This window comes from Lepisosteus platostomus, chromosome 10 (genome assembly GCF_059453375.1).
Source record: "Lepisosteus platostomus isolate fLepPlt1 chromosome 10, fLepPlt1.hap1, whole genome shotgun sequence".
In the NCBI taxonomy this organism is placed as follows: domain Eukaryota; kingdom Metazoa; phylum Chordata; class Actinopteri; order Semionotiformes; family Lepisosteidae; genus Lepisosteus; species Lepisosteus platostomus.
The window spans coordinates 41,927,725-42,071,903 of record NC_142620.1 but is presented as its reverse complement, the minus strand read 5'-3'; the positions used below and the strand labels follow the sequence as shown (position 1 = coordinate 42,071,903).

The 144,179-nt window shown below is 36.9% G+C and overlaps 4 protein-coding genes across 8 annotated transcripts; 1 reads left to right on the top strand and 3 right to left on the bottom strand.

Moving 5' to 3' along the window:
• Positions 1-4,547: 4,547 nt before the first annotated feature.
• Positions 4,548-32,130, top strand: LOC148653739 (sodium- and chloride-dependent neutral and basic amino acid transporter B(0+)-like). Its single transcript, XM_088649041.1, has 14 exons — positions 4,548-4,721; positions 5,937-6,102; positions 7,118-7,249; positions 14,572-14,733; positions 15,848-15,983; positions 17,083-17,215; positions 18,447-18,587; positions 19,679-19,907; positions 23,025-23,150; positions 23,700-23,818; positions 24,651-24,750; positions 26,991-27,100; positions 27,879-28,046; positions 29,156-32,130. The coding sequence occupies exons 1-14, from the start codon at positions 4,650-4,652 to the stop codon at positions 29,315-29,317; spliced, it is 1,956 nt and encodes a 651-aa protein (XP_088505167.1). The 5' UTR covers positions 4,548-4,649; the 3' UTR covers positions 29,318-32,130.
• A 311-nt stretch (positions 32,131-32,441) lies between these two features.
• agtr2 (angiotensin II receptor, type 2) lies at positions 32,442-39,467 on the bottom strand. The gene is made up of 2 exons (XM_088649042.1): positions 39,268-39,467; positions 32,442-34,847 (listed from the first exon to the last, which is right to left on the bottom strand). Exon 2 carries the CDS (start codon positions 34,799-34,801, stop codon positions 33,656-33,658), a length of 1,146 nt encoding a protein of 381 aa, XP_088505168.1. The 5' UTR covers positions 34,802-34,847; positions 39,268-39,467; the 3' UTR covers positions 32,442-33,655.
• A 21,538-nt stretch (positions 39,468-61,005) lies between these two features.
• Positions 61,006-83,753, bottom strand: LOC148653737 (U2 snRNP-associated SURP motif-containing protein). 2 transcript variants are annotated; one of them, XM_088649040.1, is made up of 24 exons: positions 83,620-83,753; positions 82,229-82,313; positions 81,522-81,633; positions 80,928-81,040; positions 78,690-78,757; positions 77,907-78,004; positions 75,433-75,497; positions 74,496-74,661; positions 73,243-73,451; positions 72,757-72,800; positions 71,528-71,632; positions 71,376-71,442; positions 70,748-70,917; positions 70,187-70,349; positions 69,682-69,761; positions 68,251-68,338; positions 67,980-68,108; positions 67,060-67,237; positions 66,425-66,526; positions 65,932-65,995; positions 65,470-65,623; positions 63,934-64,044; positions 62,047-62,288; positions 61,006-61,489 (listed from the first exon to the last, which is right to left on the bottom strand). In XM_088649040.1, exons 2-24 carry the CDS (start codon positions 82,304-82,306, stop codon positions 61,363-61,365), a joined length of 2,733 nt encoding a protein of 910 aa, XP_088505166.1. In that variant the 5' UTR covers positions 82,307-82,313; positions 83,620-83,753; the 3' UTR covers positions 61,006-61,362. The 2 variants fall into 2 exon arrangements, 1 of the variants encoding a protein (XP_088505166.1); XR_015941743.1 differs by lacking the exon at positions 61,006-61,489 and having other exon boundaries at positions 62,159-62,288; positions 63,934-65,623; positions 77,949-78,004.
• A 3,549-nt stretch (positions 83,754-87,302) lies between these two features.
• Positions 87,303-143,342, bottom strand: LOC148653736 (plastin-3). 4 transcript variants are annotated; one of them, XM_088649038.1, is made up of 17 exons: positions 143,193-143,342; positions 117,007-117,113; positions 114,726-114,889; positions 111,174-111,303; positions 107,330-107,462; positions 106,109-106,190; positions 105,131-105,296; positions 102,950-103,092; positions 99,487-99,513; positions 99,094-99,189; positions 95,600-95,795; positions 93,740-93,818; positions 93,007-93,121; positions 91,099-91,232; positions 89,466-89,589; positions 88,786-88,910; positions 87,303-88,429 (listed from the first exon to the last, which is right to left on the bottom strand). In XM_088649038.1, exons 2-17 carry the CDS (start codon positions 117,065-117,067, stop codon positions 88,297-88,299), a joined length of 1,908 nt encoding a protein of 635 aa, XP_088505164.1. In that variant the 5' UTR covers positions 117,068-117,113; positions 143,193-143,342; the 3' UTR covers positions 87,303-88,296. The 4 variants fall into 4 exon arrangements, with proteins under 4 accessions (XP_088505164.1, XP_088505161.1, XP_088505165.1 ...); XM_088649035.1 differs by lacking the exon at positions 143,193-143,342 and adding an exon at positions 140,269-140,408; XM_088649039.1 differs by lacking the exon at positions 143,193-143,342 and adding an exon at positions 126,941-127,089.
• Positions 143,343-144,179: the final 837 nt, after the last annotated feature.

Genomic DNA, 144,179 nt, shown 5'->3' with positions numbered 1-144,179 from the left:
TCACAAATTTTTGGAAGTTGATCTTCTTTCATTATGATTTAAGTTACAATCTCCATATGTCAACCTTCAAATATTACAAGATTAAAGAGTATGATTATTATGAAAATATCAATATTAAAAACACAAACACAAGGGTGGGAATGTTTTATACCCTGAGAAACTGCTGGATGTGGATTCAATCTCAACTCTGCATACATACTGTATGATCCAACTATACTCCAGGTGGGCCACTGTGTTTTCATTCCTTCTCAGGTCTAAATGACTTTACTATTGGTTTAATGACACCAATTTACCATTTTTGCCTAGGAACCCTAATGTTTTTACTTCAAACCTGAAGAAACCTGCACATATGCTTGTTGAAATATGTTTGTAGAATGTAAGATATTGTGTCAAGTTGGCCCAAACCCGGTTCAGCAGAGAGGATGGCGACAGACGATAGGCAGGGGGCAGATTTGCAGCTTCACAAAGAGGGTTTATTGCCCTTTTAATCACAGTGGAAGGTGATTCACCAGGGAGCTATATGAAGACAAAAACTGCAGATGGAGAGAAAAGGAGGAGCACAGTTTCCCCTAGCCTGCCCAGTAGCTCCCTTATATAGTGTGCAGTGGAGGAGGGGGACGCTGCTGTTTAGGGTCATGGGGCAACAACACAGTCCATAATTCCAGTGGGCAGTGGAACACTACAATATAAAAGAACCCCCACATCCACAATCCAATCCATCCATCCATTTTCCAACCTTTTTATCCAGTACACTGTGGCCGGGGAGCCTGAGCCTATCCCGGCAAGTAACGAGCCCAAAGCAGAGCGCACCATGGATGGGACATAGTAGTTAAGTGAATAAGCTGAAAAAAAGAATTAAAGTCAGAAAAGCTCAAGAAAGAACTGCAGAAAACTACATTACATTTAATTTTATTATAAATTCCACTAGTTTTCTATTTAATTTAGAGTGGACTTAAAGTTTATCCTATTCATATACAGTGTAAGGTACTGAATGGTCTACTGTAGATCCAGATTATCCTTAGGTTTTATTCCAAGAGCATGCAAAACTACATTGAATTTACCATCATTACAATTCTAACACATTCACCATCATTATCATTAAGTCATTATCAGGAAAATAAAATATTTTTGCAAAATGTGAACTAACATTTTATTGCAAAGGCATGGCATAGGGCTGATTTACATTGCTGCCTACAAGTCTAAATAACAGGGGGGTTGATTGTGAAGGTCACAGGCTAGTAGCATGTGTGACTACTCCTATAATGAGAGTATCTTCATTATTCCTAAGGGTCAATATTCTTTACATATGCACAAGATAACTGTTTGATGAGCAAGATTATGATCACAGGTATAAATGAGAACTGAAACCTGTTTGTTTTTAAATTTGGAAATCTGTATCTGCATTCTGTGGGGAGTAATTGAAATTAATTAAACAAAAGCTGTCAAGAGTCTTCTAGGATGGAATATGCTTCAAGCAAGACTTGAAACTGATAGATGTAGGATAGGGTTGAAAGGTCAGCACCACTTAATTTCTGACATAGTTTGACAATACCCGCCAATTTGTTCATACAATACAAGCAGTGCATCTTTGATTCATTCTTTGCACCAGGTGGTAAATGTGATCAAATGGGATTTTCACCCCAATTTATATTGCACATGCTCAATGAGGCTCAAATCTGATTAGTCCGTCCACAGCATAATAGTCACATTCTAGGCTTACAAAAAGGCTGTTACTACATGAGTAGCATGAGGATGTGAGTTGTCCTGCTTGAATGTTGGAACATTAAGAAAAGCCCACAGGAAGAGAAGCAGGTGAGATCTTGATCAATGTACAGTAGCATCATGCAGTCAGATTGTCAACTGTAAGTGGAGTTCTGTAATCACTGAACTTACTCCTGGCCAGATCATCACACTTGGACCTCTCCATCAATCTTTGCAAAGTGTCTTAACTAATGATCTCCCAGTTTGTGGCCTAATATTGACAGACTACAGTATTTAGTTGTAAGATCTTGCAAGAGTAGAAAAGACAGGTTGTGTGAATACTCCAGAGAACACCCCAGACATCGATTTACAATAAGTTGATAAATTGATTTAGTCCAAATTCATTAGTAATATGCACACTGGCATTGTTTTTTTCAATATGCAGGGTATATTTATTATTTTCTGTGTTTTTCTTCACTACTTTTCACCAGTCTAGACATCTGACAGATTATTTAAATCACCACCTGTGCCCAATGACCTCTTTCACAAATTTTGAGATTGAGATTGTCTAAGTACTTTAGCAACAGTCAATGTGTGAAGAAAGCACCCAAAGAACAACAGCCAAAACATTATGCTTCTTCTACTTTTCAGTATCGAATTAATCTTGACTAGTTCCTTTGTATTCAACATATCTTAACACAGCTCTTCACTTTAACGTATAGAGCAATGATGTGTTTGATGCTCAGTATATTAAATTAACATGACTTAATGCTTCCCTTAGTTATGCCTGGTTTTCACAATAAAACCTATTTCAGTTAATCAGTCATATGTCTTTATAGAAACATCTAATTGTTAGAAACAGCTTGAGCCACCTGCATTATGAACTCACAATTTGTTTACTTCCAGGAATGAAGGGATGTGGGACGTTTATTTTATGTCTAATCTCACAGTTATTTGGTGAGAGTCTTAAGAGGGATGAGTTCATCATGTTCAGTCACCAAAGATAAGCACGGTGACCTAAGACAATGTGTTTTTGTGGTCAAGGCAGTGTAGGATCTGACAGCACTGACGTTGTAAAAAGTTGCATTACTAAGAACTGGTTACGGGTCAAGGGAGTTTTGCTCAAAAGAAAAAAAAAGAAAAGGCCTGATAATGTAGAACCAATCTGTAAATTGATCCAAAGATCCATCTCTTCCTTCAAAGAATCCAAGGTATCACCATTAACAATATGGATGGGTAACTTGATCCAGACCCCCACAAGGGATATGTTATTTCTAGGAACAGATACAGTATGTAAGATATCATTCTAGATCTCTTACATCCTGAGTGTGACTGTAAAGAGGATTATTATACTCAAAAAAAGGATTCAGTAAATTTTTAGCTTTCTTTAACTACTTTGTTTATATCAATCATATATTTTAACTGGCATAGGTTTTTTGTATCATAGTCTCAGTTTCATTTGGAATTGTCATGCTCAGAATGTTTCTGAATGAAAGAATGTGGTCAATGGAATGTTTTGACAGAGACATGACTAAGGATAGTCACCATGTATCTTGTAGTGACTAGCCACCTCACACTGAGCTACAATTGCCTGACATTATTTCTATCTGTGCTGTGAAATCCACATGTGAGTTATGTCACTGTTACCACAAAATTACCGAGACAAATGACTGGACAGATCATATGGTCATTTGATCATATGGTATCTACTTCATCATTTGAAATCCATGAGGTTGTAATAGGTGTAATCTAAAAAAGGAAATGTCTTTTATATTTATATCATTCTTGGGTAGTAAATCTATTTCTATGAATAACAATATTAGAAAAATAAGTGACTAGATAAGAGAGGAAGCAAGAGATTGTGACACATGTTGGAAAGGCGAGAAGTCCACATAGGCTGGACTAACAGTTAGAGGAAGCCTTCATACAACTGAAAAGGACTGATAATGATCATGTTTCTTTTAAAAAAAAAAAAACAGGCTTCAGTATCCCCAGATAGTTTCAATGTTAATAAACAAATTAATTTAAACACACATGCATCTATGTTGCTGTGCATTGAGTATTTTTCTTCTAATCCTATAGAAGTTCGTGCATTAAAGAATCATGCTAGGAACTAGAACCAAGAACAGTTTCCAGATAAACAAGCGTAAAGCATTTTAAGTCAAAGAATTAAAGGTTTAGATCTTGACTTGGTACATTTCTGGATTTAAAGAAATGTTCTACTCAGAGGAAATAAATATTTTTAGGCTTGTTAATGGGGACCTTGTATTCAAAATCCTCAAGGGCATTTACAATCCAACCAAAGAACTTCTTCTGAAACAACACTGAAACATGAACCAGAGGACTAGCTTGAAAACTATGGGGAAGTGCATAAAAAAGAAGAACAGGAGACATATTTTATGCAAAAAAAGTTATGCAATGTTGTCCAATCTCAAATTACAACCTTTTTCAAAAAACACCTTAATGAAATCCTTCTGTCATTTAGCTTTGACCATCCAAAATGGGGTAGGGTGGGCAAATGGCTGCCTCTTGTTGTTGCCTTACTTACAGTATGTTTTAATGGAAAGAAAATAGGGAATGAATTTTCCTCTCAAGTACAGAAAAATGGCAAGTAATTCTCTCAAAGTGTTTGCAGAGCATGAGTTAATGTAATTTTGTATCTGTGAGTGTGAAAGGTGTGTAACTACATCATCAGGGGTTGTAATGTAATGCCATATCTTAATGAAGAGGTTGGGTGTAACCAGATGCTCTGGACATTGTGTACACCTGAGAGATTTGACGCATTCAACAATAACTAGCTTATGATTTCATACTCCTTACTCTTATCCAATAACAAACAGCCTTTCATCAGGGAATTGCAGCAGAGTGGGTGGCTCTTTCCTGAAGATCACAAGCGGAAGAAGGCCTCTGAGAGCAGTTCACAGGTGCTTGAACACATTCAGAAAAGGATGGGGAAAAAAACACTGGCTGCGTTTAAAAAGTTTTCTTTTCAAAAACCGATCGCAAGGCGAGTTGAAAAGGTAAGAATGTCTAAGTTGTCAAATGTGAAATGTGTTTTATGAGAATATCATTTGTTTTTATCTTTTAAATGCAATGTCCGTAATCTTGATAAAAGTGTACCTCATTGATCTATGCTTTAGATTCTTAGCTTTTTTAATTTAAAGAAAACCAGTTGGAGGTCATTAGAACTCATTAAATACATCAGTAGTTAATACTGTGGGGCAGTTTGACTGGTGGATTGTGCCAAAATAGACACTCGATTCTTTGTGAGAATTTACATGCAGCTTTGAATCCTATAACAATCATCAATTAGAGAAGGATATTTGCTTTTCACAAATGTAATACCATAATTTTTATTTTGTTCAATGCTTAACTTGACAACGTAAGAAAATATTGATGAATGCAGAACATTCAATGCAGTGCTCACCATTTTCCCTGCTACAGGCCTAGTTTTGAAACAATGTATTGTCACTACATTTTATTTGGGAAACTATGGCACATGTTCATAATTCCATTATGTCACTGCAGTCTCCTAAGGCTAATCTTATATTTCCTCTGGACCACCATTTATTGAGTTCGAAAAGTTATGTCAGTCTGTCCTAATTTGTCAGATCTTGTAAACTAACAAGGTTGGGCTTAGTCAGTATTGGGATGGGAGACATCTAGAGCAAACCAGATTGCTGCTGAAAGTTGTGGACAACACTTTGCTACAGTAGGTGACACTTCCTTCTGGACCCCAATTTCCATTCCAATGCCACTGTATAGTGACTGGGGACACTTTACTATGGGACATGCCACCGAATGGATGAGGTGTTATTATTTGGTCATGAAAGAACCAGTGGCATTGTTGTTAAATGTAGAGATGTTATCATTGGGATATCACTCTGGTCTTGTACCATCTGGCTTATCTGAAGTTCTCTTAATCCTATTACATACCGATTACTGCATGTCACCCAGGTGGGGGCTGCACTTCAGTAGTGGATGACATGGATGTCTTACTACTTGTAAAATTCTTTGAGACGTATTACTAAGAAAAGTGTTATATAAGTCAAAGAATTAACGTATCCACCTAAGCTTTTCTCTGGACTTTGTTTTGCTTCTTTATATAACATGGAGCCCAAAACCTTGTACATCTCTCCTGCTGGTATTTCTCTATGTCATTGTACAGTTTTGGCCTCCTTCCTTTTACTCGGTGTACATTTAGTCTCCATTGTTTCCTTTTCATTCTCTTTTAGGAAAAGCCTAATCTTTTTCAAGATCATCATGTTGATAAAAATGATGAGAATGTGGAAAGAGGAAACTGGTCCAGTAAGACCGACTACCTGCTGTCAATGATTGGATATGCAGTCGGACTGGGAAATGTTTGGAGATTCCCATATCTGACTTACAAGAATGGAGGAGGTACCATAACTGATTTGCTCTATTTTTTTCTACTGTTCACTCACCAACATTTTAATGTGTGGTGATATTCAACAAGCCAGTGCTTATGCATTTTTCATCCCTGCACTTTTGTACTTTTTTGCTTTGCATTTGTAGCCTCTCATGCATAAAATAATGCAATATATTCTAAGATGTTAATACAGTACATTTCCAAAACAAAAGCATTTAAATTTCCAATCAATCTGTGTACAACAAACTTTTATAAAAGATTAATTTTTTTAATTAACATTAGGGTGGTGTATAGTGAAGAAGTGACAGTAGATTAGTAGATTAGGAAAGTTAGATCTCACATATCTCACAGGGGCAACACACAGGCGGTGGATAGATTGAAGGAAAATGGGGCTCCCATGACCCCTGTGACTGCTTATGTCTGTGAGTGTGTGATCATCAGAGAGATATTTCTGTGCCAATTCTTCATCAGCTCAGATGCACACATTTAATGAAAGATTAAAAGATTAAAACCAAAAAATTCTAATTTAGAAGACATTGGTTGTCATTTCATGTCAACATTGAGGTTTGTGGGTTTGGGACTTGCACTAGGATCCTTCAAGACTCCTCTCCTGAATCTTCTCTTAGAATTTAGTCTGCTAGTTGGATCATTAGGACTACACACCCTCAATACAACTGGACCTGTAGCTATCTTTTGACTCGGGTTCTTTGCATTCACTAAATAAGTAAATAATAGAGGCAAGCTGAGTTTATGTGCTTATTTGAAGGATTGGATTCACTAGAACCACTACAGTCATGTGAATGGAGTCATTGACAGACCCTGTGTTATGTTTTCTTTCTCAGCAGAGTATCAGAGATTTGGGGGGATGTTTTTTTTTTTTGGAGCAGAGTTTCAGAGAGAAACTATTTGAGTCTCAGAGAAAGAATTAGTTTTTGAGAAGAGTCTTGGAAAAACTTGAGTTTGGAAATCAGTAAGCAGCTTAGCTGTAGATACTGAACCTACTGCCTTTGTGCTTTCACTCCGCAGGTGCTTTTCTCATTCCATACTTCATCATGCTGGCTTTTGCTGGGATGCCTGTTTTCTTTCTGGAATGTTCCTTAGGGCAGTTTGCAAGTCAAGGTCCTGTGTCTGTGTGGAAAGCTGTGCCCATCCTACAGGGTAAGGACCTTTACTATGTTTATCATTTACAAATGTACTCCAGAAGATTGCAATCCCACATGGTATAGTGTCAATACCTGAACACGTTAGCTGATGTGTGGTGAGTGTTCTGGCGCACTATGGCTGCCGTCGCATCATTCAGGTGGATGCTGCACATTGGTGGTGGTGGAGGGGAGTCCCCATTACCTGTAAAGTGCTTTGAGTGGAGTATCCAGAAAAAGCGCTATATAAGTGTAAGCAATTATTATTATTATTATTATTATTATTATTAAGGGACTAATTTGCTACCTTACATATGCCCTTACATACCCTTTACTGCAGCATCGCTGTCATCTTCTGATGCTACATGTACTGTAACTCAAAATCTTGCCACAGTAGGGCTAGACATTCAGAGCTCAATTCATTGTGACCTACTGTACATTCAAGCAAAATGTACATGCATGTCTCTGCATTTTTAGCTTACACTCCTCCAATCACTTTCTTGAACTATTCTATCAATGCATCCCCTTTGCAGAATGCAGAATTCGTCCACTCCCTCCTGATGGTGGTCATTTCATTTATATACTGTAGCTCTCAATGTCCACACCTCTTTTTTTGCAACAAAATCATTGACAGCGGTTTCCAATATGGAATGCCTCTCACTCTGTGAACAAAACCTTATATTCCCAGCTTCCCTCACCTGATTTTTAACCTCTACCTTTTCTCAGTTTTTAGTAATGTAGTCCTGTCTGCAGTCCCTCTACAAGGTGCACTATGTGAACAGCATGCAGTAACCTTGAAGATCCCACACACCAAACATTCTAAGCTGCACAATCATGTAGGAAGCTCAAGCTTCACTCAAACCATGGATCATGCTCACAAATAGAGCTGAGTGGTTCAGTTGAATTGAGTGAATAATTTCTTTAAATCAAATTAATCGATTTACTGTCACGATCGACATCCCTCCTCTAGACTGCGCTCTGACCCTTTTGTATTTTAGTTTCATTATTACTTTCACCTGGCCCTCGTTCCTCGACTTTTATTTAAACCTCGTGCCTGCGAAGCTCAGGGCCCTGCATTGGAGGCCCGCCTAGCATCAATTCTCCCTACGTCCCCGGCTTGAAGGCATTGGCTTCCGAATGGCATCCTCACCAAGCTGAGTCTGGGGCTCGGAGCGCCTGGCCTTGTCACTCCATTTTTAATCTCCTTGCTCCATGTCCCTGTTTTTAATCGTCTTGTCTTGGATGGATTCCCTGGTTTTGGATTTTGGACTGCGCACCGGATTTCCTACATTGGACTGTTCCCTGGACTTGTTTGCCTGCACTCCCCCCTTGCACCTGATCACCGTCGGCACCATCCCCTTCCTTTCCTAACCGTGTTTTCGCCATAGCCATTTTTCCAGTCACTTCCGGATTATACCATTTACTACTCACCGATTTACACTCACTAAGTTATTTGGCTCAGTGAGATGAATGAAACATAGAGCTCATTTAGTCACCACAGGAAATTATTTATATCAAATCCCAGAGCTCAGAGAATGAAGGGAGGAACTTGGACAACTGAGAAAAATACCACAGAGTAAACATTAAGTGATCATATATTTCAAATTTCATAAAAACACACTAAGTCCACATCAGACATCAATAATAAAGTCAGGAATGCACACGTCTATGTTTGAAAATGTTGATAATGTATATATTCTTGCTTTCTCAACTGAAAATACAATTATGCCCTAGATCAGGTAATAATAAAATGTGATGTCATTGCAGTTTTATTAGTTTTCCATTATTCCATTGTTAATGATTTAGATCCCTCTAAAGGTGTCCTCTTTTTCAATCCTTTGTTTTACCTGTTGTGGTGTCTCCGGGGGATAGTTTATGTAAACAAAGGTAGTACTTACACCACACTTTACTGTCCTCAGATCCGTGGCGTTTCTTCCAACAACCGTCTTCCTAATACAGTCCGTAATCCATTCCCTTAGTCCTGATTCGTTCCGAGTTCCAAAAGTTCGTAATAAAGACAATCCGCGATGTATCCTTAACCAGTGTCCGTAATCCAAAATCATAAACCTTTCTCCTTGCAGTCGTTCGTTGTTCCTTAGCCCGATCCTTAACATCCACCCCTTTCCACTCTTTTCCTCCAAAACGCATTCACCTTACCGGCTTCCGCCCTGTTCACTGCCTCCGGGCCACTTATATTCCGGTTCCTGATGCGTCTCAGCTGTGTCTCGTTGTTTCTTAAGGTAGACCCTTTCCATCTACTGGTCAGCTGATTCTTTTTGTCCGCCATCTTGCTAAGGTCAATCTCTAGCATTTTCAGTGTTTCATTTCGGAAATACCTGTTAGAGATGACCCTTCCCCGGGTCCTCTTACATTCCCTCCCCCTGAGATCAGCCCCGACCTCGGGCGATCTAGAAAAAAACAAACAGTGCATTCGGGAGAGGGCGTCTACATTTCCTTGTTTCCTTCCGGGTCTATAGACCGTCTGAAATTGAAATCTTTGCAGACTAAGACCCCATCGCGTAATTCGATCGTTTTTATCCATATTTTGCAACATCCATGTTAACGGCGCGTGATCTGTGTAAAATATAATAAATAATATTTCAAATAGTCTAGGGCCCATTTGATTGCTAGACATTCTTTCTCTATCGTGGAATAGTGTTTTTCGGCCGGATTCAACTTACGGCTGATATAGAGAATAGGATGCTCCAGTCCTTCAATTTCTTGCGACAGTATGGCTCCAATCCCAGTGTCTGAAGCATCAGTTTGTACCATGAAAGGCTTATTGAAGTCTGGTACCTGTAAGACGGGTTGAGAAGCGAGAGTTGTTTTTAAGTCTCGGAAAGCCCTCTCTTCCAAGTCGGTCCATTTTATTTTCTCCGGACAGCTCATCTTCGTCAGATCGTGTAGAGGGGCGGCCATGGCTGCAAACCCTGGGATGAAACGTCGATAGTAACTTGCCAGTCCTAAAAACGTTCGAATTTGCTTCTTGGTAGCTGGTTTGGGCCAGTTCTTGATTAAGTATACCTTCTGATCTTGGGGCATGATCAATCCTCTCCCGATCGTATAACCCAGGTAATTGGCTTCCCTAGCCCCCAGACAACATTTACTTGGGTTGGCCGTTAATCCTGCTGATCGCAACGCTCCAGTTACTGCTTCCAGGTGTTGTAGATTTTGTTCCCAGGTCGTGCTGTGGATTACAACGTCATCCAAGTAGGCAGCCGCAAAATCCCGATACGGTCTCAGAATTCGGTCCATCAATCTTTGAAATGTTGCGGGAGCGCCATGCAAACCGAAGGGTAGGACCCTATACTGATATAGTCCCTCAGGTGTGGCAAACGCGGTTTTGGCTTTATCTTCTTTGGCCAGCGGCACTTGCCAATATCCCTTCGTAAGATCAAGGGTGCTGATGTATCGAGCGTTACCTAATCGCTCGATTAGATCATCTATACGGGGCATGGGGTATGCATCAAACCGCGAGATCTCATTTAACCTCTTGAAATTGTTGCAAAATCGAATAGTTCCATCCGGCTTGGGGATCAGAACTATCGGGCTAGCCCACTCACTATGGGATTCCTCGATTATTCCCATCTCCAGCATTTTTCCCACCTCTTCTTTAATCAATTTCCTTTTGGCTTCTGGTATTCTATACGGGGGTAGCCTTACCTTTCTCCCCGGTTCCGTGACAATCTTATGTTGTATAAGGTGGGTTGGACCAGGTGTCCGGGAAAAAACATCTTTGTTTTGGGATAGGAATTCTTGTATTTCCTGCTTCTGTGCCAGAGCCAGGTCTCCCACTGCTACTGCACCCGTTTCTTCTTCCAGAGGGTCTGGGGAAAAGTGGGTGAGCAGAACTTCGGAGCCATGCCATTTTTTCAGCAAATTGACGTGGTAGATTTGATGCTGCCGTCTTCTGTCATGTTGCTTGACCTTATAGTTGACTGGCCCCACCTTTTCCACTACTTCATAAGGTCCCTGCCAGGATGCCAAGAATTTACACTCTGGGGTTGGAACTAGAACCAGTACTCTGTCCCCAATCTGAAATTCCCTCGCAACTGCTCCCCTATTATAAATTTGTTGTTGTTGAGCCTGGGCTTTCTCCAGGTTTTCTTTCACTAAGGGAACAATAACATTTATTCTTTCTCTCATCTGTTCCACGTGCTCAATGATAGTTTGTAGAGGGGAAGGTTGATGTTCCCACGATTCTTTGACCACGTCCAATAGGCCCCGTGGTTTCCGAGAGTATAATAATTCAAAGGGGGAAAATCCAGTTGAAGCCTGCGGCACTTCCCGAACCGCAAACATGAGATACGGGAGCAGCTGATCCCAATTTTTCCCATCCTTTTGCATCGTCTTCCTTAGCATGCTTTTCAGGGTCTTATTAAAACGTTCTACTAGACCATCAGTTTGAGGGTGATAAACAGAGGTTCGGATCTGCTGTATACCCAGTAGCTTACATAAGTCTCGCGTGACTTTAGACATAAAAGGTGTTCCTTGATCAGTTAGGATCTCTTTAGGGATTCCGACTCGAGCGAACAGTTGTACTAGCTCCCTAGCTATGTTTTTGGCGGTGGCAGCTCTCAACGGAATGGCTTCGGGGTACCTGGTAGCATAGTCCACTATTACTAAAATATACTGGTGACCTTTGGTGGTTCTGATCAGGGGCCCTACCAAATCCATCCAAATCCGCTCGAAGGGGGTTTCAATAATTGGAAGGGGAATCAAAGGGTTTTTATAATACGGTTGTGGCGCACTTTTCTGACACTCGGGGCATTCCCGACAGTACTTCTCAATGGCCTTATAGATCCCTGGCCAAAAGAACCTAGAGAGGAGTCTCTCGGATGTCTTCTTTACCCCCAGGTGTCCGCCCAGGAGGTGGCTATGGGCCAAGTTGAGGAGCTTCATCTGGTAGGCCCGGGGAATAAGGAGTTGTTCCACTTCTTCCTGTCCCTTCTGCTGCACCTGATAGAGGAGGTTATTCTTAGTCATAAAATATGGGTAACTCACTGTATTAGGATCAGTACACCACTCCCCGTCAATTTTCTTGACATGCCCCCACGCATGTCTCAAGTTCCCATCTTCTAGTTGGGCCGTCCCAAACTTACCACGACGTTCAGGGGGTTCCCAGTTCGGTAGTTCCATATTTTCAAACTCAACTCCAAGTTCAGTTCCGCCTTCTTGGGGGTCCGTCTCATCCGGATCGTCGGTAGGGGCGTCACCACGGTCTTCCGGCCAGGGGATTGGTCTTAGCCTAGCTGATTGGACCGTGTTCCAAATCTGGAGGAAATGGGGACAGTCTCGTCCAAGTATGACAGGGTATGGCAACTGCTCAACTACTCCTACCTTTGAGCGGTAGGTCCCCTGTTCTGTAGAGATGCTCAATTCGACCGTCGGATAGTCCTTGGTGTCCCCGTGAATGCAAGTAATAGGTATTCCCTCTGTTCTCGGAATCTCTAGTTCTCCCGGAAGTATTGTAGGGGTCACTAGGGTCACAGCACTGCCAGAGTCCAATAAGGCCTCGATGGGTTCTCCCCATATCTCAATTTTCGTAAGATGGGGATCCTCGTGGGTCGGGACCCGTGCTGTAAGGTAGTTGCATTGGGTTTCACCTTTGGGGTCTACCTGCATGGGTTCGGACAGGCCGGGGCAATAGCTGGCCAAATGCCCTTCTTCCTGACAATTAAAACATCGCCAGGTTTCTTTCCATGGCCGGGGCCTCGAGTCAGACCTCCCCCGAAGGGGTTTTTTAAATTGTATAAGTTCCAGGTAATCACTATACTTCATTGGCCGATACTTCATTCCGGTTTCCAGACTCCTGGGGCTTCTTCTCTCCTCCTTCTGAAAATCCCCCTTTTCCTCCCTAATCAGGGCCTCTGTGGCATGGTGTCTGTCCACCAAGTCCACGGCCTGATCTAGTGTCTGGGGATCCCCTTCACTTACTTTCCTTTTCAGGTGTACAGGCAGACTCCTCACGAAATGATCCAACACCACCCGTTCTACCACCTGTCCTGGGTTTAATTCTTCTGGCTGGAGCCATTTCTTTGCCAGATGTACCAGGTCAAACATCTGAGACCTCGTAGGCTTGTTCATCTGGTAGCTCCAATTGTGGAACCGGACTGCTCGTATTGCCATGGTTACCCCTAGTCTTGCCAATATCTCCTTTTTCAGAGTCTCATAATTCTCTGCATCTTCCTCCTTTAAATCATAATATGCCTTTTGGGCTTCTCCAATTAAATAAGGGGCTACTCTCCCAGCCCATTGCTCTTTGGGCCATGGATTTCGAGCGGCCGTTCTTTCAAAGGTGGTTAAATAAGCTTCCACATCATCAAGCTCAGTCATCTTTTCTAGCGTAATTTGTTCCGCCTGGCCGGTGCCTCTCCCCGGGCCTGGCGGATTTCTTCCCCTAATCTGTGCAATTCGGCGCGTACTAATCTTTGCTCCTCTATAATTCGTTCGTTAGTTTCTTTTTGGATTTGGTTCGCCTCCAGTTGCGCTTCGATAGCTTCTCGTTGTCCTTTTAATGCCTGGAATTGGGCGAGGGTGGCCTGGGACAACTGCTGTATTAATTCTTCCATTGCGTTTCTTCACCCGCGCACACACAAAAAAAGAAAAAAAACTTGCTCTTTGATTCTCAAACCCGAGCGGGAGCTGCCCGCATCCTCCACCAATTGTGGTGTCTCCGGGGGATAGTTTATGTAAACGAAGGTAGTACTTACACCACACTTTACTGTCCTCAGATCCGTGGCGTTTCTTCCAACAACCGTCTTCCTAATACAGTCCGTAATCCGTTCCCTTAGTCCTGATTCGTTCCGAGTTCCAAAAGTTCGTAATAAAGACAATCCGCGATGTATCCTTAACCAGTGTCCGTAATCCAAAATCATAAACCTTTCTCCTTGCAGTCATTCGTTGTTCCTTAGCCCGATCCTTAACATCCACCTCTTTCCACTCTTTTCCTCCAAAACGCATTCACCTTACCGGCTTCCGCCCTGTTCACTGCCTCCGGGCCACTTATATTCCGGTTCCTGATGCGTCTCAGCTGTGTCTCGTTGTTTCTTAAGGTAGACCCTTTCCATCTACTGGTCAGCTGATTCTTTTTGTCCGCCATCTTGCTAAGGTCAATCTCTAGCATTTTCAGTGTTTCGTTTCGGAAATACCTGTTAGAGATGACCCCCTGAATTAATGATACAGAAATCCAAAAATAGTGCTACTGACTTACACGTTCTGATGTCTAACAGAAAACATGAGTTTTTCTGTTGCTGATAGAAAACAAGAATGTGAATAAAAATTGTTAAATACATACAGTACATATTTTGTCTCATTCACCTTAATTCATCTTTTTCACAGGTGTGGGAATAATGATGGTGATAGCATCCACACTAGGAACAATCTATTACAACTGCATTATTGCCTATAGCATCTACTACCTGTTTGCATCCTTCCAGTCTCCTTTGCCATGGAGTGACTGCTATGAGTGGTCTGATGAGAACTGCAGCAAGATTCCTAAAGGTATGGCGCTCTTAACTGAGAAGGTTCTTAGAGAAGTCAATTAAGTGAGAACCCCACCCTTGGTATACAATAACACAATCAATGCAAAATGCAATGAAACAAAACCAGAAAGGTCTGAATGGTATTAGCATGATAAATCCCTATTTTGTGGTTCAGAACAGGACAGATGTACCTCCAGCTCCTTGTAATTCAGGACACCAGTGTTTACACTAATAAAAACCTATTTCAAATCAGTTCTGCATCCCATACCTTATAGCAACTGGCCTTTTTCTAAAATTCCATTCCTCCATCTACACAAAAGTTCTGAATGTCGTAAAACCTTAATCTCATCTCCTTCCATCTAACCTATGTATAAAAGTCTTGCTTCTTGCTGATTCACTTAAATATTTCATTTTTACATCCCTACTACCACCCCATCTTATCCCTTGCTACAGCCCCTTTCCTCATTCATCCTGAGAAGTTTCTGATAGTTCTGTCATTATGGATGGGCTGTCATTCTTCTCAACCAGATAAATCACCCCCAACAAACCTCACTATTTGAATCATTCCCCACCTTAATTTTGGTTTGACAGAAATATTGAAAACTATATTTGTCAAATATTTCATTGTCATTGCATGCTGATCAGAAAAAGAAACGGAAGAAATGCCATGAAAATTAAATGGAAAACAATTCATTTGTGCATACAGTATACTACAGTATGTGACTGGTCCCTGTTTTCTTTTTTAAAGGGATTCTCCATCACCTGTTCAGTGCATGATTGGGATATGGTTAAACAACAGATTAAGTATTTTTTCCTTGATGTAATTCCGTGACAAATGAGACATGAGAGGTTGTCAAGAAGAAGAACATTCTTAACATTTTGAAAAATGTTTTAGCAACATCCAAAGATCAGTTCAGCAACTATATTTCTCTCTATAAATCCCCTTAACATTTATTTCATACTTTTATAAACTTCATGCTAACATGCATCAGTACATCTATCTTGTTTCCTGAAATAAGTCAAGATAAGTTACATATACAGTATCTCTATTCTTTCAATGGGAGGGAGCCAATAAATATTGTAAAACTCATCAAAATGTATCTCACAATAAGGAAAAATTTATTTTTCTGCAGATTTGTGTAACATAACATCAGAAGATGGAAAGTTTGTTACTGTTAACACAGCTTGGTTGAATGACAACAACAAAATCTGTCCCAAACCAAACATCATTCCTGTGCCTGTACAAAGCCCCAGCGAACAGTATTGGGAGTAAGTGGTATTGTGTGAACTGTGAAGATTCTATTTACTACACTATATGATAGAAGATTATTGTTCATCTTAATTTTCATAATACTAAAACATTTTTGTGATATAAGTATTCAGTACTGTTCTCAAAGAAACTCCTTGAATACAGTATGTAATTATTCTTGCTAGGCCTAACCTCTTGAAGAGTCTCTTTTATTAGACAACTGCCGCCTCAAAATGCTAATGCTTGATTGTAATTCTTCAACATTTTAAAGATAATATATAATAGTAGTGTACTTATGATATCAGTATTCCGTTTGTACAGCTACATGTTTTGATTATTTTCAGCATTATTTTCGTTAGGTGCCATTTTATCTTCCAAAGTTTTTGAGTGAGATGTGAATGGACAATGTTACTGTTCTTTAAATGTCATGCTGAGATTATATTTAGAAACTTTAAATATCATAGGAATGTATGTACATTTTCTACATTCAGAACAGTTAAGATGATTTATAAATATGTTTAATTCCCAACTGCACTGCAAAAGGCAGATTACTGTCCAAGATCTAAATTCAGGACATTTCCAGCTGATTGAAAGATGAACAAGCTTTGTGTCAGAAGTACCAACTGCTTTATACTGCAGCCTATACATTATCTGACCTATTTTTCTGAGCTTTTGCAGACAGCCCAAAAAGCCCCATGCATTTTTACATCCTATAAGAATAAAACTAGTTGATACTTAAATTAAAGCATCTGTATTACACATAAAGAGTACAAATTAGTAACAAATCAAGCTGAGTAAACAATTAATAACCCTATGAAATTGCAATGAGCCCCACTTATAGTAAGAAAAATATGAAAGCTGACACTTTGAAGCTAGGAAGCCTCTTTTCGTTCTTCTAATTCAATTGTTTCTGTGGAAACAGGTAAGTATTGCGAACAAAAGCATGGTTTAGTAATAAATCCTAAATGAATACTAAGAAGGACTGAGGTTTTATGAAAGCTGAATGATTAAGCATACTTTTCCTTTCATTAGTCTATCCATTCTTTTTGTTCTACAAGCACTGTATCTATAAAATTCCAAAAAAGATAAAAAAGAGACAGCTCTTTTTTATTTCTTTAGCAAAGTAGCTCTACGCCGGTCAAGTGGATTGGATGAAACAGGAGAAGTTGTCTGGCATTTGGCCCTCTGCCTCCTCCTGTCCTGGATATTGGTCGGAGCTGCCTTGTATAAAGGCATTAAGTCATCAGGGAAAGTAAGTACATTAACCTGATAATACAGCATATGAAATGTCTCTTGTTTCTTCAACATTTATTGTAAATAAGATTTTGGAAACAATTCTAAAACCTTTGCTTTGGAGTGAGATGACATTGTACAAGGCACACCTTCACAAACGGACGTGACTTTTTGACTACACATTGTGCCATATTCCAACTAAATGAATATTGAATTAAATGTAGCATATTAAAAACAGGTGTCTTGGAAGAGTCCATATGAATGTAATGCTTAACCAACTACAAAGTGCCCAATGTAAAGATTGCAAGAAGTGTTTGATTGCTGTTGTGCGTCATACAGGACCGGGTGCAGACTCAAATACAGAAAGTAAACAGGGTTTTTTCAAGGTTGTGGAATTGTACTGGGAAACCCATTTCAAAATTCTCATCAAATATTGGCACAAATAGTAAGTGTAGAATAATGTTCCCTTTCTATCGTTATTTGTTTTCCTGAAGGTGTTTATCCGTTTTATGAGGAAACAGGCTGATTAATCTAAATACACTTTTTCAGATCAGTGTTTCACAAAATGAATTAATGTGTCATAGTTTTGTATTATTATACTTTCATAGTAAAATTTCTCTTGATGTTTCCTGCTCTGGGGTTCTACAAATCTGGTTTTCCACATTTTTGCACAGAACCCTTCTATGTGTGTCTCCATCATCCTTTTAATAGTAAACCACTGTTGTAGGACACTTGATATTTATGACCTCACAGGAATGAGTTGAGATACAGTATGAGTTGAGTTGATTAAGATATGTCACAATTATTTTCTAAAAGCTGTTTTATAATATTTCATTTAAAATGCTGTTCTATTTTTGGACACTTGTGTACAGGAGTATTTTATAAACTTGGTATTTGTTAATGATTGAGAAGCTTAATCGTTTTATTAATTTAGAAAATTACAAAATGATAACCTAGTGTTTCTGCTTAATACAGTCTCAGTGCAAGGTTTTGAAACCGTAACATGAATAAATCATAGTAGGGCTTAGTGCAGTATTCGTCTTCTCTGTTTTGTTGTGAAAGAAAACAAATATTCATAATTGAATGCACATCTGTTCTGCTGCCACAACACTGGCGTTTTTCCAAATTGAGAATAATCCATTGCAAGGCTTGCCAAAGGGTTTGTGCAGCTGCTACACAATGAACCATTAGTTTGTTGATGCGGTTTTTCAGTGTGTGCTGCTACACTATACAGATACGTCTTTCCACAGGTGGTGTATTTCACTGCCACCTTCCCCTACGTGGTGCTCCTGATTCTTCTGGTGCGAGGGGCCACTCTGGAAGGAGCTCGAGAAGGGATTGAATATTACATCGGCACTCAGTCAAATTTTTCTAAATTGGCAGAAGCTGAGGTGAGCGTTTTTTTTTAAAGCAAAAACTCCTCAAGTGTCCCTTTCTCAAGTGATGGACACTATAGAGAGTAAACTTAAATGCTATTGTACTTTAAAGTGTAAAATACAGCTTGATCACAACCCTATTAGTGTTACTGCCTTACTGAGTTAATCAGAACTCATCTTAAAAAGGGTGGGCATGGACAATCCTGGATGGGAAACCAACCCAACCCTACTAAGTGGTGCTCCAGTAGATGGAACTCTTTGCTCTGGACAATAATTTACCAACAGATGCTTCAATGTGAACAGTGGACACTGTGTTATAAGAGGTACTGTCCTGTGACAGAGATATACAGAGATTCCAACTACATAGTCATTAGAGATCCCACAGTACTGCTTGGAAATGTAGTGTTAAACCTGGTGTCCTAAATGTATTTGTCTTGCTTGGGATTGTACAACTACAGAAGTCATTTCTAATTTCAAAACCTGATCTGCTGTGTAGTGGAGAAGCTAGTGCACAATACTGTACCTCTTGCCAATCACTCCAGTGGTGCTGCATTTCAGTGGTGGATGAAGTGAGCCTCCTACTATATGTAAAGTATTGCGGGATTATTTGGGATGAAAAGTGCTGTACAAAGCAAGCCATTAATAATTAGTATTAATTTTATCCGGGAGAGCAGTGACCATATTCTTTACCCCAAAGCCTCTTTTTTTCTGGCTTTCATTTCATATAATGAATTCCGACTGCTAAATTGACATAAGCAATTACTTGGGCAACTTCTCTACAAATGTCAAAATGTTGATGATGTTACTGTATGTCACATCTGCTTTTTTTCTTTTCATTCTTGACAACCTTTTTGTAGTGTGTTCCATTTCATTGTTAAGATGCCTTCCCTTCTGCATTGTGGATTTTTGTTCAGAGAGTATGACAGCAGTAGGATGACTTGATTAATTATTAAGCCAACATCACTGAACAAAAGAACACCCTATGTCATAGAACACGCAGCTTTCAAATCTCTTTTTTGCAGTCGTTTCCATGAAAAATGCTGTCTGTCATTTTTATGAAATTGAGTGCATTTGAAAGGTTGATTCTTTTTTTCTTTGTGTGCCAGGTCTGGAAGGATGCGGCAGCACAGATTTTCTTTTCTCTTTCAACCACTTCAGGAGGCCTGATCGCCTTGTCTTCATACAACAAGTTTCACAACAACTGTTATACAGATTCCATTATAGTTTGTCTAACCAACTGCGGAACCAGTGTGTTTGCTGGCTTTGCAATCTTCTCTATCCTCGGACATATTTCTCATGTGACTGGAAAACCTGTATCAGAGGTCGCCCAGTCTGGTAGGTCCAGTTTGTATTGTTGTCCAATTTACACTGAAAATTGATGGTCTAGGTACAATCCTGAATTTTAAGATGCTATGGTTTTCCATTTTAAGACAAATCTGACCTTCATCTATTCCTAACCACATCACAACAGCAGATAGATGTAACCTCATGTAACCAATAATACACAATTTTTTTTTTAATGTTTCTTTATTAGCCCTATACAATTTCTTGCATTAGGAATGCGTCTTTTCGCATACCCCAGCTTTTTTTCTCCAGGGAGACACAGACACAGACACAGAGACAGGGAGAGAAGCTTGGGGTCAGAGCGCAGGGTCTGCCATTGTACGGCGCCCCTGGAGCAGTTGGGGTTAAGGGCCTTGCTCAGGGGCCCAACGGAGTAGGATTCCTCTGCCGGCCGTGGGATTTGAACCGGCAACCTTCCGGTCACAGGCGCAGATCCTTAGCCACAGAGCCACCGCTCCGCCCACAATTTATACTTGTGTACACAGAAGTAAACACAAATTAAATGTAATAGCATAACACTATATTAATAAATGTCACCACTATTTCATTTTTACGTTTTTAAAATGTCCAAAAACTTCATGGGTACTGTGGACATTTTCCAAACAAAGTGAGGGATTAAGTATCAAAGAATAACAAATGTGTGATAATGAGCACACGTTCACAAAGTGAAAACAGAACCATGAATGAATTCAGAGGAAATAACAATCTGTAAGATTATTAGTGAGAACAGGAAACTGTGAGTGAGATTTACAAACATGCATTTTAAGGTGGAAAAACTAAATTAAACATTCACACGTATGGACTGTGCAGCATACACCTACAGCTGTGAATTATTAACTATACACAGATAACATCAGAAAGCCCTGTAGGGAGAACATCCACGACTGCATCACTTTTGGTAGGCTGGTAGTTAGCTGTCTAGTTTCCACAGTTTATGCATCTTAGTGTGAGAACACTAGATGTAGATTTAGGAAGTAGCCAGAGAACAGTCACCAAGAAGCTGGAAAACTCAGGAAAAGTCAGGCTCAGGAGGATCAGGGGTTCTTTTCCTACAGAGCTACAGATACAGGGTTAAAGGGACTACAGATCTCTGAAACAAGACATTCTAGTGCTGTCGGGTTAGGCACTGAGACAGCGGGAAGTAAAAGTAGTAGCAGGCTCAGTTGTTGCCATGTCAGACTGCCAGAAAGGTAAAGATGTGCTGACCACATGGAAACAACCTGGTTCTTTCTCAATATCACCAATAGGATTAAATCCCAGAAGGGTTTTATTCTCCCCAGAAGGGGAGATTAAAAACTACAGGGTTGCAGACTCTGGAGGGAGTCTGAGGGAGTCTGAGACAGGGTATTCTAGGTAGACTGTGGAAAGGTAAATGTTCACCTTAGTTGTAATTCTACTGTAAACCTGGAGCCAGCTGTTTGCAGTCTGACGCTTTGAGTCCATGAAGGAGAGGCTAGGAATGCGGCAGTGTGTAAGGGAACTAGCGAGTGGTGCCCTGATAGCACCATTAGCAGGTAGCCATACAGTGTATAACACGGATGATACAACACCTACTAACCCCAGAAGAGGTTACAGCAGCTTGGGTTGAGGAACTCTATAAATAAATAGGGAGATTAGCCTAGTGTGCTGAGGGGTGGCAACATTTTACGTTTGATACCTGGGAAAGCATGAGCAAAAGATCTCATATTGGATTTACGCTCTGGAGGAGTGGAATTGATACTATATAATCTTTCCTAACTTGCTATTTGGAGTCTAAGGTCCTAAATTCAACAGTCACCGAGAGTTTCCTTAAACAAGAGAACTACAACAACAACACTCTCAGGGGGGAGTTTAATAGTACAGTACATCAGGTCTAGAGGAAGCCAGGTATCTGATCCTGATGGGTGCAGTCCCTGGGAAAGGGTTCAAGACTTTAGGTAAAGTTTCCCCAGCACTGCATAGCTACAGTGCCATCTGTAAAGTTAAACCCATCCACAGACCACAGAAATGCCACTCAATTTCTTGAAACTTGGAAGGTCACACAGTCACTCACCACACAACACATGCACACAACCGCCCATGCTATCCATTGTTTCATATCTAACCCATTTAAAGACCTATCCCACGAAAACCTCTTTCAGAAAGGCGGTAGCATTCAGGTGTAGTATAAATATTGTGTCCATTGCGGAAAGATTTTCAATGTACAGCATCACATTTAGTCCAGTGCATATGAAAATTAACGGCTGCCTACCTGGCTTGAGGCTACTAGCTGCATTTTCAAAAACAGTACAAAATGCTGCAGCTAGATAAAAATTTTAAGGATTCCATTATCTAACACTGGATGGGTTACCATCAGGAAGAAAGCAGGGAATCCTTTCTTAAATCCACAGAAAACCTAGAGAAGCATTAATTATTTACTGGTATTCTGACAAAGTTGTTCTTCCTCCACATGCAACACTGCAGCTTTAGATAAGTAAACAGCTGCCAGATTATGTATCAGTCTTGAGAACCCATCTTTGGGCGCTTGATCCGAAAATGACCCAGATATTTAGTATTGTATCCCCGATCAAATGCTGATTAGTCAGCTTTTGGGAAGAAACATGGGTCTATAATTTACTACCTGGGTTCAGTTCTAGACCCGGCTGCTATCTGACTAATGAACGAATCCATCATATTTACGTTTTATGGTGTTATCTTAACTTTTTTGTAACCTAGTTAGAAAAATATTTAGCAAAAATACTTAACCAAGCAATGCACAAGAAATAACATCTTCCAATATGAACAGGCATTAAGGAATGTTTATTGAGGAGTTGGAGCGTATGACATTTTGGCATACCCCACTAGGAAGTGAGGCCATCCATCTTGCAGTGGTGTGAGGGAGGTGGGACCCCCATATATAGTGAAGGATTAACCAAAGGGCAACAGCTAAGGTGGAGATGAGGTGAAGGAGGGATGCAGAAAGGTGAAGAAAGAGAGAGACTCACTATGGTAATTTACTGTATAGTTTTTTAGGAAGAGACATCATGGATGCTTATAAGTCAGAGTAACAGAGGTGAAGGTTGCTGTCACTCCTGCCACATTTTCATTAAAAACTCCATTTATCTAATAACATTTTACATTTCCTTTCAGGTTTTGGCTTGGCCTTCATTGCCTACCCTGAAGCACTTTCAAATCTGCCAGTGTCACCTCTGTGGTCTGTGTTGTTTTTCTTTATGCTTTTGACGTTGGGCCTTGACTCTGTGTTTGCAACTGTAGGTAAGTTTCCTGGTAATGTGTATCGGTACATAACAAAATGGTTGAATGTTCGGTCAAAACGTCTGCAAAATGTTTTTGATAAATGTTTTTGATAAATGTATCATTGTTCCTTTATAAGTTTAACAAGAACCTGTAGCAGATTAGTGTTATTAAACATTTAGGTGAAAGGTGCTATCTGTTTGGGAATTGTATGATCTCCCCATATTTGTGTAGGGTTCCTCCCGGTGCTCTGGTTTCCTCCCACAGTCCAAAGACATAGTGGCAGATTAATTGGACTCTAGGAAAAACTGGCCCTGGTGTGAATGTGCACATGTCTGTATCTGTGTCTGTGTACCCTGCAATAGACGGGTGTCCAGTGCAGGGTGTACCCTGCCTTGTACCCATTGCTAGCTGAGATAGGCTTGGGTCCACCTTGACCCAAAATTGGATGAATTGGATACAAAAATTGGTGGATGTCATTATTGTTATAATATTTGTTCAAGAGCCTTTATCACCCTCAGAAACTGTAAAAGAATAACACCTCCATTCAAAGTTATTTTCTCTCCACAGAAACCATTACAACCACTCTTCAGGATGAACTTCCTAAGTACTTCAAGTCTAAAAGGATTCATATGACAGCTGCTGCCTGTATTTTATTTTTCTTGCTTGGTCTACCTTGTATTACAAGGGTAAGTGCCTCAATTAAAGCATGTACTCACAGTATTAGTATATACTCACAGTATTTTGTTAGAAAACATAATTCTGGTTTCTTAGGTGGTTTTATCTTACATTCCACTTTATGTGCACACAATAAATGCGGGCGGAGTGGTGGCTCTGTGGCTAAGGATCTGTGTCTGTGACTGGAAGATTGCTGGTTCAAATCCTGCAGCCGGCAGAGGAATTCTACTCTGTTGGGCCCCTGAGCAAGGCCCTTAACCCCAACTGCTCCAGGGGTGCCATACAATGGCAGACCCTGCACTCTGACCCCAAGCTTCTCTCCCTGTCTGTGTCTCCTTGCAGAAAAGCTAGGGTATGCAAAAAGACAAATTCCTAATGCAAGAAATTGTATAGGGCTAATAAAGAAACATTATTAATAACAAAATAATTACTTACATTCTTCCAAGGTATTCCAAATATGATTCATTTCAGAGTTTCAGAACTCTGTAAAATATGTATCTTTGTTTATTGTGTATGCAATCTCCTACATTTGGAATATATATGCTGGCTGGAATATTATTTTCATATGTTGGATCTGCTAGGTTTCAAAATAAACAAATTCATCTATGCAAGAATCTACCTTTGCTATAGTTTTGTTTTAGCATATCAATGATCATTTGATCTTCCTTGAAATACAAGGCTTCTTTGTTTTGGTTGTACTTTAAAGATACTGAAAGTATTTTTTCCAACACACTGTTCTTCATTTTTACTTATCCCGTGTAACATCACACAAAGTGTACATTCCATTTTGAGTAAATTTCTACATATCTTCAGATTCCTAAATCCTGGTCTTTTCTGTTTCAGGCTGGCATATACTGGGTGAAATTAATTGACCACTTCTGTGCTGGATGGATGATTCTTTTTGCTGCAGTGCTGGAAATCATTGGAATATGTTACATCTATGGTGAATATTAACTTTTTTTTCTTTCAGAAATACATTAAATGCTGACCATCCATGCTGACCGTACATACAGTGGTAGACTACATTTTAAAAAAATTAAGCATATATTTTTGTTTTTTCAATTATAGCCACAGGAGCAATTTGAAGTGGCACATTTTCTCCAATAGATTTTCTTCTTTTCTTTCTTCTTCAAAATTACCTGATTTTCTCTAAAAACTTATTTGGCTTTGATTTTGAATTTTGCTCTTGGGTTCCAGCACTTAACTCAAAGAAGAGTGTTGCTATCATGGTCAGAGTTCTTTTATGAGCCTGATTACCCAACTAACATCTGACACACAAGAGACACCTGGCTTCAAAATAAATAGGTTCAACACTATCAGTTTGTTTAATTGACTTAAGTGGATTGCATTAAATCCACATTGATAAATATACATAAATATTTCCAGATTTATAAATATACATAAATATTTCCAGTTTAGTCTAGCACTGTTAATTAAATAATTCAATTCTTATAAAACAGATCTTCTGGAAGGTTTTTACTGCAAATAATTTCAGCAGTATGTCATACATGTTTTAATTATAATACAGTTGATGTCACCATCCATAACATCTATAAATACAAATCTGTGGATTTGCCTGGATTGTTTGACCCCCAGAGTCCCACTTTGCAGTGTGTTCAGATGTACAGTGTCCTATTCCAGATTTTATTTATTTCACAAGCCATTACAGATTCTGAACATTCTATTACTGATTGAAGTCAATCTGGGGCTTTATGAGCTCTACTATTAAATACTCCCCTCCAAGTTCCAGACAATTAGCATCACTTGTTTTTTTATTTTCTTTTTTCAAGATTTTTAAATAATTTGTTGTTCCTTTGTTCAGCTAAAATTCAATATGAACTAATATCAAAGGTATTAATAGTCATCATTTGAATATGCTGTATATTATCTTAAAGTAAAATCTATTTTACCTAAACTTCTACAAGGAACGTAACGCTGATTTGAATGAAGCAGACAGAAAACGGGTGGCAACTATAGTATGTCTCTTTACTGAAATTCTTGGTATTTTTTTAATTTTGGTCGTGGCCGTGGTCCAATGGGGAATTGGAATGACTTCAAACAATTCCTCACTGTTGTTTTAGCAAGTTTTCATAATATACAAACGCTTGCATATGGTAAACTACACTTAATAAAGTTCTGAATAAAATTAAAACAAAGAGTCATCTTAATTCTTTTAGGCTGTGATAGGTTCCTTTAAGCCTTGCCTCATCTGGAAGAAATTGTTTTAATCAATATAGCTTGTGACTGGATTACAGTATATTTTAATAAGAGAAAAAGGAAAACAAAACACAAACAGTTATAATTTTAGTTCATGCATATAAGAGAGTAGAGATGGATGTATTTCAGTCATATATATGTTATCTGTCTGCATTCCTTCTCCTGGACAGTTCTGATTCAGTTACTTATAGGTCATCTCAATTCACCTGTTTTTTTTTAAATAGGAACATTTGGTATTGACCAATTAAGCAAGTAATTTGTTCAATTAAGAGAATTGTGGTCTTTGAGGTCTTTGTTCAATTAAGGGAACTGTGGAACAATTTAACTGTTGCTACAGTTAAATTGTTCCATGTCTTTAGAAGTTATCTGATTTAAAATTACTGTTGTGTTTTAGGCAGCTGCTACAGTACAATGCACTTCATTCAACACAAAATTCAGCAAAAACACTGATGTTAGAAAAAAGCCAAGGCAGATAAAAGTGCGATATCCAATTTCTTAACAACTTTAAGAAATAAATTGTGATTGATTTTAACTTTATTTTTTAAATAAAGTAGGTGTTTCGTTTAAATCTATGAAAATTCTAATTACTTTGTCTTCCTTCCTTCATGTCATGGTATTGCTAGCATGCATAGATAAAAATTAATAATACTAATTTCCTTAAATTTATATATTTATCCCATAGAGCTGTACTCTCCTTTAGCTATAGGAGAGAATCCATGTTATGGCCTATCTGTGTGACTCTCAGAAACAGTAACACTAGACATATGAAGTGGAGAAGTACAGTAAGAATGTACTTCACCAGTTTAATTAAGGTGAAAATTTAAGTTTAGGCTCTTTAGATTTCTCCAATCCTACTACTGACCAGACCTAACCTTGTTTAGCTACTATGACAAAAATCAGGCTTAAAGCAATACAATATTGCTTAAACCCAAAACAACTTTTACACTCTTTATTTTTTTTTCTCAGGGGGCAACCGATTTATTGAAGACATTGAAATGATGATTGGGAAAAAGAACTGGTGGTTCTGGTTGTGGTGGAGAGCTTGCTGGTTCTTCATTTCTCCCTGTATACTCATAGTGAGTTTTTTTGGTGATGTTTGTTTTAATGGAAAGCTCTTCTGCTGGGGTGTATACATAGGGGCTTGTGTGAAAAGAAATAAATATTGTTAGTCTATTTTAGCATATTAAATTTGCAGGCATATCACTCTGCAACGCACAACTAGCAACCCACCGAAACTAAGCATGTCTGGGCCTGGATGGGAGACTTCCTGGTCTAAGGTTGCTGCTGGAAAATGTTTTAGAAGGGCCAGTTTTAGAGGTGCTCACCTGTGATCTGTGTGGGTTCTAATGCCTTAGTATAGTGATGGGGACACTATGCTATAAAAAGGATAAGATGTAAAAACAGAGGTCCTGACTCTGTGATCATTAAAAATCCCAGGGTATTGCTTGAAAAGAGTAGGGGTGGTACCCCAGCATCCTGGCTAAATTTCCCATTGACCTTTACCAATCTTGGCCTCCTAATAATCCCCATCTATGAATTGGCTTCATCACTCTGTTTTCCTCCCCTCTGTTAGCTGATGTGTGGTGAGCATACTGCATGCACTATGGCATACAGTTGCAGGTGGTTGCTGCATATTGGTGGTGGTGGAGGGGAGTCCCCATTACCTGTGAAGCACTTTGAGTGGAGTGCAAGGAATTATAAGTATTAAAAAATGTTTTCCATGTAGGACATGAAATTATATTATTTTATTGCACCACTTTGATTGTCTGTGAAGAACATGGCTCAGCTTATCTCTAAAGTACAGTACAAACTAATGAACTAACCTTGTGGACGTTTTCATGATTTTGTTAACAGGCAATCTTGTTCTGGTCCTTGGCAACCTTCACTTCCCCATCCTATGGTTCAGTGGTTTACCCAAACTGGGCGACCTCCATCGGATGGTGTATGACTGCTGTCTGCCTTATTTGGATTCCAGTTGTAGCAGCTTTGAAAGCAATAGAAGCTAATGGGAGCATTTGGCAGGCAAGAGAACATTCCTGTGTCACCCTTATCAAGAAAATGTTTGGATAATACTATAGCCATGCCACGACTTTCCATTTCCTCTTGTTAGCAAATTGATTAGCTAATCATTTTTCTCAGAGATCTTTATTCAAAGCAATTCATTTGGATGGTAGAATCCCATATCTACTGTAATTCTAAAATCATAGTTTAAAAAAAACTTTTGATAGGACTGATTACATTATGTGGCACATTCACTATTTTGTCACATTCTGGACTTGGGTATGTGTGTGGTAGAGACGTACAATAGCAGAGATTTTGTCTTGAATAGCAGAAAAGGAACTCAATCATATCACAATTTATACTCAATAGGGCAGATATTCCCAGTTTAAGCTTCGTGTGACCAAGATCATGTAGCAAGCTTTCACCGAATAAACCTGAGTTAATCAGACATGTTGTAACATAAAACAGCGTCTCTTTTCACATGCCAGGCACATGTGAGATCACACTCTTTTCTCCAGCAGCCACATCATGCCTTCGATTCTTCAGTTGAAGATAGATTCTATGGTAGTAACTATAGGGCTATCGAGAAATTTAGATTGCTCCCACAGGCTTCCATTTCTGAGGAAAGCAGGCAATGAGGTTATAACCTAATGCTGCTACAAGGATCATATCAGCAAAGCTGAGTAGACGAACATTTTGTCGTCTCAGATTGCAGGAGCATAAAGAAAGAATAGTGATTTTAAAAAGCAGAGATTAATATGGAGATTTTCATAGTACTCACCCTTTGCAGCATTTAAATTTACCTTTTTAAATGCAGCATTTTGCATTAAAACTATGGAATGTTTATAGTAACTGTAACTGAAATATGAAAGCTGGCTTAGAAGATATAAGAGACACTGCAGTGATTCTAAGGTAACAGTTCTTATTTCTGTATACTGTACATCATATACAGTACACAGAGAGGGGCGCCATTGTTAACTAATAATTCCTTATTTTATACTTACAGTAGTTTTAGACAGACAGACCCAAATTACAGTAATGAGAAACACATTTTTTAAATATTACACACAACTCAAAGAAACATGTTCCTCTTTAATTAGTAAGTCATTGTTATCTCTCTTATTTTTCAGCGCATCAGAACTGCCTGCACTCCAACAGCAGACTGGGGTCCTTACCTAGAATGCCACAGAGGTGACCGATACAAACACCAGCAGAGTCCCTGGGATCAGAAATCATGTAAATTCAGAGAAACTGAAGTATCTGTCATTAATGACCATAATATTTGGGTATGAGCCACACTACCCAGGAAACCCATCAGAAACACGTGCCAAGTTTAGAAATCTAGATTTATGGTTTGCCAGGTATTCAATCTACTACTTTAGATTGTCCCAGAGTGTGACTGTCTTTCCTTATAAAAAAGGAAGATGGGCATCCGACTCCAATAATTAATCTGTTCTGACAAAGAGTGACTCTAGTGTCTCTGAGCCCTATTTTCAGTACAGAATATGAGTTGAAGGGATAGATTCAATGTGCAACTCAACACTATCCTGGCATGACAAAGGCCCAACAGTAAATTCCTATAAATATTGAAAACACCAGTTTCACAGGATTTGCAAGACATGCCTCCTAATATTCACTCCCAGCAGATTTCACAACATATAACTTTTTACTAAATCTCCTTTAAGATGTTTATTTCATTTAAGCCAGTTAAACTAAATTTACTGACTGTGGTAGTCTGACAGGTGGCTGAATGTCTCTGAATAAATTGTGAATTTGAATGGACATGAGCGCATTTTACATTTTTAATTTACTTTTACCATTTTAAAGTGTTTTTTGTACTTTACTTTAACTTTGACAAGTATTTAAAACTCTGATCAGCTTTAAAATGAATGAACATGCTAGTGTTTTAAATCTCTTCTCAACGGTTCATAAAGCATCACTACTCTGTAGAGATGAAATTACATTAATACTAGCATTATTGTTATGGGTTTTAAAGTAAGAATAAATCTTTATTAATACTGAAACATTGACATAGAGTATAAGGCACATGTAATAATGATTCCCCAGCCGCTGCAAATATGATTGTAATGAGATCATTTTAGGTAAATCAAGGTAATATTCTATTCCTATGACATCTACTGTTGCTTTTATTGATAAGCTTTGCATAACTTTACAAAATAGTCCTGAAAGCCAAATCATAGTTTTTACTTTCTATAATCTGACACTGATTAAACTATATGGGTCACTTATTTCAATAATAACTAGAACTGACTCTAACTGTTTAAAGTTTGTCTTCTCATGAAATACAGACTCCTGACCAATTCATGGATGTGGCAGATGAACTTAATCACAGAGACAGCAGTGACATTACGTTACAGAGAACAGCAGATCCCTGGCAATCCTGTCAGGGCCAAGGCCACAGAGGAGTTTAAGTATGAGTTTAAGCAATGCAGTTTCCACAAGGATCAATTACACTAGGCTTACTTAAGAACAAAAGGATGTCAATTTATTTATGGTTTTCTAAAAGGACTTAAATTAAACTTTACGTGACTGGGCAAAATGTATGCGACACAAATGGAATTAAAAAACGCAACATACTCTAGGTGCGTTACATTTCTGACAACTGCTTCATCACATGATCAGCTTCACCAACTAACCCATTTGAAAGTTCATAAGCAATACATCCAATGAATATCTTTATTTCACATCCTTCTTTCCACTGTCCGCCTGCTTCTTCAACTTCACCTGACAGGGGATTTTGTGCTTTACGGCTGCACTGACCCCCTGTGTGGGGCTTTCTGGGGTTTGAGCATCAACGAGACAATGTGAGGGAAAGATCAAGGCCAGAACAATACAAAAACATGATGGTTCTGAATGATGAACACTGTAATGTTCTGCATCTGCACTCTAGTAAAAGACTAATTTAATCATTTCTGCCTAATGAAATATTGCATACTGTATATATCTCCCTTTTTTACTGGAGTGGAAGTAAATTTTAAAAAAAAATGTTTGTAATTATTTAATATTATTCATCAGTGTCCAATCCTACATATTGTAAGGATGTCTGTTATTTGTCATTTTGTCTGTCTCTATTTCAAATAATGTCATATTTAGACACTGGTCTCCCAAAGAATGAGCAGCAAATATTTTGGCCACAGGAACACAGGTCATGGGTTAAATCATATGATACAAAACCCTTGGGTTGTGTGGGGCTTACACATGTTATCTTGCTTTTTGTAAAGGAAAGAGATGGCATATTGGACAAATCAGTTAACAGCAATGTATTGCAATAAGTGTGACACTTTTTTGGCACAAAACAGGAATAGTTTTGAAGACTTCCATGTTGCAACACACAGCCTGCCTGCTTAGAGAGGATGTAACAGGGGATTTGTACTGCACTAACATCAAATTCCCCTGACCTCTTCTTGCAATGCTACAGTATTTTTAACTCAATATAAAACTGGTGAAATATAATTATGTCCATTAAAACATTTCTGCCTCCACTAGTATATTCATTAAAAAAGATTGATACAGACAGAATGATCACTTTTCATTGGCAATGATAACACTGTTAATGCTTTCTATTTAGTTGTATGAATAAAGGTTTAATGGGAATTCGGTTGATACTATTTATTTCAACTGAGTTTCTATGGAAGTTTAATAAACTAATCATGAAATTAAACCAAATGTTAACAAAGCATCACTATTACTGAATATCTGAATATCTTGTATTGTTTTATCAATAGTCAAGTGAACTTCAATGGATCGTAAACTGACTATTGCTGACTATTACTAGAACATTAGACTTTCACTTTTATAATTCAATATAATGCACGTCTAGCTACCCTTCTAAAGAATGTTAAAAACAGTTATGCTTTAAAGTTGGTTTTCAAGCATGTTTTTAAGATCCGGAAAATAGTGGTTTCCAGACTAACACTTCTGGTTTTTCAGTGACCTAACCTTAAATTGTTAGATTTTCTCTAATTTATACGGTTGTTAATAAGCCACAAAAGTATTTTTGGAATTTAAGACTATTGTCATGCCTTCTATATATGTATATGTATTATATATTTTTTCTGTTTAAGTAAATATACCTTGCACTTGCCAGTACCTTTTTTGCCAGCTAATTTGTCTAAAATTAAACAGGACAAAGAATGAGGGATTAGAATTTGATTATTACAATCAATGAAAAGAATATCAGGTTTCATTTAATAACATTCTGGGTTGCTGTGAGTAATAAGAAAAGCGTGCTGTATTCTCCAAGTGTTTGAAAGATTTCCAACCCATTCCCATACACTTTGGTCTAGTGCAATCACCTTTTGTGATGAGGGTAGTGGTGTGTAGGATTGATTTTCAGTAGGATTGAGATCGGGGGATTGTTCTCACAAGGTAAAATGATTAAAGTCTGTCTTGTACTTTTCCATTCACCTACACATTTTGTGCCTGAGACACTTTATTCATGATACTGAGTTCATACAACATTGGCAACTGATGTATCACGTGATGGCCAATGGTCTCCAACCACAACTTTTGGATTTAAGTTATCTTAATCAATAGCAAAATATAAACACAAAAGTCAATCTAGACTGAGTACTGTAAGTCAATATCTTGTTCAGTTATGTATTAGGTAACAGTTAGAATTCAAACCAGAAAACACTGTGACTAAAAAGCACAAGGGTCAGGCTTCCCTGATTCAGTTTTCCCCAAAGACTTTAGCTTTAAGTTAAAAGACTAGTCTGGAATAGACTACCTTAGCCATGTGATGAAAGCTGACACAGGGATATTCTGATTAACTAATACCAATCAATAAATTGAATGGGCTGAAAGGTTTCCTCTCATTTGTAACCCTTTGAATGTTTTTACTATCTAATAAATAGGAATGATGGAACCTAAGGAGGACACATAATGTGCTCTCTGGCAGGGATGGAAGCAGAAGACAGAGAAGACAGTGGATCTGCTTTATCATACAAGACAAGTAATAAACTTGCAGATGAAGAATTCACACTACCTGAAATCAAGACCTAACACTAAGCAAGCAACAGCAAAATAGTTCAATACATCACAATTACTAAAGTAAGAAAATGAGTAAAAAACAATACAGGAATCGTTAACTTATTTAGTATATGAATGCATATATTAAGTATTTCTTATAAAGTAATGTTATACATTTGAATCTTTATAGGGAAAATTAGTTTAAACACAATCCCAAGAAATTATTCTGTACCTGTGTTCTACTGTGTTGATAGGTACCCTGAAGTCTTTGTCAAACAATTAATGAAGATATATGAATATATAAAAGGCTATGCATATTCAAAAGGCATTGTCACTCACCATGTAAATCAGGGAAATACATCAATCATACTCTCAAACAAAATAAAAATACTTGCTCAATGATCCAGATAATGCCTGCATGAGGTCAAAACCTTGAAATAGCTTTGACCTTGAAACATCATTACTTTACATGTACTGTACATGTACAGTATAACAAAGTAAAAGAACAGAATAATCTTCTTCCATTGTCCTCTTTCCAGTTACTGACTTTCCCCGGTGTGGTGTCTTTCTCAAAGTGGTGACCGTTCCAAGCGTCACAGGAGAAAAAACTTCCCTTTTTGAAAACAAGTCACATAGTCTCAAACTACAATTGGTGTCTGCTGAACAGAAATTTGCTCTGATCCTCTTTTGTGCACAAATGTTTCAAGCGCTCCCATGTCCTTGAGGTCACTAAGTTTCCTTGAGAAGGAGCTAAGTCTGGTACTGATGGAGCTCCTTTTCTGGGAGAGATTAGAGGACCTTCTCTCATACAGGTGGCTTAACTGTTTTCTGAAATGGTTGCCCACAAAGCAGTAGAGAAAGGGATTGATTGCGCTGTTAGAGAAAGCCATGCATAGTGTGAAGGGTACTGCTGTGTCGATTAACACTTGTACCCTGCAACTGGTTATGACATTGAGCCTGGTCAGCACATCCAGAAAAGTGATGACGTGGAAGGGAACCCAACAAATGAAGAATGCCAACACCACAGCCACCACCATCCTCAGAACCTTATCTCGTTTGTCGGAAGTTTGCTCCAGGCCTGGAGTCCCAAGTAGATGTTTGCCAATGCCCAGGTAACAGCTGGCAATCACTGTGAAGGGAACCAGGAAGCCCAACGTGTTCTTCATTAAAGCCATTCCTGCAAACCATTCAGAATAATGGGTCTGGGGAAAATCCATTACACAGGCTGTGACTCCATGTTTCAGTTCATAAGTGTTTCTGAAATACATGGTGGGTAAAGACGAGAGGCTGGCCAGTACCCACACAATGCATGTCACAGCTCGCGCCCTACACAATCTCCGACTGCTCTGGGACTGAAAGGGGTGTACTATGGCCCGGTATCTGTCCACACTCATGCAGGTAATAAAAAATATACTGGCATATAAATTGATACACAAGACAGTGCCACAGACTTTGCACATAACAGTCCCAAAAATCCAGTTGTAGCTAAAAGAGTAGTACACAGCCCACATTGGTAGACTCAGTAAGAAAAATATGTCAGAAATGGCCAAACTGAGTATGTAAGTGTTGGCAACAGTTTTGCGTCCTATTCTTAGACACAGAACGGACACTACCAAGCAGTTACCGATGAACCCAAAAATAAAGATAATACTATATATGGCAGGAATCAGGGTGGTATGGTACCTAGACAATGGTGCTCCATGACATACTTCAGTTGCAGATGATAAATTTTCTACTTCTAATGTGGAAAACGAGGTATTAGGAAGAATGGTGGTCATTGTCATTACTCCTTCAGCATTTGTTGAAAAGTCTCCTTCTAATGTTGCAACCCTGCAAAAAGAAAACAGAGTAAATATGATTGTTACAGCTACTGTACATTATTTTATTTCACTGTTGTGTTGAATAAGACTCCACAATAAGTGTCACAGTAACTAGAGCACAATCTAAATACAATCTCAACAACAACACTTACAAAACAACCTTGAAATAAAGAGTTTACGAGTTGATTTAAGAGTAAATGGTGAGCAGATGCATACATTAGTAAACCTATTCTAAATACTTATGCAGATTCTGAAATGTCTCTGACACAAATGCTACAGCTCTCGTGTGTCCATATATTCTTATTAAATAAGAAATATTAAATAATAAAGAAATAGAAGTTACTGTAATCTAGTATGTATATTGTCTACTACGTTTGCTAAAACCTAAGAAATCATTGACATCTGAGTATGCTTAGTTTTGTTTTTCATTTTCGTGAGTTATATGCCTTCCTATCAGAAATAAATACAAAAACATTCTTTGCAAAGGAACAATTAAAGGTTAACTTCTTGCTGAAAAACAGAAACACAACATTTCGACTATTGAGTCTCCTCCAGCCTAATTCTCATCTGAAGAAAGCTCAGCAGCAGAAACACTGCGTTTCTTCCATCTAATTTTCACTTAACCTTTACTTGTTTCTTTGAAGTCAATGCACGCTTCCACAAAAACATTCTTTGTTGTATAAGGAGCAAATGCTATTTATGATGTCTGCAAAAAACTGCTTCATATTAAGCATTAATATTTGACTTTCACTTCATGTTAAGGTAAAAATGTTTCTTCTAATTTAAAATAAAAATCTTTGCTCATACCATAAAAAAACTTAGTTCATTAATAGTTTTAGTTTTTTCTGGCACATAAAGTGTTTGGAAAGCACAGCCAATAAAAATGATTTCTGTTTAACTTCCACAAAATCTAAATTAATGTGGCCTGAGGTTTGTAAACATTCACAGCAGGGACATACACTCACAGGCCAAATGCCATGTAGACTGAACTTCAACACGGAGTCACTGTTCACAGTTTCAGGGTTATGTATAAACTCTACAGCAACTGCAGAAGATCAGTTTTATATGCACTACGGTCATATGTTTTGTATTAAACTAGAAGTAAATAGGTGAAGTTTTAAATGGAATGTTGCCAGAGCTTTACAAGGAACTTATTTATTGCACATTACTAGTGATTTTATTTTTTTAAACTAAGTGTAATTAAAGTGGGATCACATATTAATTTTTCAGTAAGAAGAGTGTAAACCTATTTTGGAATTTTATAATTGGTGAAATTTAAATAAAAATTTGAAATTCTTTTTTAAAGAATTCACAAAATAGCTTCATAATCTAATAACTAATAGCATGTTACCATACCTTTTCCTACAGAATCCTGATCTGAAATCTGAAATCAGAGATGGTCTATAAGATACAGTAATGGTGGGTGTATACAGCAGTGCTGTGTGCATGACCTTACCTAAGTTATCTGTATCTGATAACAAGGACAAGAGGATGATCTGGAATATTACCTGATGGTGGGAAATCATGAGAAGTTTCACTGAACCTTTGAGAAGTTAAATATTACCTTAATGTGCCTTATTACGTTGCGGAAATAAGAATGTATTATAATATGGGAGAAATGGCAAATCGCACTGTCTTGGAGGCATGCAACTCAAATCATGAGGGAACCAAGGAAGAGAAAGCGATGAGCCTGGTCTCAGGCTGTCAAAGAAAATAAAATACAGCAACCTGTTTTAACGCCACCCTCTTAATATCACAATACCAAACACGTTAGCTCCACTTTTGTATCGCTATGATACAGAAAACATATTGCTACTCTGAAATCGGTTTACAGATTACTAAAGAGCAACCAGATACATTCACAAGCTTACAGAAATGTGCCTGCACTGAATGGCTAAAGGAACTGACCCTTGTTTTCAATCTTGAACAGAAAAGACAAAGTTTGTCCAAGGGACTTCAGAATCAAAAGAGAAATACAAAAGACATGAGTGGAAACTGCTTGGAAGAGCATTTAAAACAATCACTGTGAAAAATGCTTTGATGCTAAAATAACGTAAGATTAGCTAGAAAAGAGTCATTCAGCCTATCTAACCAATTTCATTGCTAATAGTAAATTGATCTGAGGATCTAAGCCAAACATTTCGTGAAAGAAGTGTATGTATCAGCTTCAACAGCATGTTCTGGACACCCTTTTTTGCAGAAACGTGCCTCCTGTTCTCAAATTCAAATGTACCTTTGTGCTTCTCATTATGACAAAAAAGTATTGAATTTGCTCTGTTTTCAAAGCTGTTACCTTGGCTCTTTTCTAAACATAGTTGATGAACGTACTCAGAATAATTAGCTACTAGCAAGCAGAAGAGGTACAAAGCCCAGATGGTCTTTTCAGTCTGTAACCTTTCTTGTGCTGTGAAGTTCCTAACCTATTTGGTGTAAATAACAAGGCCAAATTTAAACCTTTATAGACAATAAATGAATTTTCTCTATTCTCCTTCAATTTTATCACATTCACAGCAAATCTAAAGGAACGTTAGCTAAGTTTCCCTTATGATATTACTGTACATCACTCTATAGAAATATTTTATGAATGAGAAAGGTATACAGTATATAGGTATTTAGGAAGTAACACATTTTGAGAAACACAAAATCAATCTGCTTCACTCTATATGCAACAGGAACTAAAGGCTGACACATCAAATAAAAATAGATAATTACCAAAAACCTGGCAAGATGACTTTCAAGCTCAATGGAGAAAGTGGAATTGCTGAAGGGCTGAATAAAATATCCAACTTTGTCATTTGTTCTACTCTACCTAGTCACACACTGTATTTATTTTAGAAAAGATCAGCTCCAAACTCTGCAATAAATTAAATTATTTTAGTCTTGGATTAAATAGGCTGCAAATCAAAGACAGAGAGACCAGATCCCGTCTTAAGAAATTTGCTAGAAACCTTTTCAAGGCAAAACATTAGTTTCGCTGTAAAGAATAACATTCTTCACTTTTATACACACAAGCAAAAGCAAAAATGTTCCTTCCAGAGTGTATTTCAAGATTAGGAAATTATATTTTCACACTACATAATAGGTTTTCCAGAGATACAAGCATCTGGTTAATGTTAAGAGGGAAGGAGAAAACCATGACAAGCCAATGGCTGGCTGAAGTATTATGAGAGGTCAATATTTCTCTTTGATTCAGCCTGGAACCCAGAAACAGGCAAGAGCCTAGGAATCAGAGGAATAAGAGTAATGTCACTACATGTTGCCTTTGCATGCAACATGCAAGTATTTTATCTATATATTGTATATGTCAGTATACAGTATTTCAGTATTTTAATACAGAAACAAATACAGAAGGTATTAGGTATGAGTATTAGTATTACTGTTATTTTAAATCAACCATTCAAAACCTATTCCATATTTCAAAAGATCACTTATATTTTTGATTTGGCACAATACGAATACAGTATTTGCATAGAAAAGCATAATCAGACTATATAAGCATAATCAAGCATAACAGGCATTTATGCTTACTTTATAATAGATCTATTAATCGTATCGATACAGTACAATACTGCACTTAAATAAAAAATCTCATCTAATTTAGACCAATTAATAAAATATAATGATTTTAGAAGTGATAAGGACAAATTAAGCATAATTTTTGCAGTGAAATTATTCCTTCGGTTTGTCTACAAAGACAAGCACTTTGGAATGTAAAGAAAAAGCTATCTTTTAAAATACGAGTGTTTATTCACAAACCAGAACATTAAAAATAAAATGAATAGACACATTAAAAAATATCATGTGCAGTAATAAGTACCATTAATTGTTTATGAATTTAACATATATAACAAATAATACATTCAGTCTATAGATTTGGTTGAAGTTTGCCATAATATTCATTTATATTTGTCTGTGCGCTGGTACAGTAAAATTATTACTTTATACAGTAGATTACTTTAGATGTTCTGTGGAATCTGTGCATCAAATTCAAAGACAGGAAATCCCAAGAATTACATCAGATCTTGTATATAAATAGAGCCCTAGACATCCAACAAGTGAAATATTATTAATGAAAAATTCAAAACATTTCCATTGAGCAGAATTTGCTATGAGAAGGTGAAGACATCTGATCATCATACTTAAAAATAAATTTAGCGAATTACATTTATTTATAAAGTCTTTCTTTTCTGTGAGTACACATCTGAATGACTGAGTTAAAATAATTTCTCTGAATTTACGATACAACTATTGTATCGTGAGTGAATGAATGACACCAAATATTATTTTTAAACATGCATTTAGTTAAAAACTATACCCATCTGTTCTACTTTTACCTAAGTAAAATGTTTTCTGCATTCTTTTAACATTAAGAAGTACTATTCTTGTTTTCTTTTAATTTATTTCTGTTTACAGCAAATTCAATCTCTTACCTTTAGGGTAAAATCCTTTTAAAGGAGTACAGTGTATGTTATCTCTTTTTGTGTTGTTTCAGAAATGATCACTAGAACTTCTTGTTCTTTTCTTGTATACTCGCAACAGTCCATTGGGATTCATCAATGTAAATCAACTGGTCAAACAATTTGAACACATGCCAACAGTTTGGGATAAGAAATCCGTCATTTTGACTACTCCCAGTCCTCACATTAAACTGACTGTTGTCCAAAAGAACATGGAAAAACAGCTTGGAGAGGCAGGGCTGAAATCAAATCAAGATGTTGCATGTCACACCATTAAAAAATCTGAGGCTTTTTTTTAAATAAACTTATTTTCTCGCTCCTTTTACAACAGTAACCCAAACGATGAATTGTGACTGACCCTAATATGGGATTAACAGTGTTAAACTATCCTTTCGACAATAAGGAAATGAAAAATCAGGAGCTGTGGCTAAAATCTATCCATGAATTGCAGCTCTGTTCATTCCCAGTGCTGACATGTGGATATCAAGTAAATAGTTTCCTCCAAGCTGAGGTTCTTGTAAATCTGCAAGTAAAAAACTAAAACTGGCGTGTTAGATATGTTCTCTGTCTTTATTTGAAAGAAATAGGAAAAACGGCTGTAAGGGTGTAAACTGTAGAAGGTTCTTCAGTTCACAAATAATAGAGGTGTGTAGCCACTACTACAGTAATCGTATTATACAGCCAAATAAAAGCAAAAATCGTATTATACAGTATTCTACCTAGAAAGATACTTACGCACTGTAAAAAGATGGTTTAACATTGAAAACTACATTATTTATTAGAAAGCTAAAAGTTAATACACACCAGTTTTCCCAGAAGCAAAATAACTTGTCAGTGTGTTTTGGACTGTGGAAGGAAATCAGAGCACCCAGAGGAAACCCACATGGGAAGAACATGCAAACTCCACACAGAAAGGACTCCAGGTCAGGAACTGAACCCAGAGCCCCAGCACTATAAGACAGAAATGCCCACTGCCCCCACTGTACTGTGCTGCCCTAAACCATATATTTCATACTCAAATTATTTTTCTTTTCATATTTCATCTCAAGTATCCTTCATCCACCTTTGCAGCTGGCACCTTGGTTCACTCTGCAAGGCTAAACCTCAACTGAGGAGGCTAAACCATAGTTCACTCTAAATACACAATAAAATACATCTATTTTCACATAGGAAGCTAACCCACAGCTTTTGGGTTAGGAATTAACTCCAAGTAAATGTTGGCTATGACTTCTTTAAAGTCCTTTATAGCCAAGGGCACTAAGAGTGTTGCTAGATTAGCATAACAAACAATAATGTTATATTAATATGAAGAAATTAAACATCTAGTCTTGAGCACAAGGGATGGAATTTGGGATTAACGAAAAGGTTCATTCAAGCTTCCTGGGAAGAACCAACCATTTTTCTGGGAAGAGGACAAGTAAAAAATGAAGTAGGTACATATAAAATTCACAATAAGAGGCACTTCTGTACATAAAGAGTGATTAGTGTCTGAAACAAATTATCTAACCATGTTGTTCTGATTGATGGGATGCACCATCATGTCTGGTGAGATTTTGTCACTGTTTAACTAACTTGACATACAATCATGCAGGAAAAGCCATGGGTGTCTTCTCTCGTCAATAATCCTTTCAGGCTCAGGTCATCATTGTGCATAAGAAATGCAAATGTGCAAAGCCACAATGAGAGAGGATCGTATAAAAACAATATTTGTATGTTTCCAAGAACAAGCATTTATTTGCTGTCCATTATATTTAATTTAAAGTTACAAGGTTTCAGTTTTATTGGTTTCCTTAACCCTACTGGACCAAACGATTTAGATTTCAATCAATTTTTTGTAAAATTTAAATAAAATTCATTTGGTATATCTTCTACTAAAAAGCTAAGAAAATATTTAAATTTTTAATTGCTCATCACTAAATACTATATATTAACTTTGGATAACCCTGTGAGCTGTTTGGATATTAATGTGTGTGTACTGAAATAGCCATTAACAGTAACTTCAATTCTGAGTGTCCAGCAGCTGGATATACAATAAATCCTCAGTACAAAAGGTCATGCACATGGAAAGGATGCCATTCAGAAACGTGTGTTAAGCTCTTAGCAAGATGCGTAGCTGAATAGTGTAATATCTAAGTTCTATTAGCAACAGCTTAGCATCCCTTCCTCAGTGTTTTGTTGTCATCATTAAATGATAAATGAAAATGACTTAAATGAAAAGAAGACAGTCAGTGGCATCTGCACTGAATAAAAGTCAAAACCTTTTGACCTTTTAAGTTCCGGAAACTATTACAGGGACAGTGTAGTGGTTAGCACCACTGCCTCAGAGCTCTGTGGCCCTGGGGTCAATTCCAAAATTCAGGTGCTACCTGTGTGGAGTTGGTTTGTTCTCCCTGTGTTTGCTTGGATTTCCTCCAGGTGCTCCAGTTTTCTCCCACATTCAAAAACATAGTGGTAGGTTAATTGGCTTCTTGCAAAACTGGTCTTAGGTGTGCGTGTCTGTGTGACTGTGTTTGTGTTAGTCTGCCCTGCAATGGACAAGTATGCCGTCTAGGGTGTACCCCTCCTTGTACCTGTTGTTTGTTGGGATAGGTTACCCCAAGTCCCCGAACTTCTAGCAGCTAGAAAATGGATGAGTGGTGATAATACTACAATAGTGATGGAGGACTCAAAATTAGAGTCTTACTCAGGTGACACAATGGTAATACAATTCTAAATTATCCCATCTTTCTAGTCAACATCTTTATTTTTCACTGCTCAGTAAAATACTGAAGCTTACTTCTACTAAGCTAACAGGAAATAACTAAGAATATGTTTGGGTCTGTTGCATTATTTGTGTTTCTGCAATGTATTGTTGAGGAACACTGTGACATACAAAGTGTAACACATCAAAGAGCTATTTTCATGCAAGATGTATAACTCCATTTTAGTTCTTTAGGCAGCAAGTAAGTTGCTGCAAATGGTTATTTTACCAATGGCATTCCGTCTTTTCTTATCTTTAAAATGTAAAGCAGCACAATTGTATTTTTAGAAAACTAGAACAGGGAGTGAGATTGTGAGTAAAACAGCGGAATGTTTTTAGTCCATTTTAAAAAAAAATGTGTTTTGTTGAAAACTGCCATCAGCAATTCAAATCACTGAATAACAACCTACCAGGAGGCTAAATACTCTGGAGGTCTACTGGTCAATTCACAAGGGACAACCATGTGACCCGTTTTTCAATTTGGTAAAATGATAGCTATAGGAGTGCAACATGTTATGTGACAATTATAGCTGCAGCAACTCCCTCTCATTATCAGTGAAAGCACTCTGGAATGCTTCTTGGCTTTAACAGAGCATAAAGCCTCATTTGCTGAATGGTCTGTTTATTAAGTGAAAATATTTATTCCTATTAAATGACAGTAATTAGACTTTATTGACACTAGAAATTTAAACATTAAAAGGAAACAAAATTCAACCAAAGGTTTTATATAAAAGCCTTGAAACTGTACCTTTTCTTAAATTCTGTTGCAGAAATTCTGTTGCTTCCATGATTATTGACTGTTTTTTCCAAATCTCTCTCGTACTTAATAGTAAGGAACAACATTAACATGTTTTCCTTTTATTTACAAGTATGAGTGTGTTAGAAGGTGAGATTGCTGGGCAGTCCTTAGTCCTGGCAGAGATGCAGATCAGGTTTTTCAGGGACTGGAGCTGGTGAAGTCTCTGGGACACATAACTGATTAACAAAAGTATCTGCACATTTAGGTCAAATGGCTTTATCTTGCATACTTCAATTATAATGAGAATATGTTTCTCTTTTTCACATTTTCTGGTCTTTTTTCACATTTTTGTGTTGAATCCCCACCTTCAAACATCCAAAAGATGTGAAAATTTCATAATATATTTTCCTTTTCTGGGCATGATATTGAACATGCACCGTCCCTGAACATCTGCTCTCCCTGTCATAGAAAACACAATTCTGCAGTAATTACCCACAGCAGACATTTATCACTTGAACGATCAGAAAAACAAGTTAAAATGAGGAGTCCCTAAAAATAAAAACATCTGAAATTCCAGCATGGTTACTTTAAGTAACTCTTTACATTCAAAGCCTAGAAACTGTGGTTAATTTTATACATTTTATGAAAGTATGTACTTTTATACTTCCAGAGCCTTACGGTACAATCTGTGCATATCTAAAGAATATGAAATGTTTTTTGTGGAACATTTGTGGAGGATGGACATTATCCTATACATATGATTGTGATTACATAAATATATAGAAAGATCTATATGTTTAAGACCAAATAAGCTATTTTTAATTGCTACAGATATGTAGAAATATGTGTGGCACAGTGGTTAGCATTGCTCATTTTTCAGGGTACTATCTGTGTGGAGTTTGTATGTTCTCCCCATGTTTGTTTGGGTTTTCTCCCACAATTCTAATTCAAAGACCTACTGGTAGGTTAATTAGCATCTGGGACAGCTGGCCCTGATCTGAGTTTGTGTGAGTCTGTGTGCATTCTGCGATGGATTGGTGTCCCGTCTAATGTCCATTGCTTACCGGGATAGGCTCAGGCCCCTCCATGATCCAAAATTGGATAAAATAGTTACAAACTAAATGGATATAGAAATATATAACCTATTCTATGCAGTGTAGTACAGTCTTTTCATTATACTGTAGTAGGCACAGAACCTAACTATTAACAGGAGCCTGTTATATAAAAGGAAACAAATATTAATCTTTTCATTGTTTTGCAAAAACTGACAAAATGCAGTTAGAGCAATTAGAGCAATTACATTAAATAAAGTAAATCCTAGAACACAATAGTATAAAGTCACCCTCAACCTGAGAAGAATGTAGGTGTAAATCACCTCTGTTTGTAACCTCTTTGTAAAGAGAAGGACAGCATCCTTAAGATGGATATTCTTTATTACAACAAAAACGGCTTTTGCTTCAAATGTTTGGCAACAGGTGATTTGTCTACCACTAAAACTAAAACTTGTCTACCACTACCACTAAAACCCTTTTGTGTTCATCTCAGAATCTTAATTCTTCTCTTTTATCTTACATTCCATGTATTGCTACTACTTGAAAAGGTCCAAAGCTTAGATTTGTTGTAACCAACAATGCAAAAGCACTGAAAGTTGACAAGGATGTGGAAAGTTACTGGTAAGCCATTAGTAATAGTGTTCTGTGCACTGAGAAGACAGGAAACAGTCCAGATCGTCTGATGTTCAATCCAGATGCAAAAACATTTATCAATTGCCACACTAAAGAAACATGGGAAAGTAAGGATCCCAGGGCATTTGCAATATTTAAGTAATGCAATCTACATGTGTTGTTCTAGATAAGAAAGGACTGTTTATTTTTTGCTTATTTTGTGTACTGAGTTCACATCTAGATAGAAGACCTGGCATCCATTTCTTATTGGCCCTTCAAATATAAATTCTGTCAGGGTATGGAATGCTGGCCTGCCTCTATGTAAGCGCACTTAAGCTCTTCCTGTCAAGAGTTGTGTACTTAGGACATTTTCCTATGTCCAATGGAGCTGAAGGGAGGCGAGTACTGACTTAATAAGTTTAAGTATTAAGCTTATTAAATACTGAGACATATAGACTCTCAAAGCAGGCAGACATGAGCTCTTCAATCAGTCAATAGCAAATTGAAGTAGCCTTTCATTAGTACAAAAAATGATTTCCGTGCTCTTGAAATATGACATTTCCCTTCCTAGGGGCCAAAGTATTCCCCAGGATAAGTTATTACTGCCTATAATTATATAGGTCTTGGTGTGGAATGTCATTGTTCTTAAGAGTTGGAGTTTTATTTGTAGTGTCCTGACTAAAATCTACAATGGTTTTACTGGGCTATACCTGGGCTCTAACCTTGATATTGTCATGTCTGTCCTCGCAGAAGCGCTGTAAGGTAGGTTAGTTCGACTGTGGCAGCCACTGGTAGTGTGTGTACACAGTAATCGAGATGCTCATTACAACAACAATTGTAATATCATAGAACAACAATTTAAGAAAAATGCAGCATCTGAAAGTCACGTAAATTTCTTGCCTTTTATGGAACACTTCAAAACCCTGGCAAAAACAGAGACATTAATGCTTTAGTAAGCAGACGAGAACCAAAGTACTTAACAGGTGTTAGCAAGTTAAGAGCAACATTTGTGCATAAAGATTGTTTTACATATTTAAACATTTGCACATTAAAGCTACAAGCTGTGACTCTGATAATTTTGTTGTTCAGTTTTTAAGACTCACTAAGTCGTTGAACTCATCCAAAACTGGCTAAATGCTGTTAATAGCACATAGTCATGATTGACTACATATGGTTAATCTGTTGTCTCTAAGTGTGCGTGGGAAAGTGGTGCTATCAATGTTATATCAACTGTACTTCTGGGGCTGCATCTTGGTACACCACAACGTCCTAAGCAGTATTTACTGTATTTGATGGGAAACTCTGGGTAATCTCTGTATGAGAAATTAAATGACAGACTTGACATCCATCAGTATGAGATTGAACTATGCTGTTTGCACCATTTAGAATCCAATGAGACATTTGGATAAGGTAGTTTTTTTAAAAACACTGTTTAATCACAAAATTCAGCTTTATGTTTTCATTAGATTTTTGCTAAAAGTAGTTTTTAATTTATTTTAGATTTTTCTTAAGCAATCTGGATTGGTAGATATAATTAAAGGGTTTAGTTTTCTTTTAGAGCTGACAACTGTTGTATCTGTTTTTCAGTTTACATATACAGCAAGCCACTAACATGTAAAGGGTAGCATTGACATAGACACAGCAAATGTAAAACACAACTATGAATGTGAAATTCTGAATATGAAAAAAGCATGACTGAGACATGAGGACGACAGTGCTGCAGTAGTTAACATTGCTGCCTTGCAGTGGTGTTGCCCTGGGTTCAATTCTAACTGTATGGAGTTTGCATGTTCTACCTATAATCACCACCCACTATCCAAAGACAGACTGGTAGGCTAACTAGCTTTTGATCAAAATCATCCCTGGTACAAGTGTATATACTGTATGTTGTGTGTGTGCCCTGTGATGGACTGGCATCCCATCTAGGTTGCATCCTGCCTTGTGCAGGATAGGCTCCTGGCCACCATGATACTGAATTGGATAAGAGGTTATTGAAAGTGATGTAGTGAGGCAAATGTTTCCAAGTCTGCCCTTTTGATTTGTGTGTCCCATGTGGCAGGAGTGACTGAGACAGAGGTATGTAATAACCATGAGGTTGCCACCTAGAGGCTACCATGGCAGCCTCAGGACCAGTCCATTTGTAAACAGTGTTACCAAATAGTTAATTGATTGACAGTTTGGCACAATGATGCATTGGTTATCATTGCTGCCTCGCAGTGCTTGAACAATGGGTTCAGTTCCGGAGCTGGGGTGCTGGAGTTTGTAGTGAGCTCATGCCCCATCATGCACTGGCTCCCCTTTGATACCGAATTGGAAGAAAGTGCTAAGAAATTATATGGATGGTTTGAAATGTGTGCCTTCTCTTGTGTATCAGATGTTGTCTGGCATACAGTATAAAGGAATTAATCTGGGGTTGACAGACTAGAAATGTTAGTTGGATCAAGTAGATCACAAAAACAGAGAGTTGCCTCAGTTTCAGTAGTGTTGGTACTGGGTAAGCACAGCTATCTATTCCATTAAGTATGACCATTATCTAAGGGTTTCGCAAGAGCTCAACTGAGCCACACTACATTTTGTTTTATTGCTTTGTCTATGTTTTATCAGGGAAAAACCTGGTTCAGATTTGGAGGTTCCTAGAGCCACACTACCACACAGATAAGATAATCTTCCACATTAGGCACTTTTGTACTTCTAAGACCCTTGACAGGCTTGTGAACAAACATTACTAAGCAATTACATTTTTAACCTAGCAAGAATAATATGCACCACATTTCTGATACACTGTATGCAAAAAATTGGAATGGAATTTCTTTACCAAACCATGTGAGACTGATAGGTCTGCCTCTCCTCAGGTGGATCAATGTCTGATCAGAGGGAGAAATCACAACCAAAAACAAAATACTGTGCAATATTTGCACACAAGTGCTTCAAGGGGGAAAAAAAACACAAACCAAAGATATTTAACCCTGTGAATCACCTTATATACAAAAAGTCTACCTTAAACCCATGTGAGAATGTGAATCTTGGGTCTTTTCTTTAATTATTAATTAATCAACTAATTTGCCACATATGAACCTATTTACATGTAATAGAGATCCTAATGACCTTTAGTGACAGATCAGTTCAAATTGCTATCCTAATTACTGCTTGACTGCCACATTAAGGTTCCTTGGTGAGGATCTTTGTGCCTTACCCATGTAAATATTTCAGGGGCAGTTTGCTTTTCAAGAATTCAGCTTGGTAAGCAAATATTCTTGTATTAATCATTAATATTTCTAAAAGCACTGCTTTTGTAGGGACTGACTATCAGCAGAAGAAACAGGAATAAGACAAGCCTGTGAAACCTAAAAATAAGCAAAAAAAAAACAGGATATAAACTCGGGGACAAAGTTGCCTTGGGAGTAATAAAAAACTGATGGGATCAGGAAAAATAAACTAAAATTGCCTCTGTTTTTTGTGGTTTTCTCTTTCAAGGAATGAACAGATAAAAAAATTCTGGAAAAATGCCCCGCTATTCAAGAGCACAAAAATGTTACAGGCTGAATAAATGCTTCATACAGTACATGATACATTGTGCCCTAAATATTATTCTTAGTATCAAGATTTAAAGATATATCACATGTCTCCAATATATAAATATAATGTACTATGGTACTGTACCAAAATACTATCCTAGCTCCTGAACTGGAGCATCTGCCAGAAATCCAAATGAGCTGGGAGGCAATAATGCTAACCATATATTCAAGGAAAACATACTGAAATGACTTGAAGAAAATGAACCACTTTTGTTCTGTTACAAAATTATAAAAGAAAAACATTTATAAAAAATATTCTCAAATACATTATATCCTGAGACACCTGATAGCACACAGTCTCCACATAATTTTCTAGAACTGTGTTAAACTGAGTAAATATTGACTATGCTCCATATACTTATATTTATGCATTTTAAAAAAAATATATACTTTTTTTTCAGGAGCAACACAACTTGCAAGTCATCCCACTAATTATTTAGTTTATTTATCAGACACAATCACGGTAACACACTCACACTAGGGCCAATTTTCTAATCATCTACCAGTATGTTTTTGTACTGTGGAAGGAAACCTGAGCACCCACATGAACACAGGAAAACATACAAACTCCACACAGATAGCACCCCAGGTCTGAAATTAAACCCAGGGATCCAGTGCTGTGAGGCAGCAAATCAAACCAATCTGAAACAATAGTTTCTTTATAAATCCCTGTGGCAAAAATGCATGAAAGATGGACAACGGTACTCATATTCAGTGCCGTAAAGAAACAGGGTGAGTTCATGAATTAAAGCTGAAGCAAATCAACAGCATGAAAGAAAGTAATGAAACAGCAAAATAGACGGGAATGTATGTCTTTCCAAGGCCAATGGTACAGGTCAGTAAATAAATATAGAACAAATGTCAGCCAGGAGTCAGTACATCTGGTATAGACTGACATGTTTCGGAAAAGGAGATTCCACTTCCACCCACCAATCAAAGACTTCTAAATCTGACCTGACTTGCTGTTTCTTTGATTGGTTCTCAAAGTCTCCTATGACTTGCCCTAATATTAATATAAGCATTGCTAGCTATTTGTTTTCTCAAAGCATACAATGTTTCCAAGAGGAACCATAAAGAAGAACCTGTTTTATTATCAAAGCATTACTAGTCATAGTTATTAGTTAAAACTGTGTGAATGTTATCAATGTTCATTATCAATGTTCATCAACAGATTACTCTATGCTCGTCAATGGCTAGGTGGTTTTGATTTGAACGTGCTCAAACTGTTGTAGTCACATTCCTGTATATAAAAAGATCATATTCTTTTTCCATGGCAAAAGAGTCAAATACTGCATCTTGAAAACATGGCTAATGAGCTCCATAGCTTCCTAAAACGATTATTGAACAATGTCCTGTTTTTGCTCCATCAAAGTGAAACTGTGTAAGACATCCAAAGGACCAAGAAAATACAACAGTGGAGACATTACTAAGGATACATTTATGTACTAAAATAAAGTTTTCTTACTAAATTGCTTATTCCAGTTTATAAGAAAATTTGTTCAGCCAAACTCCTGGGATCTAATCAGGCACTACAGCTTGAATGTATTGACATACTGTAGCAGTTTAGCTCCACATTATTACTGGAGCATCACATTTCAGTGTAGCAGATTTCATACCAAAATTAAGCAAGGCCAGAGGCAGGTCCTTTTTTTAATTGGTGAATTTCTCTCATTGTTTACAAAATATAAACAAACTTTTTTACACCATTAAAAACGTTCAGAAATGAACTGAAATCAGTCCAGTTTCAAAAATTTGTAAATGATAAGCTACAATTCTACTGTACCTTCAACAATTCTGCCACTATTTATCACAGACTTACCAAAGTATAACAGCAAACAAGAAAACAAAAAGTGATTTCTTAAATGATCTGAAAAATTAAGTATAGGATGACAAAATCACCAATTTTGAGTTCTTTATCAAAACTAAACATACCTACAGTAGCCCAAAAGTACATAATTATGATTCGGTTCTGAACCGGGCTATAGATAAGATAATAAGAAAGCTTACAAATGAGAGGAGACCATTTGACCCATCTAGCCCATTTGGCAGTGAATAGTTAATTGATTCAATTACCTCATTCACATGTTTCTTGAAAGAAACACCAGGTCAGAGTAAGGAATGTGAAAGAAAAGCATTTAAATGTGAATTAACACTTGGCTTGTCTCCACTGCAAAATATCATTATAGCATGAATGGAATAAAATGTACTTTAATTCTATATTAATTGGCAAGGATATACCATAACATATATACACATACTGTATACATATTTATACAGTAACATCTAAACTCACAGACGTGACAGTTACTGTATAAAGAGCATAGAGTAATAATAACAACATCTGTCTGACACCATAACACAGAATATTGTATAATTGTAACCTAAAAGTTTACATAGTACAACCAAGATAAAGCAAGGCACAGAATGGACTATCAGTAAACAAGGACTCGCGTATTCTAACAAAATAAGATGTATCTGGTTATATTTCAGCTTGTACTGTAACTAAATAATCCTTTTATGTCATCTACATTGTGATTGTTTTTGCTGGAAGCTTAAAAAATGTACGTATCTGGTAACACAGATAGGCCCAGCAAACACAGAATTGACAACATGAACTGATTTCTATCAGTCCTAATTAGGATAACAATGATCCGTTAAATACCATTGTGATATAAAAAGCAACAGGGAGTGTATTTCTTGAGCTGAAGAGGTCTGAGTCCACCTATTCCAATTCTACTGAGTAATTACAAGAATGTGTTTAAGGTTTAGATCACAAGTTCACAGCTCAGAAAATTCCTTAAGACAGCCTGGTATGTGGGACAGTATTATCTATTACAGCACCCTGTATACTGACAGTGCCACCAGGAAGGTTATATCTATTGATGCTCAGCAGTCACGACATGGGTATGAGTCCAACTGAGGAGCTAGATCAAGTGGAAAATGACTTTGGTTTCCTGTGGGTTTGAAAGAGTAGTTTGTTTAGACTTCTTCCATCTGATAAATGCAATAGATCAGACAGACTCTCAGGGGTTGGAGTCCCATCAGGTCATACAGGTATTTTTCAGCTGATTAGTACCTAAAACAACTTCAATTCAACTTCCTACCCAAATAGGTATTTCAGCTATATCAGAGGAGGTACAAAAACTAGGGAGCCATTATTTCCTTAAGGAACAAATGTGTACATCCATATGGTAGATTTATTAAGGCAATTGCCAGATGTTTCAGGAACAGTTTTAACCTACAGTCATATAAACCTGAGCATGTTAAAATTTATGTCATTCTTTTTGTATGGCCTACTTTGCAGTATCATTTTACAATATGTGTAATGTAATACAGTATAATAGTAGTTTATGAGTGTTATACAGAATGGAATTTTGGTCTGTAACACCACAGCAAAGATATTTTGCACTCCTTTTTGTCATGTGACTGTAAAATATCTATAAAGTTTAACTATCGTGCTTTTTAAATATTTTTTAGCAATGATCATAGAAATACTTTGCAAAAGCTTTGAATTCATGTGTGAATATAAATATGAAGAAAAGAAAAAAAATCAAATTTACTGGTCTTTTCTATACACAAGAATTTGCAATGCTTATTTTCTGCATCCTGCTTCTTTCTCATTAAAAATATTGGAAGAGAATATTTCTTTCCTGTATCATGAACACATTCAGATCAGTTTATTAATTCTGCCCTGTTTAAGTTTTCCCTTCTAGAAAGTTATTATTTTAGGTCAAGCTCCACTTTAATAAAGGACGTTTTAAGGACATTTTGCTTTGGCCTTGTTTGTGATAAAAGTATTATTGTCTTTGTTTATTTTTTAAAGGGAAGTGATTTATTGATCACAAATAAAAGAGAGAAATAATAAAAATAACACAAAATGAACTTTGCATGTAAATTCCAAACATGAGCAAAGAGAACTGATTTTGTCTTCTTTTGTATTTTTGCTCAGTGTAACTACTGGATGCTGTCGAGCAGTTCCTTTCAGTAAAATAGACTTTTGCAACACAGGACAGCTTCCACTGCTCAGACCACATCCAGCATCTAACATTAATCGAAATAAATATAGGCAGAAGACAATTACCCTCTCAAACCCACAGAAAACCTAAATCATTTTCAACATCATCTAGCTTCACAGTTGGACTTAAAATCATACACACAGCTGAGTTAGCAAAGTCACAGGGTGAGCATTTTTAATTAATTTAGTTTACAGTATATATTTCTTTTCATCCCAACCACTTTACAGTAGGGAAGATCCACTTCCATGACTGAATGAGTCATTATACACCAGGAGCCCCACAACACAGTGGATGAGGTGAAGAAGTGAGAATTTTGCTTTACCAAATTGAATTGTTCAACAGAAATGTAGGAGGGGACCACACACTTCCACTCTATTACATAAAAAAGTTTGCTTGCTGAGTCCCTTTTGCACACATCTGTTCTACACCCATCCACCTGATCTTCACCCTTGCAGCTGCCTCCCTGGTTCATTCCTCACAAGTTATAGGGTTTTGTCAACCTTGACCTTACTGCCAGGGCTGTCATTTCTTCAAACAGGCAAGTTAATGCCAAACACTAAAATATTAAATATGTTATCCCTTTATTTTCGTGGTCTTGCCACGTTAATAAGAATTTATCCAAACTACTAAATTGGACCAAGGGGAAACTTTAGGGTGCCCAGATTGTGCAAGCTCAGAGCAGAATTCAGCCAGGTAAAAACCCATGGTCTTATGAACAGTTACATGGGATCTTTAATGATCCAGTAGTCCTTACAATAGTCAGGACTTCAGTTTACTGCCCCATCTGAAGAACAGCACCTCTTACAGCACAGTGTCCCAGATCAGCATAACAGGGACATTGGTTTTGGAAATCCTGGTTCAGAGAACAACACTTTCAGTAGCAAGTTGTTTATACAGGATGTCTCCAATCCCAATGTAAGGCAGTCCCAGCCTTTCTTAGTTTCTGAAATCTGACAAAACCAGACAAAAGGTTAACACTGCTGTCTAGGCACTCAAACTTTTAACAATATATCATATTGAAAAAGTAATATATCCATAACGCCTAAATTTCTGCTCAGTTGTGTTTAAGAATGGACTTAAAACTATAAAGATTTTTATAATTAGACAGCATTTTTAGCAAGTGTACTCTGGATTTGTTTTATGAAATAAAGACTGTCTTTGTTAGGGACTCAAGACAAGAGTATTGCAGAACATGTGTGTTAGGTGTTACGCCACAGTCTTGGTTAAACTGCTAATTCAACACCCAGCTGTGCAGCTAGCAGTCATAGACTCCAAGCTGCAAAGAAAGGGCTTTGATGTCAAATTAGATCAGTTGGGATCCCTTGCAGCGCTCTACAAATGTAAAATAGACCTGTAATAACCAGACACTTTAAAGCAGGACAGATTTTTAATGTTTCCTCTAAATCTGAAATAAGTGGTAATCTGGCTGTTAATTCTTTGCTGAATTGGCATTATTTCTTATTAATTCTAACTTGTATTAAAGAATTGTAATCCTAAGAAACAAAGGCAAAACAATGTATTTTATATAATTTCACTGTTTACAGTTACCCACATCATGAATTTTCTATTGTGATCATCCTATACTGTTGGAATTGATTAGCAGTTGACATGGAAGATTGCAGCAGAAAGAAATGCAGAAACTTAGTCAGGTATGTTTGCAGTTATTTGCTCTATCATTTTTGTTCCGTGTGGTTATGATTGAATAAACTTGAAAAGTTTAATCTAATTTGCATGGTTATTTTATTATTTGATTATGGATTGACACTAAATTATTTTTGTTTAATTATTTCAGGTGGGTAGCTGCGTCTGCATGCGTAGGCTGCAAAGGAATAAGTAATACTGTAGGTTTATTCCATGCTGAAAAGATAAGAAAGACAACATGACGTTTCGGCTGTGGAGCCTTCTTCGGGTATGAAGAAGGCCTGAAGACGGCTCACACCTGAAGAAGACTCCATGGCCGAAACGTTGTGTTTTCTTAATTATGTTTGGCCTTAATTATGGATGGACTGGCATTCCATCCAGATTGTACCCCGCTTTGTGTCAGTTGCTTGCTGGGATAGGCACTTGCTCCCCCACCACCCTGAATTGGATGAAGCAGTTAGAAAATAGATGGATGTTGTTTAAATTTATAAGCAACATACCTATCCCATGGTGTCCTACTGACTCAAGCCCACTGACTATCCTCTGAATCATGCATATGAAAAACTAGGAAAGTTACAACACTTTGAGAAAACCATATTTTCCTTGCCTGTGACCATGGCAAACTGCCATAAGGAAGGGTCTGCATGGACAGTGTAATAATCAAGCCCTTTTTTACAGAGTGCTGCACTATATTCATGGAGCTTTCTGCTAACAGATGGCATGGAAAACATCTTTAAACAATGTCCAAAAAAAACAGAAAACAGGAAAACAACAAATCTCAAATCATCTGCACTCTGTCATCTTGGGAATAATGCAATGAGATGACTTTTCTCATCAATCCCTGGTGAGAAAATGACACCGTAAGAACCTCTTTTATACTACTGGTTCCGCTAAATTATCCTGAAATAAATGTGGTAACACTTATGAAGAGGCACTGCTACTACATCAGTACGTTAAGAATTATTGTGTTCTTAAAACACATTGCTAACAATTATCTCAGTAGTGAAGTAGTGTAGTAGTAAACTAGAAACATTTATTATTATTATTATTATTATTATTATTATTATTATTATTATTATTATTATTATTATTATTATTATTATTATTATTATTGTAACGCTTACGGCCGACAGGCACTGTGTAAGAGCCGGTGTACCAGAGCAGGTGACGTCACCGCCCTTCCCTGTGATAGCAGGACTACAGCTACCGGGCTGTAGCGAGATCTCGCTTTGGCTCACTGGGCTGGGTCCCTGCTGAGTGACGTGGGAGTCCCGGGTTCGAGCCCCTGACGGTGGGGGGCCGACCTAATGCGGCAAGGGCGCCTGCCCGAGCCCCCGTTGCGTTACATTGTTATTATTATTATTATTGTTATTATATAAAGCAGGTTTAATCAGTAATGGTTTCTCCAGAAAAAAATGCTTTAAAAATTATTTCTAATGAGCATACAGTAGGTGCTCTAAGTAATTTTGTGTGACAATTCTGCCACGGCTAAGACATAGGACATTTGTGAGGATTGCTCAGAGATTCTGTGAAAATGCACAGCTGACAAAAATCTGTTTCCAAAAGTGATTAATTTGTTCAAAAAGCATGGAAATTTCATCAGATTTTTACAGTATGGAGTTGGATGGAAGAGATGAGCTTGAAGGATCATCAGATTCATCATTTAATGTGTCAGTCAATCTTGATATGTTTCTCAATTATCAAAATAATGCTATTATTCCAATGATGTCTTTATTTGAGAAATGAATTAATAAATTTATCGTTCAAGTAGAAATCTCATAAATTTTTTCATAAATTACAAAACAAAACAGAACCACTTCCTTTACTCCATACATCATCACACTTACAATACTTGATCAATGAATACAAGATTTTTAAAGGTGATACCATTAACAGTTAGCATTAATTCTTAAAGGTTTTACCATCAACAGTTAGCATCAAAGTGCTTGATCCTTGTTTTTGTTCTATTTTGTCTGTGTTTCTCCCATACTAGTACAATATAGAACATAAAGTTTACAAACAAGGGGAGGTCAGCCTTTTGTCTCATTAATTACTCAGATGTCTCCACTTTAAAGGCATTTTTGGTATAACCAAAATTCCCCTACATGTAAAGTGGAAAAAAAAGTTTCCTTGGAAAACTGGACAATATATTCATCTGTAGCAGGCTTTTTAAACATTTCCATTGGAGTTCAATTCATTTATTTTATTAATAGAACCCTTAACACACGTTATCTGTACAATCTTCTAATCAAAGTGACTATGGTAGCTTTTCATCAATGAGTGATGGCAATGTGGTGGTTATGAGAGAATTAGAAACCACAAACTGGTAATTTATCCAGATGTTATGGAGTTCTATGAGAGATACTGTATGCAATAAAAATTAAAATAAGTTTGATTCCTTTATTTATCCAGATACGTCAAATGAGAATGAATTCTCAATTCAGTGGTTCTGTGAAACCCTAATTAAAATTTAGTTAATATTGAATGGAGAAGGTGTCTTATTGGAATAGAGAACTTTATTAGGGTAACTTTTTTGGCTGAGAATGATGTCCCATCTGTACAGGAAGAGGGATGAGCCATCCATTTGGATTTAACCAAACTTCTGAATTATAATATACGGAAAACTATCAGATTTCAAAGTCCATCTATTATTTGTGACCTGCATTTTTTCACTAGCTGCAATGTGTTTCATTACCAATAATTTCAAAGCTCTTATGACTTGATAATGATCAGGCATCATTGTCATCTGATTGCTACCATTGTCAAAGCAATTACTGCTAAATTACCATAATTACCCCTAGCAGCTGTATTAGGGTTCAGCATTTGGGAGACAGTGATGCATTTTGTATTTGTAAAATGTGTCTGAGAACACTTGGGTAAGAGAGATACTTAACCCTCATTTTAACTATAGATCATTTTAAGTACTTAATACTTAATATTATCATATAGTTTCTTCTTTAAACTTAAGCCAGTACAGTAAAAAAATCTACTGTACAGGAGTGAAGGAACAGTCACAGAAGGGGTGATCAAAGAAGTCTACTGTAAGTATGAAAATGTTTACAATACATTAGACATCCACATATTCAAAGATAAACTATACCTATGATGTGTACTGTAGGATTATTAAAGAAAGCCTTACATATAATAATGTGCAACAGTTATTTTAACTAATGGAATAGGCAAAAGTTATTTCATTTCTTAAAGAGTCAGATGCTAAAACAAGAGACAGCTCCACAAGAAAATACGCTTGCTGACTAGTTGGTTCAGCAGTTAAACATTATTGGTAGTAGGAGGTTTCTCATTCAACTTGGCTGTGCCACTGGCTCTCTGAACAGCTTTTGTTCTGTCCTTTTGATGCGTCACACATCCAAGTTTTGTAAGAGACTCCTCTGCTGTTGCTTGTACTTCCTAGTAGTCTAAATCATTTTCAAGGAAAACTTGTGCTAAAATACTTTATTGTTGTTATTATTGTCAAAAGCTAACTTGAGATGATAAGTAATACAGCATAAAGTGGAACGTGTGCAGCTATATAATCACTGCAGAGATGGTGTTGAACTGTTTCTTTTCAGGACAATCTGTACAACTAAAACTCACATCCACTGAGATATTTTTGACTCAGCGTCCTTAGGGATATATAAAACTGATCCATCTGTTGTATCTATACAAATCCCTTGCTTCAACAGTACTAATTTATCCAACTTCTAGAGCAATAAATTTGGACCATGGTGGGACCGGATATTGTACTGCAGTCATGGCTTTCCAACTCCTTTTTTGCTTTAACCTTGCTGAAAGTCAGCTCCTAATAAATTGACAAAAAAATATTTTTAAGCCTCTGAAGTTTAATATGTTCATAAGGATATCTTACAGTAGAGTGAGTATTCTACTTATTTTTGTCAACTTAAATATGTGAATGTAAATAAAATAAAATGTGTTTCCACAGCCCTTTCAATCTTAACTACTTTTAAATGCCCCCCTGCTGTTTCTGTTTTTAATTTAGCTTTACATTAGATATTGTAGCCACAAATGCTGGTGGTGAAGCTGTTTTATATGGAGGCTGCTTGGCAGTTTTACAGTACAGCTAAGCACTACAGAGCTGTGGAATTCAAGACGTTTGTAATTTGAAACCTCATTTAATTGTTAATTAAAAAAAACTAAAAACACTTAAATGCATCAGGCTTGAAATTGCTTCTGAACTATAACATATCCAATGAGCCAAGCTAAACAGAGCACTCTAACTTCTTTCACAGTTGTCAGATGTATTTTCCTAAGGTTAATTGCTGCATGATTTAAGGTCTAGAGCATTCCAAACCTAATGAGCTTGTTACAAAAGCAGTTTTCAGTTTACATGATTTTCTTAATATTTCCTTTTATAAGGTAACTGCATAAACTAATGCATCAGCAGTTTAATTCGTGAAGTGTTCCCCCTTATTCCGAGTGATGGTGATTATGATTGATCTGTATTAGGATTACAGATGTCTTAAACAGCACTTAATTATTGCTGTTAATTTGAAAAGAATTAAACTTTTCATATACACACGCTTAAGTATATTGACACTTAAAGTCTATGTTAAGGCTTTCAAACACAAAAGAAGCATGGCAGGCATTCCATGAAATGAATGAAACAAATTGTTCTAAGTAAAATAAACGTAGACCCATCCTGAGCAATGCCGGTACAGTAATGCTACAGTAAGTGAAATACAAAATTATTGTTACCTATTTCCTCTGCAATAGTGAATATAAAATTCAAGGGATCTAAGTAGATTATCACATGGCAATGTACTAGTTATGATATCCACAGAGAATTTTAAACATGAGAAAAGTAAAAAGTAACATGAGACAGAGTAGTTTTTCACTGCTGTAATATACCCCATGCAGTCTGAAACCGTCTGTTTGTACTTAACTCTTCCCAAGTGAGCACAAACCCACGTAATACAATGTGTGAAAAGAATGAGCCATTGGTACTAAATTACACCATGACCATTTCTGGATGAATCCAAAATTATCCAAAGCCAAACTAGAATGCTACAGACAATACTCTGTACCAACCTACAGCAACTGCTTTATATACTGTAATTGCGTAATGTTTGTTCTTTAAAAATCACTGTACTTTTTGAACAGAATGTTCAATAAAAAAAACTCATTTTCTCATATAATTACCTCATTTTCCAATAAAGGAAATTGTGAAATCAGACTTGTTTAAGTAATATGACTGCAGTTGGTTTTACATACATTGCTTTCAGCTGAAAGCAGTTAAACTTGATCTACATAATATTTTTATGATGTCCAAAATGTACTCAGCGTGTGTTTTCAGGAAGGAAAAAGAACAGGAAAGAAATGAAATAGAGAGTTCTTCAAAAATCTGCTATATTCCTCATGTAGTTGCCTGTGCCAGCTAACTCCTTCTAACATCGTACTGTATTTTAGGAACAGCTTTTTAATAACATAATAATAACATAAAATAACATTTTTGTAACTATGGGTGATTTCATCTAAAGGAGTGAACAATGTGGTATTGCAAGATTCAATATAATCCCAACAATATAAACTTCTAAAGTTAAAAGGCAAACAGTAGATAATTTAAGGTGTATACTATATGTACTGTTTAATATCAGGTGATATTAACTAAGATTGTTGTGTTTTGAAAACATTCCAAACAAAAAAATGTGCAAATAAATAAATCAGGCCTGATTTCATTTGTACCATCTGCATTTTCACTTACCTGAACATCAGCTGAACTCACATGCTGCTGTGACATGAGCGACTGTAGATTGTGTAGTGAAGTTCTTGTGAAGAAAATACCCTATTTTTTAGCAACTAAAATTTTAGAAGACAACTTCTGAAGACAAGGAGATAAAGAAATAGTAAATGATGCCCATGATTATTATGTAAAGTTCACGATACAGTGTAGGGAAAAAGCTCTACCCCCATAAGATGTTATAGTTCAGCATGTTTAAACACATTTGACCTTTTCATAGTCCACACCACGTTCTAAGAGTAGGTAATTTTCTTTCATTTGACAAACAGCAGATTACAATTCTATGTCATTATTTAAAAACAAACTGGAGGCATTCAGTGTCTTCCTGTGAAAAAGTGGACTCCTTGATTCAGTAACTTCTGTCACCCCATTCTTCTGACCAGTCTTTGTATTGCCTTGGAGGTATTTCAGCCCACTGACTACAGGAAAGTGTAAAGACTAAGAGGAATAGTACTAGTCTCGCTGTACACAGGGAATTGAGGAGTGCAGTGCTACAATTCTGAAACAAAAGATGTAAGAGGCAGTAGTAGTTTCCACCCCCAAGGAGGTGCTGGCTAGTTTAATTGATCATCTTTGATTTGTCCATAAGTGTGCGCTGTGATGGACTATCATTCAATCCGAGAAATAGGCCTGTCTACCAGGAATAAGAAGCTTTGATCACAAACTGGAGAATTTCTAGAAAACTATTGCCAGTGCATTTCAGATTAGATAAGAAAAGAGTCCCTGTGTATTGTGCAATCTTCTTCCATTTTAAAATTTGAATTAAAAACCAATAAGACAGCTATACCATGTTTAGAAACATGCATTAAGTTATTAATGCTTGTAAATATAATTTTTGGCCCAATAATAAGGGGGGAGTTTATCACCCTTCCCTATAAAAGCAATTTTCCACCTTGGCTTGGACTACTCATGTATTGACAAACTCCTAAGCATTTCTTCTTCTTGTGTAATTCAGTTGTCTAATTGAATTAATAAATCTTTATACAATAGGATGACAAGTAAAAAAGTGTGCTTAATTTTCACACATGAGCAGCCGTCTGGATTATTAAAAGAGTGTGCAGAAAGAGGAGTATTGTTTTTAATCTTCATCTGACCGAAGTAATGAAGAAATACCAAGATTGTTAAAGCAATCATACATTTTAAAAGAGTATTTTAAAACATAAGGAAATTAGGTGCAGTTATCTTCTGGTATAAGGATAACTGGTACATTTCCCATTTTTACACTACATTGCCATCTGCTGAAGGTTAAAATGAAAGCCCCTGTAACCAAGCTAACTTACTCAATTTTTGGGGACCGTAATCCTATTTGCTACACAAATATACATACACATGAATAATATATCCTATGCATTATAAAACTGACTGCCAGTCATCTTGGATATTGGAATCACACAAAATAATAATAATAATAATAATACATTTTCTACCAAACATTTTGTTCTGTTGAGTGCTTGGCAAACAAAGAGAAATCTAGTAAAAAAATAATAATCAAAATCTGCACTAAGAAAATGCACAAATTTAGGTTCATGACTGAATGAGATAGACCTATACACACAGAGAAGCAAAAAAAATCATATGAGCTTTGTCCGAGGCATTTGACATCACGAGAGTCATTTATTGTAAAGTATTACAGACATATCGGAATTCTTGCAATAGCCAGCAAGATTTGAAAAGGGATAAAAAAACCACAAACACTGAAGCTGAATAAAAAAGGGAAGAACCAAACTAAGCATAAAAGGAAACATACAAACAAAAACTTTACAAAACTCATTTACAAAATGTACCAAACCTTTACTTAATCAGTTAAAGCACAGGTGGAACAAAAGTCTTGGAGAACAGAAACAGATCGTACATGTACATTAGAAAACCATGTCATGTTCCAGTCAGTAAAAGAAGTGGAAGGAGCAGTTTATGTACACCAGTTTACTGCCTCTGGGGTCAGTGTTTACTCTTCTTGGACTTTTTGTGGGAGCGGTGAGGCGACCTGGAACTTGACCTCCACGACCTTCGGCTGGGTGACGGTGACCGCGACCTCTTGGATTTCTTAGGGGACTTCGATTTCGCTCTTGGAAAAGAAGAAGAAAACGAGAAAGAAGAATGAGTTACTCCTAACAGCAGAGGATGTCTGAATTGATCTAGTTTCTTAGGATCGCAGCTCACAACTGTTTTATTTTTTCCAAGGTTCCACATAATGTGCAGTTAATAGCTTCATGATAGTTAATGCTAGATTTCACCTTCATGGAAAAAGTAATCAATTGTTCCCCCATTTGAAATCACTGGGGAAGTGAACAGTAATAATGCAATTCTGGCAAAGTGTTTCTTAAATAACGCAATTTTCTAACTAATAATATAGTGGCATTGACAACAGTAGGACCAGGAACTGAAATACAATGAACCAGTTTTGACGATCTAATTATTGCTGCAATTTGTCAGAGCTCTTCTTTTCTACAGAACACTACAGAGGTTTCAAAAGTAAAGTTAATACTCTTTCATTCACAAGGGCTAGTTTCCATGCGCCATCTAGTGGACATTGGTGGTGTTCTGATGTTGGCTACAACATTTTCTATCTAAGATTTATGTCATTTCAAGCAACTCAAAATGTTACTGAACACATTTTCTTACTTTGAAGGGGATGAGTAGCTGCCTCCTCGGTATCTGTCGGTGCGATCCCTGTTTTTCTCCTCATCCTCACTTCTCCCTCTGTTCTTTTCCCGGTCTTGAACCATTTCCTTACTCCTCTTTTTGTCTTTATCCTTCGATTTAGTCCTTTCTTCTGCTTTGTCCTTCTTTTCCTCTTTCTTGCTTCTCTCTTTTGTTTTTTGCATACCCTTTTCTCTTCTTTCCTGCTCATCTTTTTCACACTCCTGAAAAAGACACACTCTTTAAGATGACTCAAACATTGCTCTGTTAGCATTCTAGTGCATCTTGGGCAGAATTTGAGACAAAAGTGAAGTTCTGAAAGTGACTGACTGCAAAAAAGAAAATAAAATGTAGAAAGGGGTTGAAGGTTTCTGTAAATAAGATGTGGATAACTTGAAAAATTAATTATATTATTTCCATGCATAAGAAAAAATATATATATTTTGGCATAGTCAGTAACATGCATTATAGTGTTACTTGTTGCACAAACTGATGCAAAAGTAAGACTAGTACCTTGTTCCAATGCAGTGTGTTATCACTTGCTGGAAATGTGTCTCAAAGGTGCAGTTATAATTATTTTTAGGTGTATGAACTTTATAAAAGGTCATCAGATAGTAAAATATGTGCCCTACAAGTTCTCTGTTTAGGTAACGCTGATAGAGACATTAGCACAAATTTAACAGATGCCCTCAATGCATGTCACTCCTCTAAATATAATGATTTTCTAAACACATTTCCAAAAATGACAACAAAAGAATAAAGTGTCCACATTAAAGCAGCCACCTGCTTCAAATATTAAAACTCTTGAAAAAAAATAGACAGAAGATACCCAGGCAAAAGTAATTACCATTAAATTACATTTTTCATTGAAGACGAGTACATTTTACAAGCTTGAGCCTCGTTTTACACTGTCTAGCAGGACGTTTAGGTCTGATACTGTTCTTCTAGAAATGTACAGTGTTGTATTATCTTAAATATCACTATTATTACAACTATTGCTATAAAATATTCTGCAGAAGCTATGTTTGATAAGTGTACAGTAGTTTATACAAAATTATAGTATAGTAGAAACTGCTGGATTAGATCCTCAGATCAATTACCTGCTAGCAACCAAACAGGCTAAATGGGCCAAATGGCCTTCTTTGGCTTGTTCTCTGGCCTTTCCCTTCCCATTTCTTAATACTAAATCTTGATTGGGAAATCACTGCCTATCAGTATAACATAGAACAAAAACATCTGAAATGGCAAACTCTAATACTAAACAATTTGGTAAGACATGCACATTCCATGTGTTGGCAGTGTTGTACCCACTGATGCCAAGAAAACAAATGAAAAAGAAAAAAACTTCAGGAATTTCAAGTGCTGGACAAAGCCTTATTATAATGAATAAGATTGCACTTGCCAGAACATTGTTGTGAACTTTTGCCAAAGCACGAGAGTGTTTCAACAGACTATCCTGTATCGCAACGAGCATAAGAATAGAAACACACAGGAGGATATTTGGAACCTCTTCCTTATTTCCCAATTCCTGAATTCTCTTACTCAGTCATTCCTTTAAGTAATGAAAATCTGTATTGCATTTCAAACATCTTGTACAACAAAGTCTCTCCTATTTTCACAATCCCGACAACTGCTTGACTTTTACATTAACCATCCATTCCTTTCCCTATGTTTGAGCTATGCAGCAGACCAGTTAAAGGAAGTAACCTAAATTTAGTATTGAACAGTAAAGGCTTCAAGGAAGTTAATTTATATATTTATGATCCTGAAATGTCTGGGAAAAAGTCAACTCTGATTACTATTTTAGGGCCATAAAAAGGTTGAAAGTGGAAACTAAAATCAAGGAAGACATTTTACACAATGGTATACCTTCTGTATGAGTTTATTTCTGTAATGCTCCACTTGTTGCTGAACCGTCATGCCTGACTTCTTAGGTCTGTGCCCAGATTCAAGTTCATCTTGGAATTTCATTACTTTCAACTGCAAAGAAAACACAACAAGCCACTCACATAACATACATTTTCATTTGGGTATTCATCCTGATTGATTATAAAGTTGTATCTTATAAGTTTCGTAATTTTCTAAACTCACTTGGCAGATATCTTTATACCAGGCAACTTGCAAACAAAACAATAGTGCAAAAATATTTAAATATACCTAAAAAACACTTAACAGTTCTCTATCTTGTAAATCCAAATCTATAAAATAGAACTGAAAACATCACAATTAATAATATTATTTTTTCAAGCAGAGTTCCAAAGCGCCTGAAGCTCTCCTAGCCTAAAAAAAGAGTTGTGGGTCAGGAAATATAATAGCTCATGAAGAACTCCATCATCGTGAATCAAACTTTACTCTTTTATAATAAGAAACTTAGGTATGGTATTATCATATCTGATATACATAGATGTCAAAGCATGTAAATATAATCCAGTTAGATCAAGCTATAGCCTATACCCTACTATCGAGACTGCTGTATCAGGTTTTTTATCCATTACCAAAGAAATCTACATAAAAGGTAAGTAATCCTTTCCAAGTTCTATGAACAGCTCTAAGAACATTTTTTGCTCCAGTTGTATTTTTTTCCATTGACACCAATCGTTTAGAGATCCATGTATAAAAATGCCAAAGCAAATGTTCAATATGAATAAATATTCCATATATTGCAGGCACACATATGCTTTGCTGAAAGTCTGAAGAAAATGAAAAAATAAGCTCAAATCTCAGTTATTGTACACTAAATCTAGTTTATTGCTATGAATATACTACACTAAAGAACAAGCTTTTACTTTCTAAGCTATTTTCACATCTCATATACCAAATCACTTAAATAAGAACCTGCTCAATAATAATGACACTCTCAGTATAAAGACTTATGTCGCACATTAACACACACCGACGACAAGCCACAATTTCATTGTCCATTAGTGATTCAGATTTCCTGGGAACACTCCAAGTAGCTTCCTGTAGTTAAACATAAGTAGAAGCCAGCCTCTACATCATAGATGTAGATGTGTCCCCATAAATAAGCACTGCTTAGGATTCTTCTTAAAAGAAACATAAAAATAGATTAAATATAATCCTTTCCTAGGATAATTTATTTAACCACGTTTGTCACAATCTTCATATGGAATATAGACACTGCATGTTTTTTTAAATGTTCAGTCAAACAGCACCAGACAGTGACCCCATGAGATTACTCCCACGAGTATAGTGCATAAGAGAGGATGAGAAGAAAATTTTCAGAAATTCACTACTTGTCATTTACACAGCCTCAAATTCTGTTGCATCTTCTTGGGTACCTTCCACCATGAAATCTAAACAATTAACAAATTAGATTACACCAATAATGCTGGCACAATGTACATTTTTGTTGCCAATATCTATACCATGATACGTGTGACTTGCCTCTAACTCCCGTAGTTTAGCTCTCTTTCCCTCCGATATGTCAAAACTGCTCAGGGATGTCTTTAAGTCAGCTGCATCATACTTGGAGGGACTGGAGGAGTCCATATCACTGCTGTCTTCCTCCGAATCCTCAGCAGCTTCCTTCGTGTCCTGGCTAAACACAGAGGGAAAATGTAACCATGAGACATCACAACCTTCACTTAAGAAAGTGTTACGACAAGGTAAGAAAACAGAACTGTTGTGAACTATACCAACTGTAAGCACGCAACAATTGAAATACATTTACTAAAAACTCAAATTCATTCAATGGATAGCCTCTGGAAATGTATTACTTTATTCTCAGAAAACTGAAGTTCTTGCCATATATGTGAGGTGCGCATTACTTTCTGACTGAAGGCAAAGGTAAAATTATATTCAGAAGTTGCAAAGAAATTTTCAACAAGGCACATAAAAAGCCCTTACCCAACAATCGCATCTTCGTCTGAATTTTGATCCTCAAGATTATCCCATTTTGATTCAGTGTTTACTGTTGGAATGAGGGACATTTAAACTGGTAAAGGAGCTTCAAATAAGAGCGCGACAATTACAAATATTTCTAAGACTTCCGACTATATATATTTAGCAAACTACCACCTGAAAAACTTACATTCAGCTGCAAGTGATTTTGAATTTTTACCTAATAAAATGCGATGTTAATATTTATGAAATACTAAAGATTTGTTGTTCTAACCTTTTTTAATGGACAGAAGCCTACCACTTAAAAGCAGAAAGCCTATTATTTGTTTGCAAAATGATTTACCAATAATAATCACATAATATTTTCCACTTTCTAGAAATTAAGAGCACTATGGTATAAACATGCATAATATGGTTATTTGCTGTGTTTAGATAAGGTTATCAGTTCTTTATGACACCTGACAACCTTACAGAGCATGAAAAGAGGTGTTCTCTTTACCCTGAGGGATAACCTCTGTGTCTTCAACAAGTTCCCACTTTGACAGAGTCAGTCTGGCATGAGGCAGTTTTTTCTCTTTTTCCAAAACTGACGATTCTTGTACTGAGAATAAAAAATAAATAAATGGAACTTTCCCTTACGCCAAACAAAATGTACTTAAATGTAATGTTTCATAATACATTTATGTCTTTCCAAGATCTCAACTGCTTGTCTGGGTCACATTAAATGAATATGGAACAAGAATATATTTCTGACATTACAAATATTTATAATTTATTCCCTTAAATATGAATTCCAAAAAGACAAGAAAGCAAAAGCCAGAACTAAATCAATATCTCGAAAGCATGAGCAAAAGGAGTCCTTGACACCTGTTCCAGTAATCTGACTTCAAAGAGTGGGGCCTTCTGGTCCTTTCTGAGACCCATGACGTTCCCACATACAAATAACGCAAGTTAGAAACAGAGATCGATCATATAAAATATAAAACCACTCAAGTGACAGATGGCGAAAGTTTTCAGATTATTTAAATGGAAGAACATTGCCCCTTTCATTCACAAATCCTTACTTGCTGAAAGACCTGATACTAGAAGGGTTAAAACCTTTTGAAGAGTATTCATTGTTAGAATGCAACCTACAAGGCATTCCATCGATGTCATCTACTGATGGGGCCAGCGGTACCCCATCAATATCATCAACTGGAGTCCCATCCAGTGAAGCCGGGTCCCATGGCAGGTTGGGCATGGGTGACCCATCCACATTCTCCAGGGGAACCCCATCTACGTCTTCAAGAGGTGCACCATCGAGGTCTGGGGACTGTGCCCAAACAACAGACTAGGTCATTCTGTACAGGACACTCACTGGAATATCTTTACACACCTTTACACACTCAATCCACAAAATACTAGAGGTCCCTAAGGAGATCTCAGAGTACAATTACTTCTCAATCTAATATCTTTATATTACAATGCAATGAGGAATCCCTTGTCAATCTTTTGCAATACAACCTATTCTCTTACTATGCTAGTAATTTTTGTCTTCAGTTGCAGCACAAAAGGTGATCCACAGTGTGCAGATTCTGTTTATAAGAAAACAACTTCAGCCATAGGTCAGCTTTAGAAGAACCTACATGGTAGGTTCCACAAGGGGATTTCCACAGTTTTCCTTTCCTTTTCCCAATTGTTCAATTGTTTGAGTTTAAATCATTTACATAGCTATAAAGCTGTGAAAGTATCACCACTCAATTCATATTAGCTTAGGAAAGAAATGGAGCACATAAACAAATAAGAAGTGATATAAAAGTAAATGTTTTAACCATTGTCATAACCCTCCTCAGATGACCTTTTAGATCACACAAAAAATAGCACACAATATACACCACACATCACTTTCCCTACATTTTTATTTTGTTCCTGAAAACTACAGCTATCGAGTTATGAAAAGCATAAATCTGGAAGTGATATTTTTGGATTATTTTACTGTGATGTGTGCCTTCCAAATAAGACGGGCTAAAGTTTAAATTATTCAGGAAATCAAGATCCTGTAAGGAAACACGAACCTCAGACCTGTCCAACACTTCTTCTCCTGGCTTCACCAAGCCAAGGAAAATATTCTGCAAATGAATCAGATATGATTCAGGATAGATGGCCCAGTCTTCCCAAGCTCTGAAGCAAGACATTATCTTTTGCTGTGAAGAAAAGAAAAGTTGAGAATTAACATGCAATGTAAATATATGCGTACATGCATATAGAGAAATCTTCAGCTATGACTCAACAGCCAGGCATGCAAACAAATATGTAGTACAATTATTCAGTGTTGTACCATCTCACCTTGAACTGTTCAGCTTGAAGTCTGGCTTGTATGTTTCTGTACGCTTCACCAATATCACCAAATATCTGGGGAAGTTTTGCTTCAAAGCTAAAAATAAGGACAAACCCTTTTGAGCTTTACACAAGAAAAATTAATGTGAAACCTATTGCAGAAGTTTATTTTAAAAATATACATTATATACAAAGAAACCTTTTCTAAAAAGAAAAATCTGGTTATTGTTCATTCTACACCCCAATATAAAAAATATCAGAATCCCCCGAATGAATAACACATTAGACTTCTGCAAAAAGCAAAATCTACTTAAACACGTCACAATATTTTTAAATAGTTACATCCCAAACCCAGCCTGTGTTAAGAAGAGAATCTCTATTTTTGAGACTGCCACATACTTTTTTACATTCTTATACTCATATTTACCTAGCACTTATGCTCCTTAAAGCTGTATAAAATGTTAAAGGTTCTAACAGTTTAAAAGCTGAAAGCAATTAAGATGACTTAAATTACTTAGATTTCGATTTATTTGAGAGTTCAGCTGGAACAAAAAAGTCTAACAGACTCATTGGGGAGAAATTTTATATTGAAGAGAGTGAGAAAGACCTCCATCACCTTTCCTGACCTGAACAACTCCAATCCTGCTGAGAACAGGTGGAACCAGTAGCATGTGCATTTCCAGATTATACACTATTAACCTCATTACAACCTCAAGTGAAGGTGATCCCATGACATAAAAAGGCTTCAACAGGGATGCAGATATTTTAAACTTAAGTGGAATACAATCAAGGAGCAGATATTTATTCACTAATTGAGATCTCAGCAATAGGGGTGCTGAAAAAGTCTATCAAGCCATCTCTCTTTGCATGGCAATGCTACAAGACAAACAGCAGAGCAAAGTATCTGACGAATGACTAAGTCTCATTGATAACTTTGCAAGTCAACAGTACCCACACCTTTATCCGTAATGAAGTAGATTTAGGAACTGAAATGCACTCCAGTCCCAGTTGTCAACCATTTCCCAAAAGCTTTCTTTTGGAGTCAGTTAATGAAAGCGGTGACCTCTGAACTAACTTGTTCCCCAAAAGAAAAGGCGTGTAAGTTATTGGTTAAGTCAATTAGAATTTTTAACTAATAGAAAGTTTTAGGGTTGAGCTGAGCCTCACTATTATAGCCTAACTATTGAAATGCTTATGAATGTTCAGTGATCAGGATGAACTGAAAGAACTAAAAACCAGGATATAAGATTGCATGAGACAGACTCAATTCTACAATGTAATCCATAATATAAAATGGTAACTGGTAATTGGCTAAGATCTGACCAATACACTCTGTAAATGTCTAATTTTAAAGTATACACATTTCTGATTTCAAAGTATATCTAACAGGGCAGATCACACATTTCATACCCATAAAAATATAGGAGAAACACTACTTACTATTTTCTGTAGTATGATGCATTGGCAACTTTGGCACAAGAGTTATATAAAATATCTGAAACCAAATATAATCTCGCAATCTGTAAGAAAGAGAAAAATATTAAATTCGAATAATTTAAAACACTAAGAATAACAACTTGGTAAAAAAAAAAAACTTGAATTCAATTATATTGACTTTAAAAATTGATCATATCCTGAACACATAGAGTTAAGCAAATAAACTGCCACCTTTTGTGCTTCTTAAAGAATTGTACCTTCTTTAAACAAAAAGATACACCCAAATGTAATAATGTAATGCATAGTTAAGCCAAGCCCCAGTATGGAAAGGAGGGATGTACGGTTTCACAAGCAAACCAGATTTTATGAAACTTTAGTTTAGGTCTGTAATTTTTAAGCATTTTCCTTCATAAAAGCTTTCCTATGAAACAATAACTAAGAATCCAAAAGTTTCTTTTTCAGTGCAAATTAATTTATCTAAGCTGGAAATGCTGGAAGCTGTGTCAACCTTCTTTTGCAGAGGGGTCTGCAAGATGGAGAGGGACTCTGCGATACACCCCACCACCTCCTCTGCTGCTTCTGCCCTCTCCAGACAGAAGACCATGGCATTGCCGATGTCCTCCTTGCGAGCCACCAGCCCTCTCAAGGTATTTTCAAGCCTGTCTCTGTGTCTGTTGGAAAAAAAGAAACACATGTGGGCACAGGCCAACTTGGATATATATATGGAGCTGTGAATAATGTGGTTAAGATATATGTCATAAGAACACACTTGTACTACCTGTTGAACAGCTTGCAGACCTTGCTTTGCAAACCTTTCATTCTATCCTTAATAAACCAGAATTATTCTTGGCTGCATTAATAAGATTTCTATGATTCTACTGGACATCTGATAACCTACCACATGGTGAATGGAAAAAGATGAGATTTGGGGGAACACCTGCAGCAACTGTAATTTAGGAAACTGGGAGGCATGCTGCAGAGTGACTGTATCCGAAGCACATTATAAAAGTGCTCTGGGAGATAACTTTCCAGTTTCTGAGAGATTTGTCTTTTCATGACTATGTCTTACTCTGCTTTCAGCTGTCCCTTCTTTATCTCCTCCTCCTGAGAAGGTGAAGAAGGCTCTTCCCTCTCATCCTCATCTCCATGGAGATAAGGTTTTAACAGTGGTGGTCGCCACAATGAACCCCCTCGAAACATTCGAAAGTCCGCCGTCCTCCACTCATTTGGGGGGTCTCCCTGTAGCACATAAAACAGATAAAGCTGTAGTTTAGTCTTAATGCACAAACATACGCACATGTACACCGAGCGACTGGTTTGTAATCACTGACCTTCTAAAAGAACTTTAATTCCACTCTGGTTGCAATAACTGCTTGTTTGCCTGGTACACCCTATTTAGAAACAGCACACCATTTTCCACTATTAATTTTCTACTTTGCCTGTGTTGCAGGGTAACCTGTAGTTTTATGGTCTTCATGTTTTTAAACAATAGGAATTACCCTGTCATTTTGAAAAGATGATTTATGTAACTCCAAATGTTAGTCAGCTCAGTTGGCGTTCTCTTAGTAGAAACAGTAGTGTAGGGTGTTCTTTAATAGGCTGATTCCCTGACTTTATTTAATATATTATTAATATCCGAGTCTGATATTATACCATACACTACATTCATTACAACAGTGTATCCAGAGGGATCTTACCTGGAGAATTGAGTAAAGTTTCCACCGGTAATACACGTGTTCTTGACTCTTGTTTTCAAACAGGAATCTGAAACAGTTCACACATGCCATGAATGACAAATATTCTGCACAAACACAAACACCAAGTTCATAAATTAGGCCTAAATCCTCACCTGAATTCAGGATTACTTTTCTCCCTGTTCATAATAATGGCTTCAAACATGGGTCCTTCACGCACCACAAATTCTATCATTCTGTGGATAAGGCCTAAAAGGTTCCTAGTAAAAAACAAGGAGAAACACAGGACATATTAATACCTCTCAAGCATTAGGTCCTACGGCCTTGACCTTTTTTTATTTCTCATACTGCTTGAGATCACACTGATGCTATGCTGGGTGTTAAACTGCAACACTTAAAAAACAGCAGAAAACAAGGAGACCAGTACTCTAAAGAGGCTTTCTTTTGCTTAGCTTAAAGTGCTGCAAGGGTTCATGCAGTGTTTCTGAAACGAGGGCCATGTCACAAATAGTGCAGAAATTCAATCCCACAGAAAACTAAAAAATGAAAGCTGTAAAGAACTACTATGAATAGCATTACTTACTACTATTAGCTACTACAGGCTTTCATCTAAGCTGTAAAATCCCTTAACCCCTTTCCAAGTCACAGCCTCTCACAAAAATTGAAAAACTAAACAAAAGACTTCCAAATAAGTAAGGCAACCACTCTAGAAAACATGTTCATGACTGAAATATGCCTGCGTTGTGTTTTGTTTGTACCTCGAGTTGGTAGAAATTATAGTACATAGCTAAACCCAAAGAAAAGGCATGAACTGTACTTCAGTTACAATTTGCTACTACATTTGAGTTTACCTAAACTCATTTGTTACAAAATGGAAGGATGTTTTTCTTTATAGTAATGTATGTCAATGTAAGGTGTTCTGCAGGCCCAAGCGACATCTTAAATCTTCCCAGATCTTTTCAACCATCGGAAAACCAAAATCCCACTCAAGTAATATAGCTATCAACTCCATTTAATAAAAACAAACTATTCTTAACAGATATTAATAGTAGAAGTCCCCAATTCTCTGAGCAAGTTCTTTTATTCATATTGTATAAGGCTTTTGACAATTAACATACACAATAAATAGCACAAAAAAACACCCAGGCAAACTTGAAAAACTCAAAGAAGGGAAAAAAGAAACAGGGATTTAGTATTTCATGTTTAGCAATTAATACCTTCCTTATCAGTCAGCTCTTAGCTGATTTGCTCGTAGGACTGGGGTGCTTCCTGTTTTTACATTCGTAAACTTGAATACAGGGCCTTTTTTCTTCTAAACTTTGTGTTGTAAGAATTGCTGGTCAGTCGTAGTAGCAGTAGTAGTAAGAATGGATTGAAAGTGTACCTTTCTGTTGGGATAACCACTTTGACTACGGCTTCGGACAGAGTCTGTACGTGAAGTCAAATCAAATAGTAAAAATATAAAGAAAGTGAGTATATACAGATGAAACACTGCAGGATATATACAGCATCATATACAGCAGAGATATATAGTTAAAGTAAATTAACAAAATGTTATAATCTGAAAACAATCTGATATGTATCAAATGTTACATAAATTCTGTTCTAACTCTGCAGCTTAATGTACATATTGGAACTGCATTAGTTTTTTTTTTTTACTTTGTTTTTTTAATGCCCTGTTCTAAACATATAATTGTCAAGTGAAGTACACTTGAAATAAAATTAGCAGTAAACTCTTCTGAACATTACCTTCACACAACTATAACAAGACCAATGTAAATCTAAGTCTTACTACTACTATCCTGTCCTCTAAAACTGAAAACAAAATAAACCATGCACACACCTCATTGCTATAATCGGGAAACATTACCTTTTCAAATTCTTCCTTGGATCTGTTAAAGGGCTTTGAGAAGTCTTGGTTTCTAAACCTCTCTCGTGGCTGGGCATTGAAAGGCAAACCAGACGGAGGAGGTGGTGTGGTCATTTTAAGCACGCCGATGGGAGTGTACAGCGGTTGTGGAGGAATACGCACTGCTTTTCCCCAACCCAACTTCATTTCAAAGCCCATTACTGTTTTACCTATATTTTAAAACAAAGAAAGATTGTCAGTAAAAAAAATGTTTAACTGACTTGAGACACCTGTGCCGAGACAACAAGAGTACAAAGGTAATCAGGACAATTACATATACAAATAAACTGTATAGGCAAAAAAAGAAGGTGAGGGATTATCTTATACTACCAATCCAGGTTTTCCTAAACACTCCTAAAAAACCCCCGCTGGTTTCCATGCCAGAGGAGTTCTTTTCTGCTTAGGTTAATTTTTAACATTGGGTTTCAGAACTCCCCCCACATAGCTGTTGTCCAACTCCGTATAACAGATATCCACGATTAGAGGCAGTATTAGGAGGCGTGTTGTGTGCTAGATCTAATACACCAATGCCTCACTAAACACTACTCTATTAGCAATGATTCACCCTGGCGCTCTTGTGCTTGTCATTATTTTAATTACTCCAAAAACACAGATTTTAAAAGCAGAATGTCTGGCATTATTAAGACTCAAAACCACATTTAGGGAAAACAGAGGTATTTGCATATTTGTACAACTATTTGCTTCCTTTTTAAATACAAATTTGCCTCCTCCATTGCATCAGATTAGAGGACAAGCTTACCTGAGTATAATTAGTTCTACGAAAGAAGTCATATACTTACAATAATTTGTCCATTTCTGAGTGCATTAGGGTCATTAAGCTCTAGGGAGTGCTACATGTGACATGCAAGAACTACTGTCCTGAATATTAGTTTGTGTGATGTCTGAAGTTTTTTGTTATCCTTATCACTTAAGATAACACCAACATGCTCATGGAAAAGTAAACATGCAATATTTGTGCATAGTGTCAGGACTACTATTTTCAGTGAAAGAACTGACAATATTTAAGCTCTAACTACCAAATGTATTATTTTGTCAATATCCCTCTTCTTAACTTAAGCGCTAGATGAAAAAATCAATGTTTTATTTGATCGGCCAAATCCTCAATACAGGTAGTTATATAATTTCTATGTTCTGTGATAAACAAATAATCCTAAAAACAGCTACCTTTGCAATGAAACCAATTAGTTACTTACCATCAAGTGCCTGTAATGCTCTTTCTGCATCTTTGCGGTTCATGAAAGCTACAAAGCCCCGGTTAGTAACCCTTGTTCTTTCCTCATCAGTTCGTGGCCACATTATCTTTACGCTGGCTAAAGGACCGTACTTGCCAAATTCCTTGCAAAGCATCTCTTCATTCATCTGGAGAAAAACAAAAATCTAATATCGTTACCAGTTAAGAGCAGTTAAAAATGGTCTATGCCCGTTAAATTTCTCTGACAGCTTAAAACACACCACATAAAAACATAAAGGGCCGTTATGAATCACTTCATTTCCCTGAGCACTAAAGTGGAACTCAGTGGTGCATTGACTTTACAAACTTGAGTTAATAACAAACTGTTCAATTACACAACTTTGAAAAACTGACCAGAAAGAATTTACCATGTTTTTCTTTTTGTATCTTAAGTGTTGTTTCTTTAGAATGCAGGTAAATTAAAAATTATAACTGAGTCACACAAAGCTCATATCATTATAGGACAGTCTGATCCATTTCAAGTACATTATCTGTCCTTGATGTATGCAGTGGAAGTAAACTTTTGCCTTGGAAAAGGCACATGACAGCACCACGCATCATTAGCCGCAGACATATTGTACAGTTGCTATATTAAGTTCCATGACAAGCCAGCAATCTTGGAAACATGATTTATAGTCCTCTCTAAATACACAGTATAGTTCACTGCTAACAAGATTCTGTCCTAACAATAGCCCAAAAATGCATATGTAAAGGCTGACAAAATAATACCTGAGGATTATTAGACCTTTGTTTGTTTTTAATATTTTGTCCACAAGATATTCCACTTACAGCCCCATCAGCATCTGATGGCAAATACTTATACTGAACAGTGCCCCAGTAGAAAATGTGAATGCAGATCTAGACGAAGTTTTTTAAGCATAATGAACTTCTGATGTTACCTTTGGGTTAATGCATCCTATGTACAAATTAGTGGTCTGTGGTGCCCCTGTATCGTCATCAAACACTAGGAAAAAAACAAACATCAAACGTTTTTAAGTGGTAGATAAAACAACATTTTTAAAAGAATTTTGAAAATATATACAATGCCAACAATAAAAGTTTGAACCCAATGTAATTATGGGTATTATATGTTCTTACCCTTATAATCAAACCACAATGGAATATGAAGTACAAAAATTGAAAAAAATAAAGAACCGGTATATATGAAATAAGTTAGTCCCTAGTTTACTGAACACAATTACGGGGATAATTAGAATTAGGTAGATAAATAATGAAGTAACAAGTGAACAAGGACTGAGATTGGACAGCTATGTTTTATATGGTGGTGAGAAACTGAACTCGGCCTTCATCATTCAGATTTAGGGCAACATCAAGTCACAGTCAAAAGATTTCAGGGGGCCTCAGAAAAAGAGTAGATCAAGATCATCAGTGTGGTAGAGGGTTCCATCTATTGTCAGAGAGTCTACAAATGGAAAATATTCAATTTTTTACCAGGGACCAAGGATTACTGCCAAGATCGCCCCAAGACCTGTGTGACTTCCTAGTTGATTTTTCATAACTTCAGGATTTAGGAACTAAGGATCAGCAGGCCTCTCTTACAGCAGTGTTCATTCTTCAATAATCAGGAAAAGACTAAATAGGAATGGTTTTCATAAGAGGATATCCAGGAAGAAACCATTGCTTTCTAAAAATCACTTTTGCCCATGTCAGGTTTACCAACGAGCACCCGGAAGACTCACAAGACTAATAAAAGAATGTTCTCTAGACAGTCAAATTAAAAGTGGCCACAATAAAAAATGTTTTTTTTTGCAGCAAAAGATAACACAGATTACAAAGATAACAACAGGAGAACCTCATCCCAACTGTCAAGCACAGTGGTAGGAATATCATGCTTTGGGGCCATTCGCTGCCTCAAGAACCAGATGGCTTGGCATATTTTATAGAATCATAAATTTGGCATTGTATCAGCAAGTTCTGGAGAATGTCAGGTTATCCATTTGTCAGCTGAAGCAAAGATGAAAGTAGGTCATGCACCTAGACATTGTAGGAGCGGATCTACAACAGAATGGCTAAAGAATACATTTCACATTTTTGGACTGTATAAGTCAAAGTCCAGGCCTTAACCCTGAAAGTAAGATATTCACTTAAGCAAACCATCAAATGTCATTAACTTGAAGCAATTCTGAAAGGATTAATGGGCCAATATTCATAAAAGCTGATGCAAAACTGATAAACAGCTACAGGAAACATTTACTACATATCTTTGGTGCTCAGGAAGGTGCCAAGAGTTACTGAATCTAAGGGTTTAAATACTTATTCACACAAGGATATTTATTGATGTTTCATTTTGTTAATAACACAAATCTTGTTTTTGTCATGCTTTTTTGTCATGAGGTAGGCTTCACCCTTTTATTAAGACTTTCATGAATATTTGCTTTTTAGATCTGAACAGTACAAGAACACCGACTACTGTAGCTCGTTCACAACATTTTTCTTGGCACTGAAAACATGCATTTTCGCTTGCAGGGTCTATTCCTGGGACCTCTGTCTATCTGATGTCCTACTCTGCCACTGGAAAACACCAACTATTGGCACTTTCATCAGATAAAAGTATGGACAAAGGTGTTTCTCAAGGAGCTATGAATGAAGACTGATCATAGCCTTGAGGACACACACTTAACCAAATGCAAGCTGATGTCTTCAGTTCAAGGTTAGTGTCATGCTCTTAAAGCCTATAAATCTGAAAACTTCACGGGATACAAAGAATTTAAGAGTATTGAAGCAACACTGAGGCCAAACCACTATTCTCAACTGCCCCAAAGGTGAGGAATGGCACTGCAAAAATCAAATATGTTTTCTTTCAATGGGTGCCATTTGTGTCTTGTGTCTGAAACTTAATATGTGGGCACTCCAGCAAAAACATGCAATAATGTAAGATTTCAGGTAAAAGAATATATTAAGCATTAGTAACAAGATGTGTGTGAGTACCAACAATAGAAAAGCCACCTGTTGTAACAGTGATGACAGCTACAATCAATATTTCAGTGTACTACTTCAAATTCAATTTAGCAATCTGTTATCATTTCTAAACGAATTATGATGGAACCTATATATTTTCCTCATTTTGAAGACTGGCATTCCTCATCTTGTGAAATATAAGTTTATCCTAGTTTACCTCTATCTTTCGATATGCCTATAGTAAGCAGTCCAGAAAGTCTGAATCATAATAGCATGTTGTATCAAACAAAGTATTTTATCAGCTTGATTATGATTTTGTTTTCAGAACAGGCTTGAGCCAACAAATTATAATTATTAATCATTTCAATACTGATCAGATTTTAGAAAGAATAACTGAATTATTGGCATGCTTGACACGTTACAAAATTATCACAGAGGGCAAATGTATTCTTACATGACCGTCGAGACTGCAGTGTATCTATGTCTCCATAACCACCTGGCTCATTCGTTAATTTTTTCCTTTTGTATCTTTCCTCCCGCTCCTCCTGTATCCTAAAAAATAAAATAAAGATTCATAATTGTACACAACTAAACATTGGACCATGTGCACAAAGGATTCTACTCAACATAAAGATAGGGGCTTGGTTATATTGTCAAAACTATAAAGGTTGTGGGAGTCCAGATCAGATTTTAAAGCTGATATCCTGGCTTCTTTTAAGAAACGGAAGGATGAGATCCTCAGATCAATTCACTACTAACTACTAAACAAGCAAGATCAGCTCAATAGCCTCCTCTCTTTTGTAACCTTTCTTATGTTCTTATGCCACTTGCTCACTAGCCTTAAAATCCAGATATCACTGGATCAAAGCTCCATCATAAACTGACTGTCCAAAATTTCTCAATTAAAACAATTTGCCAACTTTTCCCACGGTTAAAAGTTGCATAAGACAGCTGCCCAGAGATGGGCAACGTATTCTTTGTCATGTAACTGCAATTCAGCCAGGATTTGAAGAGTCAGCGAGAGATGCATATTTCTTCCATTCCACACTAACTTTGCTATAAGGCACCATACAGCTCACGGGGCATAAAACGGTAACTCGGTCAACAATAAGCATTTTGAAACCTTTTAAAGCCCTCACACAGGGTTACAATGGTGAGCCGTGAAGATTTAAATACCAAAACTGGAAAGGCACAAAAAGAAAAACTGGAGACAAAATATTTTATAAAAAAAACATACTGCTTTAACTCTTCCTTGAAAAGCTCAAGGTTGCTCTTCTTCTTCTCTTCTGCTTTCTTTTTAAAGCCCTGTGAATCAGAAATTACTTTGGTTACTTTGCAGAATGGTAATGTCATACTTTGCCCTTTGCTCCATATTAAAATGGATGGTTACACAGACAACTAAATTTGATTCCAATTGCAAAAAAACACTAGTGCCTTCAGGCAAAGTTCCTATTACTCCACTGTGAACACCAAGACACAAAGTTCTATATTAAAGAATATCAGCACAGAAGATTCAGAGGTGTTACAGATATTAGAAATACTTAAGATAAATATCTAGGGCCTTATAGTATTCTACCAATTCTATGTAAGGAAACAAGAACTGTTTTTCATAGGACATTCACAAAACTCTTCTAACGGTCTCTTGGGACAGGGATTATACAGCATAGATATTTGCTAATGTAGCTCCACTCCATAAAAAGAGTAACAAAAGCAATGAAAGCGATTCGACAAGTCTTACTTCTATTACACACCAGGTAATGGAACCAACAGAACAAAATCAGAGGATCAGCTGTACGGAAATAAAATTCTAATCGACAGTCAACATGGATTTAGACAAGGTAGATTTTTCCTTAAGATTCTCTGAACCAGTAAAAGTGTTATACAAACTGAGCACGCGATATGATGTAGGCTTTTGATAAAGGTCCTCAAAATTATATAAATAAAATGCAGGTGAAAGGCATTTAAGCTAATGCATTACTTGGATTAAGAACTATTTAGGACAGGAAATGGAGTAGGTAAGAGGTAAATGCTCAAACTGTGGAAACTTTTATTATGTGATGCATCTATACAATAACTTATTAAAACAATTTTAAAGATTCCACCATATGTTTTAATTTAAATTCAAAATCTTAGATCAGATTGCTTTGCTAAGTCTAAAAAGTATTTTCAGGAGGAGGATGCAGATAAATTATACCCAACAAAATGTATGGATTGTAATCATTTAACTCAGATGATTTTTCCATTAAATGGTGAAAGTATCACAGAATCTATATTAGGACCACTAATCTTTTCAATTTGCATTATTGTGTTAGTAAACTAACAAAGTTTCCAGATGGTACCCAAGTAGGAAGACACACAAATACCTTGAGGAAGGAATAAAATAGGCAATCGGAACTTAAAACTAAGGAAGGTTATGTTAAAATCACAAAAATGCAGTAAGAAAGAATGCACTCATTTAGAATACTCTGTCATAGAAATGCTATTGCTGCTTAGGAAACCAAATTTGAGCAACCCAGTATATTGATGGGCTTAAAGAACTATCCTACACTGAAAGGATAAATGAATTGAATTTTACTAGTTTTGGACAGAGAAGACTATAAAGGAATCTGAGTTAAATTTCATATTTCTCAAACTGTTTAAAAAAAAAGACTAAGACTTCTCTGAACTAGATATTCAATAGGACTGTTGAAACTGATACCTTGGCTTTATTCAAGAAATGGTTAGATGAGAACATTAATATGCATACATTCCTAGCACCAAGTAGGAATGTTTTTAAGTTATCTTTCAAATGGAGAAATTCAAGAGAAGATGATAATATCACTGCCAGCTCTGTGAAGTACAGGTTCGTAACCTCATAGCATCAACGGCCTTAATAACATGATGGATTAGGATAAGGACCCAAGTGGATAACTAAGATTTTTTTTTAAGTTAAAAACAACGAGCCCCATAGACAGGCTATGAATAGAAATGGATGGATGGACAGATATTGGTTAATAAAAGGCTACAAAATATTTCCATATTCCACACAATATGAATATATCTTGTATGTTAACTTCAGTCAAGCACCTCATTACTAACAGACACGGCATTATCAGTGAGCAAAAGCTAGGGCAGAATTTCCAGGATAACACTGAAGCGTTACTGTAGACAACAGCAGAAGTAACACCTTCTGTGTCTACTGGATTCTCAGCCTTGAAAAGCCTGTTTTTAGTTTGTAAGAAAAATTAATTGGAGATAATAATACACAGGGAAACTGATACATAAACAAAACCATGTACAGTTTTTCTTCCATACATCTTTTTACCTCTAAAGATTGGTAGTCAAAAAGATTAAGAAATGTTCCTATGAAGATAAAATCTACTCAACTAAATGTCTGAAAACAGAGTATTGCTTCACTTCACACTTTACCAGTCTTATAATCTTCATATAAACAGTCATAGTTTTCATTTATAAGAGAACACATTTTTGTACATACAGGCTTCTTAGCTTCAGGCGGCGCTGGTGTAGATAAAACATTCTGTGGTGCTGGTACAAATTTTGTAGCTGGGCGGTAAACTTTACTCTTCTTGACTTCAGCGGCTTCTTCCTCTGAACAAAGAAAATCAAAAGACAAAGGCAGGAGCAGGGTTATAAAAATTAGTTTTATTTTCAAGGAACACCTAATCCTAGCCTCTCTGTGGACTGTATACAGACCCTTATTATTAAAGGTTTAACATGACCTTTGAAGGTTTGCATCTTTAAACACAGCCCTATCTGCACTTGTACTCGAGCTAAGCGGTTCATACAACAGCGACTGAAGTGATTATCATTCTAATGCTGAGGAGCATACAGCAGCAGTTTTCTCCAACAACAGGTTGTCATCAGTTGTCAAGGAATGTCTATGGAAATCAACGATCTAAGGCCAGTTTTAACAACATCTTACCACTGTCCTAACCTCATACATTGAGCAACAAATAAGCCTCTTGTATCTCAGTTTTGGGATTCATAACTGATCCTCCCAAAGAGTGGATGGTCTACAAAACGATACTGAAAACGATACCCGGTTAACTACAGTTTGTGAACCACGTACCTTTAGTTGCATTTACAATGCCACCTCGCACAAAGGTCTTGACACCACTTTTATCATTGCTGTCAAATGATGCTAAAAACTCTTCAAAAACTTCAGCTGCTTTCTCCTCCTCCTGCAATGGAAAGGAACAGTCCACATTACACTTGCTGCAGTCAGTGACAATAATATGTTAAAGATTTCACATTTCACACACTTTGATAGCCTAGCTAATGCGCAAGCAGGAATTAGTGCTGCATAAGTTGAATAAACTGCCTTTGAATGACTGAAAATTGTCAGTATGAGCTCTAAATGTATTATAAACCAACAGATATGACAGTCTCACTTATTTGAATGTACACCTCTTTTCTAGTAAACAGCAAACTAATTGAACCCCGTACATTCAAAATTGTTGCTAAACATAACAGTAGCTGTTAAAAGCAATGGTCTTGATTCTCCCTGTAGGCAATATTCCTACAGACTCACATGCATACAAAATTAAACAAATTGATCCAGTCGCCTAGATGGAAAATTAGGGCCATCAAATTCAAATTTCAAAAAGCATTACCCTGAATTACTGTATAAGCAATTCTAAAGTTCTCTTTGAATGTAGCTAAAGGGTCACACATGCCCCTGTGGCACCACTTTCGCAGTTTTTGTCACTACAAAAGAGGTAGTTGGCTTAAAGGTTGCAGATCCTGTGCTGGATAGTCAAGTTGAATGAAACATACCTTTTTCTTCAGTTCCTCTTGTTCCTTCTTACTTAGTGGCCTTTTGGCACCTAAAGTTTTCACCTTTCTGTCAGTCATTTTTCCACTGCAAAAACAAAAAGGACAGACATATTAATCAGTAATATCAGGAAGGTAAAGAGCTGAGAGAAGGATATTTAATATTGTATATCAAAAAAACTCCAGCTTGTCCATGCTTGGTGGAAACTTTTGATGACTATTATGAAGTAACGGTTTAATTTTAGCACGCAGAAGATATATTAGGTTAAAAAAAGAACTGGAGTACTGTACTAATGAACAGCACAGGAAAAGAAACAAACAAGGGAAGCATAAATGTATATGTAACATTTTATTGAGAACATGGGGAGCAGAACCTAGATGGGACTCCAGACCACTGCAGGGCACAGAGACACAAGGGGTCAATTCAGAGACACCAGATATCCCAGACAGCATGTCTGTGGGAGTGGATGTCCTGGAGAAAACGCAGACACCTGGAAAACGCCTCATATAAATCTCCAAAAAATGAAAATGAGTAAAAAAGTAATCACGTCTTAAAACCTTGCAACTAATTAAAAAGACTGGGTTCTCTTAATGTTTTACGTAGAGTACCGACAATATACAACACATTATTACAACATACAATATACAACACATTCTTACAAGTATGTGTTAAAACGCTGCGATATCAACACCGGTCAAAAAAAGATATTTACCAATACGTTTATTGATGATGGCCAGTAGGTTTACTTGCGATCACTTACATAATAAAAAAAGACCCAATAAAGTAGTGTATAAACTCGTTTTCCATTCGTTAAATAGAATATCCTTGGTCAGGATTCAACGGCGCCATTTGTGAACGATACCCTATTGATTGTTCTCAACTCCACTGTTAACACTGCATTTTCAAACCACATCGACGCTACTGAACAGCTTCCCTGTGGTACAACAAACCGGAAGCACTCGGAACGTGAAACTAGCACCTAAAATACAGAAAAAAACTACAGCGTGGTTTTCACGGCAGACCCCACGACGTGTCGCATACCACTTGGACTTTTTTCAGTACTACTAATTGTATGCTGCAGTCGACCAGTACAGAAGTAATAAGGAGAACTGCATCTGAGTACGATTGATTGCAGTTCCTTCATGCATTTCGCCCTACAGTAGGTTATTAATTAAAAAGCCATCTGGCAGTTAAATAAAACCGTCTGCTTGCAAACGCAGCTAGTCTACATTTTCATTAGCGCGCCCCCACCCTTTTTGTAATTCAGAAGGTACTGGGCTAAAATACACTTATCAATGCTGGTTACTGCGCTTCAGCCTAAAATATATATACCTCAGGTGTCACCGACTCACGATAGCATATCACCAGGATAAAAGACTGATGTGGAACTTACAGATATATTACTCAAATGTTGCCACCGCACCAGAGATTTTGTTATTGATCCGCCATGTTGAGTTGTCCAAAATGTACCTTGTACGCCGTAACGTGACATCACGCTATTCGCCAACCAATGACTGCCAAGCAAACTCAGCTTCCCAGAATGCACCGCGAAAGGTTGACTGGGGGAATGTTTTCAGAACAAAAATGAAAGTGTCCCGTTTCAACGTACAAAAAGGAAAATAAAAACTGTAATAATATGTCGTATCTTTAATGTTTGACATGCAGATTGTAAGCGAGCTAAACTTATGAATACAAGTACATTTCTCCCATAAGATCGTTAATATTTTTTTTATCTAAGCAGCCATTGTCCCCAATATTGATTTACCGTCCTTTTTGTTATGAAAACAAATATGATCACATTAAAACAAGTTTATGCAGAAATTACATGTCAGTTAAGAACATTTGCTGGAGAATTTACTGTGGAGTTTATTTTCTCCAAGCGTGTGCACCCATAAGAACATTTTGGTTTCACTCAGTGAATGTGTTTTTTGTGTGTAAAAAATTCCACATCATAGTCCACTCAAATCATTTTATTGTCATTGCAAAACAAGTGAATAGTAACTCAATTTCTCTCTGAACAGTGTCATATGCCTATGTTGTGTCCATTTGAGTGGATTTGTTTTAACTGGTGTATTTATAGTACATTTTTGTAACTACTGTAATGAGTTAGGCTTGTTAAAATATACATTAGTTTAAAGAGAAAAGGCGGGCATGAGGTCTCCTCTCACAAAAACTTGTCTAATGTTTGTTTTCTACTTTTTTATTATTTCCTTTGCTCTCTTGACTTGTACTTTATCAAACATTTGTCCTATACATCCTTTTTAAAGTTAACTTCCCTCCATTTTCTACACATTGTTATGAAAAAAATCTTTGATTTTCTAATTCGTAGTCCCTTTGTAAACTCACAATTTTGCATAAAAAAGGATTTGCAGAATGTCCAATCCTAAATACATGTATTATAATTGGAAGCATTGTGGTTCTGTATTTATATCCATCCATTTTCCATAACTGCTTTGAATCAAAGCCTAACCCAACAGAAAAAGGGTTCATGGCATAACTACAATTTGGACCAGACACCAATCTATCACAGAACACCCCCATATGCTTTTACATCCATCCTTTTTCTAACTGTTTTATCCAATATAGGGTTGCAAAGGAGCTGGAGCAAAGGCTGCAAGGCAGGATACACCCTGAGTGGGATGCCAGTCCATTGCAAAGCACACACTGACACAAACACACACTCACACCAGGGATAATATTCTAAGAAGCCAATCAACCTACAAGTAGGTCTTTGGATTGTGGGGAGAAACCAGAGTTTGAACATAGGGAGAACATACAGACTCCACACAGAGAGCACCCCAGGAAATGAACCCAGGGACCCAGCACTATGGGGCAGCAATGTAACCACAGTGCCACTGTACCATTCTTCATTCATATGTGTGTGCAAATTATGGTTGAATCAGAGAGTATTTATTCGTATGGACTGTGAGAAGAAACTGAAGTACTTTGACAAAAGATATCCCAGCCTGGAAATGAACATGGGCATCTCCTGCACAATGTGCCTTAACTGTACTTCCGAAAATATCATTTTAATTCTGTCGGAACCAATTTTCTTTTGCCCAAGAACTGCTGCTTGATGAGTGTTGTTACTATGACTGACGTGACAACCTTTACCAATGAATTCGTGGGACACTACACAGGCAGTGCAGTGGCTCTGTGGCTAAGGTTCTGTGCCTGTGGCTGGAAGGTTGTTGGTTCGTATCCTGTAGCTGGCAGAGGAATCCTACTCTGTTGGGGCCCATGAGTAGGGTCCTTAACCCCATCTGCTACAGGGGCACTGTATAAATGGCTGACCCTGCACTCTGACCCCAAGCTTCTCTCCCTGTCTGTGTGTCTAATGGAGAGCAAGTTGGGATATGTGAAAAAAGACAAATTCCTAATTCAATAAATTGTATATGGCTGATAAAGTGATTCTATTGTCTAAAATGATTTAGTGAGAATAAGACTTTCATGTTTCCTGATGTAAAGATTGTAATTATGAGAGTTTTGGACCACAACCCACTGCAGGCCAACTCAGCTTTATGTCCGCAAATATTCAAAAATAAAAACAATACCATACCAAGAGTACAAGTTAATTTAGCTTCCTTCAGCAGTTTTTTGTCCACATTGTTCTGGTGCTGAAACAAATATTGCATATCTAGAATAAAGTGTACTGTGGCTTGACGGGTGGAAAAACTCTAGTAGGACTATCTAAAGGGTTCCAGGGCCTAGAGATTTTTAATGCTTCATAACTTATGTTTAGAGAACTAAACTACTGCCTTTGGTATTCGAGTGTAAATACTGTTGGAACAAAAAACACTTGATTGTATTATTAAACATGGCACAATAACTACCCTCACCCAGTTAAGGGCCACATTTCCATAGAGTAAAATCAAGACCGGTACTAAAGTACCAAAGAGTTTCTAAAGCATAAGACAGAAAACACTCTGCCTTATTTTCTTTTGTAAAAGAAAACTAGGTTTTCTGTTGTTTTCCGAAGATAATTTTTTCTCAGGGTATTTCTTTAAAAAGTCTTCAATCCTTAAAAAACTGACTTGGGTGTCGTTTTTGTTGTGCACTCCATACTGGTAAAGCTACTACTAGGCATAATCCAGTTATATAGTTTGGATGTACACATCACGGTACAAGATCACCAGAATAATCAGTCCATTATTCTATGAATTCCCTGGTCTCTACTTTTTACAGCCTTTTTTTTGCTCATCTAATCGACTCACTGCTAACCTCTTATCAATTGGCACCCTGAATTTTCAGCCAGGCCTGCTTTGACCTTTTAGAGCACTCATGAAAAATTTGATACAATGACAAGATTCCCTTGAAGCATCAAACACAGCTTCTGTGATGTGGGAGTTTTGTCTGTAAACAGATAAAGTGTGTTGTTAAGAATCAACGCTGACTTGAGGTGGTAACATATCATGCGCTGGCCAATGGTTAGTGTGCTTCATACTTGTAGGATCAAGTCACAAAGTGACCAAATAATTTGAAAAAATGATTGTTTCAGTGGGTGAAAAGATGAATTTGCACCAGTTGGCTCTGATCATAATTGACATTGTTTTATAAATGGTTTAACAATCCTAACAAGTTCCTAAATGTTTGCTTTGTTAAAAAAAAGTTTTGAATAAGAAATCACGTTTCATGTGATGATCACAATGACCAGTTTAGTTTCTTTCACCTTCTTTTATGCATTAACCTGGAAAGTTTAGCTGCACAAAACACTACAAATTTGAACATTTTATTTTAGTACTACAAGATTCCCAAAAGATGTATACCCATGTATTATCGTGAATTTTGAACCAAGGTGACGTGTGATTGAATAAATCAATGTACAGAAGAATATAAGTAAATCTAGCATCCACAAAATCTTTTCTGTCTGTTCACATGCACAGTGGGCAACTTATTCAAAGATAATGAGAGTGGAGAACACCCACAACATAAAGATTTAGGGATTTTGTGAATCACAATGCACACCAAAGTTTCCATCAGTTTTTTATTGCTTCTTTTCGACTGCTTACGCTTTTTCTTGATTAAATACACATTTTGAACAAGTATACTGTACCAAAATTAATTGAAACGGACAAGTTATCTGCTGGAAATAGATTTATTCTAGTTAACGAGTTGTCACCAAGTTACAGGTTTTGTTACAATGAAGTTTATATTCAATAAACTTTTATCCAGAAATTACAAAGCATAATACAGCCACAACCTTTAATTATTTCTCAACAAAGTTTAATTCTGTGAACCAGTGGTGACAGCACCTCTTTCAAGCTGTAAAAATAACCTTGACCCTTAACAGTACAACTTCAACAAATTTCTCACTCCCCATCTTCCGGACATATGGTATTTCTCCTGCCATAAAAGCTTTTTTTCAGAATGGATAATGATTTAAATAAAAATGCTGAGTTTTTCATGCATAGTTCTATATCTCTTAAATTTTTAATGTAAAAAGCATGTCTGAGTATACAGATATGCAAGACACATACTAAAATGCGTTCATAACTGTGGAATGTATTAAAGCTTCTACCTGGAATGGATTTATGGATGTACTTTGTTTTTGGTATACAAGTATAAAAAATAAGAAAATAAGCATTCATTTGAATGGTACAAAAGAAAGCACTGCATAACAGCAATACTGCATTCAGTGAGCCCTGTTTAAGTTCCAAATAATTTGATCGAGATGTATAGTCTAATAAAACAACCCCAAACCTTTCAGATTGCTACTGCAAAACTATAAACCTCCCCTCGATAATGTTACCCAGATTAATATGCAAATTCTAAAACACACAAGTTCGCTTCCATGGCTTAAACCAACACTCACATGGGCATTTGGGTCATAAGATATGAATGCATTTCAATGTGTACCTTAGCAAATCAAACCATTGGACTGGGAAAAGAGAGGGGAGGGCTTCTAACCTCGAAGAACCCTTATTACAATGCTGTCTTGCTAAGCAAAACTGTTTAGAAATGTAGTGATATTTCAAATGATGGCTGTATTAAATCCTTTAACCAAAAGCCTTTTAACCAGCAAAATGGCTTGTGGGCAAGACGTTTGCTTTGCAGCACCAGGGTGGCAGCGTTACACTTTCTTCATTCCTCTTCCCATCAAGCAGGCGAAGACTGTCATGACCATCTTGGGCTTCACCTCCACTAGGTCTTCAGGGAGGGCATAAACTCGGGCTCCAATTTTCCTGGCCATGGAGATAGCGTACCTACACCAAGAGGACAGGTTAAGTATGGAGGCCATGGCTTGGACTAATAAATATTTGATCATTACATTTATACAGCTTTCTCTTACAAAATCCCTGTGCATTACAGCACACTGGAGTCACTCAGTGATATTTTACTATCATTCAAATGATGGAACAAATGCTATAACATTTTATCATGCATCATGAAGATTTTAAAGCACAAAATTGTGAAAACTCCCTGCAAAATAAGCCTAACAACGAAGCAGGGAAGCTCAGGGAATCAACTCTCTTCTGCAGACTTCGTTGAAAAGAAATGCAGTTAAAAATGTAAAGCTGCATAAAGTGATAGGTTGAGCTTCCTTCTCTAACACACTTACTTGGCATTTTCCAGTTTGTCCTCTTCTGAAAGACTCCCTGTCTTTACCAAATCATAATTGATTGAGCTGGGTTGGATGGCATCAATCAAGTCCAAAACGGGCAAACTGGAACTAATTTCTTTGTCCTAAAAATAAGTACAAAGTACAGTTTAAACGTATTGCTTTTGGTACCATGTTGCCCTTGGACAGTTGCTGTTACTGTACATGACATCCTAAATATGTTAGACAATAGTGTTGATCTGATATAAGCCACTGCCTGGGTATATGGTCTCTGTAAATATGATGGACTGGATTAAAAGCTTTTCTAAGTACACGGCTTCTCTTTTCACTACTTGTGCAGTAAGCTACTTTCTACTGTGCAGATATAAATACTCTAGATAAGAAAAGCCTAGGCAGTGAGAAGATTTTGGAAGTTATGCCATGAAGGCAGTAAACTAGATATCAATTCTGAGGAGCAGTAAAAAAAAAAAATCCATATTATTGTGGAGAGTTTTCATTGCACAAGGTTTTTTTTTTTACTTTGTAGTATTTTTAATAACTTTGAAATGCAAATACTTTAGTCCTGACTAGCTTACAACAGCTGTTATAACTTTGGACCTAAATTGGACCTCCTAAGTAATACCGGTGCATTACAAATGGACAGCAAAAGATGCAACTTTTTCAAGAATCTGGAAACCAACCTTGAAGCTCTGGATTTTGGTTTTCTTGCCAGCCTCCGATAGTGCTTTATTGACCCACTTAACAATGATTTCATCTGTGGCCTTCTCTCCATCTCCCAAGTGTTCCAATACATTAAGAGTGTACCTAGAGATCAAGAAGCAACAAGAAAATTTTTTGTATTTAGATTTTTAACCAGACGTTATGACTTCTGGAGAAGCTTACAACAGCTGTTATAACTTCATTTTGATACGATTTAAAGGTAAATCACACTAAGGAGTGAGCAGGAGTGAACACCTCTAGCCCTCCAGGGCCAGAATCAAGCAGGTTTCTAGTTCTCTTTAATTGATCACCAGTTCACTTTTGTAAAGTGTTAAATTGGTAAACTAATGATTAGCTCATTAGGTTATTAAGAGAAGACCCTGACCTGGCCCTTCTTTATCACAACCAGCACCAACACTATTATATTGACATAACTCTTAATACATTTTTTATTAAGTCAGTACAAAATAGCTGAGGTAGTTTTACCAGCAGGCTGAGTGCAACTGAAATTCCAGTAGTAGGCACATGCTACAAGACCCACTTTTATAATTTTAGAATCTGATTAAAGCAATAATAAAGGAGGTTCGTGAAGCATGCCCCCAGTCATAGTCGTAAACTGTGATCCATAACTAATAAAGGATGATAATGATGTCACTTTTAACTGTTTTCAGTAGCGTTCCTGCTTAAACTAACAATTCCAAACAAAATAAAAAATAAAAAAATGCACTTGATTAAACATTGCACATCTGCATATTAACTTCAAAACAACACACTTAAGTCTTAATTTCTCTTGAAATATTCTATTTAACCATTTTGCACATTTTCTTTGGAGAATCATTATTTTAAAGAGTTCAATTGTAAAAGGGGTGAGTGCTGATAAATGAGTGTTATACCGTGAATACTAACAACTATGAAGCAGGTGTCTCAAACTCAGTTCCTGAACACCCTGATGTGAACAACTTCATGTTATACCCCAACAGTTATTTGTGTAGTTGCTCCACTTATGTATGAATCTAAATAACTGTAATAAAAACTGCTTTACAGGAAACTGTAAGACAATTTATATGTATAACTGTTATTAATTAGGTCATTTTTGTAGGCTTATTCAAGTAGGAACAAACTCCAGAACACACCAAGTTCTCCAGGAATTCAGTTAGGGACCTCAGCTATTTAATAAAAAAACACAATCAGAAGATAGAACAATACAACCACATATTATAATGGTAAATATATGCATAATATTTTTTGTTTTATCATTTTAGGTGCCCAATTGTTTTGACTTTTTTTTGGAAATAAAAGCTTTATACAAAACATATAAACCACATTTTATTCTTGAACTTGCAATTCCAGTCTCAGCTGAGACAGTACTGTATATATTACATGATTGATTTAATCATAATTACATAGAACAAGAAAGAGCAAAGGACTTTTGCAGTTAAAGGTGTTTCCTCTCTCTGACATTAAATTATCGGCTTAACACACTATAGAACACAATATAATACAATATAACACCTTTAATTGCCAGAGACCTTTGTTTTTTCTCATAAAAGCCATCTGCTTTACAGCACTGGATCTTTGTGCACATCAGACAAGGAGATGCATCATTCCCCTTACCTCCTCATCAGCTGCCATACCACGGCCAACGTCAGAGTAGGATTGCCATCGTTCAGGTCCTGTCCACCAATCCCCACCAGGGAGAATTTAGCCTCTTTTTTACCCAAGTCCACCGCATAGTTGCAGTTCTCCAGCTGTAGAAGACAAAAGGAATCAGTTTTATGGAAAAAAAGCCAGGTGGCTATATTGGGGAAAAATGCTTGCCCAAGTACAGGTAAAGCATCATGACCACGGGTTCGAGCCCGGTTCAAGCCTGACATTAAGTGGGATTCCCCAAGCAGTGGCATACAACTGGCTGATTAGTTGGCTAGAGTTCTCTTAAAAAAAGTAATAGGTTTATTCCATGCTGAAAAAAAGAAGAAAGAGAACACAATGTTTCCGCCGTGGAGCCTTCTTCAGGTGTGAGAGAGACAGGGCAGTCAATAGTTCTCTTGGTTTGGCAGAGAAAACTCAGTAGCCTCCTGAGGTGCCCGCAGGCAGGTAGTGATGTTCGTGAAGATGTAGGCCCCTCCTTCGACAAGCACAGGGCCTTGGGCATTAAAGGCTGTTCCCTGTGACATGTTAAAAGGCGAATGGCTCAAGGTCTGCCTACACTTCTTCATCCTAACACTGGGTGGGTATAACTGTCAAATTTAAATTTATAAAAAAACACACATGGTCAGAGTAAGAGAAATCTGAAACCTGCCCCAGAAGACTAGGGCACAAGACAAGGGAATCATACATAAATCATACATATAGCTGTCAAACTAATAACAAAATATCTATTAATAAATAAAATATTTTATTTGTATATTAATATCTCTTTATAAGCAAGCATAGAACATTACAAAACGCAGTGTATTCCAATGTATATGAGGGATAAGTGGTTTGCTAACAAATGCAAACAGGTAAAACATAATTCGGCAAATTAGAACATTTTAGTTGTAAATTAAGTAACATTGAATACAATGATTACTGTCTTTCTCTTTGTTCTTCCATTGTGTTTACATGTATTGCTGTTTGTCAGGCCACACTTTATAACTATAAAGCTCCTTTACAGCAGGAACTGTAGCATACAGTCTATTTTTGAGATTCAGTTTTTGGTAGGACATTGTATTCACAACCTCTTGATTACTAATAAATGAGTAATAAATTACTCATTTATTTGGTGGATAAGTTTATCCAAGGAAAATTATTTGCACCTATTTATACAGTTGGGTGTTTTTATCAGTGCAATTTGGCAGAAGTATCTAGCCTAACAGTACAACAGCGGTGTCTCACCAGGGATTTAAACTCACAACCTTCCAGTTATGTTACCTTAACTGTAGCGGAGGTAATAACAATAGAGCAATTCCATTAACGCATTGTAATTTCAAAATATCCTCTAACATAAGTCCAGGTACTGTACCACAACAACAGTAAATTGTCCTTCACTCAGCACAATATTCCTCAATGTTGCAAAATGCAAATCACAGAATTGTTAAGCTTGTGCACATCAGAACATCTTCACAGTTTAAAAACTACCCCCACAACTTTTGCTTTCAGTTTACACGTCCATGTACTTTCTAACATGCTCTTATGAAAATCAAGTGATAAACATTTATGACAAAATGCCATTTTTAAACTTTGTATGTTAAAGAACAAATAAACTGGGTAAAATCTGATCCAGATGAAGACAAGAGAAAAACTGAACGGTATACAATTTCAGGAATCTATTTACATGAAAAAGCAGGATTCAATTTCCTGGGTTTTTCTATGTAAACTTTGTTTTAACAAAATATTTTTTTCCATTACCAAATAAAAGAAGCGAATGGGCTGGCAGCAGAACCTGGATTTAATAGCTTTCCAGAATGAAAAAACGTAGTATTGAAAAATGCAGTATCAGAAAGACCTCTAGACACCTGAAGTGTGGATGTCTTGTGAGCTTACCTTTTTCATATTGGTCCCAATCTTAGGATATGGTGGTTTATTCACTCTATTCCAGTCGACCCGAACCTTAATATTTTCGTAAAGCTGAAGAATAACCAGGGCATCTTGCAGGTCACTAAAAAAAAAGCAGTAGGACGATGCTTGTTAATGAATGTTTAGGAGCTCAAGTGGCTCTAAGTCAGTACATAGAAATATCTAAAGCCCTTAATAACAGTGTGCATAGAACTGGCCCTGTGAATGAAACATAACTTAAAATATATTTAAAACAAGGTGGCACAGTGGTTAGAAATGTCATCCTGTAGTGCTGTGGTCCTGAGTTCAATTCCAGACCTGGGTTGCTATCTTTACAGAGTTTGAATTATCACGTGGGTTTCCTCTGGGTGCTCAGATTTCCTCCCACAGTCAAACTGGTACTGGCCATACTGGTAGTTTAATTGGCTTCTAGGAAAATTGTCCCTGTTGTAAGTGTGTGCATGCCTCTCCCTGCGTGTGCGCTGTGATGAACGGGCATCCCATTCAGGGTGTACCCTGCCTTACGCCCCTTGCTTGCCGGGATAGGCTCTGACCCCCTGAATTGGAAGAAGCAGTTAAAAAATTGATGTATGAATAGGTTTTTTAAAAATGAACAAATCAAGTTAAGGACACATACTGTAAAAGAAGCAAGATAATGAGCGTAATATCATAACTAATTGATTAAACAAAGTGAACACAGGAGAGTAAAGTCTGTGCTTACCCAAACAAGTGATTGACATGGGGGTTCACACCCAAAGAATTCATCCAGTTCCGGAAGGTTCTTTCCTCCCTTGTCTCACCTGGAAATAAACAATACCTGGATGAGTCAAAAGGTGGAGCTACTGTACAGTTGCACACAACTACCCCTGGTATGTATACGCCTCTTTGTACAGAATTAATTACACTATATGGACTGGATGAGATCCTTGGATCAATTAACTGCTTTCCAACGGGCTAGATAGACAAAATGCCAATCTCTTCTTTGTAAGCTTTGTTCTAAAAATATAAATTTTTACATTTCTAAATAAAGTAAGCAATTGGGTTGGAAGGAGTGCCTTAATTTAATAAATCTTTGGTTTGAAAGGGTTTTTGTCATGCATAACAGAAGGTATTCCAATAATAGGATTCGACTTGCAAAACACTCATAAAAACTAATAACAAATCTTCCAAAATATTGCCATAATGTTGGTCCATAAAAATATTGGATCAAATGGTTAATATTTTTTCTGAGAACTTTCTAAATACTATTTAAATGAAAATCCTCTTTCCACCCTGTCAATATATAAATATGACATGCACATAAAATAGAAGACCTCATTTTTAGAACTAAAGCAAAACTCTAAGACAATTCACTATAAAAACTTTTTAAAACAAATATAGAAACTGCCAGTCTATAATATATCCTAAATTAGAAGGTTCATTCTCTGATGAACCTTTCCATGAACAGTATTGGAAAGTGTAACCAATAGATGGCGCTCTCAATACAGCACAAATTCTAGGATGTTGTTGAAGTCAACACTGATGATATACTGAAATGGTCCAAAAATCAACCTCAGAGAATGACATGATATTCCCAAGGCCACAAACTTTACCAGCTTTTCCTATAAAATAGAAAAGATGGCTTTATTTCAAATAGAAAGTAAAGAAAGAGATCAAAGCTCTTTCCTAAACAATCAAAAGTCTCTGCCATCAGTCAATATCAGTTCTGCAGAGATAAATGTATTCACTTTAAACATTCATTACTTTATTCATTACTTTCATTTTCCAGCCCTTCTCAAAGGACAGTGTCCTGGGGCCACCCTATACACCTGGAATCTTCATAGAGTTGGGCTGAAGAACTGGTGATCAAGTGACATGCAGTTCAAAAACTACAGCCAATTCTATGAATAATGCTTAACAGCAGCTGTCCTCTGTCAACTTCTTAACTAACAGAAATGTAGGGCCAGGTGTAAACAGCCTTAAAGTACAGCTACAATTCTACCAACCAAGGTGAAACGCCACATATTCTCATCTGCATTTACACACTAATTTATACACATTTAGAAAACATTTTGCTTACATGCACAAGAGCAAATTGCACTTATATTACAATTTTAAATTCTTAATCTTAAACATAATTAATGTTTGATATTTGACTTTTCTAAAAAGATGCCAGTGGACTATTGTTGTAACCACTGCACTGGTCAATTAAGCTGTTTCAAACAGGACATTTAGTATTTTATTTTTGGTGTAAGGTCTCCAAATAAAATCTGGCTGTAATTCCTAAACTATGGCTCAAACAAAATAAAAAAACAAGCTGCACTTGAAGAGGCTTTTTGCCCAGTGAAACTTACCTCTCTTCCCAAGGGCAACCTACCATCAGATTCTGGGTGGCACAGTGTCAAATCTGCAGTTCACAGGTGGGTCAAAGATTTAATTTAACCTAAATGTGTCATAATGCAATTCAGTTAATCTGTATAACTTTTTGGGACTCTCTGATTCATTTACCACCTTTGGTTACAGTACATGTACAAATGATGCTCTGAGGCAAATAGTTTTGAGGGGGTGGGAGAGTAGGTTTAGCTCAGTGAAACCAACTGACCTTCCAGCAGCCCCCAGTCGATGTCCTGGTTCTCTGGCTTTATCAGTGCTGGGTACTTATTGAACAAGTTGGCAACAAAAGCCAAATTCAGCTTGGGGTTCCCACTGACCACATCTGATGGGGTGACAAACTGTCGGCAGCCCAGCTTCTCTGCCTCCTGCAGCATTAACTCTGCTCTCTTCAAGTCGTCTTTCTCCTGTCAAAGTGAAGCACACGCAGGGATTCAGTCACAGGTATGTGAAGGAGAGCGGGGAAACAACCTCTCAGAGAAGTAAATTATAAAACCTGCACCCATTTTCATTTAAACTTTACGTATGCTTCCATTTCCACGACAGTCATTCTTATAAAGAAGCATGTGGCTCTTATTACTACAATCAATTGTGACCTTATCAAAAGGTTTCAAATTTCACAATTTCTATGTGCACACAACTGGCCATAACAGTCCTGGTTCTTCAATAAACTAGAAGCCTAAAGTGTTAGTTTCACTTAGAATAATGGCCACTAACAAGTCTAACAGCTTACGTGTCATATTTCAACACTGACTTCACTTGAGGCAAACAGATCTAAAATGAGAAAAAGAAACTACAGACAAAAACCTCATGTTTTTGTGTTCATCAAGAAATCTAAAAACTGATGGCATTCAACGTTTGAGATCTTGGAACTCCTGAGTGTCTCCACTACTAAACGTACCCACTTAGAGCAAACTTTGAGGCCTACAGTCCAGACACCTGGTTCATTAGCCCATATGACCATAATTCCCCGAGTGGATGCGCACTACCATCAGAAAACCACCAGGAATATGCAAATCTGAGCTGGCTGTAAAATGACTCTTGGACCTTGCCAAGTCGTGGCAGTATGTCAGAATTTAGAGAACAAAACGTATTTCTTCCCAATTATGTTGCCGTATGTCTGTCAAATTGATTAAGGGTAGCCAGTTCAAAATAAGGTACACACTAAATAGCTTCTGATTCCAAATGTTTAAGAATGTGACCAACAGTTTAATAAAGTGAAATGACTTAGAACTAGGTTAGGACTTCTTAGTGTATGTAAATTATGGGAATATTTCATACTACTCATTTCAAGTTAAAAAACTAAAGAAGCAGAAACTTCTAAATTAAAATGCAAATAAATATCATGCTCACCAAAACATATAATGAGAATTTTGAAAACTGGTGACCTTAATGTCTCCCAAAATTCAATAAGATGTTTTTGTCTCCGGCTTAAGTATCTAGTGTTTGGTTTTGATGTTTCAGTTGTACAAATGTGACTCACTTCAAATACCAAAGGAGAATTGAGAAATAGATGCTGAAAGGCATTACAAGAATCCCATTGAACATACAAGATTCCTTTTGCCAAGGGCTTTACATGTTCATTAACTGTTCTTCATGCCACATTAATTACTCACATTAGAACATACATTCATTTATTCTGCAAATGATTACCATTTACAGTGGACAAATACACAGCATGTAAAGCTATTCTAACACTCTTGATAGAAAAACATTTAAAGCTAGGAGCTGACTACTACAAGAGTGACTTGTACAGTATTAACAGAGTACATGCCTGGAAGGCAGTTAGGTGTGCGTGAAAATGACAAAAGCAACCTTCACCTCCCATTAGCATTTTGACTGAAATCTGTTATCATAGCTGTAATACCACTTCAATGACAGGAGAAGTGCACAAGTATAAGCATATGAGATTATGCAAAGAATGTCATGCAGTGATTTTCTTTTTTCTAAAGCTATCCCTTTGACTCTTGGTATTAGTCGCTTCTAGTGATTACACAAGAACAAGTACGTATACATCAGAAGATTCATACATCATGATGCACTTCTTTAGCCCAATGAATGGCTTCCATATGTTTGGCAGAATGAGTGTAAATTACTAAATCTCCACTGGCTACAGTTATTCCAGTGAAATTTACAGCATTCAAATGGGATCAATATGCCCACCATCATCTCAATGGGGGGTTTCTTCTACAACTGTCCATTCATCACTCAAAGAATGTATCTACTCTTTATACCTAGACAGTTTGCCACAGAGTTCCAATCCAGTCGTCAGTGACCCTCCCCATGATTAGACAAACCTGGGCCCCACATATTCTTAAAAAATCCCACAACCCAGTACTGCTTGAAAGAAGACTACTCACAAGAAGAAAATAACACTTTCACAAAGACTCAATTTGTCCATCAGACAAAATCCGAAATTCCTTCATTTATATTAAATTAAAAGTTACAGGATCAAATGCAAGCGTTTTGAGCTCTTAACGAACTTGGTTATATCGAAGATCGAGAAGAAAAACACTGTTAGCATCATTTGAACTGCACATATTCTGTGTCTTCATCTGAAGGAATTTAATCCAAATATTTTACTGCTATAGACTTACTGTAGGTCAATTCTCACCGTTTTAAGTGAAATAAGAAGAGGAACTATAGTTCTCTCCCACGGCTTTTGGTACAGCTGGCTGCTATCTAAAGTAGTTAAGCCAGCTCCCTGTGCACTCAATTTTCACATTGAACTTTCAGAGGGCAGTCAGCCGAATTAAATACATGCTGTTGTGCAGCTCCTGCTCCATGGAATGGAATGCTCCCAGACACATTGAAACCTTCCCAAAACAGATGTTCAGTGAACAAGCAGGATGCCTTTTTTCTTCCATGATACATTTTCAAACATTTTACATATTAATGTCTTGTATGTATGCACCGAGACTGGTCTCCTTTATTAGGCATTTTACGACAGTCATAATAGGTCACTCGGTAGATTCCAAGGAAACATTAATGCCACTAACGATGTTACAGGTAACGTCATATGTACAGGTAAAGAAAATTCTAGAGTATACACGTATATCACAGATGATTACAGAAGTGACATCACACTCCCCTGAAATCTAGACAGTGTAAAGCTCTGCAGTGACAGAGGACCTGGTGTTTTGGCGTGAAGGAATTATTTATTGTCTAGGGAGCGGCACTCTGTGTGCTTGGAGCACGGAAATTACCAGATCAAATCCTGGCAGGGGCAGGGAGAGCCAAATGTTTTACAGATATACTGCCATCCTTTCAATATCTATGTTTAATCAGCAAAGGACCAATTTTAATGAAGTCATCCTAATAACATTCAGTCATTGTACTGTTTCCTACAGGCTTTTTTGGAGACTTAGAAAAATGGATGAAATTAGAAATCTGTTTTATTCTGTCCATGGATATTCAATAGAAACATGAAACAACTAACTAACAGAACTATAATTCTGGGAATATTAATTTTCGGCATTTGGCTTAATTTGAGGCTCAATCTTAATTTCAGATAAAACAAAAGAGGTAAATATTCTCAAATTACTTTCGAAGATTTGTTCACAAATTACCTCTCTTTTTGGTACTAATTTAGAATTTTTTAAATATAGTAGCACAGTAGCACAAATTCCTATATCCTAGCATAAACATTTTACCAGGTGATTCCATTCTCAAATCAGTTTTACTTTGGACTGAAAATTTACTTACATTAAACCCAGACATATTGATGTCAATGCGTGTCTCGCCTTCTTTGGTCCCTTTAGGCGCTATCTGGTTCAGGAGATGGAAATAGGCCCTTGAATCCTATAGAAGGACAAGCAATAGAAATAAATCAGGATAACAATTAAAACATAAGTTGTCTCTTTCAACCATTTCGAGCTTTCTAAATTCAAAGAATTTCTGTCATTAACCTTAACAAGCAGGATGATTGAGTACAACATAAAAATGGGATATGGGATGACTTTTTTATGGAAAAAATAAATCACGTGGAATTTTTTTAACGTCAATGCAATAAATGTGGTGGACACTGGAACACAAGTGACTTCAGTGTGGACAGAGGCAGCAAAAACTATACAAGACCAAGTAACAAAAGAAAAGTACCTTTACTGAATTACTGAAGTCTGCTAGCTGGTGTACAAGAAAAGACAAGCGCAGAATCAGAAATACCACAGAATACGTCCAGAGACAGCATTTTCAAAGAGCAGAAGAAAACACAAAAGGAAGAAATTATTCAACAGTTCATACAGTAAAGCTGAGCAGAGGGGTGAAAGACAGGAATTTCATGAACAGCCTTAGCATAATGGTACTTTCAGAAATGGAGTAGAACAAATATATTTTTCTTCCAATCATTTGCTTTTTTTGTTTAATGATGATTTTCATTAACAACATTTTTTGTTCAAAAGTGGGGAAAAACGAGACTTTGAAAGACTCCAGAACTGCCTGTCCATGCCATAAGTGACTCAAAATTTTGCAGGGCATTTCCTCCCGTTACATATGGTAACTTGGTTTTGCATTGGTGTATATGTGGTGTCCTCAATCTTTGCATTGCTGCTGTTATTACTTCTGATAATCTACTCTGCCACTGCTACTCCAATTTGAATTCAAAGTTAAACTAAATGCTTTCCTGCTTTCAGAATTACAAGTGGAACCTTCCACTGGGAAATAATACAGAAGATCTAATTAGATAAAAAGGTAAGCTTGTAATTGCTTAAGATTTTTTATTTTTGTGCATTTGGAGCAAAAAAAAAACATCTAGCAGTGTCCATTAAATATTGACTGCATTGAAGGTTTAGGAAATTAAAATTATGTGTTGGATGGGAGAGGTTGTAAATAGATTCTACTGGAGTAGAACAAAGCAGGAAGTAAAAGAACAGAGAAAATCCACGAAGTGAGAGAGAGAGCAATAAGAAGTTTATTGTATTTATCCTTTGGATTAACAAACATTTATTGAAGAGACTAAAATGTATAAAGTCCAGACCTGGAATACATTTCAAATAGGAGAAGAAAGTAAACTGGTATATAAGGAAATATATGAACTTTCCACAATATTTCATGTATCCTTTGAACTAAAAGTAGACCAGGAGTTTGTCAGGAGTTTGCCATGAATACTTAAAATATTTTTGTGTACCGACACAAAAGCTTTGTTCTCTGACCAATGAATGGATGGATTCTGTCTTGCATGGTATGTCTATCATAAGTAAGGATCCCTGGGGCTAGAGAGACAGACAGGCTCTAAAATCAGGTTTTAAATCAGAAGGTTTAAAACGGCACTGCTTTGACTTTCATCATAATACATCTGAGATTATCTTTTAACTAAAATACACCGTAATACACTTTCACCAAAAATGGAATCTGGTTTCAATTCTAATGAAGCCTCCAATTATAAACAACCCCAAAAATTATATTATAATCTATAACGTGAATGACCAAATGCACTGGCACAGCAGTTGAGACAATTGGATCATAGATGGTTTCCTGGTATGGGCTTGAACCTTTCATTACTGAGAAAAAAAACAATGAACTCCTATTTTGCCAATTCAAACACGGCCTGGGATGATGTACTGCCATAATGAAGGCCACTCATTTCTGTTAGCACGAAGACCTTGCTAGAATCTGGCTGACTGTGGTTTATGAACAATAATGCTTAAGCTTGCAGGCAGCTGGCACATGGCCCATCATTACAAATAAAAACCTAGTGATAGGGCAGTATGGTGGCGTAGTGGTTTGCATTGCTGCTTAGCAGCGCTGGGGACCTTGGTTCAATTCCAGACCTTGCAAACTCCAAACTCCCCTGGGTTTCCTCTAGGTGCATCAGTTTTCTCCCACAGTCCAAAAACATATTGGTAGATTAATTGGCTTCTGGGAAAATTCGCCCTAGGTGTGAGTGTGTGTGCCTACGTGTCTTCCCTGCGATAGACTGGTGTCCTGACAAGGATGTACTCTGCCTTACACCTGTTGCTTGCTGGGATACGCTCTGGCCCCCCCAAGATCCTGAATTGGAACAAGTAGCTAGAAAATGGATGAATGGATAACCTCCATTAGATGTACGTACAAGTACATCTACGTACTTGTACATAGTTAAAAAAATAATTGGAATGATCCCTATATTATGTTAAATGTAAAATACCAGATAGGTCTTTTTTTCTGGACAGTTCTGCTGGGGTGACATGGAAATGGTAAACTGATAATCTGTATGTGTATCTGTGTGCTGTCCAGTCACTGAAATTGACAGGAGTGGAGAGGATATGACACTGAATTCAAGGAGATCGCATTTTGTATTAGGTCATTCATCATGCATTTTCTAGAATACACCTTTCTCAAAATGTGAAATCTTCAGCAGGATGCTTAAATTCTAAATATTTATCCAAGTAAAATTCAGAATACTTATTGAAAGCCTACGACTGTATCTGCTTTCTGAAAAAGCAGAATTCATATGTCTAGAGACACATCTGGAATGTGCGACTATCTTTCCTTTTACTCTCTAAGCCTTTAAAAGTCTGGGAAGTAACATTACAAATGTTTATTTTCCTATTTAGGATTTGTGATTATGAAATGTTGACAGTTTGAATTACTCATTCAATATTAAGCATAGGTACAAGCTTTTCAAAATTACTTGGTCTACCCGTCTTAAAATGTATTCATACTAACAAAGAATTTCTTGGCCCCCTGACTCCCTTATACACAAAATAGCATCTCGTTATTAATAAAGGCTTAATTAACAGTAAGACTGCTCTTTTGCATTGCACTCCTGCTAGTGAAGTTAGTTACTGTTTTCAACGTCCAGTGAAATCTCCTATCAATACTTCATTCATCTTAACAGAACTTTTCATTACACATTATTGTGCTAGAAACATTGCAGTGACTTAGAGTTAATACTTCTGAAATTCTTCTATATGACAAAATCTGTCACATTTTTTAAATAGGTAAATATTAGTGCAAGGAATTTATAAAAAACATTGATTAAAAGACTTTTTCCCCACCCAGTAGCCTTCATTGTTTTGGGGCTTAACTGATTTATAGCTGGAAGAACACAAACAAAAACTGCCAGGCTGCCTGTGTGACACACAAGCAACCATATTCATCCCAGTGTGGAACTGGTCCATGCAGCATGTAGTCTTGTGTTCCCAAGCATTTTAAAATAAGAAAGAATTTGTCCTAAAGAAAGAAATAGGATCTAGCATTTGAAACAAGCAAAAAACAAGCAAAGAAAGCATACTTAACCTGAGAACAACCTGTAGTTATACACCTCAACAAGCTTTGGCCTTTATTTAACCACTGTTCAAACTATGTGACGTTCTTTTAAATTTAAAGTCCACCCACAGCACATTCAAGATGTGAGTTCATGAGGCTGCAGGTTAGCAGAGGAATATCTCCTCAATGATGCTGCAGATTCAATACCACTCAAAACTACACCAGACGATAATCTGAACGTCAAGATAAAATTGTAATTTAAAGAATTGCAGCAGCATGTGAGTGATACACAAGTAGAAGTGTTGCTTGTTCTTAAACTGCTTTCAGTAGCACTGAAGAGGTATCACTGAGGACAGGAGAACTGCTATATTACCTTAATGTCGGAGCTAAAGTTGTTGATTTTGTTCCAGCCAGCATTCTCCAGATGGAAGTTGGCCCACCTCAAGAGCAGCTCTTCAGGAGACAGCTTCATCAGGTCCTCCAGAGTCTCTCCATCGCGCAGCAAGGCAGCCAAAGCTGGAGGGATGACAGGTGGGTCAGACGGCCTCAATCTTTCACTCCCGGTTTTAATGCTTTGAAAAATACCTGGCAGTTCCAAAATATTTTTTCAATCCTAGTCATTTTTATATTAGTGAAAATGTCAGCTGACATGCGAGACCTCGACCAGGACAGCTGTTCGTGCCATTTACCCCCACTTAACAGCTAATCATCTAATCATCTCCAAATTACTTAAACCCTGTCCTCCCCATGGTCAGACGCTCTGTCATTGAGTTTCCTACAGACATAGGGAAGTGCTCCTTGTACTAACTAGCCCATCAGAGAAACAAGGATTCTGCCCGAACCAGTTCAACTACTCAATCCGGAGTTCATGACAAATCTACACAGCCAACTGGATCCCCGACCACCCAATAACTGCTAAACCTCAGCAACACCCTTGTTCTCCAGACCTGCTCTGCTCAGCTGCACCTGCCTTCTCTGGTCTATTTAGCCCAGATGCACAGCACATCCCCTATTTTGTTTGTCTCCTGTCTGCCTGTAAGCCCCAAGCTCTCGCCTCTCTGCTTGCCTTCACATGGACCAGGCAAGTGGACTCCTGAATCTGTCATAAAGACGCGGCAGCTCAGAGTAATGCTTTAACAGATCAATTTCAGGTTTTACATGCTGTAGGCACATTTAGAAGTTGAATTGCTGTAGCAAAAAAAACAATATATTTAATACATGAAATTTACACATCTGCCTCTGTGAATGTCCTCAAAGAAACAAGAGTTCTCCAGAATCTGGTTAAATAAAAGAAAAACCTGCTGCTTAAAACAATCAAATGAATCTGGCTGCCAAACAGTGATAAATACATACGTTTTCCCATACGGTTGTCAAACGTCTTATTCCAAACTTGTTTTTCAACGCATCAATGTCTTTAGGAGACACTGTTCTGCAATCAAGCTGAGCTACATTCTACTGAAACCTGACGATTTTTTGAAAGTTTAACAGATGTGAGCATGTTTGCTTTACTGGAAAAAAGGTCTGTAATATGCCAGAGGAATTAGTCAGCATAGTAATAGAAAATCCAGGTTGAGACTTTATGTGACGACTGTTTAATTGGTTTGTTGTTGCAAAGGAAAACATAGAAGAAAGTAATTTGGCGTGGGAATATTTTATGATCAAAAGATCAGATGCTCTGCCTGGAACACGCTACTTTAAAAAAAGCTAAATACAGAAAGGGATCGTTTCAAAACTAAATCATTTAGTATTTTTTAATTTAATGGAGATTTATCCAGCATTAAGGTTAGTGACTAAACAGAAACCAGCAATTGAATACACCCTATCCCCAGTTTACATAAGATCCAACTTACAAAAACTTGACTTGATGTCAAAACCTCCCAGGGGCCCCATAATAAAATCTAGTTACTTAAAATTGTGAGTAACCCATACTGCAATCACTTCAGAGAAGCACCTACTGTAAGTGATTTTGTTTTTATCGCTTGCTGTGTATTTTATTTTTTAATTAGCAGTACAGTGCCGGGTAATGAAATGCACAGTATTTGTAGATGCATTAAAACAATCGTTTATAATACTGTATATGTATGCAAGATGTATAATTATTCAATGTATAATTATGGTTTTTAATTTTCATCCATCACTCATGGACTGCTAGATGTTGCTATGGTCTCCCTTTTGCTCTCTAGCCCCCCTTTGTGATTATCACACACACCTGCTAGCCATTAAAGGACAATTAACCCTTGTGAGGCTGCAATTCTGCTCTCCTGTCCCTCCCTCCATCCTTACTCTCCCACACAGCTAGGGAAAATAAGGGAGGGGGTCATGAATGGTCACCTTCTACGTATTCACAGCTAAGAAACGGTCACTTCCGCTGACATGAAATTTAGGTTACGTAAAGACTTGCAGAGTAGAGCCACCATGTAGCCGGAGGAGTGGGAGTAGCTGGATTGAGTAAAAAGTGTTTAATTAGGCAAATTAGATCAATTATGCCAGCAAACATGGTTAGTGGAAGACCAGAGCTGAGAAATCCCACACTAAGGCAGATCACATGACGCACCTTCATTCTTGCTCAGCTCAATGTCAGCAAACAGGCCAATCTTGATGATCTGCCACAGTAGCCCCAGCACCAGGTGAGGCTTTCCTTCTCGTAGGTCCTGAGCTCCAATGTTGACAACGTGGCAACCGATAGCAGAGGCGGAGTTCAGGGCCAAATTCAGGTTTTCCTACACGGAGAGACGCGTGGCGTAAGGTTAGGGCAAATGCCATGCTTTTGGCAACTTTTTACTTCTAATTTTGTTCATGTGTGACTTGTCCTACATGAAAGTAGCCAATCGGTATTCAAACAAGAAACAATAGACATGGCAAAAAAGGAAAGGAGAAATATCTTGCATATGATAGCATGTCCAGAACAAAAATGCTAAAGGAGCAAGCTCTGTTTGTGACCAAAGAACGACCAAAATGAAATAGAATGTGCAGTTACAATTTAGATCAAGGCACACATAAGAGTGCAGATAATCACTGTGTGAATGCTTACATTTTCAAATGTTTCAGTTCAGATTCACAAAACTATCCCATTCTTAAAAGCAAATGTATCCATCAGATGATGGACCATCATTGTGCATTTTGCATAGCTAATACATATAGTGTCTCCATGTTCCATGACACCTCCCAGAGTTTGTGTGAGATTCAACTCTGAGAATGTAGGACACTGTATGGCATTAAAACATAACTAACATATGGAAATTACTTAGCATCTGGATACATTTCTCTGTCCATGTACCATCCAGTCTAGGACACTGGAAAGCAGGTATTACGTACATCCTAGAGGGAAAAGTGTAAAACCACTCACAAAGCTATTCTAGTGATATGTGAAGGTACTGTTATATAAATTAATGACTGTCCTTCTTCATACTATATATTCTTTACTGGAAGGAGTTTTGTTCTACAAATAGCCACAAGTTAAGCTGGCAAAGCATCTGATCATCAGCACGGCTTTGCTTATTTTATAAAGTTTCAGAAAGTGGAAAACGTTTACCTGTGTCGTAAAAGGCGTCAGCTTCTTCTTATTTATTGTCCTTTCATCAATTGTATCCGGTACTGACAGATTGATCATTTTGCTTCAGCACAGAAAGGAGAAAAGAGCAATTGTTTTAAACCAGTCATTAGCAACAGTCTTCAAATCAAATAAAATCGGCGTATTGTTGTGCATTTATCAAATGCACAACAATACGGCGTGCAGCAGTAGTTGCTGGCAATGAAATGCCTTTTTCTGTGAGCTCACAAAAATTACAAGAATCACAAAAATCACAAAATCGAGGTTACATTTTTGAAATTGAATAAAACTCAATGTGACTAGAGCTGTTTTGTGTCCATGGTGTATGGAATATACACATGTAGTGCAGTTATGCTGAATGTAGTGAGAATTGTGTGTCCATGTAGCCATTACAGGTTATTTGCTGGGGAGCTACAGGTTGGCTATTTAGCAGTCTTATTGCCTGGAGGTAGAAGCAGTTCCGTAGTCTGTTGGACTTGGACCGAATGCTTTGGTACCGTTTACCGGACAGTAGGAGGGAATGTTCCTTTATTGCTTCAGACACTGACACTGTCCTTAAAATCAAGATTCAGCTAATTAAGCTGATTATGTTTTTTCAGCAACTACATTTCTCCTGTTGTTTTTTAAAAAATCAGCTGCTCAGGAATTTGAGAGCTCATCTGTTAAAGTTAGAAATGGAGACTCCTTACATTCTGTAGCATATTTAGAAATGCAAGAACAAGATACATTATATTATTGGAAAAAAAGTGCAGAGTATCCATTATTTTTCTAGGGACCTGTTTAAACATTTTAAGAAGACATTTTGCACCTACAAATAAAGTAGAGCAAACCCTTTCATTAAACATCTAGGGATGAAACGATTTCTAAAGCAATTCTCTCAACAGGGTAAATTCACATTGTCATGTAATATACAAATTCTCTTTGATTAGGGAAGATTTTGAGTCTTTTTAACTTTACCCTATATCTTTATCTTTAACTCTATACTATAACTCTGACACTATACTGGATGTTTATATCACAAAAGAAACCTAAAGTTTCTCGTGAGCTCCACACACAAGGCCAAACCCTAGACAGCAGATAACTCCATCGCACCATAAGACTCAGTCCTTTGTCACAGCAGAGTTTACACCATCTAGACTTCAGAGGGGGGTGATATCACTTCTGTAGCTAGCTCATGCATGAACATGGTTACGTTGTTCTTACCACAACACGATTCCATCTCCAACAGCTTTGAACAGAGAGTTTGAATTGGGATCCATAGGAACAACATGCTTGCAGTCAGGGTCATTCTCCAGTGCTTTGTTTACCCAGTTTACAAAGGCAAACCTTTCTTCCTCTGTAATAGAAAGTACATGAAATATGAGCAAATACCAATTAAGCCCGGCCTACAAAATACTGAACATACTACCTTAGCTTAGAGACTGGTATTAGCTTAGCTAAGTGTTCCACCCTCAGGTGTTTAATTACATAAGTTATATACTTATATTAACATTTGGCCTAATCAATTTCCCTTTGAAATCACTCAAAATTTGCCAATTACAAAAGAAGGTGAACTAATTTTCTCTGAGCTCTTTTCCAGATCAGTTTCCTCAAGCAGAGTTTGTAGGTCATGTTGATCAGTCAGGAAAGCACATTTCACATGCAGTAATCCCTCACTATTATATGAGATGTACAGTAGTAATTACTACCTGTTTATTTAACAAGAAGATGGGTTCACGTATAAAGTACTGCTGAATTATTTTTTTCTGGAACTTACTTTTTAATTTTACTACATTAAGTTTTAGTACAATAAAGGCTTGTGAGTGCACATACTGTAGTACCAGATAGTACCTACTGTCTATGCATATGCTAACGACTGTACTTTAAGGGAGTGTTGTTATTTTTTTTCCTATATATTGTTTATGCATAAAACTTGTAGTACTCTCAATAAAATAGTTTTTTTACATTACTATGACAAACCACCATTCCTGAATTTGCAGCAGATTCATGGATGAAAAGAACACAAGACTAAGCTAAGAATAGCCTCCTGTTAAAAAGCCTCGATAACCACGCTGTAAGGCACTTGGTTCTTAGAGAAAGAACTAGAGAGGATATCCATCCTATTTTGAGCAGCCCTCTAGGAATAAGACATTTTTAATACCAAGTTTGTGGAGTACCTCAGCTTCTCCGCTCATGGTTTTCCACCATCTTACAAAGGACTTCAGCCTGCACTTGAAATCTTTGTTTTTAAAATGATAAAAATTATGTATCATTACGACTAATGCAGTGCTCTTCTTAGTGAACCTTGAGATGCTATGAATATGATTGGCTGCTTGTAAAAACGTTCAAGTAGGTAGTTGTCAAGGAGCATATCCTGCAAAGGAACAGGTAAAGTTTTGTACCAAGCTGAAAGGAAAGGAAAAGAGACCACATTTCTGCTGTACGGGCTTCTTCAGGTGTCTGAAGAAGGCTCTGCAGACTTCTTCAGACACGGAAGGCTTGCTTGTGAAAAAGCTCATTGAATAAATCCTTGGATCACTCGGGGACAGAGGAAGAGGTAAAATTTGATCTAGAGTTTTTTCCTTCTTCTTACCCTTAAGCCATGGATTGTGTCCTAGAGACCAACTGCAATAAACCAGGTTTTCCTTTTGTTTGTTTTGTACTGTGCAATTAAAGTGGTACACAAATAACTGAGTTCAGGTTCAGGTCAGGCATGTTGGTTAAATGAGACAGAAAACCTCTGTTGTTCGTGTGTGTGCAATTCAACTTTACAGTGGTAACCACCAAAAATATCAGCCAACCAAAACTTAAATCATATGGTTAGTTTTAAATCTTTATTTTACTGTACTGTCTTCAGTAGAGACACGTACATGAATCTTATGGCTTTTGATACCAGTGTAGTTGTCCTACAAATAATATATTTCATGAATATAGTTTTTTTCAACCCAAAGGAGTCCAAAGCACTTAAAATGCAGTATAGCAAGGGAGCCACATCACCCACTGCTGAAGAGCCATTATGACCAAGCTACCCCACTACTCAGTACCTGCTTCACCAGTAGAATTAAGGGGGAACTTTAGGAAGGCCAGACCGTACAAGACCATACTGGATTTAAGTCAGGATCCCTCAAGGTTGATGCTTGCTCAAGACCTACAGCCCATAGTTACCCAACTACCAAACCTATGTGCCATTTTCTACATGGTTGTATTTCTTCAACAGGCCTCAGTACTGACTGAATACCTTGGATGTATGGGGTTGGCTCTCTGTCTCTGATCCCTACTTCCCCTTGCAGAGATCTTTGAAGTTATACAAGGGCACTTGTCGACCATGTGTCTCCAGTTCTCCCCCACATAAGTGACATTTTGTAAACTTGCAGTCTCCTCACTGGGACTTGTGCTTAGAGTCCACCTTAAGTAGTTTCCCACATCTCCATTGGACTTCTGATAAAAAGGTCATTAATGAAAGCACAAAGCAGAAGACGCCTTCTATCGATTTTAATATGCCCAAGGTTTATTCCTTCTTTTCCAACACACCACCTTTCAGGAGAAGAGAGCTCTATATGGAGTTCGCCAGCCTAATAGCCCCTACGCTTTTGAACACTACTATGCCAACATTCTTGTACCACCTGGTGCATTTTAACGCAGAGACAACAATAGGGAAAATCACTGTTCAATTTCTCAATGTAGGAACATTTGTTCAATATTAAGCTTTACCATACTTCTGTAAATTTCTTTAAAGACTGGAATGATATTCACAGATTGACTATTTTTTGTACATAAAAACATATATAACTATGCAAAAAAATTATTTAAAAAAAATTTAATATATCTACCTGTCTTCAAATTGTGATTATCCAAAGACTACTTCACAAATATTGGAAAATTTATTTAAAAAAGCACTGGGCAAGTTGCAGGTTTCACACATTTAAATCTGTATAAAAGTCAAACTATTGCACCATTCTGGCAAACAATTCCTGAAGTGTCCCACGAATATTTGAAGGATATTTTGGGTGGAGTTAACACTTGTACTTGAATCAGACCATCAAACTTGTTTAAATTAATTGCATTCAATCTACACAGTTAAGACTCTGAACACATTGAAAAAATCAAAAATGATTTCTATGTAGACATCATTTACAATAAATGCAACATAACCATTTTATTTAATTCAATCCCACAGATTTTTGGGAGAAGACCACATGGAATTCTAGAAAATAAAATTATCATACAATTACCAGAATGCAATTTAAATAAAATGGTCAGGTGGTTCCAACCATGAAAAATAATGTCTTAATAATAGGGGACACTTCTCACAATTACCTTCAGTTCTAGAAATCTACACACTCACGTTTCAGCTCTAGGCAAGCAAAAATAGACAAGGATAGAATGTCTTAACATTGAAAGTCATAGCAATGACGCCTACTCACTAGGATCTTTCAAAATGTCCATCCTGAGTCAAAATCATATCTTGGTGTGGACAGGAGAGTAACAGGTGACATCCCACAAACTGTAATTGTCTCACCTGATAAAACTCTATAACCACAGATTATATAGTGCTTATAGCCTCTATCAATCAGAAATCCATTTAGACCACAACCTCTAAATCTGCATGATCTGACTCAAAAATGAATATTTAACATTATGCACACCTATTCCATCAACCAGGCACTTTAAAAAAGATAATTAATTTCTTTGTGTGGCTGTCGCCCTTAACTTGTCCTATGGGAAAGGTATTTCCCAGTTCTTCTTCAACTTATGGTTTGATTTTCAAACATAAGGCAACTGCTACAAACAGGAAAAACATGCAAGGAAATGACTTAAACTAGAAATACTCAAAGCAACAAACTTTATACTTAGACTGTACTCCTTTAGAAAGAAAGAGTCTGATGAATTAGTCTTTGATAGAGAAATCTGTTTGACAACACACAAGATATCTGATATTTTCACTTACACTAGATTCCATTATAAATGACATTTTGCTAAAGCGCAATCAAATATTTCAATTGAAAAGTTTGAAAAGGAAAAATAAAATGTATCAAAATGGATCTCTGATTGGCCTCTTACAGCGTACCTGAGAAAGAATGCTGTGTTCCTTCACTGGAAAGCTCTGAAGTGCCACCGATAGCTAAAATTCCCTCCTTCCTGTTTATGGCTTTCCGGAAGCTCTTGGCAATGTCGCTGCTTTTTAATTCTTGAAAAATCTGAAAGGCAAGGGCAATAATAAATTGAGATGATTTTTTGTGAACATCAGCTGTTCGCCCAGTCAATATTAAAAACGTTTATATTGATAGTCTGTTTAATTCATATTCATTCATTTTCATTTCAGTCAACAACACTGCTAATATAACCGCATTTAATGTACAAAAACTTAAAATTCCAATTTGAATAAGCTTTGGATAAATATAACCTACTGATCGTTAACATATAACAGCAAGCATATATCAAATTAAAACTAATTCGAATTTGCCACAGAATTATAACAAACATAGGCCTCTAGACAATAGACTGGAGCACTAAAGTGCAAGCTGACTAATTCCATGGCATGAGTTTGTGAAGCATTCAAGTCTGTTTTCTACATCCTCTCCCAGACAAGTGCTCTGTCTGTGGTATTCAATGTTGGTCATTTTTGCCATGAAAATGGCTAAGATCCATCTGTAATTACGTAAGCGAAAGAAAGTATGAATCACAGAAATAATAAAAAGATCATATTAAACTAAAATCCTGTTTGTAAAAGTACGGATTTTTTGGAGCAATAAATTACAAATGCCATTTTACCTTCACTCTTAAGCTTTGAAAATCTGTTTGTTCACTCCAGTGTTGCATACTTGTCCAACCAAGAAATCCTTTAAATATATCTTCTGGCAACTCATAACCACAAAACAGCTAGCAATACTGCAATCAGGAACTCAAAGGCATGGGATTGTGTGTTCAAAATTAAAAACAAAACCAATTGAGGAATCTCTAGTTGTTCATGTTGCTTTTCTTATTATACTATATTTTTACAGGTGTATGTGGAGTCTATGGCTTGCCCTGACCTAGCTGCTGGCCTTACAGCAGTAAAGAAGAACGAGCCATTTCAATTTATTGATGAAATTTGTAAACCCTAAAAATATAAATATAAAATTTCAAAACAGCTTGTCTGGAGTGCTGTACTTTACACAGCAACTTCTGCCCGTTTCAGTGCTAATGATACATTTGCAAACTTCGCCAACAGCCTTATAGGCGTAGAAAAGAAAATTTGTAACCTGACTACAAGGGATTAAAGAGAAAAAACTCTATGAGGTTGATTTGCATCACTTCCTTAAGATGAATACTAGTGACTCCTTGCCAACTAAGGCTCAGTAGAGAAAGAACTGAATTAGCTTTGCCCTCTGGGGCACTAATTCTTTAAGATCAAACATTCTCTACCTGTGTCTTTGCCTTCTCCACCCCCTATAGAAGGTCCTGTACAAGAATCTGAAGGACCCATGTGAAGCATAGTATCACTCACAAGACTAATCCAGTATTTCTCATCCCCCCCCCCTAGACATTGTACTATATTCACCTAAAGAAGGCTCCACGGCCGAAACATTGTTTTCTTTCTTCTCTTTTCAGCATGGAATAAACCTATTACTTGCTCCTTGGTAGCCTACGCATGCTGACGCAGCTACCCACCTGAACTATATTCAACTTGTCAGGCTTATATATGATAAATCAAGTTTGCTATGGAAATAAAACACCATAGAAATGTGCAGTTGAATGGGCTTTAATGGGGAGCAGTCATGTAGCACTCAGCCATGGATTTTAATTAACATAAAGCAACAGTATCGATGCATTCTGAAAGCTGAATTAGTTTGGTTTGTTCCAATAAGCAATAAATGCTTAAGCCCATAATAATTATAAGGCATTTACTCCTGTTCTGGCTTTGTTGTTGCCATCAGGTTTTAAGATTATTTCAGCATACAGCTTTCATCTTACTAAGTTTTGAAGGGCTGTCAGTTGATGTTGGCCTGCTGTGTATTCCCAACCCTAGCTAGTGTTATGTTGGTGTTAGATGTTGGCCTATATACTCAAGCCACAGAATGCACCACCTCTACAATATCTTGGAGTCTGTGATTACATTTAAGTATCTAGTACATTTAAGGTGTTAACCTGTACTTAGTTATGATGTATGCTCTTAAAACACTATCCTTATTTATAATACACAATTGTATGCTGAAATTAAAGATGCAAACTGAAAGCAATTTCTTGATAAAAGGCCTGCAGAAGACAAGGAAATTGAGAATGCTCACTGTCATTCGGTAAATAACTCCCCTTAACATTACAGTGTGCATCGTTTTTAATTACCCTGCTGTTTCTGTAATAGTAAAGCAAAGTTTACAAGAAAGCCGATTTCACCAGCTGCTGAAGTCTGGTAGGATCCATTCCAACAACATATTTGTTATAAATTCATCTGGGATACACAGTGCTTATACTGTAGTATGTTTTTGAAAAGAGGTTTAAGAAATAATCTGAAATTTATGTTGCAAGTGTTTTCAGCAGCAGTTAAGAAAATTAATTCTGACCTTCTTGAAATACCAATGAACCACATAGTGAAACAATGATTTGCTAAGCCATATGGAATGGGTTGTGAGTTACACTATGCCACAGCAACAATAAAACCCCACCTCACACAAGTTTGTCTGGTTCACTGTCTAGTACAAAAACAAATGACAACTGTGTTTATGGTACAGCTGAAGCCCTGTAATAACACTAAGAAACATCTGAACATTCAGGAACAATGGGTCGACTACTTTTTGAAGATAAATGACACATTCTCTCTTTAAAAGCATAGCTGAAATGAACTGTAAAATCCCCATCATATACTTTTCACATTTAGGTGAATGTGGAAACTACGTTCTTAGAAAATGTCTTAAAAAGAGGGCTTTAATGCTTGGAAAATCAGTGTAACATCTACAGTACAATTGGGATACAAGCTGGGCTTTCAGTTTATATACTACTGCAACAGAGCTTTGTCTTTGGGAGTTAAGGCAAACTTTCTAAACTATAAACCAAATAAGATTACAAGCACACTGAAATACAAATGAACAGCATGAACACAAAAGAGCCACCCAAACAAGTATTTAAGAAAGCACTTGTGATTTAATCAATAATTAAAATTGAATCTTAAGTGTCAAAGGGGCATTTCAACAAAATCAGTTTTATTACACTATAACCTTCAGCAGGTGTAAAATGAAGAGGAGAAAAAATGTCAAGACATTTGTTCCAATCTGTATATTCACAAACCCAGTACTGCTGAACTGTGTATTTCATCAGTGTGTACTACTGAAAAACAATCCTGCAAATATGTGGCTAATATGTAATAACATCATGCCCCAATGACTCATAACAATTAGAATGCTAGCAGTGCATATCTTACTTTTTAGACCTATGACCCAAATTTACTGACTGTTGTACTGGTCTGCCTTAGGACAATCAATTGAGAGTGTAACAGTTATTGACTTTCTGCATTGAATCTAATGACACATTATACATACTCTTTGCCAGATTTCATAGCATACAATAAAAAATAATGTGCTTCCTAAAATACAGGTCACTTATTTCACCCTTTAACAAACATTTTCCTCAATATCAATATACTTACAGAAACAAACTCATCAAAGCTGATCCTGTTATCCTTGTCTTTGTCGCCCTCCTCCATAAGCCTCTGAATTATTTCCCGCACTTTGTAGCCAGGGAGAGGAAGATTAGCCTCCTTGAATAGTTCGTGTAGCTCATAGTCACAGATGTAGCCATTCCCATTGAGATCTACAATGAAACAATGATAAAATAAACCAAACAGAATGCTCACAGAAATGTGCATTTTAGATTTTAATCTATGAGACCTGTACAAGGTACTATATATGCCCCAGGTTTTTTTTCTGCTTACATTTTTTTCCTTCCAGGGTTAATATGTCTTGGTATTAACACTGACATAAGGAGGTGATTTCGACTTGTTTCTGAGAATGATAATTGCTGCAGCACACTGTTTTGCAGAGTCTGGAACATTAAACCTAAACACAATGAGAGGAGATCTGGACAATTTTATCATGCCTTTTTTAAAATATTTGTTCATTTGAGGCAGAGCTTAATCAAAAACCAGAAGGGCCAGGTTGGTACCCAAGACAGATTCTGCAGACTCCTGGACAATAGCAAGTAAGTATTTAAGTATTTACTTAAAATCGAATGAATTGGCCCTCCAAAAGTGTACCACTACAACTCTATTCAGCAGGTTTTATATGTAGCCCTTAAATCAGTCATTTCAAAAGGTCTCAAACAACTTAACTGATCAGTTAGAACAGGTGATTTTCTTTTTAAATAAATATCCTTTAGCCATCTAAAACCTGAATTCCCTTAATTGAAAAAAATAAATGGATAAGCAACTCTCAAATGTACCTAAATTAAAAAAAAAAACAGGTGATTCTGGGTGGCCTGTATAAACCGGACTGGAGCTCTGCAGGTACAGGGTAGCAGACCCCTGCTATAGCAAGTTTTTTCTGGATACCAAAAAGGGTGTAAATCATGCCTTGCTTGAATAATGATCTAAAGAGGAGTAATAAAATACTTTGTTTTATTAACTAAATAACAATTTTGTTCATGGTAAAAGAGATAGTAAATATAACACATTAATGTATTACTTCTAAACATTTTATTTGTGTGTAGAGTTAATGGATATAAAATAAAATTGATTAATATCAAATCATATTTCTGGAAACTGACACTCTATAATCGTTCAAAAATTGGTTGTGTGATTTTCCTGGGCTGATAGACATCAAATGATTAGGCCATCCTTGTAAAAAAAGAACCCAATTTAAGAGAAAATAAATGTGCTACCTTTATCAGTTAATGCAGTAATCTATTTGAAGTCTCCGTTGCCATGTGTCTGATTCAGGACATTGCAGTAAGTAATCACTCAAATGCTTGTATAAAAGAGCTCAGCTAATTTTAATTCATTCTAATAAAAAATGAATGACAAAATGCAGTTGAAGCAGAGAGGGGGATTAAACCTTCTACTTTAAAACAAAAGGAGGCAAATGTTAAGCAAGAACTATGGTTATTTAAAAATACTAAAGAAATTAAGACCTCTTAGAAGTAACAATTAACTTGTTCTTAATCGAGCCATTTAGCATCTGATTACCACAGTAGGGAACATATCAGTTCCCAGTAGACTGTAGTTACAACCATTTCTGTGTCTTCCTGTTTTAATACAGCTATCAAACAAAGCTCAACAATTTACAGACTATCAAGGCTGCCAGTTGCTGAAAAGAAGGCCATTCAAAGGAATGGAAACAAGAGGAAGCTTCACGGAAGTGCATGAACTGAGAATAAGAGGCAAGTTTTTATCTAAGGATTGTATGGACAAGCTACCCAGCAATGTAACTGAAGTTGATAATTAATCAATTATCAATAAGCTACTAAGTACCAAAAAGGCCAGATGGGTCGATTCGCCTCCTCTTGTTTGGAACCCTTTCTTAATTAGTCCTTAAGCCCCGTTGTGCAATGGAGGAAAAGGGAAATTATCATCATGGCCTAAAATGGCTGCAGTTGCTACAAAAAAAATCAGAAAGCTCAGAAACACAGGAAACTAGCACTATTTAAAATATGTTTCAGTTCCAATAGAAACTGATTCAACCATCAAATTCGAAGCCAAATAACCAGATGAAACTTTCAACTGGGTTTTAATCAAAAAGTCTATGATACAGAGCCAAGCAGGAACAATCAGAATTTGTTAGATATATTTAAGATGCACTCTAATCAGAAGACCTGCTCATACAGCTAAACCTACGCTAGAAGGCAAAGATTGTAGGGTGTGAGCAGGAATTTTTAGGTTCAAGGCTGTACTGAGGCAGGAATCCACAATTAGTCAAAGGCTGAGAGACACCCACCAACTTTTTCAAAAGCCTCCCTTAGCTCCTCAAGCTCGTCCTTCGAGATCTTGCCCGCCATCTCCCTCTGAGATCCTTCCGGTTCTGCTCCAAGACTGTTACCGGTTCTGTGAGGAGAAAGAAATCAGCAACAGGCTTCTAAAAAAACTAAAAGAGAAAGAACTGAATAAACATCACTGAGGAGCTGGCATTTTTAAAGTCTAACTTTGGCCTCCCTAAAAAGACTCTGAAGAACCCGAGAAATCACAAACCAAACAAAGGAGATGAGAAATGACCAGGGTAAGTCTCCCAAAACAACTGCAAAACCATGCCTTTATGTCCTCTGCTGCATTTCTGAAGAAAACTACGAGATTTGTTTTTTAACTAATACTCAAATGTGTAAAATAGGGCTTTACTACATACTCCAAGTAAAAGTGGAATCCCTTATAAAAACCTCCTTAGTGTTGTGAACAGTAGCCAATCAGCAGTGCTACACCGTAGGTTTAAAATAGGAGAGCCTTGACGCTGGCAATCCCAGACAGCACAAGTTCAAGGCTGAGAGAAGGAAGCCACAACACCCAGGGGCGATGACTGAGAGGATTCCAGAGCAGCCTGGTGCCCACAAGGGACAATACACAAGCAAGTGGGAGATTTTCTGGGAAGTATTTGCACTCTGAAATTCCATAGACAACTTCCAGATACACTGCACACACAGTTTAAAAAAAGCTACACAAGTGATTCTTATATCCTCAATCTCTATTTTTCATCTTATAAAACTATCATGTGCAAGCAGAAATGTGTAACTAAAACAACAGAAAAGAGAGAATGAGTGGAAGAGTGAATGTATAACATGGCACAAACTTTATTGCATTCCTGAACACACATTTTCAAGGCACAGACCAATGAATGCAGTGAGTCAATCTTCCTTAGAAACATCAAAGTACTACTTGTCTAAACTCTGGATTGGAAAGCTCTTCTGAAGTTACCAAGGGCTCAGGGGCGACTAGCTTTTTAAAATGCATATCCCTTTATTTCTGACCGCAGTACCGCATGAATGACAAAAACCTACTGTCAGCTCAGTTAAGCAAAATAATACTGATGCTCCTATTGAGTCTCACGCAGGTGTGGGAAAGAGAAGAGATATAATCAAGAACTATTGTATGTGAGGACTGTCCAACTGGTTAAACATCCTGATTATGTAAATGTCTGACATATATATACAGATATAGACTAAGAAAAGACACTCACACCTCACTTCTACAAATTTCCCTACTGCATAGTAATCAAGCAACAGAGTGATAAAAACATGGCTGGGTGTCGCCACAGAAACTGTGTAGGTAACAGAAATGACTGGATAAATAGAACCTTGACTATTGTATCAACTATCCTCTCTGAAGCATCAATAAGATGTTCAATGATAAATTACTTCTGAAAGCAAGCGGCCCGTAGCACAGCAGGGTATGGTACAATTTCCATTTGTTTCTAAACAAATCTGTAGCATCATGGAAAGGACGTATCAGCTCCAAAACCTGCAAAAACGCACACAGTTGACATCACATATGTAATGAGATTTTTTTCTAGGAACATTTTTTTCCATGTATAAAAGCACTGTAATTACAATGCATCTGTGCTACACTTACAGTTTACAGTCTTTAGTACAGAAACATTGATAAAGGTTTCAGCGGTTTCAGTTCTGCAATTTAGCCATCCGCTGTGACCCGATTATGAAAATTATTCTGAATTGAGACAAATTAATCCCAACAGTTTAATTACAGAATAACACCTTTGAATTTCACAAAATAAACTACATTATGAATTTGTAAAATAAATGGTTTATACAATCCAAGAGGATGGCAGACAAGAACTTGTTTCAGACCGTGTCAGAAACGGGGATCTGAATGATTGTAAAGAGGAAGTGTTCTGTGGGAAGCATGGCAAGATTCAGAGGTCAGATTAGAAAATATTATTATAGTGTATTTGTTTCTGGATGACAGCAATGCAATATTTCTTTATAGTAACAATAATAAATAAAATGATATCACAGGGCTGTTCTATAGCTGTCATCTCAAATGCTAGCTGTAGAAAAAAAAACACTTCTGCTATGGGGTTGTAAATGAGATGACCAAAGGCTGCTTATCCACATGCAGCACAAAGCGGAACAAGCTTTTTTTTCAAAGATCGGCCAGGACTTTATCCCTGAACCCCATAATAACCATAATAACCTTATTATGTTCTTGACTCTTTTGTGTGATAGTACATTAAAAAAATGTAGCTGTGTTATCATAGCAGTTGGTAATACCCTTATCAAGCTTCAGAGTTAACAGAACAAAAAAGCAGTCTTCACTGTCACAACACAGTGGTTGCACTGTCTATTGCAGTGTTTTCACTCAACCCAAGCTTTCAGTTACATGATCAGTCTACTTTTCTGAGTAACTGGATAGCTTTACAAACTCTCACCAAGCCCCAGATGAATCTGCAGAGGCTATCCAATTCTGATCGTTAAGTGCTCCTGTGTCTAGTATAAATTCCACTGCAGCTATCAATTGCACATTCCAACTACCTTACTGGCCTAACTGGGCCAGTTTAAAAAACTGCTCAGGTCATTTGAGAATTCAAACAAATCTGTACATCCTTCTCGTCGACAATACAGCACGATCTAGTCCCTCGTTTCTAGGTTCTACAATTTAAATCAATTGTCATTTATCAACCAGCTGAGCTTAACAAAACTATTAAATTTGTGTTTTGTTCAAGGGAATTAGAATGAGAGGAAAAAAAGAAGGTACTGAAACTTAAAATTACAGACAAATCACAATAGTTTGTAATATTTCTTCAGCAGTTTGGGGGAAGAAATGAATCGGACCAGCTCATCTGATAAGGAATACGCAGGGTGTGTGTGTTTTTATTGCATGACCTAATCACATAAAAATAGTTTTTAATTAAAGCAATTTACTTGATTGTACAGTAGAAGAATCTCGGCACAGGTATAAAGGAAAATTAGCATGCAGTGCTGGTATGTAACCTTTTTCATGGCGTCCTATTAGCCATCAGCTGAATGAGGCAATGAAAACAATCAAACGCTTCCCACTTTGCATATAATTAAGTTAATAAGCTAAATCTGAAACAAAGCTCAAAAGACCAGTGGACACTGCACACTGTCTGAAAGCAGTTTTGCAGAGGTAAACCTTTTCCTTGCCACACCAGAAAATGAAATGCGTAATTGACACCTACACTCTAGAAAGAACTATTACTGCCCTCAAGTCACATCTCTGCTTGCAGCCTCAAAGAACCAAGCCAAGCAAATTAAAGTCAAACTGCACAAAGTTCATTATTTCAGCATTGATACAAGCAGGGAGTTGAAATAAAACTAGTTGACACTGCATGCTGAATACCAAAGCCTCCCTGGCAACAGTCCTGAAATAAGGAACACGCACATTCTTTCACAAGAACACAATCATGGGGTTTCTTTAAGGTATGGTACAATTCTGATTAACTCAATTGAGAGAGTTGTATGAGCTGTATACCCAAATAACCTGAATAAGAAAGTTCGAGGTCTTCTGTGGTTGTCTCTTTTGTACACTAGTATAAAGTGGCTATCAAAAGTATTCATCCTCCTTGGACTTATTCACATTTGTCTGTGTTATAATATAGAATCACAATGTATTTGGAATTGTTTCCTATTGATCAACACAAAACACTCTATAATGTCAAATTGAAAGCAGAATTCTCCTAAACAAACATAAAACAGAAAATAAGTGATTGCATGAAAATTCACCTCCTTTTACTATGAAACACACCTCAAGACATTTAATTACACCAGAAGTCACATAATTTGTGGAATGGACACGTGTTCACATTAAATATACCCATTTCTGGCAGGTTCCACAGTTGATTTATACAGCTCAAAACAAAAACTGCATCATGAAGACAAAGGAACTTTCAAAGAAAATCTGGGATAGGGTTATTGAAAAACACCAATCAAGGGAAGGTATATAAAATCCAAGGCATTACATATGCCCCAAAGCACAGTAAAGTCCATCATAAAGAAATGTAGAAAATATGGCACTGTGAAGAACTTGGTATCCTCAAAACTGAGTATCCAAGCAAACTAGACAGGGAGGCCACCAAGAGGTCTGTGACAACTCTAAAGGAATTACAGTCCTTCGTGGCTGAATTGGAAGAAACTGTGCTTATGACAACCGCTTGTGTGCATCTCAAATTTAGGCTTCATGGGAGAGTGAAAAAATAAATCAAATCTTGACTATACTTTGGCAGAAGGCCTGTGGAAGACTGCAACCAAGTTGATGAAGATTCTATGGTCTGAGAAACTAATATTTGACCTTTTTGGCCTCAATGGTAAGTGTCATGTTTGGTGCAAGCATAACAGTGAGCATCATCTTGAGAACATCATCCCTACTGTGAAGCCTGGTGGTAGCAGTATCATGTTATGGGGCAGCTTCACTGCATCAGGGCCTGGAAGACTTGTGAAGATAGAAGGAAAAATGAATGCAGCAAAGTACAGAGAAATCCATGAGGAAAGCCTGCCGCAGTCTACAAGATACAAGGAACTTGGGAGAAGATTCTTTTTGCAGTAGGACCCAAAAACATACAGCCGAAGCCACACTGGAGTGGATTAAAAAGAAAACGGCAATTTTATGGAGTGGCCCAGTGAAAGCACAGACCTCAATCCAATCACAGATCTGTGGCAGGTGTTGAAAAGTACTGTTCACCAAAGTCTACCCTTCAGCCCGAGAGAATCTGAGCAATTCTGCAAAGAAGAATGGGCAACAATTGCAGTGTTCAAAGCTGGTAGAAAGTTATCTCTGCTGTCTCATACTGTAATTTCTGCCAAACATGCCTCTACCAAACACTGACTCAAAGGGTTGTGAATGCATACTGTATGCAATTAGTTATCTGTTTTATAATTATAAATAATTTGGGGGGGGTCTGTAGAATCGTCTTCACTGACATTATAGAGTGCTTTCGGTTCATCAATGGCAAAAACTCCCAGTAAAATATATTCTGATTCAATATATTATATTGAAGTCCAAGGGGGGTGAATACTTTTGATAGCCAATGTACATCTGAAAAATGCGTGCCAGTGAAATTCATTTGTCTATCATTCAAATACTGCATGACGTATATTACATAAAATGCAAAGCTCTACCTAGAAAGGATTTCTGTTCCACATATAGAACCTGCACTGCTTAATTTCAGCACTCAGTGCATTAACAATACTCCAGGTTTTTGATTGAACCTGAAGCAATTTAAACATATGTAATCACCAGATTTTCAAAAGAAGCAGGCATTGCTTTGAACAAAATCCTGAAGCAATGTAAGCAATATCGAGAAACAGCTAGTTCTCAGTCTCTGTTCCTTAAAAGAGCATAAAAATCCTTATGAGTAACAACCAAACCAACAAATCTCTAAGGGCTCTAAACCAAAGCTTACTGTATCTACCAAATGATGAACCTGGGAACCTGTAGAAAAGACCCCACTTTTTATCTGCAACTCTTTAAGAAGGATGCAATAATCCTAAAGGCTTGTTGCTAAGTCTTGACTCCAGTACCAGAAGATTTAGCCAGAGAAAGATTTGCAGCACCCTGTACATGAAGGACAGTGAACATTGTGAACATCCCAACCAACACACCTGCCCTGGAGAGATTATCAGCCTCAGCGTGATACCAGAGACATGACCTTATCATCCCCACCTTCTAGGTGCCTAGCAACAGAGGTGGGACAATGTTAGCAACCTGTGGCAGTTAAAATGAGTCTTGTCTTGGTTGACTCAAATTTAAAGAAAACTTAAGGGATCCATCAGTGACATAGTTACTCCTGACAGGGGTTCAGCTCAGATTTTACAATGAAATCTGCTGACAGGGTTATCTTCATTCGTATGTACAGATGTATTCCAAAAAGATGAATGTCTGAAAAGGAGTCAGGTTCCTGGGCAATGCAAGAGACATCATTAATGTACTAAGACTTGTTTAGACAGCTATAGTCAGGAATTGTTTAATTGTTTGGGACATCATGAACAAACTTCCATTTTCCTAAACGTTCAGGTAAACAACACACTTCTGAAGCAAAGAAAGGCAGGGTAATTAAAGAAACAAAATCACTTAAAGAAAACAATTCAACTGAGGACTGAAGCAATCCAAATACACCTTTATTATAAAATGCTTACTATTATTTGAGTATGCCTATTTTAATAAAACGATCTTGTGTTAAATAATAATAATAATTCTTTAGTGACCTTGTTGTTTTAAACACAACCCACCTAAAACTACCAGAGAACATTAGCAAGGAGTTTATTATCACAATCTAAGGTCATTCCCTTCAACAAATCTCAGAGATTTTACACAAGCAAAACTGAACTCTTGAGATCTACCTTTAATAGATCTACAATGTTGCATCATCCAGCCACAGAAACTTGAAAACTGTATGGAGTGGTTCTAAATTAAAACTATATTGTTTAACACGGATTTTGTTGTTTTGTTAGTCCCGTACACAGAAGTTAAAGGATCTAGTGCAGTCGCCTTCTTCACCTGAATCAAAAACTGGGGATCACAATCCACAGAAGTCAATCAAATCCGACCTGCGTGTCTTTAACAAAGGAGGAAACTAAGGAATCCATAAAATACCCTCAAGAACACAACTAAGACAGGCATTAAAGGAAGCAATCTAACCAAATAGTTGTGAGGCAGCAGTGCTAACAAGAGGGCCACTGTTCAACCTGTGTAACACTATGAGCAGGTTACAAGGAGCCTCTTATGGCCACAACACTTTGATTAATTCTCAGAGGTATTCATATGCCCCCACATAAGAAATCAAGTCTTGGACTGAAAAGGATGTAGCCAGTATAATGTCAATGCTACTTCTCACAGCATATGGAACAGTCATGCTGTGAATATGTAGACTGCTAAGCATTAATTAAGATTCCTGCAGTGTTGAGAGGAAAACACATAATAAACTAGCAACAGTTACACAATTCCAACTGGATCTCAAGTGTTCGAACCCACCACATCAGGGACTAGCTTAATGACTCAACACAACTGACGTTTGACTATACTCTTTACCGTCAGAGTGTATGTGAGGCATGTAATTCTGATATTCAGTTTGTACCAACCCAGTAAAAGGTTTCACTGTATGTGGAAAAATGAAATGCTAAATTCAAAGAGGTCATTTTTGCTTAATATCACAGGTCACAGGTCAGGGAGAGCACTCCGGTTATGCAATATTTGATGTCCGTTTTTAAAGATTTTAAAATTGCTTTTCTTGCTATGCCCCCAATTTTAAATCCAGTCGATTCAACCATTAATCAGATGAGGTCACAGGTACGAGCTGTGTACTAGCATGGGAAAGAGTGACCACTGTGAACAGTTGTATTCCAAAATACCAACATGTGAGAAGCATATTTTACATATAGCCAGTTCTACAGTGTTTTGCAGGTGAGTAACTGCACTCAATGACAACCTCATATCCTGGCCAAGTTAAATCCAACCAACCATACTGGTGTTCAGCTAATATAATCGAGAGACTTTCTGTAAGTAAGAATTCCATTGTACCAGTACCGGTTACATATGGCAATAAAGTTCAAGTTCAAGTAGTGCGTAACCAATTTGGAAATTGGCATCATGGTCAACTTCTGCACCATCATCCAGATTAGAGAGATCAAACTGCCTGACAGTCAGAAACCTTTACCAATTAAGCTACTCATGAGGCCCAACAAAGGACATGGAAAGGAAAAAAGATGTATAGTCTCTATAATCTATAATGTTGCTACAAGTATTTATGTAGCCTATAATTCATATTCTTCACTGCCTGGTAAATTGAAAAAAAGGCTCCAGGTCTCTCCAAAACCCAGATGAAAGCCTTTCTAACAGCTCTGAGTGGCAGACTGCATCAGCTTTGAGCACACATTGCTGTGCCAAATGAAACTCTTAGTAAGATAGCCCAATCAACATATAAAGTTTAATTTTAAAAATACACCCTATTGTGAGCAATAAAAATAAGACTTTTACAGGCCACATCAACTTTGTCCTTTTTCAGAACTCTATTTGTTAACAGCAGTAAATTACATAGAAGCAGGAAGTCGGTGGCTGAATCAATAAAACTTTATAAACAACCTGACTGGCCTAGTTCTGTTTATTTGTAAATGTTAGTTGACACAAAAGATTTTTCTTTGATAGAAGTCCAAGTGGGGGATATAGGATATAGACTGGAACTATGAGCACTGACCTCACCTGCCATGGGGATATATACATTCTCCTATAACTCAAAATCAAAATCACAAAGCAAGGTAAAATGATCTGGTAGTTAAATAGCACCTGGAGTGTGTGCCCAGAGCTCGTTTAAAATGAACCTCCTTTCCTGGTGTATTCCCATGAGCATAAACTTTGCATGCACTCAGATACAGTACTGCAGAACATAAAAGACTCTTAAGTAGTTACGACTGCATTTCCTGAACGTAAACGCTTTGTTTTCAGAACTGCATTTGCATCAGGTCAGATTGGTTCTTGCCTTTCTGGTAAAGAGGTTCAAGTTAAAGGAATGCAGCTAAGAGTCCTTAATGAGTCCTTAATGTATTGGGTGAAAGGACACTAAAGCAATGTGACACACCAATGCTCCTCAATACCACTGACACCAATGCAATACATTTTTCAAATGATGAAATGGTTTAATATTCTTTATCAGAGAGGGGAAAAGCAGATCAGGTGCAAGGATATTTGACTTTTTTTGAAGATGTTCAACAAAGTTCTGATACTTTGATGTTTAAATTCCTCCTAACAAACTGCAGTAATAAACAGTGTGATATTTTACATGCACCATAAATCATATCCACTTTATACTTGCTAAACAAAATCTAGCAGGAAAGAGAGATTTCATTTCAAATAATCCTCTGACAGGCTGAAACTGATATCATCTGACCTACTATTGTAGCCCTTCCCCCTAGCAAACAGGCACCACCAGCCTATGTTGATTTAAAAGCTGACCTTCAAAGTAGCATAGCAGTAGCTAAGAACTACAGTCTAGCTGGAATGCATGTGACAAAACTCCCATTTGCATGGCCATGACAAACGTTTTTCAATTCTAAAGCTTAATGTATACCTCATCAGTCAACTATGCCACACGTTAGCATTTCAAAATCCAACCACAAACTGGGCCACATTGCTGAGACAAACTAGCTACCTCAAAGCTTGGCAGCCTTAGTTCAAGGCCCTGCTACCGTGCTGTTCCTGTCTAAGTACACTGAGGAGGGCAAGGAAAACATCCAATATGATTTTCCTTCCCCACCTCCTGGAACACCCTTACTTTTTTTCCCCGGCTAATGTTCACAGCAAATGTTCAAGAAGCTTGCTGTACTCTTTCATGTTTAACAGAAGGTAGAACAAACACAAGATACAAATATACCCAAATTAATTATACTATCCAAAGAGAAGAATGTTTCAAAACCACATCTCATTATGCTATAGAAACAGGCACAAAGTTAATAAAGGTGAATTTCCCGATTATTAGTTTGCCTTTGAATAAATAAAAAAGGTAATGAAATCGCGATTTACCTTCAGTTTTTATTAAGTTACAAAAATGATCCAGGCTCCATTCATTCTATATTGCTATAGAATTCTAGACTATATTGCTTCGGCATATCACCCCTCAACTGATATCTGCCAAAAAAATGCCCCCAAAAATACCACCATGCGTTCTGAACTTAATTACTTTCATATGCGTGCAAAACAAATACAACCATGTCACAACTGACCAACTGCTCAGACCTCAGCACTGGAAAGTTACAATGAAGTAAGAGAAAAGCACAGGGCAGAAAATATTCCACTTTTAAATGCAGAAACGCAAAAAGTTATTAACTTCAAACAACCCCTCCACCCCGTCGTAAACATTTATGGGAAAGTTCTCACTTTAACAAAGTATTAGAAAAAAAGAAGCCAAAATAAGACCAGACCTGCAGCTGCAGTTCCTTTTAAAAGACTCGGGCAGATGCAGTGATCCCCTCCACGCCCTTCGTGCTAATCTGGAAACCCAGCATTCCTGTCTGACTTACAAAGACTTCAGTCGGCAAGTCACAACACTTCCTGCCAGCGAATGAGAGCAGCCTTCTATGCGATCTTTTTTTTTCCCTCCGCTCTCCTCCCAGAAGAGTAAAACCTACTCACTCATCTTCCAGTCTATACTACAATTAACACAAAGTCTCAGTTTCTCCATTCTCCTGCAAATGAAACAACAGATGTGGCCAACATTGTTTTTTTTTGTAACATGGACAGGAATGTTTATAGATGTTTCTACGACGTACCACATACCAGGTTGAGAAATTAAGATAAAAAGGTCTGCGTCTGCTTATGCAGGCTACTTTTCACATAACAAAACAGTTATGGAGAAGCATTTGTGTGTTTTTCTGGTAAAACACTATATTTGCTACATCTTCCAGCTGTCAATCACAGATGTGCACAGAGCTGTTTTTGTTTTTAACTGAAAAACTGACCCTCTTTTGCTAAAGGGTATTTGAGTATAATTTTACTAGGAAAGAAGACAAATTAATATTTTGCACATCTATATTTAGCCTCTGAACACGAACAAGGGAAGAAAGGCAAGGAAAAGACATTCGTGCCCAAGGTTCATCTTCAAGGTCAGTACCAAAGAAGCTATGCTTTACACAGTTCACATTTTTTAAACCTTAAAGAACCTGTAGTTTTGCCAACTGAAATTTATTCTCAATGTTTCAAAACTATCAAAGTTTAAGTCTTAAAATTACGGTACCAGAACTCATATGTTACAAGAAAAAAAATCTTCAAGCAGCACATGGTGAGACCAGTACTTCTTCATTCTGGTTCTCAGTGAAACTGCAGTTCTATCCAGTCCTCTGCGTTCTGAGTTCACATTCACAATGTAAATTCAGCTCCCCAGAGGGCTTGGAGCATTACTACTTGTGTGCTAAAGCAGAAGAAAGCTTTAAAGAGCAGAGAAACCAAGCAGTCAACGCACAGTACAAAGACTTAATAAAATGTAGCAGCAATGAAAACTGAAATGCCTTCCAATTACAGGAAAAACAGGAGTTTTGTTCAGATGATCTCCTATTACATGTGTAGTGCTTTTTATTTTCAGTTTGTTTTGCAGCTGCCCATCTCTCTTCAAGAACTTTTCTATTCCCTTATAGTACAACAGGGAACAAAATTCTAATTTACAATGATGGCCTGCAATTAGCAATTACAGAGTTTCCGCTGGATCCCTAACTTCTGAAAAAGTACAAGGTTTACCACAGAGTGCTCTTCACAAAGACATGTTTGTCAAAGTGAAACAAAGTGATCAAAAGAGGTTTCAGAGGACCTTAGAAGTTGTCAATTCTCTTAAGTCTGGAAAGGGTTACAAAAGCATTTCTGAAGACTTCTAAGCCAGATAGTATACAAATGGAAGAAATTCAGTTCCATTTCTGCTCTCCCCAGGAGTGGTCATCCAACAAAAATCACGTCAGAGCACGCCATACAATGCTCAAGGAGGTGACAAAGAACCCTAGCTTAATAGCTAAGGATCTGCAGCTGTCTCTTGCTCTGGCTAATGTCTGTGTTCTTGAGTCCACAATAAGAAAAACACTGGACAAGAGTGGTGTGCATGGGAGGATACCACAGAGGAAACCACTGCTCTTAAAAAAAGCATTGCTGCCTATCTCAAGTTTGCCAAAGACCACCTGGATATTCCATACTACTGGAACAATGTTCTGTGGACAGACAAAGTGGAACTTTTTTGGCATAAATTTGTAATATTGTGTTTGGAGGAAACAAAACACTGCATACCAACACAATAACCTCATCCCAGCTATGAAGAATGGTAGGGGAAGCATCATAGTTTGGGGCTGCTTTGCCACCTCAGGGAGCAGATGGCTTGCAATAGTTTCAAAATAGTTTCGGCAAACTACAGGAAAATATCAGGGTATCTGCCCATGATCTACAGCTTAATAGAATCCTATACACAGAAGTAAATCTACAGAATGGCTTAAACAAAGGAAATTTTGGATTTTGGAATGGTCAAGTCAGACTCCTGACCTTAAACCAATTGAAAATTTTGTGGAATGACCTGAAGCAAGGTGTTCATGCAAGACATCCCAAACATATCAATAAAATGAAAAAGTTCTGTAATCAGGAATGGGCCAAAATACCTCCACACTGATACGCAGGACTGATCAGAAGCTACAGTTTGGTTGAGGTCATTGCTGCTAAAGGAATTCACATACTTTCTCCAGCACTGACAGTGAATATTTAAACAATGTGTTCTATACAGTTGATGTGTTATTATGACTAAGAATGACTAAGATGAAGATCAGATCACACTTTAGGAGCAATTAATGCAGGAATCATTTCTATTGAACCAAGGGTTCACCAACTTTCTCAACTGTAAAACCCAACATGTTTCAAATCACTGACATACTGTATCTTTGTGGTACATTATTCACATTTTAAACTAGATGGCTACTATGATCTAGCCTTAACCTGTTGAAACTTTGTGAAGTCATGATTTATGCCCAACTTAATGATGATTACAATGTGACATTTACACTGAACTAAATTCATATTTGAACTTTTACATCATACTGTAAATGTGATTGTTTCTTAACATTTATGTTTAAAATGTCAATCATCCAACAGATGTTTAGCACATCACTATCCTTTAGATCATAATCCCTTTTTGCAACCCAAAAAACACACAAATTGCACATTAAAAGACTATAGTTTTACTACAGCTTGGTTCAAGGTCTTTACTGTCCTTTGGAATCGTATGTCTCCATGTATAACAACAATATGCCCCATCACCCACCCAGCACGGCTGTGATCTGAGAACACAAAGTACAGAGTCTGCAGTCTGTAAGATACACTAAGAAGTACTTTTCTGTAGGAGGATGGAGTCAACCAATGCAAGGCTGTCTAAATCAGCAACATTTTAAAGTCCTGTGTAAATTCCACTGGTAGGCAACAAAAGTTATTTTACCTTCCTTGTGTCAAGTTTCACACATTCAAATGCATTACACTCTCCAGCGACTTGGCAGGACTATCAGGTTTCCTCATGCTTATACAGCTCTTCACCAATTTCACATCCTTTAATTTCCTGTACTTCAGCTGACATTCCTTCAGAGCTTGTTCATAAAACAATTCAGTTAAAAATAACAGTGTTTCTCAGTATTGATATATCTATGACATAATTTGACAATTTCATCTTTTCTTTAAAAAAACCTCAAAGAAATCTGTATTTTTTTAAGGAACTAAAAGCACAAGAACATGTTTATTATAATGGCCTAATACAAAATGCAGTATAAATGACCAACATTCTTCATGCTCATAATGTAAAAAATGTTTTGTAAAAGAGGCTGTGCTCCTTTCAAGAAAATAAAACAATCACTGCTTTACACACTATTTAAGTACAGAAAAGCAGTCAGTAAACAGTAGAACAATGTAGAACCTGACAATATTTCTTAATGTATACTACAAATCCTCATCTGTACAAAATCCAGACAATGTGCCAACTTAGCTATATTTGTCCATCGCTTATCTAAAGTTTTTCTTCCTGGAAAACAAAAGTGCACTTTGCTGAATTAGATCAGCTCTCACGATCAAACAAGTACCGTGAGCCAAATGGCCTTCTCTCATCTTGTTTTGCATTTTTAGTTTCCTAATTGCTACCACTTTCTGGTCAAGTTTAACACAGGCTCAGATGCGACAATAAACAAGGAAGACATAAATGTCTCACAATTAAATTTCTGTTTTTCCATCAGACAGATTTGAATCTGAACTTGACATCTGAAAGCAAGCAAACATTAAAAAGGTCTGACATCCCCCAAGCTCATTAGAATTTCCTAGCACAACTAGTCAGAAGATAACTCTTCTAATTAGTGCATTTAGTGCATGCAAAAGTGCATTCCTTACTGATGAGGCCTTTGCAGTGTCATGGGTGGTGGTGGGGTGGAGTCTTGAGTGAGTTTTGTTAATCACAGGTGAGACACCCTGGTCTCACATACAACACTGCTATGTTTCCATGCAACAGTATGGAGGTCTTTAAGAAAACGGGCGACAGTTGAACTGAGATTTTCCACGAGTTCCAAGTTCAAATTAATTTCTGAGCTAATATGCCTAGAAGCTTGCAATTAAGTACAAGCCTACTCTCAAATGAAGAGAAAAAATGTCTTCATTACAAAAGCGTTAAGAGTTCATTTAAGCAACCTAATTTTATTATAATTAAAATGCCACTGTCTGTTCTGACTTGCTGGAGTACACAAGAAAGAACCTTAGATCTCATTCCTTTTTGCAATTCCTTCTGGTAATGTTCTGACACACAATGCATTGCATCCAAAACAAGAAGAAGCCTGACTAAAGATGATAGCTTGCCAGTCCCGTAACAGGCTATAGTCCAACATTGCCTTCTTTGCTTCTGGGATCAGCCTGGGGAGTTTCTCTGACCCTACTCAGTGCTAAGCAGCAGCTAATGGATAGATATATACATACCGTAAATTCATTTATAACTGGCAAAACTGGCAAAGTATTGTGTGAGTATAAAACAGGCTGCCCAGCCTAGATTTTGATATTGATACATTAGCATTTTTTAAGAAATGGCCTAATGTGATCATTGACTCAATAAGCTACTACCAAATGGTCAAGATGAGCTGATCGGCCTCGTCTTGTTTGTAAAATGTCCTATATACTTCAGTGGACAAACTGCCTTAAACATCTGAAATATTGAATAGAAAACAAACAGCATTCTCACATGCAGGTTTGTAAAACTCTGTCATTACACTATTAAGCCACTTCTACATTTAATACAGCAGGGTCAGCAGACATCGTCCCTCCACTCCCGCCACGCTTCATATCTTTCTTCTTGCCTTTTGGATGACTGTGAAAATACCCCAAGAATGCAACTGCCAGCTCCACAAGAAAATTTCACAAGAAGCTTGCTTTCTTTTGCAGAATGCCAAAATGGTCAAATGATCTTTCTAGCTGGATGTGGGATGGGTGGATATTACAGGTTAGTATCACCCCCAACACAAAACAGACGTACTAGGAAACATTTCTCAAGAGGAAACATTCTTGTGTAACCCAACCCAGTCTCCCTCTTACCATTTAAGAATCCGTTTTAAGGGTTGCAGTGATCATCTTTCTTCCCCGCCAAATGCAAGGCCTAATGGAAAGCAAATTCTGTCTTGTGGGGTACAAAAGCAATCCTGTAGTTTCATGGCATGAAAACCTTACCCTGCTTAACAGCAGCAATGTTGGTGTTGCCTGCTGCAACCATGATGAGAACACAGATGGAGACTCGTGTACACATTCCGTCCTATTATTTTACTAAAGGTTGCATATCAGAACAAGATTCTGTTGATGTCCTAAATTTTCCACAGCAACCAATAAGACAAAAGGTTGAAAAGAACATTAAGTTATGCTCTGCTCAGGAACCATTCTAGTACAAAAGCACTGAGTGGACCCATAAATCTAAGACTTAAAAATAAACAGAGTTTAACGACAGGAAACTGATTCCAGTCAATTCAGTAACGTATGTCTCCAACACAACTATACACAAAGCCAGATTAAAAAATCCACTGATGCAAGCTGAGAATTTCACCAAACTAGGAGAAAACGCAATCTGTATACAGTCTGGAAAGAAATAATAACAGATAGCTGAAACTGCTCATATCTTATCCTAATGACAAACAAAAGAGCACATAAGCCAAATAAGTTGTTTCATTTCAACTTGACCTTCTTAGAAGAAATGCAGCCATTATTTTCCTGTACTTTTTTTGAATTCACCATGGGTTCTTTCTCCTCCCAATTTTAGGTGTTCAAAAATTCCAGAGGAAACAAACTAAATTCAATTAACTCCACAATCACATCACAAGTGTAACAGAGTGTGTCACTTGCAAAAACACTTAGTTAAAAAAAAAAACAGTACAGAAAAAAAAAAGTGCACAATATCTGTGGTTCATTCACAAGGGATATCACAAACAAGTGTAATTTTTCTCACTCCTCTATTATTAAGTTTTTATTAAGGTTAAGAACTGTTATATTACAGACTTCTGAAAACTTACTCCAAGAGTACAATAAAGCAAATAACCCTTCCTAGATCTATGGTAGAGTGTCCCACTTTCAAATTGATTTACATTGAAATTAATACAGATTCACAACTGCTAGTATTGTTTTACAAGACGACTTTGATATTATGCCTCATTAGAAGAATTAATCACAGAAAAGGTCACTAGAAAGTATTTAGATTAGTGTGACCGCACATAAAGCTCAGTTTACTAATTTTGAATAAAGCATATCCTAAAATAAATAATTTCCTTGCAATGTACAACAGTATACCAATACTTATTATACAACAAGGGTAGCCACTAGTAAATAAAGCAATTTTATATAACAAAGCATGTTACATAAACCGTGCATTCCATTTAAATATAACTTAAGTTTTTATTTTCATTATTTTTGTCATTTTATTGAATATTTTCATTAGTGCTTCATATTTGCTAATTCTGCTACAAAAGTAGTTGCAGGGGTTTTTGATCTCAATGCTCTAGAGCCCCACATCTGCCTTTGTTTTTATCAGCAAGCTATGGTTAGAAACATACTGAAAAAATACAATCTGCCTTTACATTACCAATTATTGATAATATATAAGAAAGGGTCCCTCACCAAATTACTACAATGTCCTATTTAGAAACATTGCAAGGTTTCTGGAAGAGTAAGTGTTTAACGTTATAATTATAATTTCAGTCACCAATCAATCTTATTAATCAACAGTTACTGGTGTTTATTTGTGTTTAGTGGTGTTTAATTTGATGTGAAAATGAATACAATTTAATTGTATTAGTTAAAAAATAAAAAACCTGCATCCACAATTGGCAATTAAGAACATAATTCAGCATCCAATACAGAAGTACAGATACATTCTTGTAGATTTTATCATAAGACTGAGTGGTACTCAGAAAGCCATAGAATAATTAAAATAGCACAAAAACAACTTGCAATGCACATATCTTAATTCCACTTCTCTTATTCTGTTGTTTTCAGATGTTTAAGGTCAAACTTAGAAACATTTAAACTCTAAGCTCTTTGAATACAACAAAACAGATATTTAGATATGAATAACTTAGTCTATATTATTCTAAGCACAAAAACACCTTAAATTTCAAACACCTACATACAGTATGTGCAGAAACATCACAAATCAATAATTTTATTGTAAAGCTTATTGAAGAACCATGGAATCACCTTTGGAATTAGCCAATGTTTAGGACAAGACTCAATTGTTATTTATAGGACAGTGTCCAGGAAATAGCCAAAAATCCCAATGACAAAATTGCAGAGAATGTGAATTTACAGTAGAACTGTAGAACTAGAGGCACAGTAGAACTGAAGTGTGTTAGCTATTTCGAGTAATCCAAAGCCATAAATCAGCTTCAATTACTATTTACCAAGAACTCAATTCAAATCTCTTCATAAACTACCTTCATTCTAAGCAAGCCTCTTAATATTAGTTTAAACATTTTAGGATTAAAATGTGCAATTTTTCTGAATACCATATCCTCAGTTGCTTTTTTCAGCACCAGACTGACCAGTGCTTACACACCCTTCCATTTTCAAACAGAAATTTACCAACATCTGTAGCTCAGTGAATCACACCCAAGTAAATACTTCCCCAGTATTCAACAACATTAAGATTTTAATTTGTTCTATTCGGTACTTCTGTGATCTTTAATGACCAACACATTAGAATAGATTATCTAGATTATCCAAAGGATTGCATTTTCTACAACAGTTGCCCTAGTTACCATACTGGGACACTGGGTTTTGGAAATTCTGGTACAGATAGAAGAGTGCAGTCTACTGGTCCATCAGCATCACAGTTTTCCATAGAAAACTCCCATCCTAATCCTGACCAGGCCCAGCATTGTTTAGCTTCCAAGATCCAAGTACATACATATTACACGTAAAAGTCCTAGAGAGATTAAACCTGCTATCACATCGAAACCAAATTTATTTTAATTACACAAAATGGCATTCCACCCCGTTACATTTTTATATACCAGTCCAGAACTTTAATCTGTAATTAAATTAGTCTCTGCTCTAAATGTGCAACATCCCTGGCTCTAATCAATCACTGATCATTACAGAGATCCATGTGATCTATTCGGTCTACTGCAGGTTAGGGCACTGTTGTAAACTATTCCAAATTGTTTGTGGAGCACATGATATTTTTTAAGTTTTCTTTCAAACTTGCCTTTCCCCACTTTTAATAGTTTAATGTAAGCTTTATTTCTGCCTCAGTGTCTTTACATATACATATTATATATTCACACATCCAATATCGACTATGCCTCGATCGTTCAAATGTTTTATGTGATGCACTTAAACTTCTGACTGTTTCTTTTCTCACAATACTATTACGGTGCTGTCAATACAGCTGCTGGAAAGACTGCTGCAGGGCTTTTAGCTGTGAGCGTCATTAAGACAATACATCTGTCTGAACACAACAATGTGGATTTATTGAGGCATCTTACAGTATTTATATGCTCAATTTTGTAAGCACTTCGTATTCAACACAAACTAAAAGAAAATGTTAAATCTCATAAGATACTCTGACAAAAGAGTTTGCACACTGTAGTTTGGATAAACATTAGGTAAAAATAAAGGGCTCTAGGGCTCCACGCCTAGTAGCAGCTCCACCTAGTCGCATCCTAACGGATGGTGGCTAAATAAAATCTCAACATATAAATTCTCAGTTAGCTGCTGCTACGAGATGAAAACGGCAAAGTAGTTATGATATGTTAAGGGTGTCTCAAAGCCTCAGACAAACCCATATTGAAGAAGAGCTACACAAATTATTTAAAGACTGAATTAAGGGGCTGACTGCAAAAAAAGGCAACAGACAAAGGAGGGGTGCTGGGATGAGGACTAGCCTAAGGAAGAGCATAATCACATACCACGTCCCACTTAGACCAGCAATGTTGATGCCACGAAGACAGACTATAGACCTTTAAATGCAGGCTGCAAATGATGTCCTAGGAGTTCCCAGATATTATAGGCTGTGTGTTTACAACTGATTGTTTCGTGGGTGTCAGATACGTGCTTGTCATTTACCATAGGTACTTGTTCTCTTCCATTAAATTAATGACAGTCAAGGGTGGCCCAAACCTATCTCTGCAAAGCTTCTATCAAGCAGCCTGGTTTTTTGACCAATTTAGCAAGCGAGTCCTTCAATTACCAACTGAATAAGTATTATTAGACACAGGACAACAATACAGAAAGACGTATACATTTTCAGTTTTGGATTATTATAATACTGAAAAGGAATAAGTAAAGGTTTATTCCATGCTGAAAAGAGAAGAAAAGAAACATTTTGGCTGTGGAGCCTTCTTCAGGTGTTCATTCTGCATCAGGGATATGAATATATTTGAAGGCTACTGTACACACCTACTTTTGTACCCACACAGACTTTAGATAATAACTCATTATGTTAGTTGGCTGATTTCCAAAAAGTAGAGAAGCCAGAATTTAATGCTTAATGAGCACAGATGGCAAGTGGCTTATTTAACAATCCGTTAATATCTTAATTGATATCTTAATCTCGAGCCTAAAAATGTACCAGATGCTGGCTGGGGGAAGATGACAAAAAAATCATTTAAAACTTAGTTCTAATAAGGATAAAGACAGATCAGACAGACCATGAGCCAATACCAGTCTCATTATGCCCATAGTGTACACTCTCCTCCTTTTTGCAATTCACATAGAAAAAACATTTGATGACACAATACAGGTAAAAAGCACCTCATGATATACAGTAGTAACAGCATATATCTGAAAATGTTCTGTTCCTGGTATGGTCCTGTCAAAGACCCTTACAGCAACAAACAGAACAAAAATGATTACTGTAATAAAAAATAAGTAAAATAAAGAATTGTAGCAAAATAAGAATTAGTATCATTAGTATTGATAAACATTTACTGAGTAGAAGAACAGAACCTTTGGTTATCAACAGCAAAATTATGTACTTTTATATTTGGATTTTCTGTAGGGAAAATTATATGTATTTAGATATTCATCGTTTTCCAAAAGCAATAAAAGCAGCCACAAAGCTTCTCACTCACGCTGTTAGCCACGAGTCACATTTCTGCCAGCTGTAATTGCTCCTAAAAAACAAATGTTTTTGCTTTCTCCGTTCCCTGATTTATCTATAAAAGTGTTTGTTCCAAAATTGTATTTTTACCCACCCGTAACAACTTCACATCATTTAACAATGTCAAATGAGAAAACCATACTGCTAAAAATTATACATTTTTACAAAACTCTTTAAAACATCTTACAACTCCCAGCAGCAAACCACTGTTGCTGGTCATCTTTATCAATAAAAAAAATAATAGTCAAAAGTCAAAATATAAAAGTTCAAAAGTCTCTCATCTCAGATGTTTTTATCTTGCATTTTTGCTAGTGACAGCTAGGAGTCAACACCTAAAGTAAATTAACAATAACTAAATTAACAATAACTACTGCAGTCACAATTTATGATGCCATTAACGGTCCATAGACCAAAACAAAATGACAGTGGCAGGATGTGGAAAAGACAAGTCTGGGTTTAACCCAAAGACTTCTTAAAACAACAAAAATAACCATATACAAAGTGATGTGTATTGAATGTGTATTTAGGTATAGCTCAATCACATACCTGCCTTTCTGGCCAGTCTAGACATGCCTCTCACATTAAGTTTAATCTGAGAAAACCAAGAACATCATGCGCATACAGTAATTGGGTCCTAACATGAAGAGCAACAAAATAAGCTCGATAATTACAGAAAAGAGTTCCTGGACGAATCGTTGCATGATACCAATGCCAAAATGTAACAAGGATGTCTTAACTTCTTAATACAGCATCTAAAATCCACATTTAGTTTTTGTGTAAGACCCAGGTTCTGCAGTCATGGTCATTTGAATTACCGCACATCAATTTAAAATATAGAGCATAACATGAACTCAGTGTAAATGAGAATTCATAACACTTCTAAATTTATACAAGAACATAATACATTCATGCTTAAGGAAAAGAATGCTTTCAAGACAGAAAAAAAAATCGGGAATCCTAAGAATTTCCCCTCAACTTCCTTTACATTGTACTAAAAAAAACCAACTAGCCTTTCTGGATAAAAAAAAAAGGGCCTACAACCACAGTTTCTCTTTTGAAGTGCTGTAATAAAATGCTATAGATATATTATATGACTAAGTATTTGTCCAGAACACAAGATCTCTAGGCTTTGTAAGGTAATAACAGGCCACTAACATTACATCAGCTTCTCCCTGCATATGTATTAGTAATGATTATACTGTAGGATAATTTGTACTGGATATTAATAGCAACCATTTCCCTAGAATAAATCTACTTTCTAAACACCACCCTAAAAACATAATAAAAAGAAAAACACAATCAAACTCTAAAGAGAAAAATCTACTGAATATTAATTATGAAAAAATAATTAGTAGTTAGGCAACATGCAGTTTTAATTGGTAGATCAGTGTTAACTTCTAGAAACCATTTTAATTGGGTTAATACAAATATTTAAAAACTGTTTAACACCAAACTTTTTTTAACTCCAACATAGTAGTTTTATAATGAGTTTATGCTGTAATTACATTGTTTATATTACTTGCACGTTTCAGTTCCCTTTATGAGTTTTAAATTCCAGTTCAAATCCCTTCAATATGTGATCCTTCCAGTGTACTGCACAGGACACAATGCACACAGTTGCAGAACTTAACACAATATTATTTAAGTTTAGTAAATATTGGTGGATAAACTATACATTTACGTCAACAAGGACTCTTCCACATTTATTGAAAACTACTTCACCCTAACAAATAGCCATGGTTTTCATCTGTAGGAGAAAGAAAATGAATATTAATACAGAGTGAAAATGTCTGCCATTGTACTTCAGCTTTTTACACATAACCTAAAGCAGCACCCTTTTCCGAGGGCGGTTAGATCGATATACCTTTCTGAGCTGCAGTGTCAGGAGGACTATGATAAAAAAGATCACAAAAGCTGCTGAGGTACCTGCATTAACTAACTAGTACACTAACTTTACCAAGACAAATTCTTAGGATCAGTCTCTGCAGCATTAAGCATAGAGAAATAATGCTTCTTGTGCCCTCAATATAGTATACGTACAGGTACTGTTATCTGAATAACAATATAGCAGGACAACAAAAACTTTGCTGAAAATTCATACCGTATAAAAGACGCACTTATTGTTTAGGCTCAAGTCTCTTTTTCAAAATTTGGTGCACAGCTAAGGTGCTTAACTTTATTTAAAGCTTGACCTCGACATACTCAACATGAGATACATTTGTCATGGTATGAAAAAGTCTCAAAATTACAAGAGCCAAACTGACAATTTATCAAGTTTAACAGGATCAACTTTAGAGTACTCTCTTTAGAGTTTTGTTTGTAAAACAATATGCAGCAAGCTTAACTATCTTTCCTGTTGCCAACTGGGTGCATATAAAGATTTAAAGGTATTAAGAGATTATACAGAAAGCACACAAAACATTTCTTTTTTGAATTTGTCTTAGGAAAAAAATCAATTCATTAAAATTAAATAAAACCTTGTATGACAATAACCACCAAATGTTTTTGCCAGTCATTTCAACAAGTTATCATCTTTCTACAACACAGCTCTCCTGGACAGCTGGAGTATTCACAGGTTTTCACAGTCACAGCAGCGACTGATGAGCTGAGAGAAATGGCAAATTTGGACCGAAATAAGCTTATAATAAACTAATTTAATTCATTAAGCAATGAGCTGTAATGAATACTTGCACACCAGCCTTCTTCAACCTAGGAGTGAACAGTTAATACAAGTTATAAAAATAGGTTCATCATCTCAGAAAAAAAAACCATGTTTGGGTAGAAAAATCTTAGGAATGCCGCATGCCTCAGGATGTGGCAATGGCAGAGTATAGTGTAGTTCAATTATTCATTAGGCAAGCGCATTAGCTCAAACCAGTCCACATCTCTTCAATCTTCCGAGGAGCCATTTGTAAAATGCAACACAGAATATTGAAGGCTGCTCTACATAATTCGTGCCCATTTATTTTAAAAACGAACAATTGTAGACAGAAAACTTAACACTCCTGTAAGAAAAAAAATAAAGATTATGTAGTACAAAGGAATGTACCTTTACATATAACAGAAAGACTCCATACATTTAATTTGAAAAAACTTCACTATATATCCACCATGGAAGGAAAAATGACATACCTTATACCTGAAAAGTTAGAGCACCACTCGGAAAGAGCAACACTGAATGTTTTGGAATCCAGCCAAGTACCCTTAAAGGCGGATTTACTGGGCTTGTTTGATTCATAGCACGTTGAACCTTCCATTTGAATGCCAAGGTCATAAAACACATCTACTTCCACAAATTACTGTAATGTTACTTATGGAAGCTGGAACTGCAGGGCTATTCGTTATTGTTTGCTGTAGAAGAGGCTGCAGAGCTTCAGATACAATTCCTTCTGCTCACTAAAAGCCACACACCTAGAAGATCACATCAGTCACATCACAGAGAAGTCCTTTAAATGTAGAAGCAGCAGGGAAAAAAAAACATGCAGGCCACACCCATGCCTGAAGCATTTAAAAAACCATGTACAGAACTCATTTATAGTCATGTCAGTACCACACCCAAAATGGTATATTCAGCTGTATTTACTATTATGCCAGGACAAGGGCTAATTTTCTTCTGAAAACTCCTAAGAGAAATTCAGAGTGGCATTGTCCATTTTGCTGACAATATTCAAAAAAAGATCATTTTTAAGCTCCAAAATATGGATGTAGTTGTTAAATATACAATCTGGCCATCCTTGCCTAACCACAGCAAAGAGGTGAAACGGTTAATACAATGGTTATCAAAACTAAATTGTGTCTATTCTTTTAGCAAAAGCTAACATATTACTTGACACCAGGATCTGAACTTGCCTTATAAACATTCAACCAAATGGAAGCATTTAGATTTGACTATGAAACAGTACAATGGTCCCAGACACCTATATACAAATGTTAATATTTTGGCTGACTATTTCATGGATAATGTAACACTGGAATCAGTTTTCTTGACAGCAGATTTTAGCCATTCCTAAGTGAATTCTAGAGAATAGAAAATAATTCTAAGCCCTGCTAGAGCACTGAAGCCAGTGGAAATCCATATTTAAGACTTTGTCACTTCAAAACAAAGGCCTACTGGCAAACAGGACAGGACTCCAACAAAGTCTACAAATACATGGCTCTGAAGATCTTTTACAGAACTTCCAAACACTCAGTCTTTTATTCTGGCATCATGCCAGGAAAAAAAACCATAAAAGCAGCACATTCTGTAATGTTTATTTGTGTTTAACACCCCCCAAGTACACTTCTTATTTTTGACATACCAGTTAGGACCTGCTTCTATTCAGATGCACTTTCCAACAAGAATGTACAGTGCAGTGTCACACTGGGGCATCCACAGACTCTGAAGATTGAAATCCTAATTACTCACGCAATTGAAAGAAAAAACTAAGTAACTAAGTGTATGACAATTACCAGATGGCTATACTCTTTGATCTGAAAGGTTGTTTAGTTTCCTAAGCTATCATTGCTTACTATAAGAAGGATATTTTCATTTAAAAAATCAAATATCATAAACCTGATAATGCACAGAAAATGAGTATACCAGTGCTGACCACCTATGAGAAATCATATCAGACTTTCCCGAGCTTGCTTGACAAAGGTGCTCTTGTCCAGAGACAGCTGTTAAGGCCGCCTGTTACAAAGAAATGTGTTCCTTGAGGTTATCAATACCTGACTATCAAGAATCCAACTAATTCTTGTAGATCGAGTAGGTAGCTGAGTCAGCATGCGTAGGCTGTATAGGAACAGGTAAAGGTTTATTCCATGCTGAAAAGAGAAGAAACAACGTTTGGTGGAGACCGACACACCCATAAAAGGCTCCACAGCCGAAACGGTGTGTTTCTTTTCTTCTAACTACGGAATAAACCTTTACTGGTTAATCGTAACAACGCTGGCGTTTATGTTACTCGTGATATACAAGCCCTTTAAACGACGATTCAGTACACTAGTAACAATGCAAGGAAACATACTTATATTTCAGACTGAATTAGTACTCTGAATGAAGTACAGTACCTCTTCATGTAAAATATAACTAAGGACATACATAATCTATTCCGATTGAAGCCTGGAGCCTGACAAGTTCTTCTTAAACCTCTGAAACAAATGCGTATAAAATAAGATTTAAGTTTTCAAAATTTGTGAACATCTTTATTTCAGACTAACAGCGTCACACATCTTTTAGCCTGAGGCTTTTAAATGAGTTTTCCTAAAATCCCAAAACACGCTCGGAAACGGATATCCAACTAACAGACCACGCTGCCTCAGCTAGGTCAAACACACGAACTGTGTCGTTTCTTGGCTCAGTTTGCTTCTGAACTGAATGTATCCAAACTGCACCTAAACCAAGCTCCTTCTGCTACAAAGATAATTTCTGTAAAAGTACTGCACGCTGTAAAAACTCAAACGTTTTTTGACTGTCAACGTCTCGCTTAAAATGGGAAGCAGTGCTGTAACAGAGACTGAGATTAGGAGTACAGTGTGGCACACCCCTAACAGCTCCAGACCCAGCTCTCTGCAGTTACACCTTAGAAACCAAAGCATAATACGCTTTTAGAGTATCCAAATGAGAGGAGCAAATTTGGCACAACGTCTAAGAAATTTTGGTTAATAAAAGATGTGAACGCTACTAATAACGCAGTGCACCCTAACTACCGCGTGTACTTATACTTTATTGCAAATTAAAAAAACCTCGCACCGTTTGTACCAGTTGCATCCAGGTACATATCCCTCATTGTTAAAAAAATAAACAATGCAAAATTCTTCCTTAGAAAATGTCTCTTTAATTATTCTAACACGGTTCAAAGCAAATTAGTGTCTTGGCGCTACACAAACCGTTTTACATCCGATCTTTGGGAAAAGAAGACAACAGCTGCAGACGTACTTTCTGTCCTTATTGACAACGGAAAGAAAAAAAAACTTAAGATACAATTTGTAGATAAGACCAACCCATTTTACAATATCTAATCATACGTGCAACAAATGCATAATAAATTGCAGTTGCAATGAAGCATAAATCTTACTTTTTTTCCCCTTTTACTGAATAATTCCGGTAACGTCCACCGCCTGCTTTCTCAACCAGTAACTCCGACTCCCCAACACAAGTGTAAATGGGAGGGGGGATTTCCTCCCAGCCCAGTCGTAGGGCAGGGCTCCACAATCCTACAATATTATTGGGTAGCCGAGTGCCGATCTGATCTCAGGAATTTCATGTTTGCCTCTGGGAAAAGGAAACACAGTCTCGGACCTCCTCCTTGGATTGCATCACCTTTTTTTCTCCGCTGGCTCTGGCAGGAGCTACAGTTCGGCTGTAAATTATTGCTTGTATAGTAAATTAGTCTTGAGTAGTGTTCGCATTGGTATACCGTAATCACGTTCATTTCTATCAATAAAGGAATTGTTTAACTTGTTTTTTTTTAACTACGAGTTTCTTAATTCACTTTTCATTTACATTTTCTTGTTGAAATGCATTGAAATGCAAGTAATTCAGTTTCAGACAACCAAACCAGATTATCATTGGTCCTAAATTTAACTTCTAAGGTTCCACGATAGACTTTTATCTTCAATTGTTTTCGTCCATCAGATATGAACCATATATTTTTATTATTTACCAGATTTCAGCTCTGTTTTCCCTGAGATAATGTGGGTATATAAATTCTGTTTGCGTTTGCAAAACATTTTTTCCACATATACTATGGACAAATAGCGACGATTTACAATGCAGGAAAGTTAATATCCTTTAAAGTTTTTATTTCTACACTACATATTTTTTATTATATTTATACAAAATCGAAAGTTAAATCTGTTTTGGCGTTAGCATTTCAGCCGTACTTAAAAAATGCGTTTGTTGTCCTTGTGTACAGTATGTGAACTCCTATGTAGCAGACTCAGCTTGTGCTACATTTTGAAAACTGCCAATTGTTATCGATGAGTACAGCCTCAACAGCAAACCGGGCCAAACTGTTCAAAGGAAGCCGCCTCGCAAATTAGTATGTACTTAGGCTGATAAG

What these genes read in the sequence shown, in the direction of transcription:
- LOC148653739 (XM_088649041.1), top strand. Translation starts at nt 4,650, where the DNA reads ATGGGGAAAAAAACACTGGCTGCGTTTAAAAAGTTTTCTTTTCAAAAA. An exon ending in GCATTAAGTCATCAGGGAAA is followed by an intron (nt 17,216 to 18,446) that starts GTAAGTACATTA and finishes GTCTTTCCACAG; the next exon opens with GTGGTGTATTTCACTGCCAC. An exon ending in GTCTACCTTGTATTACAAGG is followed by an intron (nt 23,819 to 24,650) that starts GTAAGTGCCTCA and finishes TTTCTGTTTCAG; the next exon opens with GCTGGCATATACTGGGTGAA.
- LOC148653736 (XM_088649035.1), bottom strand. Translation starts at nt 140,393, where the DNA reads ATGGAAGGTTCAACGTGCTATGAATCAAACAAGCCCAGTAAATCCGCC. An exon ending in ACTTCAGTAATTCAGTAAAG is followed by an intron (nt 99,190 to 99,486) that starts GTACTTTTCTTT and finishes GTCCTTCTATAG; the next exon opens with GATTCAAGGGCCTATTTCCA. An exon ending in GACAAACTGGAAAATGCCAA is followed by an intron (nt 88,430 to 88,785) that starts GTAAGTGTGTTA and finishes CTCTTGGTGTAG; the next exon opens with GTACGCTATCTCCATGGCCA.
- agtr2 (XM_088649042.1), bottom strand. Translation starts at nt 34,801, where the DNA reads ATGACAATGACCACCATTCTTCCTAATACCTCGTTTTCCACATTAGAA.
- LOC148653737 (XM_088649040.1), bottom strand. Translation starts at nt 82,306, where the DNA reads ATGACTGACAGAAAGGTGAAAACTTTAGGTGCCAAAAGGCCACTAAGT. An exon ending in CCAAGGAAGAATTTGAAAAG is followed by an intron (nt 72,801 to 73,242) that starts GTAATGTTTCCC and finishes CTTCACGTACAG; the next exon opens with ACTCTGTCCGAAGCCGTAGT. An exon ending in CACAGAGGTTATCCCTCAGG is followed by an intron (nt 65,996 to 66,424) that starts GTAAAGAGAACA and finishes TCATTCCAACAG; the next exon opens with TAAACACTGAATCAAAATGG.